Raw genomic sequence first — 127,318 nt, forward strand, 5'->3', positions numbered from 1 at the left:
CAAGATCACCCCCAGTGTCAGGCCGCGACCAGCGGAGCCTGGGACCCCTTCCAATATGGCGAACTTGACCTGACCTGCGCCAAGCCCCGATAAATACGGCTCCCTGAAGGCACCGTCCACCTCCGTCCCTTCGCACCCCATCCATTTACAACCGAAGGACGGGATCTGGGGAAGAACGGCCAAGTGGGCGACGTGGGAACAGGTGGCGCTGGCTGAGCCTGTGCCCGCCGTCCACAGACCATTCCCCTAGTACATACCACCGCATCCCGCTGCCACCGCCCCGCCTCACCCACTAAGCAGCCCCGGGCGGAGGCACCCGGCCCCGCGCAACCTGCCCTCCACGGCGCGGCCAATGGGACACGAAGAGGGCGGGGAGGAGCGACAGGAGCTGCCTTCGCCGCCTCCGCCTTCCGCGGCGAAACTCGGCGGGAGCGCAGCGGAAAGTTAGACGACACCCGCGCCCCGGCACGAACCGCACCGGCGCGAGGGGATGAGCGGCAGCCACCACCGCGCTCCACACTTGCCCGTGCCATCCCTGGGGGCATTTGAAGCTGCCGTCCGCCTGCCCAGAGCCCCCCCAGAGCAGCGCTGATCTTTCCCCGACGTCGGCGCGAGTGGCGGTGAGGAGGTTCTGCTCCCCTCGGCCCCGCGCTCGCGCCGCCCCGATCCCCCTCCGGGCTGGGCGTCGGAGCGCTGCGGTCTGCGCGGGGAAGTCGGCGGCAGGAAGAGGTAGCCTTAGCTCCCCGTTTGCAATCCGTCGCTGCCGGACGGCACCTTCGGCTCCTTTTTAGGACTTTCGGTTTGGGGTTTTGTTGCCTTTTTTTTTTTAACTAAACCACATCATCTTTTTCTCTCTCTTTTTTTTTTATTTTTATTTTTAAAAACTCCTTCATTATTTGAATTTTTATTTTCTCACTAGATTACCCTCTCCCCTCCTTTACTCTGCCGGTCTGCCTTGCCTTTTTGGACTCGCCTTCGCACAACTGCCCAGCGGCAGCGTGGCCATCATGTCCTTCAACCCCACCATCATGCCACCTGCGAACGGCTCTGCCAACGGGACTGCCAGTGGGGCCGAGGGCGGGAAGCCCCCCACTATCCCCACAGTCATGTTCATCTTCGGTGTGGTGGGCAACCTCATAGCCATTGTGGTGCTCTGCAAGTCTAGGAAGGAGCAGAAGGAGACCACTTTCTATACGCTGGTCTGCGGGCTGGCGGTCACCGATCTGTTGGGGACCTGCCTGGTGAGTCCAGTCACTATTGCCACTTACCTGCAGAACCGCTGGCCAGGAGGACCAGCGCTGTGTGAGTACAGCTCCTTCATCCTCCTCTTCTTTGGACTTTCTGGCCTCAGCATTATCTGTGCTATGTCTATAGAGAGGTACCTGGCCATCAATCATGCCTATTTCTACAACCATTATGTAGACAAGAAGCTGGCAGGGCTCACGCTCTTTGCCGTCTATGCTTCCAATGTGCTGTTCTGCGCCCTCCCCAGTATGGGGCTTGGCAAATCTACCTTGCAGTACCCTTACACTTGGTGTTTCATAGACTGGCGAGCAAAGGAGGCCACCCATGCAGCATATTCCTACATGTATGCCGGCTTCAGCTCCTTCCTGATCATGGTCACCGTGATCTGCAATATCCTGGTGTGTGTGGCCCTCATTCGCATGCACCGCCAGTTCATGCGACGCACGTCCTTGGGGACAGACACTACCTCCAGCCGCTTATCTGACTTTCGCAGACGCCGGAGCTTCCGTCGGATGGCTGGAGCAGAAATTCAGATGGTTATTCTGCTCATTGCCACTTCCCTGGTGGTGGTCATCTGCTCCATTCCTCTGGTGGTGAGTAACATTGTGCAACCCTTCTTTTCCATCACCCCCACCACTGGGTCTTTTCTCCTCCTACTCTACTTGTAGGACAGACTCCTGTGTAGCTGGTGCTGCAAGCTGTTAGAACAACTTAGAGGCTGTTAGCATGCATACATGGTGAAAGTTGCACTGATTTATACTTGCAAGAAAAGAAACGTGTTTATCCCAAGTCTGGGCTCCTTTTTGGTTAAAATACAAGCACAAAAAACCTCTCAATATTTTTTCCTGCAGTTCAGCTGGAATCCACACAGCAAAAATAGTACCCAGAGCTAAAGGCATATTACAAAGTTCACTTCCAAAAATCAGTTTGTGATGAGTGAGGTTTTGTCTGTTCTGCATTTCTGGATGTTTATTGTGTTTTAAAACTGCACATGCTGTTGCTGAAAGATACAGCAGTCATTTTTGTTAGGACAGAGCTCTATTTACCTGGCCTCAGCAGCATGCAGAGTGCTCCACACTCAAAACCTGAGCCAAGCTTTCCCTCCTGTGGTAGATTTGCATGCTATCTCTGGGCTACATCCCATACCGATATCCCTCCAGCAGCTCTTTGCTGTGGGAGGAGTAAATTTGGTAGAACCACCTGTCACTGTAACAGTTAAATTAGAGTTGGAGGAATCTAGCCCACATAAACCTAGAGATCATGCTGAAATGCTAAACAACATTACCACTAACCATTTGCTAATTTTCTGAAATGGCTGATACAATTATTGTCATTAAATTGAATATGCAGGCTCCACTTAATTCTATTCTTCCACCTTATCTCCAAGGAAGGAGGAAAAAAAAAAAAGAAAAAAAGATAAAAACCCTACCAAAATCCACCAGCTGGAGGCTTAGCTCTTGTTTGCCACCCACCAAAACAGAGCTTGGCAAACTTCTCTCCTCTGGCTCAGAGACATTAAACAAATACCTGGTTTGCCTTACTCGCCATCTTCTAAGACACAGCCAAGCAGTGGTTATCAGAAAGTGTTTGGGGAAGGATTGGTTTAAGGGAGTTTACTGTCACTAAGGTGGTCCCTCTGTCAAGTGTGAAATACAGGGGGCCAGCTAGGATGCAAAACATGGACAGGGAGTTTAAAGAAGTACATGTGAACAGGGCTCCAGAGATCAGCAGATCCATCACCCTGCTTCAGAGGAGCTATAATCCTAAGGTCTGGCCAGTTTTGCCACATTACTGACATAAACAGGAACTGATGAAGTGTAGCTGTGCTGGAGCACCAGCGTCCTAGCTGTTGTTGAAGCCCGTCTCCTGTCCTTTGGTGTTACACTTTGTTCTATTGTGGCATGATCAAGCACAGTGTTGTGCATTTATTGCATGACATCTGAAGAAAGTTGAGAGGTGCTGAGCTGTATGCAGGGTGTCTCTGGGAGGTGCACATGCATTAGATGTGGGACCGCTGCACAATCTGCTTTGCAGTCCAGCTCCAGAAACTGCAGTGGTAAGATGACTTGCTGCACTGGGAGGCATCAGGTGATGGAGTGGGCAAAACCTTGACAGTTTTGTGGGTTGACAGTACTTCAGCTGATTAATCTAATATTAAAACAGCTACTTCACAAAAGAACAATACTGTGTTTTCAAAAGAGATGCTGGTAAATGAAGAGGATATGTTCTGGGAATTAAATACAGGGCTGTAATGTGATACAGCATATCAGCTGATGGACTTGAGCAGTTTCATAAAAAATCCAAACCGTGTCCTGTGGTGGTACAGTTAGGGGATAGCTGAGAAGTATGAATATGACATTAAATTTTTGATAGCCATTTGGACCTACAGAATATTAAAAATCAAGAGAGAAGGGTTAGCAGAAAGGATTGTTGAAAGTTAAAGGTTAATGAAGCGGGGTGAAGCAAAGGGTTTATTATTTAAACAGTAGCTAGTGAAAAACTTGTGCATGGCAGAAGGTATGTGAAGGTGATGAAGTTGTGTAGCTTTCTCAGACCTTTATTTCACTGCTTATAAAGGGACAGTATAGCCTTGGCATTGTTCACATAAGTTAGTGTTCCCCTTTTAAAGCAATATATTTGGGGTAAAAGAAATGTCATTTCATTTAGGTGGATGACTAAGGGAAAAAAGCTTTCTTTAAAAAAAAAAAAAACAGCAACCACATGTCTGTGCATCATTAAACTCTCCACTTCTTCATTGTAAAGCAGCTTTTATAACTCATTTGCCTTCTCCTGTGGGAAAAAGCTATATCCGTACGTGCTTTTTTTGTGCCATGGTGTACTGTATATGTATGCCACTGTATTAATCCTTCCGGATGCACATAGAATGAGGTTAAGAATTGAGAGACACACTCAGAGCAGTGATGCCCTTGTGCTGTAAATCCCTAGAAAGAGCCACTAGCAGAGATAGTCTACTAATATAGATGTACATTTTCATGACTAAGGAGTTTTAGGAAGACCTCATTGAGGTAGAGGCTCATCTATAACAGGACAGCCCGGCAGTCATCAAGAACATGCAAGTGGTAAGGTAGTGCTAGCAGCATGATTCAGATACACAAAGAAAGCTTAGCTTTCTGATGAACTGACTTCCTACTGATTATTTCAACTGAATAAACCATTACTTAAAGTAAAGCAACTTCTGAAAGAGAGACATAAAGCATTTTAGAGCAAACACTTTCACAACATAATAAAATAGCAGGCAGAGGCACTCCTGCAGGCTACATTTATTAGGGTTTGACAAAAAAATTGTTGTCTTAAAATAATAAATATCCCTGAAGTAATAAGAAAAGGCTTGCCTTGATTTAACAAGTGGTTAAAGAACAGCAAGCTGAGTCACAAAGAACAGCAGTTTTTAATAATGGGATGTTCCAGCACTCAGTTTACAAATAAGGTTGTTTAGTGTCTTAATGATTCATTAATAAGATTGGCAAAATTTTACAGTGACAACAAGTGCTGTAGCAAAATTGTGGGTTATTGTGTAAGACACTGAATGCACTTGACAGAAGAGAAAGCTGATCAAATTTATCAAGGAAAGAAAAGTTGAAGGAAAAACACATTGGAATGGGCTGCCCGGGGAGGTGGTGGAGTCATTGTCATTGGAGGTGTTTAGGAGGAGACTTGATAGGGTGCTTGGTTGCATGGATTAGTTGATTAGGCGGTGTTGGATGATGGGTTGGACATGATGATCTTGAAGGTCTCTGCCAACCTGCTTTATTCTATTCTATTCTAAAGTAAACTTCTGATGTAACCTGATGTGTTCTCAATGTGCAAAAAGTGATGTGAAAGACATGAAGAAGAATCTGACAATAGCTTAAAAATTAAATAAGGAAAATACATGATTTGTGTGCTGACTCTTGGCTGCACTCCACACTAGTTGTCTCATCTTTTAAAATACTGCATGTGTTTAGAAAATAGAATTGAATAGAGATACAATTAGGGAATAAGTTATGCTAGGAGGAATTTATCAATAACAGAGTATAAATTATTATCTGGTCTGTAAAAAAACTCAACAAACTCAAGAGTAAATAGGCATCCACTACTCAAAGTCTGTAATTCGCTCCCGCAGTCTGTGCGATACCCAGGAGTTTTAACTGCATAATTTTTCTCTGATCCTGACCACTGAGCATAAATTACAGTGGAGTGGGAAAAAAAATGTGTTTCAGAGTGTCCATCTGGTTGATCACATGAAAAAATCAGGTGTTTGTAACTTTGTTTAATTGATTTTAAAGTCTGGATTTTCTTTCGGCTTGGTTGGTTTTGACTTTTTAAGTATCAGCAGCTGTCTGCAGCCAACAGCAAGGTGGTAGACATGATTTCTGAATAATGGAGTAGACACCGAGCAGATACCAAGCCCTTGAAAGGCAAAGGTTATTGGCTTGTAGAGCTGAAAAACTTGTTCCTGCTTGCTAATACACATTTTTTAAGTTTACCCTAGTATGTGGGGAGATTTTGAGGGCAGGTGGAAGCTAAGACAATTACCAGTGTGACTGTAATTACACAAGTCATTTTATAGTACTGCATAGGATTAGCAATCATGATTTGCCTCTGTAGTTAGTAAAAAGGAAAAGCAGCAAACAGCACAATGACTCTGATCCGACAAGTACCTATCATGAGCATAAGTTCAACATACCTTGGAGCTATGTGCTTCTTAACACAATTGCAAACAAACTGCTAGTGCTTTAAAGAGAATTTGCCTGAATTTACAGCTACAAAGGTAAAATACAAAATTCCTTCTTCTAAATTTTGACTTGTTCTGGTTTGCTGCTTTCTTTATTTGGGATTTCAAGATGCACTAAATCAAGCATCTGGTTAATTTAGTAGTGGATTCCACTTGGCACTTACTTAGAAGATGTGAGGCAGTATCCTTCACCAGGCTACCTCCTCCAGCAGAAGACCTGTAGCCCAAAACAGGGTACCTCTCTTGCTGTTCTTATAGAGGATAGATTGGTAAATGCTGTCTCAGCAGAATGAAAATAAATGATAAAACTGGCATTCCAACACTGGCATTCAACTTTAACCTGATTGTAATTCAGATGTAATCCCAGCAATAGGATTGAATCGATAAATGTGTTTGATATTCTGGAAGGCTTCTAATAAAATACCTTTCTGGGAAGTAAAAACAGTTTTGTACAGTGCAAAGGTTTCATTAGATAGGTATATGGTACGAATTTTATGTGCCACACATCTGCCAAAAGAAAATAAAGCATACAGAAACAGCATAAAGCAAACTGCACTGTGCCATTAGTGGCTGTCCTTTGCAACCATGGAGTCAGATTTAAAGGCCTTTTTTTCTTTATATGAAGTCTGCCAGTTAGAGAAAGGTGAAACTTCACCTGCTGCTTATCAGAAGAACAATCCCACTATTAAATCACTGGTGTGTAACTATATAGCTCCAAGTTGGGGGGAAAAAAAAAAGTAAAAGTCAGGTCTTCCAAGGTGGACTGTGTACTTCTTCAGCTCTCTTCAATGTGTGCCTTCTGGTTCTGTAATCTGGGTGAATTTATCAGCAAATACACCTGTCACACCTCTAATCTTCACAGTAATGACATTTGGGTGTATGAGCTGGTGCACGGCCTCCACTCCCTCAACACCATCCTTTGAACTCTTGGCTCTCAGGGCTGGTACCTGTCCAATGATCAACTTGTCAAACACAACGACCAGCACTTGCAGTCCTTCCCCCTGCGTGAAGAAATCTCGGTGCAGAAAAAGAAAAGGGGCACTCGGAAAGAAACGTTATGGCACAAGTTAAATGCCCTGCTGAATTTTGACCTCTGTGTATTTATACTTTTGACCCCGTATAATTTTGGAGGGGAAAAAAAGTCTCAAGTGGTCAAGAGGGTTTAGCCAACGCAAGATAACTTCGCGTCAGTTCATTATTCAGCCTGCCAGGTTCCTGAATCCCAACTGCCGCGCTCCGGGTTCAGCGCCGGTGTCGCTGCTAGCGGCTTTACTAGCATGGGGGCAATCATTTGAGCCACAGAAGTCCTCTTCGCCTGCGAATCCCCCCAGTACTTACCGAGATCCCCAGCCGGCCCTCGCCGGCAGCCCATGGGCTTCCCCCGAGTTTGCGGAGCGGCCGGCTGATAATCCCGTCCCCGCCGGCAGCTAGGGCGGGACGCCCGCGCCTCCTAGCGGCGTGCTCGGGGCAGGTGTCCCCGAGCCAGCGTTGCGGCCAAGAAGCGGCGGGAGGTTTTAATTGAAGTCTTCCTAAGGGCTCGTCAGTGACTATCAGCCAAGATGCAGGAGTTCACAAATTCTGGCCACTGGGATCACTGGTCTTCTCCCAGGCAGTGATACATGAGGACATCATACAGAAGACAAATACAAAGTAACAGTGGAAAAGCTTAAGAAAAGAAAACTGCATAAAAATAAGTGCAGTATGCATAGGAACACTCTTAGTGGTACTTTAGTTGTATATTTGGGTTAACGGAAAAATAAAGTCAATAAATTAGTTTCCAAAACCACATCTGCAGTGTTAGAAATCATTAGGAAAGTAACTGAGAATAGAACTTGGCTCATTACATTGCTGTTGAAATGCAAGATTTGAATTCTGTGGGCAAGTTTGGTTACTCATAAACCTGGAGAAAAGTACTAACAAAAATACAGGAAATCATCGATTTGACAGTCAATTTGAGAGAGACAAATGCAAAGGATTTAGGAAGAGGACTGCGTTAGTTCAAACATACATCACTGACAGCTTTGGAGCACATTCAGACTCTGAATGCTGACAAGCCAAATGCCACCACACTGCCCTACTGCAGGAAAATTTCTCCAAATATAATTGTGAAATTTTTTCACCAGACCTTGATGGCTTTGCATGCAGAACTTCTAATAAAAGGGCTGCTCTAGTCTGGCTCATTTAGTTTAATGCTTGTCTGCAACCTCCTAGCTAGGCCAGAACTTAGGTATTTCAAGAAGTTAAGAACATGGTTTTATAAAACTCATAATTTTGCTAGATTCTTCTCTCTCAGATGAGAAGATAATGAAGATTTATGTTGACTTACTTCAAGGAATCCAAAGAAAACACCATGTTCCATTATCAGTTCCCTTCAGTGGCTTTCATAGGCCTTCCTATAACTGGACACTGCATGGGTCATCCTAAAATGGAGAGTAGCCATTTGAGACCGATCAACATAACTCCTGCAATGCCATCCTCCTTAGTGACACTGGCAAGATCACACAATCACAGAATGTCAGTGGGTGGAAGGGACCTCCAGAGATCATGGACTCCAACCCCCCTGCCAAAAGCAAGATCACCTAGGGTAGTCTGCACAGGATTATATCCAGGTGGGTTTTTAAAGTCTTCTGAGGAGACAACAACTTACTAACAGAGAAGAAGATAACAACGTACTAGCATTTACAAAAGTAGCTTCTAAACCAGAGAGGGAAGGGACTAGGTTACTAGTTTTTTTCACTTAGATTCAAAAGCAGATGACATTTCCATGTAGATCCTTTAGGCTTAAATTTTGTGCATGATAAACTTGAGATTTCCAATTAAAGTCATCTCATGCAGCACCTTCAACATCTTAAATTCTTGGCCACTTTTATATTTTTATGCTTTTTTTTAAGTAGAACCACAATGCTTTCTCATGTAGGAGGAGAACACTCTAGTCCAGTGCTGAAATCATTATCTCATTATCTAGACCTTTCTTTTTTTGCTGTTGTTGTTGTTTTTAATTCATTGCTTTTTTTGCAAATCATGCTGCAGCAAGAAAGCAGTTGAGGGTATACAAACAGTTTCAGAAAGGATATGTGCCAACAAAATGCATTTCTAAATATGGGAATCAACATCTTTGGACTTTTTTATAGAGTCTACTGTACTAGGATTATAATCTGATTTACAGTTTGTTTCCAAACAAACAACTGACCTTTGCTAGAGGAACTGATTGTCCAATTTTCTCAGTCAAGTATCTCTTTGCAGGCAGCATAAGGCTTAAGGTATACCAAGGATCCTTGCTGCTGAGTTCTACCAGGGAAATGGGATTTTTAAACATATCAGCCAAAAATGGGATGTTCAAGGATTAGTTAAGAGGGGAATGAGGAAAGAAAAAACCAAACTTTCCTACCTCTAACAGGGCAAGTTTACAGTAGATGAGTTTATCTGATTTTTTTTGTCTGTTTCCACAAATAGACTCACAGCTGCCAATTCGAGATGCCTGGTTTTGCCAGCCTCTTCTCTTGTAGCTTGCAGCAGCAAACCTAGATCTCTGCTATGAAATGTGAGCTTTGATTTCATGATGTAATTGTATACTTGTGTCTTTTTCTTCCCTTATCTCCTTGGGTAGGTCCGTGTCTTCGTGAACCAGCTGTACCAGCCAGAATCAGTGAAGGATGTGAAGCAAAACCCTGATCTGCAAGCCATCCGCATTGCCTCGGTAAACCCTATTTTAGACCCCTGGGTCTACATCCTCCTCCGCAAGACTGTACTCAGCAAAGCCATTGAGAAGATCAAATGCCTCTTCTGCCGCATTGGAGGGGCTCGGAGGCAGCACTCAGGGGGCAATTTCAACTGTGTGGATGGTCGTAGGACCTCCTCCGGCATGTCAAGTCAGTCACCCTCCTTCATCTCCCGTGAGCTAAGGGAGATCAGCAGCACCTCACAAACGCTGCTCTATCCTCCAGAGTTAAGTGAAAGCAGTGTTGGGGGTCGTGTACTGCTTCCAGGCCCCAGTGCCAGCGTGGTTCAGTCTGACACCACATCAGTAAGGACACTGCGTAGCTCAGAGACCTCAGACTCTTCACAGGGACAGGACTCGGAGAGTGTTTTCCTGGTGAATGAAATCAGGTCTGGTGATGGGGCCAGCTCCACATCCAAGGGCAGCCCCCTCCAGGTCACCTTTCCCACAGAGACACTGAATTTATCTGAAAAGTGTATATAGATAGCCGTGAAAGGCATCGACCCTGGGGATACTTCCTGACACATTGGAAAAACTGGTGCAATAGATAGGTGTACTGCCTATTGGAGAGGTGAGGGGTTCAGCTGTGCTCCAAAGGGCTACTTTTCTCTTGCCATGTGATGGGTCCATTTCTTTTAGACTACTGAGGACTGTGTGGAACCAATACTGCACTTGGGCCCTGTCATCAGAAGTGCTAGAAGGCAGGTCTAATGGGACTGGAAACATGAACTGCCTTGTCTTGTTTAGGGACACAGGAGAGGTACTAGGCCTTTGGGAGTAGAAAGACCCATCACTTTATTTGTTCATGCTTTCTTTCCCTTTCCAAATCTGGTAGAACTGTGTTTTCTCTCCCCATGGTTGCTCAACTATCTTAAGTTTAAGCTTCTAGTACTAGAGCTGAATGTGAGGCAGCTGCTAGGAACTGGATACAGCTATTCTGAGAGCTGCCTGGGGTAGGATTTTAAAGTGTCTCACTAAAGCATGAAAATGTGAATTTTTACCATTGTATATATATATATATATATGTCAGAATGGAAAATATTTAAAAGTGTATTCTTCTCTGTGAGAAGGTTTTTTATTAATACAAGGTATATAGAAATGATTGCCAACCTCCTCTTCTCCCAGTATTTCCTGCTGATAAGACATTCTTGGTTTAGATTTATTGTACATGCTAGAATCACAGCTGGTAAGGTAATTCTCTAGCTGAGAATACATAAGCACTTTCTGAGTGAAATGGGAATATGTGCGCTATTAAGAGAGAAAAACACATCCTTTCAGTTAGTAATATTCCTTTTCATTATATGTACATACTAAAAAGCCAGATTCTGTTTTTTATGTGCTGGGAATGTTTCTCTGTATAGCACATCTGTGCCTCTCTGAATACTTTGGCCCACAGTCTGCACACTTAAGCACACAATTAACATCGCCCATCAGAGCTGTCCCTCTGCTGCAAGGGAGACTCCATGCATGTAAAGTCAAGGATGTATAGAAGTGCTTTCAAGTATCCGGGCCTAAACCTGTCAACCCCTGGTTAATAGTCTTAATATTCACTTTAGTTAAAGCATCACTGATGTAATAAAGGTATTTTTTTCCTAACATTTATCATTTTACTTTAAATAGTAAATAGAACTTTATGGCTGTGTAATCTGATACTCCATCAAATAAATGTACAAAACCATGGGAGCAGAATCTTCCTTGAAAAGTATACGTTATATAAAACCATATCCTGGTCTTGAAGCCACTGAGAATCGTTTGTTCCTAGAGTTTTAATGGCAAATACATCACACAAAAAAAGCTGTTAACCACTGACAAAAAGGAATTTTGTGTTTTATGGTGTAAGGGTTAGATCTTGTTCCAGAAACACTGTTTGTCAAAATAATTATGTACAGATATTCAGAGAACGTTTTGTCAAATACTAAGCATGTTATGCTACCTAAAGTGTTTTCATGTGAATGCTTTATTGTAATGAAAATCTTGAGCCTTATGTTGATATGTTTAAGCAGTTGTACTGACCAAAGTAATTTTGGGGATCACAATTAAATGGAAATGTTCTGCTTGATCTCAGATGTTTATATGAGTCTGCCATTCAGTGCCAACTCCTCACCTTAAGAAGCCTAATATCCTGGAACACTCTGCACTTAGCTACTGTCAAAACATACTTTGTCCAGTAAGTTTCCAAAACACCACAGCACAGTCACCATCAGCAAGAGGCAGCCATCTTCAAAGTTTTCCCCAAGAGCACTGACACAGAGCTATGAAAGTTCTTCATGCAAATAAACAAAAATCAAAGACATTTTTCTTTAACATGGGAGCAGTTGAACTTACTTGCTTTGACACATGTAGAAAGAAAAGTTAGTCTCTACACAAGCCAATTTTCCACCACTTAAGCTCGAGAATAGTATTACTCAAGTTCCCACTTTAGCTACAGATGATCTGCCCAAGTTCTTTGCAATTAAACCACTTAGCTATAATCTGTTGCTTACTAGTGACCAACAAATAGAATACACTCATCATACTTCCCAAGACAGGAAATAGTACCTCACAGAGCGGGAAGGTGGAACCTGCGGATACACTATCTGTTGCAATACTGGACCACACGTTCCCAGCTGGCCCAAAGCAGCACACCAATGTTGTTCATCTTATATGCAATGACAGTGACAGTATCAACAATGTGTAATAAGTATTGAAATAAGGGCTTAAGATTTTAATTGTATGTGTTATTTTATTAATACTATGTTATCATTACTTCTTATCATTACTGATGAGAAATACATGTAGCCTGGTAAAGCATTAAGCAAGAATAGACCATCTTAAGTGGATGACCACCTAGCTTTCCTTAGCAAACATACCGTAAGCCTGAGGTGGTCCTCCTGCCCACAGCATTACTGGTGTTTCTGTAGTGGACAGGACTCGTGGCACACACCACTGACAGAAGTCCCTATGTAGTGAACTCAAAGATTCCCAACCAGTCCACAGATTACAAAATCTCCTGAGTAGTACTGGATTTGCCTACCACAAACAATGGCAGTATACAAAGATAAAAAGGGAGCCCCTTTCCTGCATTGTAACACAGACCAGCGTTCAGTAGCCTGGCTGAAAGGACTGGGCAGGTGTGCCTTGCTTGAGGGTGACAGACTATCACACTCTCTCACCTGCCTGACAGTCTCATTCAGCTTTGGTGCCCTTCTTCATGCTGCCCACAAATGTTACTGAATTAACTTCCTCAGCCACCCTGAGAATAACAAGTCACAAGTCTTGCAAAACTACAAATTTGCAAAGATTATTATGCCACATGGAAGTTAAAATATTATTTTCCAGTTGGGCATTATGAGTAGGTTCCATACACATGATAGGGCTCCCCTTCCTGGAGAAAAGGATGTGAGGGTGCTGATGGATGAGAAGCTGGGCATAAGCAGACAGTGTGTTTGCAGCCCAGAAGGCAAATTGCATGCTGGGCTGCAGCAAAAGAAGCGTGACCAGCAGATCCAGAGAGGAGATTCTGCCACTTTGCTCTGGTAAGACCTCACCTGGAGTACTCTGTCCACGTCTGCAGCCCTCAATACAGGAAAGACACAGAGCTGATGGAGCAGGTGCAAAGGAGGGCCACAAAGATGACTGGGGAGCTGGAATGCCTCTGCTATGAAGACAGGCTAAGGGAGCAGGGGTTGCTCATCCTGGAGAAGAGAAGGCTCCAGGAAGACCAAATCGTGACCCTCCAGTATCTGAAGGGAGCCTACAAGAAATATGGAGAGAGACTATTTACAAAGGCCTGTGGTGATAGGATGAGGGACAATGGTTTCAAACTAGAGAAGAGTAGACAGATTCGACAAGTTCTTTACCATAAAGGTGGTTGCCCAGGGCGGTGGTTGAGACCCCATTCCTGGAGATATTCAAGGTGAGGCTCGATAGGACTGTGGGCAACCTGATCTACTTACTGCAGAGGGGTTTGGACTAGATGACCATCAGAAGTCCCTTCAAACCCAAACCATTCTACGACTCTGTGATTCTATATAATAGCTCCCTTACAGTCCTGGTCCCCAGAAATGTGTATGGAAAGTGTTTTCTGCATCCACCTTACCCAGTCCTCTTGTGTCCACAGAAACTGCACTAATTTGCCATACCAAAATTCTATCTTCCTGACTTCATCCCACTAGTCCTGTGGCTGGCAGACCCACTTCCTCACTTCCAGCAGCATGTCCTGCCCACATGTCCCATACCACTGCCTGAAAGGGGCCCTTTCCATCCAGAAGTACTCCTAAGACCTCCCACCTCTGTATCAAATTCTAAATCCAAGCCCTAACTCAGTTTAAGCCTGTGGCACACCTTGAAGGATATGCACAGGCAGGATGACAGTATCTATAAGGCACTGGGGGGTTTTTTGAGCATTTGTAAATTTATTATTTATCAGAGATTCAAATTAAAGTTATCATTGCAATCAAGCCCAGGTTTTACAGGATATACTGACAGAGGGCTCAGACCACACTGGTGGGCGGGATCCTGTTTTAAATCAAACTCATACATCTCTGCTGTCTGTAATGCTTAATGCTGCCTAACCCAAACTTGTGCTACAGGTGCAATGCCAAAGCACTAACAAAATCAGTGTTAATCCACTATCTTCAAATGACACCATCCTAACCAAGAAACTTTTCTAGAAAGTTTGTAGTTCTTGCTCCTAGATACTGCTACACATCTTTTCTACTTCGAGCACATCTACTCTGAGGGCTACTGTATAACTCTCCTGCTAGGCCTCGACTTGCCAAGTTTATGCACCAACTGAGGTCTAAATCATCTGCCTTCGGAACCCAAATAGTAAAGTCATTCCACACCTTTAATCTTTCCCCTTCACAATTTATCCTCAGATCTCTTAGAGTTGTACCTCTTAGAAAATCAACCCTCAATACCAGCCTAGCACATCTGTCAAGATCCAGCAATTATCCATGCTTATAAGCTGCTCCTGCTTCTAAACTAGCCCTCTCTCTGGAAATACAGGGCAAGGACTCAAATCTTTTCATGAACATAACATTAACATGATGCTGACCTGCAATAAATACACATTGACTGTAACGTGCCAATAAACCAAGCCCACAGGCTTCTGTTTTCATGTGTCCCAGTCCCAACTATGCTTATAGATATATTCATAGCTATTGTATAGTTTTATAGACATTGTATGGCCTCAAAATAAATGCAGAGAGCATTTGCCCTCTATACTAGTTCTTAACTCCTTCTTGGTTTTTAGGTTTGGGGGCACTTACTTTGTATGGCTAAGTAACTTTCCAATGATACCTCTCTAATTTTGGTCCTCAACACCAACAGATATTCTGACAACTTTCAGAAACTAGAAAATTAGAGGAAACTGATACATTTGCTTTTTTCCCTTCCACAACTACTTTCAAAATGCAATCTAAATCAAAGCATAAGGACATAGAACTGTTGCAGCAAAGTCCAGAGGAGGGAGGGTCACAAGAATGACTGAAGAGCACCTCTGCTATGAGGACATGCTGAGGCAGCTGGGGTTGTTCAGAGAAGACTCCAGGGGGACCTTATATCTGCCTACCAGTACTTGAAGGGAATCTACAGGGGACCCTGACAGAAATCTAGAGAGGGACTTTCTCAAAGCATGACTAGTGACAGGACATGGGCTGTGGTGGGTTGAAGTTTCCCCCCCCCCAGCATTAACTTTTAGCCAGACCAACTCAGAAGCAAATGAATAAAATCATGTTTTAAGCTGAGGGTGAGGAGGTTTAGACTGGATCTTAGTGTTTCAGAACAAGGGTGGGTGAGACTCTGGAATAGGTTGCCCAGAGTGGTTGTGGATGCCCCCTCCCTGGAGGTGTTTAAGAGCAGACTGGATGGGGCCTTGAACAACCAAGTCTAGTTGAGAGGTGTCCCTGCCCATGGCAGGGAGTTGGTGTACACGATCTCTGAGCTCCCTCCAACCTAAGCCATTCTGTGATTTTATGATCAATTAGGGTATCAAATTAGAGCCATTGTTATCTGAGCCATACTTTTTTTACCCTCTAGTACTGTTAGAAAAATCTCAGGTATCTCTAAAAACTTATCTCCGTCTGTGGAATTCATCTGCCATGTATCAGTATTTGATGCTAACTGTCAGTCAGTTCTTTTGCTTCACTTGCAGTCAATGGAAGTAATCAGGCATCCCGGGAGGCTAATTCAACTCTCTTAAGATACTATCTAACACAAAGAATATGAATGGTACTCTGAGGCTGTGTATTTCTTTCCAGTGGATATAAAGAGATTCAAAGGGGAAAAAATATTTAAATGTTTAATTGCAAACTTAATGAAAATTATTCCACCTAATCTACTGTTGAGGTTTCCCCTTTAATGACATTGAAACACTTCAGTGTTCTACTATATGCCTCATGGAAAGCAAACACAAAGAAGCTACTGCAGCCACTGCCACTAGTGACAATAAAAACAAATTCCTGATGACAAAGTGGGACTGTGCTTCACAGATACCCTATTTTTCATACGAAAAGCCTCCTCCTTTGAGCTACTCTCATTGGGATACCCCTGAGAAATTTAAAAGCACTGAGCACACTTTTTGCCAAGATGTCTTTTTTCTTCATACTGTAATTCAGCAACATATTCACTAGAGACAGAAGTCAACTGATTAGATGAGTAACATTTTTAAAAGGTCAGTGGTAACCCTTATTCTTATTATGACCAAAAGAACAAACAAGCATCATTAAGCAGCAGTATTTTATTTGAAAAGATAAAAAAAATTCCATTTCCATACATGCAGAACACGGCATGCTCTATAAAAAGCAATGTTTAAATTCTCAGGGTTTAAATTTTTTTCCAGTTTGAGAAGAACAAGGTTATGAGAACTCACCAGCTCTACAGTGCTTTACAAAACACTACCGTCCAGACAAGACCTAGAATTCATAACCTGATCTAATTGGAACACATCTAGTACAAGGGATGGAAACAACCAACCCCTAGACTCTGAATGGCCATTCTGCCTGATGGTGTAGATGCGCACCTCTCCACAGGTCTGACCCAGCAGCGCTGAAGACAGCAAGAATTTTGTGAATCATTTCAGTGGGAACAGATTCTGTGATAATATCTACCTCTGAAAGGAGGGAGGCAGTGCCTCCTGTATCACTAAATACAGAACAGTGGTGTAAGTATGAAATGCAAAGAAAGAAATGATGTTGGATTATAGCAAAGCTCCTCCAAAATGAAAATATACCTTACAGTTTTTCACACAGTCCCTTCCTAGCCAAAGAATGTCTTGTCTTGAGTAAGTCTGTCCAAACCCTTCCCATGCTGACTCTTCCTTATGGCTGAATAAACTGTATTATTCAAGTTGTCAGGAAAAACAAGAGTAAGAAATTATTCAGCTGAAACATGCCAAATGGCCTATCAAACCAATTCTTAATGAAATGCCTATTCAGTAAGCATTTTAGATCTATTTCTGAACTGAATGAGTAAATAAGCATGTGGCATGGTGATGTTTTATGTTTCTTAATATTTTTTTAGTCACTGTAATCAATAATTATTTTGAATACTTGAGAGACATCAAAAAATGTAAATTTTGTGTGTGTGTGCTCCTGCACAGATCTCAAAATTTGCATATATACAAAAATATATTCAGGAAGAATCTTTCAGAAATTAATTAAAACTCAGTAAACCACAACAGGACAATCAAGCTTTTGAAAGGGATAATTAATTTTTTTTACAAAGACTGTAAGTGTTCTCTTAAATAAAGTTGCTCAGATGAGAGAATGATCTGAGAAATAATTTTTCTGTGATACAACTTCTCTTGCAAAAAAAATCAATATGCTTCTTCAGCAACATGATTTCCTTTTGAAGTAACTTCATTTGACTACCAAGCAGATGCTAGCTCAATCACATACAGAATACATAGAATACATAGAATAAACCAGTTTGGAAGAGACCTTCAAGATCACCGCGTCCAACCCATCAACCAATCCAACACCACCCAAACAACTAACCCACGGCACCAAGCACCCCATCAAGTCTCCTCCTGAAAACCTCCAGTGATGGCGACTCCACCACCTCCCCAGGCAGCCCATTCCAATGTGCAATCACTCTCTCTGTATAGAACTTCTTCCTAACATCCAGCCTAAACCTCCCCTGGTGCAGCCTGAGACTGTGTCCTCTTGTTCTGGTACTGGCCACCTGGGAGAAGAGACCAACATCCGTCTGTCTACAACCTCCCTTCAGGTAGTTGTAGAGAGTAATAAGGTCACCCCTGAGTCTCCTCTTCTCCAGGGTTCACGCACACATGAGTGTGTGTGTCACGCACACATCTCTGCTTCATAGGAAACTTACCATTAGAAAAAGTAATCAATGAAAATAAATACTTCTGATGACTGAGAGGAGTTCACATTAGAATATACAAGAAATTTAATGCTAATGAAGAGACACTGAAATAGATTTATTTTTTTTAATCCCCTTTTTTAACAGTTTACATAAAAGCTTATTAATTACTGGGAAAATGTAGACATCAACTTGTAAAATTATGAAATACATGAAGATGAAAGCTGCTGTTAAGACTGCAGTAAAGCATTTTAACATTACTTTTGTTTGTAAGATTTTTAGAAGCAACTCTTGGCTTTCTTCTCCAGAACTATGGATGGAACAACTCGGGTCACTGCTTTTTCAATTCACAAAGGAAAAATAACTTCAATTCTTTAACTTCTGAAGGCTCTCCCACTGCTTTAAAGAAAAGCCCCAAACCAAAGCAAGCCCCATAGAATAAATAACACTATTTCTTAAAACACCGTAACAGCCTAAAAACAGCTGCCCTATCGAGCTCTGATGAAAAGGGTTTCATCAGGAGCTGCAGGACAATTCTCCTTCTCAGTAACAGTCTGTACTGTGCCTGAAGCAGACACGATTACTGCCGTTTTAGCTGCTGACAGAGCTTTCTCCTTCTCTGCGATGGCAGCACAGACTGCCACAATTTCGTCGCTTTCAAAATCATATTCTGGGATTGAATCTTCTGCAAGTTCTTTTTCTTTTGCCAGTGGCTGCACTGCCTCAGCCTTTGTTGCCTTCTGCTGTTCATGTAGTTTTCTTGCCCATGAAAGGTCTTCTTTCCATACTTCAGGGTTCATTGGAAAGATGTGTAAGGAAACCTGGAAACTTCTAATCGCCTATAAACAGAACAGGGGAAAAAACAAGGATTGGACACTTTAAAGCCTAAATCTTTCATTACAGAAATTAAAACCAGTAACAAAAAAATTTTGTTCAACATTCAAACAAAGACACAAGCAATTCTACTCCAGTCTGTCTTCAATGGAACAACCCTCCCTCAGCTAGCGGTTCTGTAGCAGTGATACCTACAAACACCTGTGGTAGTTTTAGGCTGTACCTTTAAAATTTTCCACAGATCCAGAACAGAAAGTAGTAAAATGTAAATAAATCACCACTGGATGCAAAAAGGAAAATTATGATAGTTCTAAACAATCCCATTAGAGAGATTATCTACTGTAAGAATTAGTTTGGTTAACAATCTCTCACTCCTTTGGCTTCTTTGCTCTAGGAGAAAGGATAGAATAGAATAGAATAGAATAGAATAGAATAGAATAGAATAGAATAGAATAGAATAGAATAGAATAGAATAGAATAGAATAGAATAGAATAGAATAGAATAGAATAGAATAGAATAGAATAGAATAGCTTTCTGCTTGCATATGCAGCCAGCCAATGAATCTGCTCAAGTGCCAGTGAAACAGTGCTATAGAATAGAATAGAATAGACCAGACCAGGTTGGAAGAGACCTTCAAGATCATCGCATCCAACCCATCATCCAACACCACCTAATCAACTAATCCATGCAACCAAGCACCCTATCAAGTCTCCTCCTAAACACCTCCAATGATGGTGACTCCCACCACCTCCCTGGGCAGCCCATTCCAATGGGCAATCACTCTCTCTGTGTAGAATTTCTTCCTAATAGCCAGTCTGAACCTCCCCTGGTGCAGCTTGAGACTGTGTCCTCTTGTTCTGGTACTGGCTGCCTGGGAGAAGAGACCAACATCCATCTGTCTACAACCTCCCTTCAGGTAGCTGTGGAGAGCAATAACATCTCCCCTGAGCCTCCTCTTCTCCAGGCTAATCAACCCCAGCTCCCTCAGCCTCTCTTCCTAGGGCTTGTGTTCCAAACCCCTCACCAACTTTGTTGCCCTTCTCTGGACACATTCCAGCAAGTCAGCATCCTTCCTAAACTGAGGGGCCCGGAACTGGACACAGGACTCAAGGTGTGGCCTAATCAGTGCAGTGTACAGGGGCAGAATGACCTCCCTGCTCCTGCTGGCCACACTGTTCCTGATACAGGCCAGGTGGCTTCTGCTTGACCTTGGCTGCATTGTTTTGGCTAAGTTCTAACAGCTCTCTGCTCTTTCACTTGTGCCTTTGTGTCCAGGGAAGTAAGGAGGGGGGCAGGGAGCAGCTGCCCTGGTTTTTGGCCAGGGGGGTTCTTGTGCTGTTTATTAGATTGCAAATACCTGTAAATATCATAAATACTGTGTATTTTGTACATATTCATTGCATTCCATTGTAGACTGTAGTTTTACTTGTAAATACAGCTTCATTTGCTTCCAACTGGGCCTGCCTGGCAATTCTAATGTTGGGGGGAATCTTCAACCTACCACAACAGCTGTGTATACAAGTGTCTGAAAGTACCAAGAATTCATGAGTAAATCAGCTACCTGGAAACAAGGGCACTGTGGTGGGTTGAGAGTTTGAATATCAAAAGTAATACCATTATTAAAAAGGTAAAAGCAAAAATTACTTTTCATTTTTATGTTTTTATATTTCATTTTTCTTCTGTCATCAGATGTGCAGGAAGATAAAAGCAGACAGGTATGGTTTAAAGAAACAGAGAAAAATGATAACTTGGATTTAAAGTATCACTAATATTGGTGCTTTAGTCACTTCACATACACACCAAATCCTATAATAATCCTACCCCCATGATAAGCAGCTTCTGTATGAAGTTTGAGATTGCAAACACACTTACCTGAATGGGCAAAAGTATACAAATAAATTCTTGACTTTGAGAGTTTCTCTAAGAAATAACTCCTATAGTCTTATAAACCATGTATTATTAATACAGTTAAGCATAGTTGATACTGTTTATTCTGTCTTTCAGCTCAATTGGGAAAGTCTCACAACTACAAACATTCAACACAGAAGCTGTTATATATAAATCCCAGGACTATCTAATCCACTGGATATGGTGTTTGGCAGTTAGAAGAGATATATTAGACCAAAACTACAACTTCACTCTGTATTTATAGTTATATTAAGAGTGAAAAGGTCAAAACTGACCTAACTTACTAAGACTTATGTGCATGTACACACAAGCATGTGTGTATTTCACATGTATAATCACTTGGCCAGATAAGGAAATGTCTACCTGAGTGAACAAACTCTTGTGTGACAATGAGCAGAAGCCTTCCTGTGAGGTGGGAAAAGACTGATAAGGATCTGGATTGCATTTGGAAGGAGTTTTAGCAACACATACATAAAGACTTTAAAGACATATGAATGACCATCAAATTCTATATTCTGTTATAATTTATAACCATGTAAAGCACACAAATTAATCTGAAAAATCACAACTTTTCATCTTCACTGAACTGCTAATTCATCTTTCTGCTGGCACAGAATAATACACAAACTCCATACAATGTGAACTCAGCAGAGAAAAGAGACACATCAGATTTAAGAAATGCTGATTACACTAGCAGTATTAATGCTGTTGCAAAAGGCAGCCTTTCAGTTCCAGGGAAAAAATAAAAACAAAATACTTTACTATTGGTCTGCAGCCAGCTCTGAAGTGTAGGAGCATGCTGAACTCTAAACAGTAGGCAGAGTGAAGTCTAAATTCTTGCAGAACAGTGCACTTTTAGTCAACTTCGTGAGTTTTTAATTTCCAGGGATATATGAGCTAAAAGGAAACAATAAATGCTCCTCTTTTGTGTATCTGTTAACTACTAGATATAAACAAGGGTCACCTGATTTTAAACTTTCCACAAAATTAAAGCCTGTCTCCATAGTTATGTTTTGCACAATAAGCAACATTCAACATGATAATGAAACATGATGATGAAATACAAAGTAATGTTTGATAAGCTTAGAAGCTGCCCTGATGATTCATACAACATAAAATGAGCATCTTTTTATGTGTGGTAGTTTTATAAATAAATGTAAGAGCAACAAAAATAACAACTATTACGTTGTTGTTACCATCATCATCATCATCATTATAATAATTAGCGTTATTTATTATCATCATTGTTATCATTATGATCACAAGATCACAGGATGTTAGAGGACCTCTGGTGATCTCTGAGTCCAACCCTCCTGCCAAAGCAGGACCATAGAATCTAGCACAGGCTGCACAGGAACACATCCAGAAGGGTCTTGAAAGTGTCCAGAGAAGAAGACTCCACAACCTCTGAGCAGCCTGTTGCAGTGCTTATAGAGTTCCCCCTCATGTTGAGGTGGAACCTCCTGTGCTGTAGTTTATATCCATTACCCCTAGTCCTATCATAGGCTGCAACTGAGAAGAGCCTGTCCCCTCCCTCTTGACACCCAGCCCTCAGATATTTATAGACATTTATTAAATCCCCTCTCAGTGTTCTCTTCTCCAGACTGAATAGCCCCAAGTCTCTCACTCTCATCATAGGGCACATGCTCCAGTCCCTTAATCATCCAGGCAGCTCTCCATTAGACTCTCTCCAGCCGATCCCTGTCCCTCCTGAAGTGGGGAGGTCTCACAAGGGCAGAGTAGAGGGCAAGAAGAACCTCCCTCGATCTGCTGAACACACTTTTCTTAATGCACCCCAGGATAGAATAGAATACATAGAATACATACATACATACATACATAGAATAAACCAGGTTGGAAGAGACCTTCAAGATCATTGTGTCCAACCAATCCAAGCCACCCAAACAACTAACCCATAGCACCAAGCACCCCATCAAGTCTCCTCCTGAACACCTCCAGTGATGGCGACTCCACTACCTCCCCAGGCAGCCCATTCCAATGTGCAATCACTCTCTCTGTATAGAACTTTTTCCTAACATCCAGCCTGAACCTCCCCTGGCGCAGCCTGAGACTGTGTCCTCTTGTTCTGGTACTGCTTGCCTGGGAGAAGAGACCAACATCCGTCTGTCTACAACCTCCCTTCAGGTAGTTGTAGAGAGCAAGAAGGTCACCCCTGAGTCTCCTCTTCTCCAGGCTAAGCAACCCCAGCTCCCTCAGCCTCTCCTCGTAGGGCTTATGTTCCAAACCCCTCACCAACTTTGCTGCTCTTCTCTGGACTCGTTCCAGCAAGTCAACATCCTTCCTAAACTGAGGGGCCCAGAACTGGACACAGTACTCGAGGTGCGGCCTAACCAGTGCAGGAGGGTGGAAAACATTTACTTATTACCAAATCATACTGCTAACATTATTATGAAGAATTTTAAAAATAATGGTAACACAACTTCTTCCCAGTTCATCATATGGCCTGCATCTGCTTTAGCTAATACTAAATTACAAGGTCTAAATGTTAAGAAGATGGACTTCATCATGGTTAAAGCCTTAAAAGTTCTGAGCATCTGGCAAGAGTAGCTAACAGGGGATGCCAGCTCTCTCTCTCTCTCAGGAAATGCTTGCAAGAGATGAGTACACTTGGCAGAAATTAAGTAGAAAGAGCAATTAAAGTGTTGGAGACTTGCCTGCCCTTCTGTTTTCTTGGCTGAAAATAAAAATCACCTCGAGCAGAAGATGTTTTCATGCATTAAAAAAACACCATTAGGTGGGTTATCAGAATATGAATTCTAACAGTGGTCAAACACATAAAATAAAATTACACTGTCATGAAATGGAAACTGCAGAAGCAAGAGACTTAACTGCTTTTCAATGAAAAGCCAACCAACAGTTTCCTTTTGATTATCAAAATATTTACATGTCTACACATTAACATTTTGAAAAATCCTCTCAGAATAAGTTATGCTAATTAGCTGAATTCCTGTACAATGCAGTAATTCCTCTCTTTGCTCGTACATAACTACCATCATTATGTAAGAGACCTAAAAGAGTTTATTTCAAGAGGAACCAAAGGGCTGATCTGATGATCGTCTTGTCAAGACCTCATTCCTTCTACAAAACGTACTGCCACAGTTGGAGACTGCTAAACCACTAACTACTTGCTAACAATAATGTGAACTACATCTTCAAGGCATTAAACAAAAAGCATGCACGATCCATTCATATTTACACAACTGCCCAGTTAACTTTAAAATCCCCAATACTCACACAGAGGTCCCAGCCCACAATGAGGGAAGTCACAGAATAGTTAAGGTTTATTGGGACCTTTCGAGTGTATCTGAGCCTATGCCTTGCTCAAACAGGGCCATCTGGAGCTGGCTCCATGAGCATGTCTCCATGTCTTAGGAATTTCCCCAAGGTGGGAGACTCAGTCACTTTCAGTTGGTTTGTTAGGGATTTTAAATGCTGTTTTTCAAACTGATGAAACTGTCACTGCTTGTCATCGCCAACACAGTAAGTATCATTAGTAAATACAAACATTTACAATTAAATGAGAGAAACTGTGCCAACCCCAACTACATTTCTACAGTTCCTGCATTCACATTGCAAGGTTTACTCCAGTGTGCTTTTCCAAACTGGTTTGTAAAATTTAAACATTACTGTAGAATTACCCTATGTAGTAAAAAGAACAAAAAGAACAAAGGGCTTTTATAAAAGAACAAAAAGAACAAAGGGCTTTTATAAAAGCTAAATAAACAGGGACCGATTTATCTCACTCTGTCTCAAGTCTGACAAAACCAAAATGAAACTTTTATTTTGTTTTTTAAAATAAGAAATTCATATATTCTGCAGCTCATAATATAAATTAGATTTGTTTGGAAGCTGTATTTTAGAGAAACTTGGAATTAAGATACAGTAAATTGTTTTTTCCTAGGAAGGAGTGCATAATTCATTGCAAAGTAATAAAAATATTTTGAACAGACCATTTGACAGGATGTGGGTAGTGAAGACAGATGTCAGTGAGGGAGAAATGAAACAAAGAAACTGAAACTACTCTTGAGGAGGGCCGTAGTTCCTAAATCTTAAAGAAAAAGCCCTGACATTTATGTCTTATTAACTTTTGTTTTTAACAAATATAATGCAGTGAAAAATCAGAAAATCAAGGTAATGGAAGGTCCTGAGTTCCACTAGCATGAAGTAAATTTTCTGCACAAGAATTTGGGAGGGTACACACCCAGGATAGCTATCTGAGCCAGCCAGTGGGGTATTTGATATCACACTATACCAGGGGAAGGCTTTTGGGACACAGCAAGGGTCACGTGTTGGCAGTGTCTGGTGAACCATTTGTGTCTTGTGTCACTTCCATTATATTTTACTTGATTAGAATTATTATTATTCCTGCTCATGGAGCACCTTGATGAACCCTACTGGATCTGTTGGTCACCAGTGCAGGCAAGTTCATCAGGAATGTCAAGACTGGAGGCAGCGATCATTTACTGGTGGAATTCACCATACTAAGGGAACACAAATCAGTCAAGGAGCATAGACAGGACCCTGAATTTCAGAAAAGCAAATTTTCAGGGAGTTAGTCAATAGGACACCCTGGGAAATGGTTCTCAAGGGCAAGGGAGAAGAACAGAGCTGGCAGATCTTTAAGAACATGTTCCACAGAACACAAGAGCTCTTGATTCCTATGTGTAAGAAATCTAGCAAGGAAGGGAAGAGACCTGCTGGTCAAACTAAAAGGCAAGAAGGAACTGCACAGGCAGTGGAAGCACAGACAGGTATCCTGGGAAAAGTAGAGAGATGCTGCCCAACTGTGTAGGGATGAGGCCAGGAAGGGCAGGGCATGGCTGGAGCTGAACTTGGCAAGCAATGCAAAGAATAACAAAGGCTTCTACAGGTACATCAACAGAAAAAGGAATGTGAAAGAAAACTTGCCTCTGAAGACTGGAAGAAAGGAAATGTTGTGCCCATTTTTACAAAGGGTAGAAAGAAGGACCTTGGGAATTACTGAGCTTTCAGCCTCACCTCTGTGCCTGGGAATATTGTGGAGTGAATTCTCCTAGGAGCTCTGAAAAGGCACACAGAGGCCAGGGAGGTGATCAAAGGCAATCAGTGTGGCCTCAGTAAGGGCAAATTCTGCCTGATGAACCTAGCAGCCTTCCAATGCAGAGTGACTACATCAGTGGACAAGGGATGACCTTTGGGTGTCATCTATCCGGACTTCTGCAAGGCCTTTGTTGTGGTCCTCCATAACATCCTACTTGCCAAGTTGGAGAGATGAGGGCTTGATGGGTGGATTGTTTAGTGAATAAGGAATTGGCTGGATCACATCCAGAGAGTACTGGTCAATGGCTTGAAGTTCAGATGGACACTGGTGAAAAGTGGTGTCCCTCAGGGTCCATACCGGGACCTATGCTGTTTAATACTTTTATCAATGATATGGAGTGAGATTGAGTACGCCATCAGCAAGTTTGCAGATGACACCAAGGTAGCTGGTGCTGTTGATATGCTAGAGAGACAGGATATCATCCAGAGGGACCTAGACAAGCTGGAGAGGTGGGCCCTCATGAACTTCCACAAGACCAAGTAGAGGGTCCTGCACCTAGGCCAAAACAATCCTCATTATCAATACAGGATGAGGGATGAGGTGATAGAAAGCAGCTCCTCAGAAAAGGGCTTGGGAGTTCTGGTGGATGAGAAGCTGGACATGAGCCTACAATGTGCACTTGTAGCCCAGAAGGCAAATCACATCCTGGGCTGCATGAAAAGATGTGTGGCCAGCAGATCCAGAGAAGTGATTCTGCTACTTTACTCTTCTCTGGTAAGACCTCACCTGAAGTACTCCATCCAACTCTAGAGCCCTCAATACAGGAAGGACATGGACCTGATGAAGTGGGTCTAGAGGAAGGCCACAAAAATGATTTGGGTCTAGAACGCCAGCCCTGTGAGGACATGCTGAGGCTTGTCCAGCCTGGAGAAGAGAAGGCTCTGAGGAGGCCTAATAGCAACCTTACAGTACCGAAAGGGGGCCCACAAGAAGGATGAAGAGAGACTGTTTACAAAGTTCTGTAGTGATAGGACAAGGGGCAAGGTTTGAAATTAGAGAAAAGCAGACTTAGATTGGATGTTAGGAACAAGTTCTTTACTATGAGGGTAGTGGAACAGTGGAACAGATTGCCCAGGGAGGTAGTTGAGGCCCCATCCCAGAAGATATTCAAGCTCATGCTTGATAAGGCTCCGGGAAACCTGATATGGTGGCAAATGTCCCTGCTCAGTGCAGAGAGGTTGGACTAGATTACCTCTGAAGGTCCCTTCCAACCCAAACCATTCTATGATTCTATGACTTAGATCACCTCATCAGTAAGCCTTTTGAGTTCAATAGTTATTAAATAATTTGAGCTTTTAAGACTCCTCCAGTCTTGACTTTTAAAGATCCCTTAAAAATTGCTTGGTTCAAAAATAAATTATGCATATTATCTGCATTTCAGAATAAATCATCAAGTTCTTCTCTGTACCTAAGAACATATTCATCAGAAGACAGGTCAATATGCCTTAAAGTCAGAAAAGCAAAACTCCAATATGATCTTACCTGGCCCTGGTAATAACTCCTCCACCCATTCTCTTCACAGACAGAAAGGTCAATGTAACAATTACAGGAGCACCTACTGCAGTGTTTTGTTTCAGATGAATAACATGCTTTGATGTAAATCTCTGATTGCTTCCACTTAACATGCTTTGGTTTGCATGATGGAATAGTCCCAGACTACATAAATTAGATTCCTTTCTGATTAAGCTTGACAATGCACTCCAAGAAAGCACCCAAATTGCTACTCTGAAGTACAACAACATGAAAACAATGTGAACACCAGGTCTCCAGCACTAATAAGATATACACTCCTACTGGTGTGATGTGACTTGCTAATACAGACAAAGCTTATAGGATGTGGTGAGCAGACCTGGTGGTCTAACGAGTTTTTGTATACCAATACCTATAATTCACATTACAGCAACTAGCACTTTTTACAGAATAAGCAGTGTCTGTTACCTTGGATCCTTGAGAGAAATAAAAATTGGAATTCTCTAAGACTAATGAGTTTTAAAAACTCAGACATAATTTACAATGACAATTTCAGATACTTAGAAGTGAAAAAAGCATTGTAGATTGTAGACCAAGCAAGACAGACCATCTGTTCTTACCTTCTCATCACGAAAGCCATGTAACATCACTAGTTCTGTGATGCAGAGATGCATGGTTTTGTTTTTCAAATTATGATACTGCACAGCCTGTAATAGCACACTACACATCTGTAACACACAGCTTTTATCTTATGTTATTCCTATTGTTTTGTTGGTTTTGTTTTTTAATACTGCTCCTCACTATCAACTGGCACTCCACAGTACTCTCATCTTTCAACTAGGGTGAACTGTGCTGTAGCAGTACAGTACCCAGAATGTAGTACATGCAGTTATGTCAACATAATTATTCTATTGCTACCACATAGATAAAGTATATAACACAAATGGCTTTGAGCCAGACAGGTCTTCCACAAGCCCAGCAACAAAAAACACACAGAAGCATTTGTGAAAAACAACAAAGCAGAAGGAATACTGCAGACAAATAACAATCTTTTTCCTCGCCTACTTTCAGGTTGCATAAGGATATTCACTACCTTAATATTTCTGTACTTTCATTCTCTTACACACAATTCAGAGGATGTGGTTTACAAGCCTAGCATATTAATGTTGTTCATTTTCCTACCAGCGCTATCTCTCCTAATCCAAGCTGGGCACGTCCCAAAGTCTGCCAAGCATCCCAGGAACGTGGGTTTCTCTGGACAGCCATTTCTGCTGCATGCACTGCTGGGAACATTTCATGCAAAGACATCAGGACCTACGACAGGAAAACAAAAATAAGAGGGATATGAATAAGCAAAACTCAAAACAGCTTTATGTTTTCTGTGATTACCCAGACAATCACCATTGTTTCAATAACCAAGGGCAGGTTCCTCTTATGTAGCTTTCTCTAGTTTAAAAGTTAGTTGTCTAATACCAGATAGTCACCCAGTCTCATTCCATAGCCCACAGAGAGAAACAAGCATGCTAGAGAATGACTCATCTGAACTATTTAAGCAACCCTATTACAAGCACATTAATTGCTCCCAAAGGTGTCCCTCCTTCTCCCTTCCTCCCCACAAACCCCACACCCTGTAAAGGCAGAGCAGAATACAGTGAAGCACAAGCACACTGAGAATTAACCGCAGTACACAAGCAAGTATTGTTGAAAAACTCCTGGGTTGTATTTGTTCTTTTTAATAGAAGACTGGGATCTATCAATACAGTTGCAGTACACAGGATAAATAGAAACAATCCATGAAATTCTGTGTGGAAACTGCCCTTACCAATGACTGTTGTATTTGGAGAGCAAGCATTCTGCAATAGCAAAGCCTAACTTCGACGTCATTTACACTTAAAAACAAACCAAAAAAAAATCAAACACCAAAACCAAACCAAGAAACAAACAAACAAAACCACCACCACCACAAACTCACATAAACAAACAAAAAGCGGTTTCTGCATATGGAGATCTCTTTTACTCAGTAGCACAGGTTAGTATCAGACTGTTATCATAGCATTTTACTCCTTGAATTGAATCTTCATAACTAAGCCTACAAATCACAGTTAATGATACATAATGTGGCTCAAAGCTTGCCTTATTTTTCCAAGACCACCATGAAATTGGCAAATTACCTGAAGATCTGCATCACTCTGAGATCATGACTTCAAACACCCACATACTATGGTGACAGATACCAGTACAAGAAACAAATGACAACTACATTCCTATAGTCTGATGAGAATGTCAACCACAAGAGTAAGACTCATGTGTGGGCAACCACTTTCATCCCAACTTACCCACAAGCATGATGAATAATATTAGAACATATTAGGACTGTTGCTGAAGTGCAAAAAAGCACTTATTTAACCTTCCTGTGCTATGATATATTAAATAAATGTGAGTGTGGAGTAGAGGAAGATTCAAATGCAATAATGTTCAGTATTTAATTAACAAAGTATTTGCCTTACTACAGAAAGTCATCTTACCCTCAAGAAATACAGGAAGCACAGCTTCAAAAAAACACAAAACAAGCAAACAAAAAATCACCATTAAAAAACCACCATCCTTTGGATCTATGCTCCTAAACTTTTCTAAAGACTACCTTTATGGTTTCTCTTTAATTCCATTCAGTAGGCTGTACACTGGAATTTAGAAGTACTAAAAATCTCTTTAAAATAACCCACAGCTACTGTGTCATGTGATTTTCACTTTTCCCAACCATTCTCAATGACTGTGCTTTCTAAGCAAAGTTTGTAATGAACACTATTGTAGATTTGCAGAGATCTACAAGCATAGTGGCAAAGAATACCAAAGCGCACAGAGTCCCTTACAGCACACCCAAAGGCCCCCCAACGCTTCCCTTCTCCCCTCCCAAGGGTCGACCCAAAACCTCCCAGGGCACTTTATTTCCTGCCCTGTCCCCTCCCCCCCCCCACTAATGCTAGGCTACTCTCAGGCTGGCCAGGTGGTCTGAGACCTACCCTCCACTTCTCCTCCTGGCGTTAGGCCTAGACAGGCCTAACAGACCTTCAGATACTTCCCCACCATTAGCTGATAGAGAGCATCTCCCATGGGAACAGAGAAGGAAGAAAGAGGAAGAGAATGACTTTGCAGGAGAATTTATAGGGTACAGGATTTATGGGTAGAAATATGTTGTTTCCTGTGTTTTCCTTACTCAGTTGGACACTTGGGACTGGAGTAACTTATGTGGCAGTAACAGGAGGCACCTAGCCTAAATTGCCACAATAGTTGGCCATCCTACCATGATGAAGTCATTCTGCATCTAACATCTGTCTTTTACATTAATCTCATAATGTGTTTATTCTTATAAGAGAAAACAACTCCAAGTACAGTCACCTGAACATTTTTCTGCATCCTGAGTATTCAGTCCTTCCTACTAGTACTTTCTACTGCAATAAAATTCAAAAACAATTCAAACAAACACGACCAGCACAGTTTTCTGTAGGTATATATTTAACAAGAGGTGCTCAGCCCTTCACTTGTACAGGCCACATGGCCATGACAAAGCCAGAGAGGAACCACATGTGTTGTAATCCCCTTTGTCATAAAATGTGTATGTCTCATGCCCAATATATGGCCAGATGAAGCACCAAATTCATGTGCAAATTCATCATCCCCTGGTAACACAGAGTCCAGTGTGGTCTCCATTTCACTAATATGCTAAATACCTAAAAGATTATTATCACCTGGGTAGTATATTACACAAATTACACTGGTAGACTTCACTGCAACATAAACTTCTCATCCTGAGCATATAACTCTGTGTTTATTACATAACTGAAAAATATAATAAAAATAGTGTATTATAACATAATAATTTTGAGTTCTGCATGGCAAGATGTAAGGTGTATTTTCAAGGATGCAGCTACCCTGAAACACTGCTATCACTGCATTTCAGATCGCGAATAACTTACTGCTAGTCTAAACATACCCAGAATTGAACTCTTTGCCTTCTTCCCAAATCATCTGTAGTATTGTCCTTACCATCACAGTACCATTTTTAATATTCTCTTCCTTCACATGAATTTAGTCTGCATTCATGCCTCCTCTGAGAGCAAACTTACTTTGCTATCTGAACAATTGTTTTCATTCTCTCATTTTTGTCCAACCAAGAAGAAATCATACAGGTGGGCTGTTTCATTCAAAATAGTTACATCTTTAAAATATAGTAAGAAAACCCAACACATATATACAGGGGTGTGTGTGTATATATATATATGGTAGGTGCCATTTTCACATCTTGACAGAATTTCTTTACCAGTGGAGTTAAAATTTACATGTACAAATTAACAACTATAAAACTTAATCTTTGAAGCAATCTGGAAAGCTGTAAATAAAGCAGAATTACAGTATTTTGTCTCTTCCAATAGTGCATAATTAAGAATTGGAACTCCTTGGCACATAGTTCTGTAGATGCTAAAATTTTGCAGGAGAGCAGAATGAAATGAGGCAAATTTGTTGAAGCAAAACCTTCTCAGAACTTTTAGACACAGAAGTTCCAGGGCCAAAACTTGCTGGAGGCTGGGAAAAATATCCCAGGGGAAGTATTACTACGTGCTTGTATGATTTTTCCTAGCCATCCACTGTTGGAAGTTGTCAGGACACTAGGCTAGACAGATCTTTCATTTAAGTTAGCACTGATGCAAAGACACCCTAATACAAGTAAATATTCAATGAAGGTTTACATGTTTAAGATGTTTTTTTACCACAGAACCCTAAGTATGCAGGAGTCAAGGCACCTAAACCATACAGGAGATCCATAAAAACATCAATCTGCTATTGAAGTAACAGAGATCTGATTCTGCATGCACTCAAGTTAAGAGAAAGTACCACTGCAGAATTTCCAGAAAGTTTGAGCAACAAACATGAAGAGATTTTTAAATTGTTGGTTTTTTGGTTTTTTTTTCCAAAAAGATAGTATGTCTCCTGCTTTAGAAGTTAGGAGGAAACAACAGACTACAAATTTAGGTGAGTGAGAAAATGGAGAGGAAATATGCCCACCTTCCAGCCTCATGTAGGACACAGAATGAGAGAACTGCATTGGAAAAATGCAGTGATTTAAAGTAAAACAATTACTGCATGTTACTATGAGCACCATGTAAATCAGCCGACCGGTACTTCATACAAATCCTTAACAGGTAAGGGAAAGGAAGGATCCTGTCTGGATCGCTTGTATACATATGGTAAAATGACAAAGCAATCCAACACTACACCTCTCCCCAAACAGATCAGGAATAAAAACCTTTACAGTCAAAAAAATGTTTTTTCAAACAAAATACAAAGCCAACGAAAATCTGAATCTTCTTCTCTATGAAAAGACAGCCTGCTTTGGCATTACTGGATTGAAATGAGCTTAGATTATTCAATTAAATTCTTCTGCAAAATCTTCACAGACATGACTGAGAGAAGGAGATGTGATAGCACCCAGGAAAAAAAGTCAACAAACTTTGGAAAATAGCCAGCTTTGCTTCCTGTTCTTCTGGGGGCAGGTGGGACTGGTTTTTTATACAAGAATAGAATTACAGCAAAAAGAAAGATTTTTAAAATCTAAACAATATAGCAAGCTTCTTAAAAAAATTGTGTAAGACTTCCACTGAAGTATCATGTGGGCTCTCTTCATTTTTTTCTCCTAACTTTAAACAAAATATTTTTCAGACATATTTTAAGTAGCTGTCATTCTAGAAATATTTTTCCCATTCTTATTTGTCCAGATGGTTGAAAGAAGCCACATATTCATTGTTCTCACCCTCAATTCAAAAGAAAATAGTTTTTGAAGAAAGGCATGTTTTGCACCTTTGCATACAAAAGCTTCCCAATACAAACAAGAAAATGTAGCCTGGCACTGTTGCCATTTAAGCCACACAAAGACATGCTGAAATGACACGCTGATCTCACAGCTTTACAGAGGTGTTCATGGCTACAAGCATTTTCCTCACAAAACAGCTTTAAAATAAAGGCTCCAATGAACTGGTACCGGAAGAATACTCTGTTTAATGGTGTTTTCCAAGACTGACCTATGTAACACTTAATGTGAAAACAGACTGCAGCACATCCTTTGCATACAGCATCTCTGTCTAAGGTTGACAGTATTAAGGCAACAGTTTAGAAAGAACAAGGAGATTTTGAATGGTCATATTTGACAGATTATGTAGGAAAAAAATTAGAGAGGCAAAGGCCCAGTTGGAACTGAAGCTGGCCAGCTCTGTGCAAGAAAATAAAAAGCATTTTTACAAATATATTAACACTAAAAAGAGGGGCAAGAAGAACCTCCACTCCTTACTGGACCTGGAGGGTAACACTGTGAATGAAGATGAGGAAAAGACTGAGGTCCTGAACACCTACTTTGCCTCAATTTTTAACAGCAAGGCGGGAAGAGTTCAGGACAAGTGGCCTTCTGAGCTGGGTGATGGGGTCAGGGAGCAGTGTAATGCCCTGGTAATCCATGAGGAATTAGTTCGGGGCCTGCTGAGCCACTTCGACACTCACAAGTCCATGGGACCGGATGGGATCCATCCTAGGGTGCTGAGAGAGCTGGCAGATGAGCTGGCCAAGCTGCTCTCCATCATTTTCCTCCAGTCCTGGCTCACTGGAGAGGTCCCAGATGACTGGAAACTGGCCAATGTGGTCCCCATCCACAAGAAGGGACGGATGGAGGAACCCGGAAACTCCAGGCCGGTCAGCCTGACCTCAGTGCCAGGGAAAGTGATGGAGCAGATTATCCTGGCGGCAATAACTGCGCACCTGAAGGATGGCCAAGGGCTCAGGTCCAGCCAACATGGATTTAGGAAGGGCAGGTCCTGCCTCTCCAACCTGATCTCCTTCTATGATCAAGTGACCCGTCTGGTGGATGTGGGGAGGCCTGTGGATGTGGTCTACCTGGACTTCAGCAAGGCCTTTGACACCGTCCCCCACAGTAAACTGCTGGCTAAGCTGTCAGCTCGTGGTTTGGACCGCAACACTCTGTGCTGGGTTAGGAACTGGCTGGAGGGCCGAGCCCAGAGATTGGTGGTGAATGGTGCCACATCCACCTGGAGGCCAGTCACCAGTGGCGTCCCCCAGGGATCAGTGCTGGGCCCCATCCTCTTTAATATCTTCATTGATGATCTGGATGAGGGGATTGAGTCAGTCATCAGCAAATTTGCAGATGACACCAAGTTGGGAGCAGATGTTGGTCAGTTAGAGGGTGAAAGGGCTCTGCAGAGGGACCTCGACTGACTGGACAAATGGGCAGAGTCCAATCGCATGGCATTCAACAAGTCCAAGTGCCAGGTGCTGCACTTTGGCCACAGCAACCCCATGCAGAGCTACAGGCTGGGGTCAGAGTGGCTGGAGAGCTCCCAAACAGAGAGGGACCTGAGGGTGCTGATTGACAGCTGCCTAAACATGAGCCAGCAGTGTGCCCAGGTGGCCAAGAAGGCCAATGGCATCCTGGCCTGCATTAAGAATAGTGTAGCCAGCAGGAGCAGGGAGGTCATTGTGCCCCTGGACTCTGCATTGGTTAGGCCACACCTTGAGTACTGTGTCCAGTTCTGGGCCCCTCAGTTTAGGAAGGACATTGAGACACTTGAACGTGTCCAGAGAAGGGTAACAAGGCTGGGGAGAGGCCTTGAGCACAAGCCCTATGAGGAGAGGCTGAGGGAGCTGGGATTGTTTAGCCTGGAGAAGAGGAGGCTCAGGGGAGACCTCACTGCTCTCTACAACTACCTGAAAGGTGGTTGTAGCCAGGAAGGGGTTGGTCTCTTCTCTCTAGCAACCAGCACCAGAACAAGAGGACAAAGTCTCAAGCTGCGCCAGGGGAAGTTTAGCCTTGAGGTAAGGAGAAAGTTCTTCACTGAGCGAGTCATTCATCATTGGAATGGGCTGCCCAGGGAGGTGATGGAGTCACTGTCCCTGGAGGTGTTCGAGAGGGGATTAGGCATGGCAGTTGGTGCCATGGTCTAGTCATGAGGTCTGTGGTGACAGGTTGGACTTGATGATCTTCGAGGTCTCTTCCAACCTTGGTGATACTGTGATACTGTGACAAATCATCACAGTAAGACTCTCCTTGCCCCTCCCCATACAACTTCTAAATACTTCAGTTGCTTTTTCCACATCGTAACATCCTAGTTCATCTCCTAACAAAGATGTTCATTATGACTGACTGGAATAACAGCCCTATTTTAATTCCTGTTAAAAGACACCCTGTTGTGTTAGGAAAACTGAAAAACCTACATTGCGCTGAAGTTCATGTGCACAACAACTACACTACACTGCTCAGGATCAATTTACAGGCATAATGTTTCCTTTAATTTCTAAACTGATAAAGAATTGTCATGCTTTACCTGTGATTTCATCTCATAAAGTGTAGCATCCTCTGGAGTTAACTGAAGTGCTTCATCCCACTTGTGAATAGCCTCTCGGTACCTGCAGTTAAAACAGTATTACAGTCTCACTAGATTTAAAGATATTAGAAATTTCTAGTTATATCCTGACATCCTAAATAAAGAGCCATGGCATCTCATTAGCATTAATAATTTTTTCTAAGCTTGTAAGACCTGCTCAACTCTTTTCAGGTACTATTTGTTCTCCTGACCAAATGGATTGCCCAGTGCAACTGTTCAACATGCCTCAAGAGAATTTACAAGTCAGTACCGGAAATGGGTGACAAAATGACAACTTTAGACTAGGAATCTTGAACTGAGTTAAATTCTCATTCTTGTAAAAATCATCTTTAAGCATAAAGAAATATAACTTGAACCAAACAGGCTTTGCCACAGCCATACTTTGGTATTTCTTTTCAGTATAAAAAAGGTTGAAACATAGCAGCTGCCCTCCTGCATTTCTGTACTATAAACAACTATAGTGAAATCACTCAACTCTGGGAAGGTATACAGTAGTTTCATAATATGTTATCCTTCCCTAGAAAGTAGGACAAAACAGAAGAGTTGACCAAAACAAATAAAAATTTGGGTTTTGTCTTGAACAGAGAGGTAAAACCTGGACAAATGCACAGACATGTTTTCAACCATACTGAAAAACTGCAACAGCATAGTAAAATGCAGTTAAGGGATTGAAGTCTTTCAGCTCTATAGGAGACCTCAGATTAACATTAATGAGTCTGTGAGGTGTCACATGTTCACAGATTGCACTGGCTTGGAAGGTCATCCTGTCCTGCAGTGGGGACAGGGATACCTCCAACTAGGTCAGCAAAAGCAGCTGAAGTCAAACTCCCATTATGATCCAATTTTATTATTCAATATATTATGATTTCCCACAGCATCCTCCTAAAGAAACTGTATGCTTGCAGTTTGGATGGGTGAACAATTCATTGGGTTCAGAACTGTCTGGATGACTGAGCCCAAAGACTGGTGGTGAATGGAGTTAAATTCAGTTGGCGACCAGACAACAGTGGTGTTCCCCAGGGCTTAGTACTGAAGCCAGTTGTCTTTAGTACCTTTATCAGTGATCTAGTTGAGGGAATATTGAGTGTATTCTCAGTTTGTATGTGACACTAAACTGGATGAGAACATTGATCTGCTTGAGGGTAGAAAGGCTCTGCAAAGGGTCTGGATGAGCTGAGTTGATGGGCTAAGGTCAATTGCACAAGGTTTAACAATGCCTCAGAACTCATGTTGTGGCACAGCTGACACACAATAGCATGGCTTTCAATCTTATGTCCCTTCAGAAAAAGGAACATGAAACTCATGACTTAAAAAATAGCATCTCAGAAACAAGAATGAGACAAAAATCACACATTAGTCCAATGATGATGCTGTAAACCTTCAGAAAGTTTTGATATTAGTCCAAATGAAGAATAATCCTAACTGGCTGGAGGCCTACTGATTGGATATTAGCTTTGCACCTGGGAGTCCCATGGGATAAGAAATTGAGCATGGCCAGCAACATGCCTTTGTGGCATAGAAGCCCAACAAGCAGGCGGAGCTGCCTTAGTGTCACCAGCAGACAGGGAGATGATCTACCTCAGTTCTGGTGTGCTGGGTCAAGTACTGGGCTGCCCAGTTAAGACAGAGCCGTGGGCATATTGGAATGATCATCAACAGGCCATAATGATAATTAAGGGCTTGGAGCATCTGTCACATAAAGAGAGGCTGAGACAGTGAAGACCACATAGCCTAGAGAAAGGAAGTATTAAGAGGATCTTATAAAAGTGTAAAAACACCCAATTTGGAGGAGGGGCAAGAAGTAAAGGAAGATGGAACCAGACTCTTCTCGCTTGTGCTCAAGTGACAGGACAAGAAGCAACAGGCACAAACTGAAGGACATGAAATTGTTTAAATATATCTCCATTGTTGGAGATTTCCAAAACTTGACTTGACAACATCCAGAGCAACTTGACTAAGCAGGAATTGGAGTAGAAAATCCACTAGGGTTCCATAGGGTTATATTATTATAGATACATAATATATATATTATATATATAAAAAATATATGTATTATTATATATTATATATTCCATAGGGTTATATAATATATATAACACTATACTATATATAGGGTTATACATCAGCAACCTCAGTGATAAATGGTTCAAGATTAAATATGACCATCTTTTGTCTGACTTAAATTTTAAGTAAAATACAATCTTGCAAATAGACTCATTAATTTTTTAGCTATTTTAAAAAAACTTCTCTAATGTACCAGTAAAGAAATCACAGAATATTAATAAGTTTGCACATTCTGATTTTACAGACTATCAAATTAATATTTCCAGCAAAAGCCAAACCCTCATCTTTATATAATGTAACTGAGCATCTAAACCCCAGTAAAACAAAGCATTTTTAATAAAATACTATCATGACTTGAAATTTTGAATTAATATCTATGTGAGCATAAGGACATACTAAATTTTATCCACTTACACTGATTTCAGCAACATAGTACATCTACAAAAAAATTATGCAGCTATAACCAGAACTTAATTATACTTGTTAATTATCTTTGTTGAGAACTAGATACATCTGGGATGGCTTCATTGTATAGGATTTGATGAATATTGCCCATTTTTATTTAACAACATATCCCATAGCTCCTCTAAAGTACTAAAACTGCACTCTTCAGACATTGCTGACCATCTGGGAGATATACAGACTTGGCATGTGTTATTACAGCTTGATAAACTTTTTAGAGAAATATTTCATGCTTATACTTCACTTTTTCACCACTTCTGGGCAAACAGGATCTCTGGAACTACTAAAATCATTAAAATAAATTTGTATTTCCATCCCAGAATCCTCCAACCAAAAGAACAAACCCTGTTCAAGTTAACACAGAGATCAGGTTTCAAATCATACATGTGTATGTATATAAAATGCTAAAAAGCATCATTGTACGTCACACAGGAATGCATTCCTGTATCTTTACTCCAACAAGTTGGCCACAATCGATGCTTCAGAACAAACTGAGACAGGGCATGCTCAGAGTGACACTGGAAATATCTCAAGATACACTGAAGAGATGAGATGGTGTCAAGTTAAGACAAAATGAGATAAGCCTGCAGGAGAGAGGCAGAACACAGCAGTACTGTGACAGGAGACACCAGGAGGAAGCTTAGCTCCTGGAAATTCTTCAAGACATAGAGGGATACTGATACTATCAGATGTTACAGGAGGATGAGGGAAAACATGGTTACATGGAGCCCAGGAAAGGATGAGGAAAACAACATTTTTAGAGTAATATGAGTAATTGTCAAATACTCACATCACAGAAAATGAGTATCAATGGTCACTGGCCACCAGAAGCAGCAACTAGAACAATTTTAATCTAGGGTAGGGTCAAATTCAGACTTTTATGGAAACTAGAGAAAAAGAACCCTAGTCAGTAATTATACAGAATACATAAAAAGGAAACAGAATTTAAAAACAAAGTAGATGCTAATTACAGGAATAGACTTCCCTTTTTTAAGCTGGGAGATGATGCAGGGCCAGACTGGGGGGAACAAAAAGATTCAAAGAATAGATTAAGGAAAATGTGAAGTGTATTTTTTAAGTAAAAATGGTTAATAGCACAATATCTCTCTGCAACTTAGATACCAGGATATTATTCAGAGTGGAAGAGCCAAACTGAAAGAATGTATTATGCTTCCTTCAATTAAGTGGGGGTTTTGGTGATTTAATTTTGTCATGAAAACCACAAGACTCTATAATCTCTGACTACATACTTGGTTAACTCTTAGAAACATTAATAGATAGACTGCATTGAAAAATACTTAGATTTTTACCACATAAACATTTAAAACTATTGTATGGACAAATGTCCGATTTTAAGGAGTCAAAAGAAATAACCTATTTCCAACTGTATGCTATTAACATCAAACTGTCAATTAATTGCAGTACAGAATGTAAGTGGTGTGTGAAAATACAGTTAAAGATCTTAATTCACCAAAGAGTGTGTGGCATCTGGGAACTTACTGAGGCCAGAAAATCTTTTACCTGTATTTCTCTGGTATCTATAGCTGTAAATCTATTCTATTCTAAATCATGTAACATACCTGTTTGTCTGAAACACACAGCAGAAATGTAATTTTTCTGTTGGAAACAGCAGCGCTAGCAGCAGAGTTATTGACACAGAGGAAATAATAACTAAATTCATATATAGCGAAAGCCATATTTGAGTGCATACTTGAGGATGAAAATGGTCAAAACCTTCCACACCACTGAGAAACAGCGTCACACAAGAGACTATTTAGTGTCATACAAACTACTGTGTTCATGTGGAAATACTAAAAAGAAGAAATATGACTTCTGTATGTGTAACTACAAAAATTTCAATCTTTTAATGTTTTCATATTCAGCATTAGTGCCAGATGAAGTGACAATTGGTTGGGAATGAAAACACCTAAGGAACCCACTACAGGGTCTAGAAGATGCTGTGCAACCATCTATAAGCACATTAAGTACTTAGTTAAGTCTTAGTCCTGTAATCTAACATAACAGTATTGAGTGTCATTTTATGGGCAAGAGCTCTGTAGGGTGCCAAAACAAACAGTGACAAATAGGAACACAACTGAGATTTAGACATCAAAATTCAAATCAACAAAAAGAATGTAAGTTCTATTACACCTGTCATTTCATTATTAAAGTGCACACACACATACAAAAAATCATAACCTTATGTTTCAAGAGAAGTAATCGTACAGTTTAAGTAAAATCAATTCATTATTTTATTATCCTACACAAACCCTTAAAATCAATATAAATCACGTAGAAGATATTTCAGTAGTTAGAATATTTGAAGTATTCACAGAGAAGTAAAGTGGTTGGGTTTTTTCCCTGAAATGGAATTTTAAATACAAAGCATCAGTTCCTCACAATAGTTTCAAGTGTAGTTCCTCTCGACACATCAAGAAGAAAAACATACAAGAAAATCTGTTATGTGACAACCGAAGCAATTTTGAGGTTGTATTCTGATCCTGAGAATTATTTGTTCTGATAGCTTTTAGAAACATATTATTAAAACTAGAATTATGGACACCATCTGTTTTCTTCTTAATTGAGTAGGCATTTAATCCCTTTAACCTTTTAATTATTTGTTCACAGATGGCTGACAACTCATCTCACTTACATCCTACTATGATTCTACCGGTTCTCAGAAATCAGTCACAGAAACTAAGGCAAGAAATGAAAATCTGCATACAGCAGAAAAAAAAAAAAAAAATCAAACAAAACCACACTAAAAATATGTTCTGGTATTTAGATATCAGTATTTCTCTATCTTTCTCAAAAAGACTTATTGCCAAAATACGATGCTCAAAGTAGGGTGTTAACAGGCAAAACATTTTGGGAGAGATGATACCCAAGAACCAACAGTCTGCTCACATTCCATTCTGAGCAGTTCCACTTCATCTAGTTGACATGCTCATGTTATCTGCACTAAATAATGTAATTCCCTTTCATTTTCTTTCCCTCTATTACTTCTGGCGTCTTTAAAATATTTGCTGATGTTAACATCACAGAGCAGTAACAGAAATTATATACAAAAAGACAAAGCAATAAAAACAGAGGAAATATATTTCATTGTAAGATATAAAGGGCATTTTAAATTTGTTTTTCATGAAAGTACCAATATGTTAAATAGGGAGGTACCCTACAAATTTCCTTACATAGCAGAAATGATTACTAAGTATTGATGTAAAGTTACTATGTAGTACCAAAACACATCCTATTCAGCAAAAGCCATCAAGTCTCCTGAAGTAAGTGAAACACAGAGGTGTAACAGACCATAGCATCTACCTGCACAGAATGTCATATACACACTGTACATGTATCACAATCCAGAACTAAAGGAATCTATCAGACACTTCTGAAGCCCAGGATGACATAACATCCAAGTCAGACACATAAAACTGTGAAGGAGAGTGGGAACTCCTACTACCAGCACTATGGAGACAAGTGGTAAATCTCACTGTCACTAGGCAAAAATGCTCTGTAAATGGACACAAGGCAAGTTTGTGCTCCAGTTTCCATGACAGAGCCAGTTACTTAAAATCGTTCTTGTAAAGTTGTTTTTCAGTAGAAATGTAACATTTTATTTAGACTGCATTTTGTTGGCACTGTGATTTTGCATGTATGCAATAGCAGCACCTATTGGAAGAAAGTAACTTCAAGAACTGGTTTTGAACTATTTCCTTTTCTCCCATAGCACAGAATGAGATGCAAAATAAAACATTAAAGTTTCGACAGAAGATTCGTATTTCAGATGTCTTTATCTGTATTAACTACTACATAGGAATACTGAAGTCACAGAATACTTATGCTTCTGAATCCTAATCTATAGAACTAATTCTTCCTTGGCTGACTTAAATCCTATGCTCTTACCTAGCAGGGAAGACCTACAAAGTTCTGGAACTACTCCCTTTCCATTAAACTGCCCATAGATTTACAACACACTTCCAGAAAAGTAAACAGGATGGCAGACAAGAGTTCGTTGTAATAACGCACACAGCTGTGGTGCATCTGTGAACTGGAATATTCCTTCTTCTGAAGAAACTTAAGGAAAAAAAAAAAACAAAAAGTATTCAAAGATTCATACCTTCAGTGTTGTATCTGGACATACATGCCCTCTAACATCTCTTCCTTACTACCTCCTCTCTTTAAACATTTAGTTAAGCCCACTGATTAGATACATATACCTGATTTGCAAAAGCCACCTTCTGGATTTCATGAAAGGGCACCATCCACAAATTCTAAGAGTCTGAATGAATTTTATTTAGACTTCAGTGGATTTCTTCCCAGTTCTACTCAGTATCCATAATTTTGCTCTCTCTGTCTCAATTTATTATCAGAAAACAATGACCAGAACTAAGTAAGTTAGCTACTCTCATAATCAGTTAAAACATATTCAAAACCTGTAAATTATTTCCCCAGAAAAGAGCAAGATTAAATATTTCTCTCATACATAATGCTCCACGTAACAGGTGTTTATACTAGTAATTTACATCAAAATTCCTAAGGTTTTATGACAGTAATTTATCCTATAAATTAGTTAGGGCATTTTAATATCGAGGATTCTCATTTTAGTATTCACTTCTTTCATTCTGTATGTCAACAACACTTCCAAAACTTTTTACAGTGTTGGTTGGAATTCCTTTATCACTGTGAATGCGACTAAAAACATCACCTACTAAAATAAATATTTTCTGAAAACTTGTTGATTCAGTTCCACCCATAATACAGAAGTACTGGAATTCTGCCACATTTTTGAAAGGCAAATACAAATGCCTTAATATAAATTTGTAGTCATTTTAAGCAACTCCTCTGTTGCAGTTTGAGCTGGGTGCCCCCCTGGGGTGTTCACTTCCTGTGTCCAGAAGTCCAGCCCAGAGGGATGGACACAGGAAATTGTGTATTTCCTACCATAATTCTTTGCACCACTATAAGATCCAGTGCGGAGTCTAGCACTGTCTCTTTTCTTCCTCCTCCGCCAGCCGGTAACTGGGGGAGATGTCTCCTGGCTTTGGGCCTGGCTAGGCCCAAGGCCACGGGGGGATGGGCAGTCTCAGGCCTGGCCAGCTGAGACTAGCCCAGCAGAGGGAGGGGGAAGAAGGAGCCCTGAGGGTCTCGGGTGTACCCTCAGGTGGGGATGGGATGCCTCTGGGTTTGCTTTGGGATCTTTCTTTGTCACTGTGCTTTGGGTTCTCTGTGGCATTCACTGCTTTCCATTTAAACTTTCATCACTTTTGCAATCCGTTTGTCTGAGTGTTTTATTCCTGCCCGTGGTGGGGAGAGAGGGGGCTGCCTCAACCCAGCACATCCTCAAAAGTCATTCTGCATCCTCACCTCAATCTACACTCTTGACCGTGGCTTTGTACCAGTATAAAAACTACTGCTTTTTAAACCAAGTGAACAGTCTAATCCAGGTTATGACATTACTCTGCTTTCAATGTCAAGCAGCTCCCCAGTGTAATTCTCCTTTTGGCTACACAAACACAATGAACAGAGCTTTATTTAGGCAGCAATGACACTGCCATAGTGCAATGGTTTCCACACGATAGCTAAACTTTATCATCTCAAGTACATGTTTGGATGTTGGAGGAGTTCACAGTCCTTTGCTAAAAAAGACAAATGTTGTGCTAGTCATGAAACTGAGCACATTATTAAAAAGTGGCATCTTTAGCAAATCTTTTTACCACCTTCATACCAAGACATCTACAAACAGATTTTTTCAATTTGGCAGTGAGAAAAAGATGGTCTAGCAAGGGCTGACTAAAACAAAATCTGAAATAATATTTTTCCAACATAGAAAACAATCTCAGCATGTGATCTTGCCTCCCAGAAACCTTTACACAAACTGTTTATTAAGCCCCTATGTAAGTAATTTTTGAAGTCTCAATAAATATTAATTTAATTCGAATAAGAAATGCTCTTTCAAGACTGAAAGTTGAAACATTACAATGAACTAAATTCTATTTTACAACATGAAATGCCTCAAACAATACGTCAAGGGAAATTATGTATGAGCAATACCAGGGAGAGTTAACCTTCTGACAAACAGAAGAGTTTCACTGACAGACTGAAGTAAAGAAAATTAAAAACATCTTCCTCGACATCCAAATTCATTTCCTGGCAATTCATCAACTGCCAGAAAAAGGAAAGCTTGCATTAAGGTTTCCAGATAAATACAAATGTATGTTGAAGTCTTGGCTGAATAAGTCTTTCAGTAAGTTTATACTACTTAACATATTTAACAGATGTCTTCCATTTTTAACACTAAAATAGGATTGTGGAGCCAACTGAACACAACCCATTACTCTTCAGCAACATCTCTTATCAAAGAACTTAGCTGGAAAAAAAAAATCTGTAACTACAAACTACATTTTGTTTTAACTGTCCTTTCTTAATTTCTGCAGACATCTTAAGCCACGGTCTACCACATTCCATGTTCTGACAGGTCAAAGACAAAACAACAAATGTTTTAAAGATTTGCTATTTAGTTGCTAGATAGAATACATAGAATAAACCAGTTTGGAAGAGACCTTCAAGATCATCGCGTCCAATCCATCAAGCAATCCAACACCACCTAAACAACTAACCCACGGCACCAAGCACCCCATCAAGTCTCCTCCTGAAAACCTCCAATGATGGCGACTCCCAGGCAGCCCATTCCAATGAGCAATCACTCTCTCTGTATAGAACTTTTTCCTAACTTCCAACCCAAACCTCCCCTGGCACAGCCTGAGACTGTGTCGTCTTGTTCTGGTACTGGCCGCCTGGGAGAAGAGACCAACATCCATCTGTCTACAACCTCCCTTCAGGTAGTTGTAGAGAGTAATAAAGTCACCCCTGAGTCTCCTCTTCTCCAGGCTAAGCAACCCCAGCTCCCTCAGCCTCTCCTCGTAGGGCTTGTGTTCCAAACCCCTCACCAACTTTGTTGCCCTTTTCTGGACTCGTTCCAGCAAGTCAACATCCTTCCTAAACTGAGGGGCCCAGAACTGGACACAGTACTCAAGGTGTGGCCTAACCAGTGCAGTGTACAGGGGCAGAATGACCTCCCTGCTCCTGCTGGCCACACTGTTCCTGATGCAGGCCAGGATGCCATTGGCCCTCTTGGCTGCCTGGGCACACTGCAGGCTCATGTTCAGTCTACCGTCGACCAGCACCCCCAGGTCCCTCTCTGCCTGGCTGCTCTCCAGCCACTCTGACCCCAGCCTGTAGCTCTGCATGGGGTTGCTGTGGCCAATGTGCAGAACCCGGCACTTGGATGTGTTAAATCTCATGCCGTTGGACTCTGCCCATCTGCCCAGCCTGTCGAGGTCCCTCTGCAGAGCCTCTCTACCCTCCAGCAGATCAACTCCTGCCCCCAGCTTGGTGTCATCAGCAAATTTACTGATGATGGACTCAATGCCCTCGTCCAGATCATCGATAAAGATGTTAAAGAGCATGGGGCCCAGTACTGATCCCTGGGGCACACCACTAGTGACTGGCTGCCAGCTGGATGTGGCACCATTCACCACCACTCTCTGGGCTCGGCCCTACAGCCAGTTCCTAACCGAATGCAGTGTCCTCCCATCCAAGCCATGGGCTGACAGCTTGGCCAGGAGTTTGCTATGGGGAATGGTGTCAAAGGCCTTGCTGAGGTCCAGGTAGACTACATCCACAGCCTGCCCCACATCCACCAGGCGGGTCACCTGATCATAGAAGGAGACCAGGTTGGTCAGACAGGACCTGCCCTTCCTAAACCCCTGTTGGCTGGGTCTGATCCCTTGGCCATCCTGCAAGTGCTGTGTGATTGCACTCAAGATGACCTGTTCCATAATCTTGCCTGGCACTGAGGTCAGGCTGACAGGCCTGTAATTCCCTGGCTCATCCAACCGGCCCTTCTTGTGGATGGGTACCACGCTGGCCAGCTTCCAGTCATCTGGGACCTCTCTAGTGAGCCAGGACTGATGAAAAATGATGGATAGATCCATCAAAACTCCATAGACTGGCATTAAAGTAAAGTACTAAGGATGGCATCTCACAAAAATGGTTAGTTTGAAGTAGGAAACTTAGGTTCTTTATGAAAAATTTCTGTGATTGCCATAGCCTACCTGTTCAGAAAACTCCTGAAACAAAATGCTGATGGGTAATATCAATCCTTTAAATCCAGTACCTTTTAAATTTTAGAAGGTACACATAATGTTCAATGAGGATCACCCAAGGGATATTGAATTGTTTCAAAACTAGACTCCATGAACTTAAACAGGTAAAGTCAAGGGTGTGGAGGGGAATATTATCTTTGTCACCAACAACAGGTAGGCTTTGTTTAAAAGCAACTGGTAAAAGGTGTTAAATTAGGAAATCGCTTTTTTTCCCTGCAGTTTCCACTATTAAGCAAAATAGTATTACAAGAAGATAGTTTCTAAATACAAGGCTTTCATTATTCAAGTGAAAGCAAGCAGGCCATAAACAACACCATAAGATTGTAACCTTAAAAAAATTAGGTATGATATTTTACAGCATCCATATCACAATACCTAATGTCACTAGTACAGGGAATCCTTGAGACTGACAGCCATACTCCAGCAGAGCAACATTTGCCATTGCCTATCAGTCAAGGGATGCAGAAAAGGCCTCAGGCTGTTATTGCTCTGTTAAAACTTGCTTAAATTATTAATGCAAATTACTAGATTTTGCTTCTTTATATACTAGGTATATAAATTACAAAAATAATACAATTCTCTGCATTTAAGGACTGCATTATTGCAATGTCTAACTGAAGTTACAGGTAAAATCTCTCAGCTTAAGTCAGAAACACATTCTTTAACTTGCTAGATAAGACTTCTGTATTATTTACACAAATCTCTAGCCACCATTTACCCACACAGACTTGCTGGGAGGAACTAGTTTGTGCAGGGTGGTGGCAGGTAGCACTGGTTTTGCTGCCACTTCGTCTACTATTTTTAAGAGACAGTGCCTGTCCCAGACAGTTTATAATATTATACAGCAAGATAAAGGGAATTAAGACCGTTTCAAAGATCAGCTCTGAAAACAAACAAGCCAACTGTGAGAAACTCATAATGGAACACTTCATCTCAAGACTTAAAAGGAAATGGAAATGCACCAGGTGCACTCTGCTATATTCACTTATTATCCCCCATATGCAGCAAAAGATTCTAAGTGCTGCTGAGGAAAAAGATCAGATTAAAAGAAAATCACAGACTGTCAAAAAAATAAATAACCAAGAGGTAAAAAGAATAAATAATTCCACTTATGTACAATTCATAAGGCTAAAAATATGCCAGTACATGCGCTTTCATATGTTTTCATTAATTTTTCAAGCACATCTGTGATGACTGATAAAAATTAAATGTAGCATATAACAACAATGACAACAAAACCACCAAAAATTTGTATTATTTATTTACAGACCATTATGTTATGTAGTTCCTCATAGGTCCTAAGCAGTACTGCAGAGTTAGTCTGGGATGAGATGAAAACATTCTACTTGGTTATAAACAAAAGCTGTTGGGGAAAATTGCTAGGAATTAAACAGAAGCAATGGAAGCAGATAGCAATGTAAAAAAATCAGAAACTATCAATTCCTGCCCTATTGATTAAGGAAAAAACCCTTTTCTAAAAAATGAAATTTAAAAGTAAGAGTCAAGTGTTTATTGTTTCATAGTAATTTTATATGCATTAGAATCATAGAAGAGACCTTTGAGATCACCAAGTCCAACTGCTTGGCTAGAGCTCACAGTTCCACCACTACTGCTAAGCCTATGATAGAATAAAGTCAAGCATGACTCCTCTATATAGAGATACTAATATATACATAAAAGTTAAAATATGCTGATAAAATTTTACTTAGCAAAAAAATATAATCTTCCTTCTTCTTCAATTCCAGTAACATACTCTACATACTTAAATATAAGGGGGTTAAATATACAGCCACATTTTTTAAGCGCTCAATTAAAAAACCACTGCATAGCATATGTGCAGTGAATACAACAGATTTTCCCTTACAAAGTTCTATCAAGTGTATTTCAGGCACAAAAAGGAACAAATCCCAAAACAGATTAACACAAAATTATCATTTGTCTCAAAACAGGTATTTAGGAGTTAGACTCAATTCATCCCACATAAATTTAGGTACCCAACCTCAGGCATTTACAGAATAGAATAGAATAGAATAGAATAGAATAGAATAGAATAGAATAGAATAGAATAGAATAGAATAGAATAGAATAGAATAGAATAGAATAGACCAAACCAGGTTGGAAGGTCATCGTGTCCAACCTATCATCCAACACCACCTAATCAACTAAACCATGCAACCAAGCACCCTACCAAGTCTCCACCTGAACACCTCCAATGATGGTGACTCCACCACCTCCCTGGGCAGTACATTCCAATGGGCAATCACTCTCTTTGTGTAGAGCTTCCTCCTAACATCCAGCCTAAACCTCCCCTGGCGCAGCTTGAGACTGTGTCCTCTTGTTCTGGTGCTGGTTGCCTGGGAGAAGAGACCAACCTCCACCTGTCTACAGCCTCCCTTCAGGCAGTTGTAGAGAGCAATAAGGTCTCCCCTGAGCCCTTACAGGAGGACTTCAGCCAACCTGTAGCTGCATCTGTACCAGCATACTCCGTGTCAGGGAATGTCCCAAACAGTGCTACTCACAGGCTTACAGAGTGGTCCTTGGCGTGGCTACGGCCTGCAAGCACTCTGCCAGTTAGTCCACAGCCATCCTGCTGAAGAAGATAAAAGGACCACAAAATCGTCCTGGTACACATTATCTACAGGATTAACAGCGAGCAACAGGAACCTCCAAATTTCTTTTAACTCTTAAATTAATTATGTTGATTCCCCTTTCTCCTTACATTTTGAAGAAACCTTGAAGATATTCAGACTCACATCTTGGCTGATTCTACTAAGTGCCTAAAGTTCTATAAGATGATATAAAGGCATCAATTAAATTATGTTATATGCTTAAGGAAAGTATAAATATATGTACATATATAAACACTTCCAGTTGTTCCACGAATATTCCTCCTATTTCTATTTACAAATGCACACATACTCAAATACAGACAGATACTACAATGTCATAATTCCTCCTCATCAGGACAAGCCATTCTTGTGCTCAAATGAGGTAATTTGAAAGATAAATTTAACCAGCTCTCTTGGACCCTCCTCTCTAACATACACCACTTCTCCTAAGATACTCCATAATGCTACTCATTGTATTAAACTGCTGAAATGTTCCTGCCAAAGATAGCTCGAATCTTCTGAAAATTATCTTCTCCTTATTAACGCTGTATTATGTAAGTAGCATCTGCTTTGTTGACTCGAAACTGAAAAGCATTTACAAGACAATGATCTTTACTGTGTTAGTTGCATCAAAATATATTATCAAGATAATCTAAAATCACTGTCATCGTTAACTCATAGCACAACATTTTTACTTCTTAGTAAGCAAGTGCTTATCATAACCTAAGCCTGAGAGACGTGGGTAATATGAACAAATATTGTAAGAATACGACAGAAAGGCTTTTCAGCTTAATTTAAATGGGTGTTAGTCTTCTGCTGTACCTGCTAAAATTCTTTTATCACAGACTCACAGAATGTTAGGGCTTGGAAAGGACCTTCAGAGATCACAGGATATGATCCACCCTGCCAAAACAGGATCGCCTAGGACAAGCCACATAGAAATGCATCCAGGTGGGTTTTGAAAGTCTCCAGAGAAGACTCCACAACCTCTGTGGACAACCTGTTCCAGTGCTCTGTCACTCACCATAAAGAAGTGTCTCCCTCTATTGACGTGGAACCTCCCGTGTTCTAGCTTGTAGTCACTGCTCCTTGTCCTGTCACTGGGCATCACCAAAAAGAGACTGGCACTCTCATCTTGATACTGATTAACTTACAACTACACTAACCACTTTTCAACAGAGTGTGCCTCATCATCTCACACTGACACTTTAAAATGTTTAATGAGAAAAACAAACTCAATTACAGTTGATATAGCTAAGGAATAACAAAACTACACACACTGAAATGATACTGCATATTAGCATCAGATATTAAGTAGCACTTCACAAGAATTCATATATATATATATACACACATATATATAACAGAATAGAACATGAAATTAAGTAGTTCTCAAAGATTAATTCCTCCAGAAAAGTAAACTGTTCCATGAAAATTACATACTATCTGGCCGGAGAATAGCACTTTCACATGTCCTTACTTAATCTGCTCTTGCAAAAGCTAAAGGAAAGAACAAAACCTTATTAACCAGTCTAATTTACACATCAAGGGACAAAGTAACACAATTATTTATTTTAACATAGGACAATCTCTATAAAGCCAGCCAAAACATAGGTGTTCCAGTTAAAAGCATGAAAGACTATCTTCCCAAATCAGTACCAACTTTTGAGATGGAGATCTTTTAGTGCCGTATGGAATCATAAATATAAGCAGAAGCTAAGGCAGTACTAACTTTCATTTAGCAAAAATTAAAAATAAAATGCAGATCACTAAGAATTTAAAGCCAACAGTGTTTATTTGCAGAAGAAAAAGTACTTCGATGAGGGGGGCGTTGCAGATCTTCCGGGTACACTGAGAAGAACTCTATCTCCACCTACTGGACCACCTACAAACACGTTCATAGTTTCGAAACAGCAGAGAAAAATTGCAAAGCCATCTATCCATAGTAATATGCAACTCAACTACACCAAGGGCACTAATCTAACAATAGGTTTTTCTTCTCCTTTGTGTCAGCATGCCATATGTTTACATTACCCAATTCACTGTTTAATATCACCTAAACCCTTAAAGCTTGCATCCACATCCAAAGACCATCAAGCTACCATTCAAAATACACTAATTTTGCAAACTGCTGTGTTCAAAATAAGGAGTCTGAGCACATGAACTTCTGTCATTTTGAATTATGATGGATTTAAAACAGCATAGGACTGTCAACACACACAAAAACAAACAAACAAAAACCCCACAACAAAAAACAAACCACAAGCCCCTAACCTAGACTATGGGTTTTGATTTCTGTGGGTATTTTTTCATTCCAGTGTATGCAAACACATCCAAACTGATGCTGAACCTGAATAATCTACCAGCATTGTAAACTTCATATAAGCAAAACCAATTTCTCCTCTGAAATATTCTCCATTTCTTCACCAACAGACGATACTGTTTAATGAAGGCCTACTTAGGGATGGACACGATGATCTCTTGAGGTCCCTTCCAACCTCTGTAATAGCTGTAATACTTGTATGCTTGCAAACATTTAATTGCTTCCCCCTCACCTCAAAAGAGTACACAAACACAACACTTCTTCCACATATTTGCCCTTTCTGTACTGAAAGCAACATTGCTTATTCACAAGTGATCTATGAGGAGAGACTGAGGGAGCTGGGGTTGCTTAGCCTGGAAAAGAGGAGGCTCAAGGGTGACCTTATTGCTCTCGACAGCTAGCTTAAGGGAGGTTGTAGACAGGTGGAGGTTGGTCTCTTCTCCCAGGCAACCAGCACCAGAACAAGAGGACACAGTCTCAAGCTGCACCAGGGGAGGTTTAGGCTGGATGTTAGGAAGTTCTACACAGAGCAAGTGATTGCTCGTCAGAATGGGCTTCCCAGGGAGGTGGTGGAGTCACCATCATTGGAGGTGTTCAGAAGGAGACTTGATAGGATGCTTGGTTGCATGGTTTAGTTTATTAGGTGGGGTTGGATGATAGGTTGGACATGATGATCTTCAAGGTCTCTTCCAACCTGGTTTATTCTATCTTCAGAACTGTCTACTGGTCAGATTGCTAGGTCAGAACCATGTCTTCCACAATAAGAGACCCACTGGGATAATCAACCTCGTCCAACACCTTTTTCTGGTAGTCTCCCCATCTTTCTGATCTAGACTTTAATCTTCTTGTGGGATGGAAAGAAACTGTTCAGTGCCATTTTTCTTCTCCGTGTGTCTCAGCCTCAGCTTGTTCTCTGAGACTTACTTTACAAGCACAAGTCAACAAGATCTCACTTCCACTTATCCACAGAAACATTGCATACAGAAACTTGTAAAGCCTTGCTGGGGGTGTAACATCATCATTGCCTTCCTTTCCCAGAAAAGCTAATAGACTAATCACAGAATCACCAAGGTTGTAAGAGACCTCAAAAGGTAGCAATCACTACTCTAGCTAAGTAACAGTAGATCGGCTTATGAAATTCACCGTTATATTGACTTTGCCATGCACATTAACTCAGAATCTCTTTTCCACAAGAAGTGACTTTCCATTCTTTACTTAGTCCCTTGCTTCTTCCCAAGTCTGCTCCCTTTCAGGATCCCCTTTCTCTCTACTCCACAAGTAACACCACCTGAGGTACCACCTTAGTAACTCTCCAGTGCTGTCTTTGCTTTTCTTCTGAGTTTCTTCAATGAGAGGGATACCATCCTTTTACCTAATCCAAATCAAACCTTTTTTTACTGTTATTATTCTTTGCTGTTTTAGGACACAATCTATACTCAGCATTTGATTATTTACCTGAGTCTGTGTACGTTGTACAAATGTGTATTTAAGAAATAGGCCATGTAACTTTGAAACATTTACAGTTACAACATTTTCCACTGCAGAGAATCAATATTCCTTTCAGCCTACTTCCTGAAATTCCCTGTAATGGAATGTCAACTATTCCTCCTGTGTAATAAAAACTCCCACTGTGAATTTCTGTGAATGTCTCCCTCTCCAGAGATACTCAAAACTTCTCTTAATCCTAAGAGTGTTAACATGGAAAAGATTCATAGAATGGTAAGGGTTGGAAAGGACTTCCAGACGTCATGGAGTCCAACCCCCCTGCAAAGCAGGATCACTTAGGGCAGGTCACAGAGGAATGCATCCAGTTGGGTTTTGAAGATCTCTAGAGGAGACTCCACAACCTCTCTGGGCAGCCTGCTCCTGTGTTCTGTCACCCTCACAGCAAAAGAAGTTTTTTCTCATGTTTAGATGGAATTTTCTGTGATTGAGTTTATTTCCATTGCCCCTCACCCTGTCACTGGATACTGAAGAGACTGTCTCCATCCCCCTGACAGCCACCCTTCATTGATATGGTCTCTTCTCAGCTTTCTCTTCTCCAGACTAAACAGCCCCATGTCTCTCATTCTTTCCTCTTAAGAGAGATGCACCCATCCCATAATAATCTTCATAGTGGTCTGCTGAACCCTCTCCAGTAGTTCCCCATCCCTCTTGATCTGAAGAACCCAGAACTACACACAGCATTCCAGGTGTGGTCTAACTGGGGCTGAGTAGAGGGGGAGGAGAACCTCCCCCAACCTGCTGGCTACACTCTTCTTAATATACCCAAGATTAGCTTCCCAAAAGCCACTCAGTTTTTCTCAGTAACTCTTATAAAGCACCTCTGATTAGTAACAGTTCTCATTAAACTCATTAAAAACTCTTATGCTGCCACTTAGGGATGGGTTAAAGTTTTGCACTGCTCTCTGACAGAAAAATGAAAGATCAATCTCTAAGACCAACTCCAGATATTAAGAGCATAAAAAACTACCTGCTGCTCAGAAAAATAAAAAGCAGCAGCCTGTCTCTCCCTGCCCTAAATCACATATACAACAGAGTTATTTGCTGCTGCTTAAGTTTTATTGCACTTTGCATAATACAATCAAAAGAGAACACTAAAATCACAGAAAAGATAAACAACATCCAAAGTAATATACCAGGAAAGCAAAGGTAGAACAGAGAATAAGACAACAATAAAAATCTTTTTAATATATGCAAGTACAGTAAATATTAATGATTTTTAGATGTAGAATGAAAACATTTTGTTTTCTCAAGGTTATAAGCACAATCTTTATATCCTGAAAGGGACATAACAGACCTACCTTTTTCCAGAACACTGTATGAGATATTTCCAGTGTAAAACCAAAGATGTTAATATTAACAGCCTTACTTTGTGTATTCAGTGTTTTCAGCTATTAGTATTAAGGTAACTGAATTATACAGCCACTCCATTAAAAGGTTTGATTAATACAATGTCAGAATGCTTAAAATTTATTGAGTTTACTTTGGTTTAAAGACAATTTCAAAAGGCTTCAAAATTTTATTCAGGAGTGAAAATACCCAAGAACACAAAAGGGTATACAGAAGTGAATCACTGCCCTCCCTGAACAGTGTCAGTATTCAAGTGAATAGTCAAAAGAGGAAAATGCATCTAAGTATTTGAAAATAAGCCTTTTCTCAAAGACATTTTATATTTACTATTTTTTCAAACAGATCAAACCACATACAGATTGTGTTTATTATGATATGTAAACTTGTATGCTTTAAACTTCCAAGTTGTTCTCTCCTCCATATTGCCCAAGGAACTCTTTTTTAGGGTGAAATTCCTTAGCATTAAGTTTAACAGCTCAGGAGTGCATACAGACTTCTTACATAATTGTTGCTACCAGGAAAATAATGTTATCTCTGATCTGGGACAATGAATAAAGCAGAGATTCTCATGCAAATAAAGATACAGATTCAGGTATCAATTATTCTGAAAATTTTAAGGAGATTGTTCTAGGAACTGTTTCCCTCCCTCCTCCCCATCCCCAAGAAAGTCTGTTGAAATTATACAGTTAATTTGTTACTTACAGTCTCCATTTCCATATTCCAAGCCTACGCTACTCTACCTTCTGCTCAGAGCATAATAGGCCAATGCAACCACCTTTGCAATATCCTTCCGAACTTGCCAAAGTCTCAAGACTCACTACTATCAGAGGATCTTCAGAGCAGCCCCCTGAAACTGACTTTCCAGAAGCATTAGAGGGATCAATATTCTATTAGCTGCCTTGCAGTATATGCATAGACACTGTACACATGCAAATAAACTTATTCTAAATAAAAGATACATTTACAAGAAAGAAAGCTACCACAGTAGGATAATCATTATGTACAGTGTGGATTATCTCTCTGTATGTTTCAAACTTTCAGATCCAGTAAGTTTCTCATCTCCCTCCTTCTACCATTTTTATATTATATGAACATGCAAAAGTGAGCTGGAATACAGACTTCATTTCACGGCTGCCAGCATCACCAAAGGAAATAACTTATTTAGTACCACTAATTAAGGAATCATATTTTTTCAAGAGCAGAAAATGTAAATGCAACTGCTGGTAAATTATCTAGCTTTTGGAGAAAGGATTAAAATATCATTCAGCAGTTATTCAGACAATGGAAAAAAAAAAAAAAAAGAGTAAGATAGCATCAGTACCTCCTATTTTCAGCCAAATTTGCACCTTCATCCTTCAGCTCCTTACTTTTCTTTACACAGTCTTCTAAGAGAATTTCCTTTCTTCTCTTAGATGCATGCACCCAGTTAGTATCATCATCATCAGCCAGATCCTTGTCATCTGCAGCTTCTGCCTCAAATTGCTGAGAAGTAGCTTTTGACACTTTCTCACCAATCTTTCTCTTCCACCCGAAAGAAGCCATTTGGAGAACAAGATGTATTCTCAGTAGTCAGGTAATTTAGCTACGAAGTAAGCAAAAGAAAAAAGGCGATTCATTCATTTCAATTCAAAAGCAGTAACACGGAGCAGACTGCCTCTCCCCCACACAAATTCCGTCCATCAGCCTCCCCAGGATGTTTGTGGGACAACTACTATTCTGAGCCCAGCTTGAAGATGTTCTCGAACACGAAGGCGGAAAATAAATAAATAAATAAATAAAAGGGAGGAAAGTCAGAATTCTGACGCACCATAAAGCTTTCAAACGTCTGAAGACACCACACCAGAAACAAAACAAAAGCACAAAGGGAACGAGTCGGTACGGGGTGCGCGGTGCGTCTCCAGGAACGGAGACCACCCGAGACGGCGGCGGGCTGCGCGGGGCACGCACAGCTCCCGCTACACAACCCCAGATGCCCGCGGCCTGGCCGCCCGCCGGCAAGCTCCATGGGACGGCCGCTTCTCAGCTGGCGACCCACTCCCGGGCCGGGCGTCTCCGGCGGGGCATGGCCCACCGCTCAGCCCGTCCGGGAGTGAGGCCTAGCACCACCAGGGAGGTGGCAGGAGCGGAGCAATGCTAAGGCACGCCATGTCCTCAGTCGGCTGCGCCCCCGTCCTCCTCCTGCCTCCCCGCGGAGGAGACCCCGGCGCCGCCCCGCATTCCCCCGCGGTCCCCCATCCAGGCAAGAAGCCGCTACCTGTCACTCTCCTCCGGGAACTTCTCCTCAAGCTGGAAGGACCATGCGACCCCTGACCCCAAGCCGACAGGAAGCGGAAGGACGTGCGGCAGCCGCGGAACGGACATGGGAAGGCATGAAGGAGGGGAAAGGAGTAGAGGGAAGGGGCAGGAGGCGGGAGGAGAAAGGAAAGGGGACAAGCAGCAACCACTGCCTCTCGCGGCCCCTGAGACAACCGTGCGACCGGTCCCACGGGACAGACCGGGAGCTGTAGTTCTGCCGGGAATGGCCCCTGCCCCGCAAGCCCCGGCCTGGGGAGGGACGGGAGGGCGCCAGGGTGTGCGTAAGCGCTGATGAAATTCCGCTTTCACAAACCGACCGGGAGGCACGCCGCCACGGCTGGAAGCGCCAGCCCAGTGAAGGAGCGCGCCGTGGGGAGCCCCCGGCTGCCCTGTTCCCAGCGGCACGGCGGGAGATGCAGCTGCGAGGATTTTAACTGCATCAGCTCAGCGCATCCCGTAGTTCCGCATAGAGGTACTGCATATGGGAGTACGGAAGGGGCCCTTCCTAAATCCATGTTGGCTGGGCCTGATCCCTTGGCCGTCCTGCAGGTGCGCTGTGATTGCCCCCAGGATGATCTGCATAATCTTGCCTGGCGCTGAGGTCAGGCTCACAGCCCTGTAGTTTGCAGGTTCCTCCGTCCGACCCTTCTTGTGGATGGGCATCACATTGGCCAGCTTCCAATCATCTAGGACCTCTCTGGTGAGCCAGGACTGGTGAAAAATGATGGAGAGCGGCTTGGCCAGCTCATCTGCCAGCTCTCTCAGCACCCTAGGATGGATCCCAGCTGGTCCCAGGCACTTGAGAGTATCCAAGTGGCTCAGCAAGTCCCAATACTTCCTCATGGATTTCAGGGGGATTGTACTGCTCCCTGACCCCATCTAACAGTTCAGGGGGCAAGTTATCATGAAGTCCTCCTGCCTTACTGTTGAAAATACTACAAGGAAAAATGACCATAGCTTTAAAAGAGGGTATTTTTCCCCCAAAAGGACAAAAATATGATAGGCTACAGCTTGAAATCACTCCCTAGTTACAGGGGTAAATGAACCTTCCACAGTGAAGAACAAAGTGGAAGATGTAAAATAAGGCAAGTGACTGCAGAGCAGAGTAAAAGGGAACAGTCACCACTATCGCTACACACTACTGTATAAGGTGACAGAAAACAGCCCTGAGGAAAAGGACTTGAATGTGGTGATGGAATGAGAAGCTGGGGATGAGCAGGCTGTGGGAGCTTGCAGCCCAGAACGCCAATTGCATCCTAGGCTGCATTAGAAGTGGTGTGACTGGCAGATTGAGTGAGGTGATTCTGGCACTCTTTGCTCTGCTTAAGACCTCACTCGGAGTACTGCATCCAGGTCTGGAGCCCTCAGTATAGGAAGGATTTGGAGCTGATGGAGCTGGTCCAGCAGAGGGCCATGAAAATGATCAGGGGGCTGGAAAACCTCTGCTACAATGACAGCCTGAGGGAGGTGGGGCTATTCAGCCTGGAGAAGGTTCCAGGGAGACCGAATTACAACCTTCCAGTACCTGAAAGAGGGCCTACAAGAAGGATGGAGAGACTGTTTACAAAGGCCTGCAGTGATAGGATAAAGGGCAATGGTTCGAACTAGAGATTGGTTGTTAGGAACGAGTTCTTTACCATACTGGAACAGGTTGCCTGGGGAGGTGGTTGGGACCCCATCCCTGGAGATACTCAAGGTGAGACTTGACAGGACTCTGGGCACACTGACCTCGTGGAGGATGCTCCTGCTTACACTGCAGAGGGGATTGGACTAAATGGCCTTTGGAGGTGCCTTCCAACCCAGACCATTCTGTGATTTTACAGTGAATATAGTGTTCCTTCCACCTCAACTTCCTTTCTTGTAAGAGGGGTTACAGGATCCAAGGGAAAACAGTGAGCCAGGTTCACAGAGTTCATGGCCCAGCTTGCCAAGTTGGGAAGTCTGCAGTACACTCTCATAGTGCTGCTTACTCTAAAATCCTAGCTGCTGTTGCTTTTAGACAAGGACTGTTAAAAGGTATTTTGTTAATTTGTAACATGCTTAATGCTAGAAGATAGCACGCACACAGCTTCACAAACTTTGGTTCAGTATTTCATGTTTATTTAGTTCTGAAAGTTTAAAAAGTTATACAGTTATAAACAAGCATTTTTGCCATTCAGCTTTGTCAAAAGAAATTAACATTGGAAGTAGGCACATATTTGTTAAAAGAACAGGACTTCATATCTTACAACAGTAATCAACTGGTAAAATAAACTTTATTTCCAAGTCTGTATTAAACACTCGTATCAAGACAAGCATGAAAGGGTTTTTTAATATTGCACCACCAAGATGAATTTTACCCATTACCAGGTGAGTTATATTGCATATGGACAATTCAGGTTCATCCATGGTTTTGAAAAAGTATACTACAAAGGCAAGATAATTCAATATACTCCAACAGGAGTAAGCAAGAGAACAGAGAGTAACATTCTTGACCAATCTATATTTGCATAAGCTGCCTGCCTCCTTGCAACCCTGGCAGCTTGCTTTGTGAAGTTTGGTTTCACATGCTATTGGCAGATATTAGTGTGATGCTTAAACGGTGGTCTGCAAGATCAGCAGGAACATGAAGAAAGCCGTTTCAACAGCAATATCTACAAAGCACAGGAAAGTCACACAACAGACAACTGTTCTGGGTGCAACAAGGTTGTCAGTCCCCGTTTTTCCTCCCATATCCCCTATAAAAAAAATAATCTCACTTCAATGAGAGAACTTTTGGCCACCAAAAGTGATTCTGTTATCATACTAATAAAATTTACTTCATTTAAAACTACACATGGTATGCTTGTGCCAGAAATTTACTCTAACCTCCAGATAACAAGACAAGGAAAGACCATAGTTCTCTTAATGCACAAGAGGGCCAAAAAAATGACAGAAAAATTAAATGCATGACATCCTGCATGTGTGGTCATCATACACATACCATGTACAAGTATTAAAACATGCAAGAGTGATCCCAAACCAATTCCAGATGAGTTAAACAAAACTGCATTTACTGTATTTGTACCAAGTGCAATGTTTAACAACTTTAAACTTTAAAAGGGTAACAAAAATTAACATGCTGATTGACTCTGTACCTCAAAACCAATTTGTACAAGATTAAAAAGGCTTCAAAAGTACAATTTTCAGCTGGTCCCTCCTGTTGACATCTCAATCTCAGGAGTTTAAACCCAAAACTTTACCTAAGGAAAGCCTTCCAGTTTGAGATACAGTAATACAACCTTGCATTACATGACCACGTGTGACACTTGAGGATAAAGAAATGAAGTTGTAACTTTTACTAACATACCAGACAGAACACACAATTGCCCAGCTCAGAATGAAGTTTACAGCAGTTCGAGGGCTTGAAGCAGCTTTGTTTCTTCAGATTGTGAATGTTCGTAACAGATGAATTTCTGGGCTGGAGCCTGTTGGACTGGATTAAACTGTTCTTGTATCTGCTCAGTCAACGGCAAGAATCCCCATTCACTTTTAACAGTACAGGTCTCATTGTTCACAGTAATGCCCTGATTTTCAATCTCTCCTTGGGAGAGCAACCTTTGAAACTGAGTAAGTCATGAAGTTGAGAGAAAATTCTTGAATGCAAAACTAAACATGTTATGACATATTTCACTATTTATTAGTGATAGATGAAAAATGGAAGTTAGCTAATTCAATTTACAAGAGAGTAAATGTTATACTGAAAGTACTAGCTGTGATTTTTAACATATGGTTCAATTTTCTTCCTGAAATGTTGCAAAAATCATAAATGCAGAAGGCTGTGTGGTCTGGCAATTGCAATCTACTGTTGAAAACATTTTGAATGCTAGAGCTGAAGTTCTTAAGATCAGTTTTCAGCGTTCAGCTGAAAAGTTGGACTACTTAATTTTGGAATTAATTTAAATAGCAAAGTTCCTATAAAGGTGACCTAATAAAACCTAAACTATATATGTAGTTTCAACTGCAAAGTGAATTCTATAGTGCATGCTAAATTAATGTGATAAATAGCGGTATCAAAGTACTAACATACTATAAAATGTCTGTTTCAGATCCTGGAATAGCATGCACCACCCCTTAACTACATGCACATTTCTGAGGCAAAGGATTCTCAGCCTGCAGTAGCAGTGGGGAGCTGCTGTGCTGCCACAACACCATAAAGTGTATGTGCACCGATCAGGAGCTTGCCCACAGTTCCATTTCACAGAACAACACTGTGCTTTTGCTGACAGGGCACCAAGTCTTCTCAGCATTAAGTCTCTCACCATTGTTGTGGACACAAATTGGTCTACTCACAGGCAACCAAATTTCACCTTTAGTGCACTACAGAGCACCTACATGCATTTCCATCTGGTTGGACTTGCATGCATTTAATCAGATTTAGCAGTTGTTAGAAGTAGTACATTGCAACACACTAAAATATTTATCATTTACTGCCAAATCGGGGGCAAGAAATACAGCAGTTTTAACACATTATGATAAGATGATAGTTCTCATCAACCGAGGCACAACTGTAGAAAGTGACCAACTGGTTATACTTAGGTCACTGAACTAGTGGGTGTATACTTACTTAGTGCATCAGATGTATGTATTACTAGTGAAAAAAGCAAGAAGATCCATCTAACTTAAACATTATATTCAGCCTAATGTGCACTCCATGTGAAATATAATGAACACTGCCCCAAGGGCAGGATTTTTCCTGTACCACGCTATTGAACAGCAGACAATCAGAATTCACTCCAGCTTCAAAATAGTATGCGTTAATTGCCAGTAATAATTTCAATCCCTGTGCAAATTGCTTTCTTGTGGCTAGCTTTTTCAGCGCCTTAATTTACCTTGATTATAACTGGAAGCATCTGACTACAATTTAAGCAAGCTTATTGCTATGAAAGAAATAAGCCCATCTTCAAAATTACTGTGCAAGTATTTTAATAAGATTTGCACACATCTCAAAGAATTCTATTGTATGACTCCCTGGCCTTGGAGTTAAGTCGGCTGTAGAAGAGTCAAGAGAAGAACTCACTGATGAGGTAAGGGATGTATCTGCAGATTTTCCTTGCCCATCAGCATCTGCATCTTTTTGACAGGATCTGTAGTTGCTCACAGAACCTGATCTCTGTGGTGTTGCAGTCCCAGACTTTGCTTCAGTAATTTCCTCTGTGCAGAAAAAGGAGAGAAGGACAGTTAGCCATCACTATCAAATCAGCTATAGGAACAGGAGCCATCTTCCCATTCTCACACTTCTAAATCTTGGGTTTTTAAAAAATCTTGATTAATACTTCATCAGCTTTTCTGAACTGTACACATCTGATACACAGTAAAAACCTATCCATACAGTAACACAGAAGTGTTCTTATGTGAACTGTCTCGACACCCATTTACATCTAGTTTAGACCAGAACTTGACAATATTTTTAGTTAACAAAACTCAGTGGGTTAATGGTTCAATTTAGGTTAGTTAAAACCAGAATAAGCATCATGTGGTTAATTCCAGTAACAATCCAAACATTTTGCAGATTGTTATACTAGCACCTACTTCTACTCTATTTTTGCTTTTTTAAATATTTGGTTAATTGCACCTTGTTACTGTTCAAATTTTAATTGCAATTCAGCAGTACATCAATTTTTAACATCTATATTAATTTATCCTTTTAACTACTGGAAATTTCCTCCATAGCGTGTTGTGGATTTGGGCAACAGCAGTGTAACTTTACCTCCAGTATGAGGAAGAAATATTTTCATCTCAGAAGTACTTTACTTTAAATACCTAATATTAGTTTGTCTCTCACCTGCCACCATTAAAGTTATTTCCAGGAGAAATTAGCAAACAAGAGAGACTGCCTTCTCACATCAAAGCTACTTTTAAACTACAGTTTGGTACCACTAGGTCTAAGAAAGCACCGGTATCGTCAGGAGTGAGGCATGAACTGCATTGCCAAGTCAGATCAGATTAAACTATCATGAAATGTGGCCTCAACCTATACTGTAGGCCTGTCACACTCCAGTAAATCCTTTTCTCCATACCACATTTTCCTAGACATGTCATCTACAGCATTGACTGTAGGTAACTCTGCTTTAGTCTACTATGCCCATTAAAAAAACAGGCAGTGAGGCCAGTCTTTATTAGCTCCTCCATTTGCTTTCAGCAAGGCATCCCACCAGGATTTGTATGCTGTGTTACTGTCACTATACTAAAAATATGTCTTTTTGCAGGTTAGACCAACTGCTTGCAAGACTTCAGTTACTGCAAACTTACCACTCATCTCATTTTGTTGTCTACTAGCATTAAGGTAGACTCTGACAGCTAATAATTGAACACAATGGGAAAGAAAATTGGAAGGTCTGAAATTGAGAAAACTCATGGGTAGAAACAGTTTAGGAAAAGGAAGGAAGAAAGAAGGAAAAACAAATTGATGCAAAGGTAACCACCCACATTTCTCAAAAGTAGAATGGTGGCCAGCCAGTCTCAAGACTACCTTCCTTAACCTCCATCCCCTCAGATTCTTTGTTAAAGGTATTATTTATATGGCGTAGAATATCCCTTTGGTCGATCTGGTTCAGCTCCCCAGGTTGCAGACCTTCTTACCTTCTTGGTTATTCCTGGGCCTACTCGTTGGGCATGACAGAGTAGGGAAAAAGAAAGGCTAGATTCTATGCAAGTATGGATCAGCAATAGTTGTAACACTGGTGTGTTATCAATGCTGTTTTAGTTGTAGATCCAAAACACAGCACTATATAGGCTGCTATGGAGAAAATTAGCTCTCAGACCTAGTAGAGCAATATATAACCCAAATCAAATTAAATGCATAGACACCAAGCTTTATCTTCACTAGGAAATGTTATTCACATGTTTATCTCAGAGCTAAATTAGTGTTTAAATTTGGGAGCAAGGCTCTAAAGGCAGCCCTGTTCCCTTCTGCACTAGTGGTATTAGTGCTGGCGCAGACAAAACAGAGCAGTCTGGGAGTTGATATAGCTAAAACACTATTCTTTAAGGGATGAAGCAGCTAACCATTTGATTACTAGAACAGCAGACATGGAAGGAATAAAGAAACACCAATACAGATCTACACTGGCTTCAACTAATAAAGGTCAACATAATTCATGTCTAAACAAGCAAATTAAAACATAGCATTTAGAACTATTTCCTGTACCAATTCATGTAAGTGTTCACGTACCATCAATGCTACGGAAGTCCAACAAATAGGTTCTGCTGTCCACTTGATACAACTGCAGACTCATTTTGGAATATGCACTTGTCACTGGATTCTTCCTTCGAACACGGAGATAGTACGGATTTACAACCTAGCACAAGAGATTGGCCTTGTTACAAGAACTGCTCAAAAAGCATTGCATATTGTTTTTGTAATTTCAACTCACTCGCGCTATCAAGTGATTTCAGGCTTACCTGTTGAAGTTGTGGGATGGTTTTTAAGGAGGGGAGCAGCTTTTGGATTTTTTACCATTTGCAGGGGGTGTTGGTTGGTTGGGTTTGTTTGTGGTTTTTTTTTTTACCTAACAGAAACACATTACTACAGCCCCAACAGAAAAGCTAAACATGTTAGCAAGACTTTTTTCCCCACTCAGCATAAACAGCCTCCCCAAAACCCTTCCTGCGCAGCAAGCACAAGCAATCAGCACATGCACGTGAAATTATTTCTCACCAGGGGAAAAGTTTAATGCTTCTAGGTTAGTAACCAAACTGAAACAAAAATATATTGTAGAGAGCTTTTATTCTTTTACCTTCCATTCATAATCCAGTTGTTTGATTGCTCGACACACTTCAGCCATGATATCATTTGGTCGACTCTGACTCCGTATGCCCAAATGCCACTTAGCTCTTCTTACACCTGGGTGTTTTGACTTCTGTGGATTCAGCTCATCAAGAGTGTGACGAGGACGTGGCGCTTCTGCTACTAAAAATGGCACTCTTTCAGGATGAGGACGAGAAAGATGGTGGTCATCAAGAAAAGAATCCGGTGGGCTTGTAGCCAAGTAGAAGTCTTTGGCCTCATTCATTATTCTTCTGTTATCTATAATGAGGTGATACGCAACCGCTAAAGGGTCCTGGTGATTTCGACTATATAGACAGCTTAGCACTTCCTCTTCAGTGCATTCAAACTTCTCACATACTTCTTTTAAGGCTTCATCATCAATCATGGTGGAGCTATATGATGGATCTTCAGGAAACAAGTATTTTGGAAGGTCCTGCTTAAACCATTCATGTTCCCTAGATTTTAAGAATTAAAAAAAGGTCTATGTATATAAAACAAAACTTTTTAATACTGAATTAATTTTTTTAAAAAGTAATCTTTATCCTGTACAAAAAGAATTCATCATCAGTTCAAGTACCCTTCTGTGCAGTCGAGACAATAAGCAGTACATGAAGAAGAGTAATTCTCACCTTCTAAAGAGTTAGCTACACATTATGCAGGAGACTGAAAAACAAAATCCTCACTCCTCTAAGTTTTCCAGCTACCCAATTTCCAAAAATAGCCTTATACAACTCCCTCACCAGCTTTTTATACAAATAGTGTATTTTTAGTACCACCATGTCAGTTTTGAGATATTTTCAACTGAAATTATTGCATAACATACTTGAGTTGTCCCTCCCCCAAAAGACACATAACAATACATAAGAAGATGAAATGTCAGTGGTGGATAATTTTTTGGTGGAAGTTCAGACAGATTTCTGAACATTCAATTCACATGCTTCCCACCTCAAAGCTGCCTAGGATTTATTTCATTCAGAACACCTGCAGCTGTCTCTTAAAAGGGTTGAGGAAAGCCACAGAAGGGTCAGTCTGTATCTCTTTACTACTGTACTCACAAGCTGGCTTCCATAAAAGGTATAAAAGGAACCGCATAAATCAGATTGGTTAGTGTGCTTAGAGTAAACTGCTTACCCAGCCAGAGGATGTGGCATGACACAGAGTCACCAAGTTTGGAAGAGACCTCCAAGATCATCAAGTCCAACCTGTCACCACAGACCTCATGACTAAACACCAAGTGCCACATCCAATCCCCTCTGTCACAGCTTGACAACATTTCTGCTAGTCCTGTCCCTTGCCACAAAGGAGAAGAGGCAGGCCCAATCCTTGCTCCAACCTCCCTTCAGGTAGTTATAGAGAGTAATGAAGCCTCCCCTCAGACTAAACAACCCCAGCTTCATCAGACACTCCTCACAAGCCATGTGCTCCAGGCCCTTCATGAGCCTTGTTGCCCAGAACATGCTTCAGAACCTCAATGTCCCTCTTGTAGTAAGGGCCCAGAACTTGAGGTGTGGCCTCACCAGTGCTGAGTACAGGGGGACGATCACTTTGCTGCTCCTGCTGCCCACAGTGTATACATGTGTAATACACTTGTAAGTTGTGGTGGTTTAGGCTGGGTGCTGGCCCAGATGCTGCTGCACAGGCCACACCTGGGAGGTCCCAAGAGGTGGGCCCAGTCCAGGGGGTGGTCACAGGGACCAGGTATTCCATTCCTATAATGCCCTGCTCCCCTATAAATTGTCCATGCGGGTCTTCACTTCCTCTTTCATCCCCTGCTGCTGCCTAGGTAACATGGCGTGAGCTGCCTCCCTTGGGCCTGACCAGGCCCAAGGCTGGGTTGGGGGGGGAGGAAAGAGCCCTGGAGGGTTTGGGTGTACCCCCAGGTGGGGATGGGACGTTCTTGGGTATGTTCTGGGATCTCTCCCTTTTGTCATGGTGCTTGTGGGTCTCTGTAAAACTTTCATTGTTGTTTTTTATTGTTTTCCTATTTAAACTTTCCATCACTTTTGCAATCCGTTTGTCTGAGTCGTTATTTCTGCCTGTGGTGGGGAGGGGATCTGCCCCAACCCATTACTTAAGTGTAAGCCAGGATGCCATTGGATTTCTTGGCCACCTGGGCACACTGCAGACTCGTATTTAATTGGCTGCCAACTAGTATGTCCAGATCCCTCTTGCTCAGAAAGCTTCTCTACTGTCTAGCAGATTTAAAGACACCCAGCTTGGTGTCACCTGCAAGTTTACTGAGGGTGCACTCCATCACCTCATCTAGATCATTAATAAAGGTATTAAAGAGGACAGGCCCCAGTACTGAATCCTGGGGAGACACCACTATTGACTGGGTGCCAGCCACACTACATTCATCATCACTCTTTGGGCCCTGCCATCCAGGCAGATTTTTTTAATCCAGCGCAGGGTGCACTTATTCAAGCCTTGTGCCATGAGTTTTTGAAGGACAATGCTACGGGAGATACTCTAGATGGTCTGCTCCATGATTTTCCCTGGCACTGAGGTCAGGCTGACAGGCCAATAGTTTCCTTGATTCTCCTTCTGGCCCTTCTTGTAGATGGGCATCACATTCACCAACCCTCAGTCCATCAGGATGTCACTAGTTAGCCACAAATGCTGAAAAATGGAGAGTGGTTTGGTGAGCACTTCCACCAGCTCCTTCAGCACTTGGTCACTCCTTGCCAATGGGATGAGGAGCAGAACCAAGAGAGTAGAAATGAGAAATACATTTGTGGCTTGTGATAAGGATACATATTATTAGTATTAAAATTGTTTAAACATTTTAAGAAAAAGGACAAACTTAAAAAACAGCACAAAGGAAAGTAAGCCTCAGGAAAGACAAGTGATGCAAACAAAAGCAATTGCTCACCACCAACTCATCAATGCCCAACCAGCCTCAGAGCAGCAGCTCCCCTGCCAGAGCAGAAAGGCTGTTTTAGTTACTATGGAGCAGTTACACAACAAAGTTGTCGTCAGTGCTGTTTCCAGTACAAACCCAAAACACAGCCCCATACAAGGCACTGTGAAGAAGTTATACTCCTATCCCAGCCAAAGCCTGTACAGCAGACCAAGTTCTAGCCAGTGTAATCCTGAGACCATGCCTCAGTACAAACATGTTGAGCAAAATACATTTTCATCAGAAGCAGAAAAAGCATTTCCTATACTACTAAAAAGCACAGCCCTAGCTGCATGGCTGAACGCAGGGGAGCAGGAGAGCTGGGACTACTTCAAGGAGGAACTCTTGAAGGCACAGGATCAGGCTGTGCCAATGCACCGGAAGAGGAGCCGCCGGGGCAGACAGCCAGCCTGGATGGGTGATGAGCTTCTAAAAGAACTAAGGGAAAAAAAGAGGGTGTATCATCTTTGGAAGAAAGGGGAGGCAACCCATGAAAAGTTTAAGGATGTTGCTAGGTCTTGTAGGAAGAAAATTAGGGAGGCAAAAGCACATTTGGAGCTTAGACTGGCCTCTGCTGTGAAGGACAACAAAAAGTCCTTCTATAAATACATTAATAGCAAGAAGAAGGGCAGGGACAACCTCCACTCCTTGGTGGACACGGAGGGGAATGTTGTAACAAAGGATGAGGAGAAGGCAGAGTTACTTAATAACTTCTTTGCCTCAATTTTTTCTAGCAGGACAGAATGTCTTCCAGACAGCTTGCCTGCAGAGCTGGCAGAAGGAGTTAGGGAGCAGCACGGTCTTCCTCTGTTCCAGAATGGGGTAGTTGGTGATCTGCTTAGCCATTTGGATCCCCACAAGTCCATGGGACCAGATGGGATCCATCCCAGGGTGCTGAGAGAGCTGGCAGATGAGCTGGCCAAGCCGCTCTCCATCATTTTTCATCAGTCCTGGCTCACTGGAGACATCCCAGACGACTGGAAGCTGGCCAACGTGGTGCCCATCCACAAGAAGGGCCGGTTGGATGAGCCAGGGAATTATAGACCTGTCAGCCTGACCTCAGTGCCGGGCAAGATTAGGGAACAGGTCATCCTGAGTGCAGTCGCACAGAACTTGGAGGATGGCCAAGGGATCAGGCCCAGCCAGCATGGGTTTAGGAAGGGCAGGTCCTGCCTGACCAACCTGATCTCCTTCTATGATCAGGTGACCCGCCTGGTGGATGCAGGGCAGGCTGTGGATGTAGTCTACCTGGACCTCAGCAAGGCCTTTGACACCGTTCCCCCACAGAAAACTCCTGGCCAAGCTGTCAGCCCATGGCTTGGATGGGAGCACACAGCAATGGGTTAGGAACTGGCTGGAGGGCCGAGCCCAGAGAGTGGTGGTGAATGGTGCCACATCCAGCTGGCAGCCAGTCACCAGTGGTGTGCCCCAGGGATCAGTGCTGGGCCCCATGCTCTTTAACATCTTTATTGATGATCTGGATGAGGGCATCGAGTCCATCATCAGTAAATTTGCTGATGACACCAAGCTGGGGGCAGGAGTTGATCTGCTGGAGGGTAGAGAGGCTCTGCAGAGGGACCTCGACAGGCTGGGCAGATGGGCAGAGTCCAACGGCATGAGATTGAACACATCCAAGTGCCGGGTTCTGCACATTGGCCGCAGCAACCCCATGCAAAGCTACAAGCTGGGGTCAGAGTGGCTGGAGAGCAGTCAGGCTGAGAGAGACCTGGGGGTGCTGGTTGATGGTAGACTGAACATGAGCCTGCAGTGTGCCCAGGCAGCCAGGAGGGCCAGTGGCATCCTGGCCTGCATCAGGAACAGTGTGGCCAGCAGGAGCAGGGAGGTCATTCTGCCCCTGTACACTGCACTGGTTAGGCCGCACCTCGAGTACTGTGTCCAGTTCTGGGCCCCTCAGTTTAGGAAGGAGGTTGACTTGCTGGAGCGTGTCCAGAAAAGGGCAACAAGGTTGGTGAGGGGCTTGGAGCACAAGCCCTATGAGGAGAGATTGAGGGAGCTGGGGTTGCTTAGTCTGGAGAAGAGGAGACTCAGGGGTGACCTTATTGCTCTCTACAACTACCTGAAGGGGGGTTGTAGACAGGCAGAGGTTGGTCTCTTCTCCCAGGCAACCAGTACCAGAACAAGAGGACACAGTCTCAGGCTGCGTCAGGGGAGGTTTAGGCTGGAGGTTAGGAGGAAGTTTTACACAGAGAGAGTGATTGCCCACTGGAATGGGCTGCCTGAGGAGGTGGTGGGGTCGCCGACGCTGGGGGTGTTCAGGGTGAGGCTTGACAGGATGCTTGGTTGTATGGTTTAGTTGATTGGGTGGTGTCGGATGATAGGTTGGACACAATGATCTCGAAGGTCTCTTCCAACCTGGTTAATTCTATTCTATTCATTTTATTACTACAAGCCTCCCCTTTGCACGTACACCCCATCTCACCAGCAGATTTACAGTATCCAGGTTAAATTCAGTTTGTCCTTTAAACTGTAAAGGGATGTGTCTCATGGCTAATAGGACAGAAGTGTTTTAAGGTTCAAAATCCACACATGCTCTGTAACCAACATTTTTCAACATCTCTTTCACACCATTTCTCTTCTAGAGTTACTTAATATGACATCCACTCAAGTTTTACAATAATTACTGCTTCTCACAGTGCTTTGATTTCTCAAAGAAAGTACTTCATGTTGTAATAAAGCAGGAAGGGAAAAGTGCTCATTTTTTTTTCTCCTCTGAAAGAACATTAACATTGTTAAGTTCCTAACTTTTAAACCCAAAAGCAGCAGCATTTTCACCAAGGTAGTATATTAGAGTTCTCCCTTTAGAGTTTCTTAGAAAGGAAATGGGAAAATTTAACTAATCTGCTCCATATATTACAGCTCCATCAGCTACCAATTATTTTTCGTTTGATCCACTGCACACTTGTCAAACAAGTCACCTTCCCCAGAATGTCCTCGTGGAACCTGGAGTCCATGATGGCTATCTGTACTTACAAGCTGTAATTTACCAGTATTTTGATCAAGCAGTTATCACTCTTACATTAATTCATGCCAAAGTTATGAAGCTAGAAAGTGCTATCCTGTATGCAGAATGTCTTAACAGATGATTTTTCAGTCTGGAAAATATGATTAGAAGTAGTAGTTATCAGATGAAAGAATCTGAGGAACTGATGACATTCATAGTACAGAGGCTCTTAACAGCGAAGAATTTTTTCTAATGAAGTCAAGACAATGCAGCTTTCACAAACCATACTGCAGGTAAACAGCTTAGCTATAGCAATTTTAAACCTGGAGTTACTCTGAATTTCTGTATGCAATGCATATAATACATATATGTAATGTATACAATTCCATTTACTATGACCTCTAATGGATACCTCGCTGGAGATCAAAACTATCAGACCTACACCACCAGAAATTGAATTTCTCACCTTAGACCATAACACACAGACAAGTTGTATTATTTCTGTTCTGTGTACATGCACTGAGATTATTGCTCCAGCATCCTTGATCAGGCAACAATTACTGTTTTACCTAATATCTCTGATTGTTGCTCTCTTCATTGGATCCACTTGCAGCATGTGCTTCAAAAGACTAATTACAGATGGATTCAGGTACTGAGGGGTATAAAAGATACCATCACATATCTTCTTAAAAAGGGTTGGCACGTGATCATCATCAAATGGAAGTGTTCCACATAACAAAGCATAGAGAATAACTCCACTGCTCCAAATATCTACTTCTGGACCTGCATACAATCTGGGGAAAAAAGTTAACTATTAGTGAGCAATTTTTTTTTCTATACTATGTTACATTGTACCACAATATTGTTTTCCCTCTACTTTCTTATATTGTATGTCAGTAATTAAAAGTGCATCAACCTGGGACAACTAATCTACAGGTACTACTATACCCTTTCTGTGTCATGCCTGCCTTGAACTTTAGTGTCCTTTCTTTTAAAATACGTAACAGCGTGTAAGTACGTAGTTTTCTTCTCTAGTGTAATAACCCACAAATGCAATTTAAGACAAAGGCAAACTTAAACTTGCATCTACTACTAGGAAACAACATGTTATATATATACTTTTGCCATTTTTCAGGGGAATCTGTGCAGTCATTCATCAAATCTGAAAGGCTGAAAAGTTTTAAGACGAGTCCATGCAGCAAAACTTGTCACATATTCTGTGCTACTGTCTACATAAATAGACATCTGGCCTCTAATCAGCAAGAGGCAGTATTATGATGAGTAGCTTGAAGCAGCAGATTCAACTATTATCTAGCACAAAACCCAAAAAAAGATACCCCCAAAATGAACATCTATTCTGCAGCAAATATTTCACTGCTACACAACCTCACAGTACACTTTGCCTGTATTTCTACCTGTACCTCCAATTCCAAAGTCTGAGCTATGAGCATTTTTCAACCCATTAAGGCACACCAGATATGGAGCATTAGATGAGGAACTACTTAAAGTTGGTTCACAGAAGCCTTAAATACTCATGAAAAAATAACAATTAAAAGTTCCATCCATAGTTTTAATTGACTTAGTTTTGTAGCATTTAGAATCAAGCAGCAAAATGGCTGAAGTACATGCACACATGTATCCAATATAAAAGAAACTACCTTCCTGAAATTACTTCTGGTGCAGCATAGTTAGGGGAACCACAGCTTGTTCTTAAAAATTCTCCATCTGACATCATATTTGATAGACCTGAAAGTGTATAAGAGCAACTACTAAAAATTCAGAGAGCAAAGTGATTTCATAGTGCATATACCATCTAGAAAAAAAATCACTAGTAATTCATATCAGAAAAAGAACAAAACTTATCTCAGTAAATAAGTCACATTCTTTGGAATTACTAATATTTGCATATGAGCATGCCCTGTAATCCCCCATTTAGTTTTACCAGGAACTTCAGTAATATCTGCTCATTATTGCACACAACCTGGAAATATTTGAGAACATATTCATTACAAGAGAAAAAACATAGCCCATTTAGATGACAAGCATGATAGAGAATAATGGAGGTGCAAGGCAGAAGGAGTGGCATAGCAAGATAGGATTTTGGTCATTTCCAAGAAAGTCTTAAAAACCACATCTGCTTCTATATGTCAAAGAAGTGGAAGATTTTATCATAGAATTACCTAGAATTCTGTAAGAGTTATATATACAACTCTAAGTTACATAGAGTAAGGCAGCTGAATGCATGACTTCACCACAATTTAGACACCTACACAGCTCAGCTGGTTCCTGAACTACTGCAGTAGTTTGATCTTAGATAGTCTGCTAGTAATTAAAGTGTACCTCAGAACTAAGCCATTTTCATTCAGGAGCCCTCAGTAAAGTCTAACATGAGTAAAAGAACTATCATTCCAGAATAGCTGTATAAAAACACCGTTTAGTTTCATCAGCAGAAGCTGCATGATCAAGACTGACATAAGTCAGAGAAAGTCTTCAAGAAGTAATTAGGCCCTCTTACAAAAGGACAATGAAAGAATATGATAGGCTAATTTCCACTTTCTAATAGACAAAAGCTTTTATTAAAGCATTGTTTAATACACTAGTCTCAATTAATAGAATGCTACAACTTTGCCTTGTTCAGGTTACAGGAAGATTTTTTTTTACAAGCTTTTGTACTTAATTTGTTCACCATGTAAGCCACCTCACTCAATGCAATTTCTATATGCAATACATCAGTAGGAATCACACTGCCCACATACTTGAATATCATACTTTAAAATATGTTTTGAATACTCTGGATTATCTAGCACCTTTCAAAGTGCTTTATATGGATGAGTGTTACCCACTTTATCTACAAGAGAAAAATCATGATACGGAAGAATGCCTTCCTTATTACACTTATATGGCAAGGTTTCCTGATTCAGATAAGTTTCCAAATCTAGCTGCCAGTCTTCCCAGCAGCTGTGCTGAAATAAAGATAGTACAAGCAATTAAGCTTTCTGATTAGCTAGGCAAATATATGGCAAAAACACAGGCGAGTTTGCATGATCAGCTGTTTCATTACTTTTACATTTTATGCTTTAATTACACTGTTTGAACCACATCTTTATATTTTTCAAAGTGAATACAGAAGGACTAGTACACTTCAGTGTAGCAATGTGGTCCTTAAACATGATTTAACTGTCTTTGCACTGTACTTCAAGACAGCTAAGTATTTACATTTTAAACACAGTGAAAGAGACAATAAGAGCATAGTTTAAAAGTGGGAAGGTCAGAAACTATGTCTATTTAGCATCTAACAGAAAAATATTGTTAAGCAAAACCAAACAACTCAGATCACAATTTCACCCAGTCACAAAAAAAAAAAAATCTGAAGAGAAACCTTCAGATGAAAACAAGGTCTACACAGGGGTATGAATGTAAAGCAGAATTACATCCTTGCACTTCAGATTCTTACATTGTTTCTGACCACCCAGATACTGAAGTATACACATTTCAAGAAATAATTCCTACAGCAATTGTGAGGATCTAAACACCAGAAACATAACCAGATATAGAAAAGTAATGCTTACCAAAGTCAGCTATCTTGGCATTCATGTGTGCATCAAGTAATACATTTTCAGGCTTCAGATCTCTATGTACTACCATATGCCTGTGACAGTAATCCACACCAGAAAGGATTTGCTGGAACAGACGTCTACTTTCCTTCTCATCAAGCTAAGACAGACACAGGTTTAAAAAAAAATTATAATACAGTGAAAAATGACCTGGTTTTCATATATCAGAGTTAAAGGAAATTTTCCAATGACTTAAAATTAACATCTTAGTTTTATACATCAGGTTATTAGAACCTGTAGCAGCTGACTTTACCATAGCTCTAAAATGACTAAAGTATCTAAATGACAAAAAAAAAAAGCCAACCTACAAGATGATGTACCCAGTGACTCACAAAGTCAGTGAAAATTTATCAGTCACACTTTTGAAATTGGTTAGATGGATGTTTCATACTCAGCACCTAGAAATGCTAGCACCTCAACATTAACTAACTGAAATACCAATGAACTTGAACATTTAAGCACACCTGTCACCAGGCCAGTCACTCCCTTCCTCACAAGCCATGGAAGTCCCAGATACCTGGCTAACCAAGTGGTGGTGATGACCCCCTCATAGAACAGGGAAGTGTAACAGCAATTTGAGCACTGCCAGCAAAATCAAACAGTTACAAGTCACAAGCAAGAAACCTGGACCAAAACCTCTGCTAGACAGCAAGACCTCTTAAGAAAAAGCTTTCATTATATCCTTCTGCCAAAGATTCTCAAAAAGAACTTGTCAGTCCCCTCAGTTTGGGGTAATACAGGAAAATAGTCACAGAATGCAAGTTATTGATTTGTAGAGCTGAACTACTTACCCTTCCATTTTTACAAATATAATCAAACAGTTCTCCTCCTGAAACATACTCCATCACCATGAAAATGTCAGTTGGTGTACTGATGACCTGGTACCTGATAAGAGAAGGTATCGGTTAGTCTACACACTCAGTAAAAGATGCTGTTTAAATTTAATTAAAAGTAAAGCTGGGCAAAGGGTCAGATAAAAAAACACTTCAAAATATTTATCAGCCAATCTAGAGCTATCAGAATAACAATACGTTTCAGAAGCTATTTCCTCTACTTTCATCATGTGACGTCATCACATCTAAGACTAGTAGGAAATTTTTATTTCCCACCAGGAATATTGTATTTATACTTTCAGAGGGTAAGTCTAGTCCAAATTATTTCTTCCAAATTATTAATAGTGCTGCCTCAGACAGCTTGTTGCAGTGAGCAAGGAATTCAGAAGGACGATGCTAATGTCTCAAGAATTACACTTTTCAACCTTAACATGCAAAAAAACTGGCTTGCCATTAATAAAAGGTGTACTACAAGACTAGGAAAAAAATGCTCCTAATAATCATTAATATATATTGTTTTTTACAAAGACACCTAAATCTGTCAGAAGTATTTAAGAGTATCAACACTGGTTATTATATTTTCATCATTCTGCTTCAATTTTGAAGTTTTGGAATAAATGGGGAGACTGATCACAAACTAGTTAAGATACTGATTTTGTTCTACATATCCTTACCTGAAAATTGTGTAATTTTTTTTTCATTAGAGCAGACAGAAGTGATCAATTTTAATGGAACAAGAAAATGAACACTGACAACACTTTAGCCAAAATTCAGCTATCAAACTGAGAAAACAGGAGATAGCAAATCAGGTCAAAATGAATTTTTCAAGGTATGACACTAAAGCATGCAAAATCTGAACTGTAATAAATAATCTAATTCACACACCTTGCAGAATGCCAACATTCTTCAAAATGGTTTCAGGAAAAAGGGGGAAACCAAATGTGCCTCTGCTTAGTCAGAGAAGTTATTCTTGAACTTCAGACTATACGAGTTCAGACTATACAGGTGAATCTGTGCACCTGTATGTGTGTGCACCTTTAACAGCTTAGTGTTACAATGAACATTGCAAACCCTTTTGAGGCAGTTACCAACACGGAGGTCTTCAAGTTAGTTTTACCTAAAAGATGCTTTGCCTTTACCTCAGTTGAAGGCACCGTGACTAAGACACTACTATAGAAACAGTATTTCAATCTTTTCAACCCAAAAGTTACAGCCATGCGTCTCTATGTCAGCTCATTTTTCTGGTTATGGAAAAGGAGGTTGTGAAATAGTTACACACATACAGTACGAATAAAGTTATCAAACCACATAGCATAGAAGACCAAAATGCAAAAAGAAGAAATTTTATGTAGGAAAAAAGATGTGTTCTATTGCTAGAGGTTTAAAAAGCTCCAAAGACTTTTTTGTTTAAGCACAGTATGTAAAGAAAACCTTATTGCAACAGGCTTGCAATTGTATATCCTGCTAAAGCCACGTATGAAACTTTTCATAAAGCACATATGTTTTGCTGAAAAAAAAAAATTATCTTCCCCCCAAATATCATAAGCTGCTCTTTAGCAGTTCCCCAGTCCAGTTCCTAACAGCACAATCCTAAATTACCAGCAAGTCCATCTGCACAACAGTATCAGCTGATCAACTGCAAAGTTGTGGATCCATCATTTTTCCTTTATGTCCTATAGCTTGTCCCTTTTTTCCTACATGCAGGAGAAAAACTTCTGCTCATGAGCCCCAAGAAAGAAACTGTAATCTAAAACTTGCTAGGATGAGTACAAATTTAGTGACACCAGGACTACATGTTCCTGTATCTCAGTTGGTACAATGAGTCTTTCTATTTTGTTTCGGCCACAGGTAAATCCTTTTGATTACTTGACGAACTCTGACTGGCAGCACTGGTAATTTTGCAGCTGAATTAGTTCAACAGCCTTATGAACTGAAGAAGTTAAGTCTTTTGGTTATACACAATTCAATTTAGCTGTTGCCAAATTAAGGGGGGGGCCTATAGGGATGGCATTTGTCAGTGGCAATAGGGTCTTAAGACATAACTCTGCCAACAGGGAAAAAAAATTAAAATATGGCACAAGTAAAACTGACACCACTATTAAAACAGTGAAGGACAATGAAAGTCACTCACACACTGGAGGTGCAGGTTAACCTCACAGGAAATGAAAGTGGGGGGAAAAAAAGCATTTATAATTCATTCCCTTAGACCAGACTTGAAGGATCCACTCTGTACATATTGTATTCTGAACTCCACTAATAAACTCTGATCAAATAACAGCTCTAAACAGACAATTTATAAATACCACATTTAGCCAAGTGATAGCAGCTGTATTAAGAATTCTAAAATACTGCATTTAAAATGCATATCCTTAACAAAGGAGAATCTCAGAGTGCCATCTATATTGAAAAACTATACATTACCAACCAGCACATCACTAAAAATATTTCAAGTAAGAAAATACAATAAACTGGCTATAGAAATGTCCTTTACAAGCTTGTACCTAACTCATTTTCTGTTGCGGAATGGCTTGCAAAGACATGGTTCTATGGAACAATGGTTTGAACAGCGTATGTAGGCCGGACTCCATCTTGTTATTTGCTGCTCACAGTAAGCTAGTGTGTTGATGCAGCTAGGCCACCATGGCCTTGTAGCTGTACTTGCAGCTGCCTGCAAAGGATAACAAGATACCAAAGCAAGGTCACTATGCCCTTACAGGCGATAACAAGTAAAGAAGAATGTAAAACAGAATTCTTGTGATTATCTCGTCAGGATGGGAAAGCAGGATGTTTAACCGCAGAAGGTGGGGCTGGCAGCTAGGCTACTGTATATAAGAAGTGTCTGATGCTCAATAAAGTTGGATTTCGTTGATCATATTGATTGTTGGCGACCCCTTCTTGCGACAATTTTCTAAGCAGAAAAAAATGATCAAATATAACCAGAAAAAGAAAACTGAATTAGCATCTAGGAACAGAGATGGATGCTACAAGTATCTATCATGCCACTACCTTTTATACATCTGTCAAAAAAAAAAATCTGTAAAATCCATAAGCAGAGATCTAATGGAAGCTCTCCAGCAAGCAGAGATGATCCATTTTGTGAAAATGCATTACAAAGGATACTGGAAATGGTTGCATACTTGGAAGCTGTTACTTTCCTTGTAAGATATTACCTTTCAAGTGTTCCACACTAGTGAGAGCAAAAAGAGATTACTGTTTAAACATATTTGATTATAGCAGGAAAAACTTACAGCTTAATTATGTGAGGATGCCTGAAGAGTTTGAGGTTCTGGATCTCCCTGCGGATTTTTCCTACAACATCAAGGCTGCGGATCTTTTGTCGATTCAGGATCTTCACTGCAACTTTATGGCCAGTCAACTCATGTTTGCCAACTGCAAGGAACAAGGAAGTATTTAGTCCAGATTTTCAGTTGCTCTGTAAAGACATCAGTTTGCCCATTCCAACTGTAGCCAAGAAGCACAAGATGTTAGAATTCCACACATCTCCATTATCTTTGGTGAGGTTGAAAATCAGACAGTATGCCATTTCTTTGGTCCTACTCCAATTTCTCTCACAATTCTCCCATTAGTTTAATGGAATATGCAAGAAAAATCTTAAACCTAACCCTCAAGAGTCTTGCAGTTTGCAGTACTGCAAAGCATATCCCCACGGATTGCCATACTTCCTAATTAGGGAGACCATTTTCTCTCTCTGCCTAAGTCACTCTAAACTTTTGGCTCACTTGCTAACTCACTCAGGCATGTTCTCCTCCAGCTCTTCAACTGCAAGGATTACTCTTACTAAAGAAATAGCCACTATTTTTCCCTCAAGCAGCTCCTTTCAGCAACTACTCTGAATTATCACTGAGTTTCTGAGCAGTTCACTTGAAATTATTTGTCCTTGGAGCCATCTCACCTCATATATATACTCCAAGGCCTATGCAGCAAACACCAGAGTACTGTTATAAAAAGTAAATGGCATGTTACAGAAAGCGCACAAAAAAATCCAGCAGTAACTATAAGATGTAATGCAAATATGCAACCTCACACATCGCTTAGTTTCAATCCTAATTCCAGGAGAGTTTCATTTTTCTCCCAACAGCAAAACTCAAAAGCGTAATGTATTTCCTACATAGCTACCTCTCCAAGTCTTTAATTTTGCAGGTGATACTGGAAGTATCTACAAAGGTGCAAAGATTATTTTTCTTAAAGGAAACATCACTTCACAGGTTAACCACAGAAGGTGAGTACCTCTTCCCTAGAAGGCTCTACCACCTGCATCAGTTTCTACATGCAGTGTTTATAGCTACACCACTTAAATTCACCACTCTGATTCCAACCTTATGAAGATAAACCAGATTCCAGGGATACCTACATGGTTCATCCTTGTCTACTTGAATGAACATTGGTAACAGACCTGTGCTGAACACATTCACTCATCTGAGTGCCTCTCCTCACTTCAGTTTAGCCAGGCTCCAGGTTTCAAGCCTGGGAAGATCTGGTAACAGCAGTGATCCACAAAAGTCTTTCTGTATTCAACCAAAATTTGCAAACATCGATTTGTAAATCTCATTACCAGTACAAGACATTCTTGATGCCTTTTGACTCTGTATCAAGCTAAAAACCAATGCAAGTGAGCGGAAGTTCTTAGCAGCGAAAAATGATATGCATAGTAATTATTTTTACAATAAAAAGATAGCCATGTACAATTTGTCTTAATGCTTGTAAGAAAGCTGTTGTGGAATGGTTTGAATTGCAGGGACATGGTTCTATGGAACAGCTGCTTGAACAAAGTGTGTAGGCCAGACTCCATCTTGTTGTTTACTGCTCACAGTAAGCTAGTGTGCTGATGCAGCAAGGCCATCATAGCCTTGTGGCTGTGCTTGCAGTTGCTTATAAGATAGCAGCATATGAAATAAAGTATATGTGAAACAAAGAACTACTGAGAAAGGAGCTTGTGAAGTTGCACGTAGACCTAACCGCAAGGAGGCTGGATATTATAATGTAACCCTGGACTAATAACCAATAGAATAATGACATTTGTGCATATTTAGCTGAGATGCTTTATAAGCTGTGCTTTTGAACAGTAAAGTTGAAGCTTGCTTATCAATCATATTGATTGCTGAGAGTCTTTCCCTCACCCATCTCGCCGTTGGGTATTTCTTCACAACAGAAAGCAACTAAGCAGTGAGTTACCCAAGCCCTTGAACCATCACAGTATCGTGGTGAGATACGTTTTGCACCTGAGAATACAGAAGGGCTCTGACTGCAAGGTGGAAATCCACAACCCTCATTCAAAATTTATTACCTAAATATGTTCACAATGACCAAAACACCATGCAGGCGCATTTGTACTGCTGTGGAATACAAAGCCCACATGCATCATAAGCTCCAAACAGAACATAAAGCATTGACAGACAAGTGCCTAAAACTGTGAAATCATGTCACCCATGACAATTATTTGCTTTCAAAGAGATCTAGAATTAAAGTAATCACACATCCTTTATTTACTTCAGTTCAAATGTAATTTAAGTTTTAAAGGAATCCTAATTAATCACCTATGCTCAAATGCTAAAGATTAATGAATCATTAAAACATTAGAAATGCAAATATCCCAAGAGAATAAGAATCTATAGCAATAAGACAAGGGGTAATAGTTTTATGTTGAGGGAGAGTAAGCTTACACTGGACCTTAGGAGGAAGTTCTTCACTACAAGAGTGGTGGGACTCAAGAACAGGTTGCTCAAGGAAGACTGTGGATTCCTCCTCCCTTGAGGGTATTCAAGGCCAGGTTAGATGAGACCTTGTGCTGCCCAATATAGTTGAGGCGTCCCTGATCATGAAAGGGAGGTTTGAGGAGGTGATCTCTAAGGTCCCTTCCAACCTAAGCCATTCTATGATATGATTCTATGAATTACAAAGTGTTTGCCTGTCAATAATGTGAACTGAAGAAAACCACAAGTTTTTTAAAAAACAAAACCAAACACCAAACCCACCCACACCTTTAATCAGTTATTTCAACAATGTTTTTGGTTAGTAAGAAACAGAAACTAACCAAAAATCTGCTAAGAAATACAAATTTGTATCTTCCTTTGCTTTAAACACCTTTTTAAATGCACTTCATAATTTAGTAAACAGCATACTTGGTTTGAGAAATTCTACAGCTGCCCTCTAAATACTGGGTTCTGATATGTGCTGTGTTTTAAAGTCTCATCAGCTAATCTGTTACATTTATGAATGTTAAGTCTTGGAAGAATGTCAAAATTTCATTAGAACTCAAAAGGAATTTTAGAAAGTAATTAGATAAAATATACATTCTATATGCAAGCCACACAAGTTTTTCAAAATGCATGATCCAGGGAATTCCAGACCTATCAGCCTGACCTCAGTGCCAGGCAAGATTATGGAACAGGTCATCTTGCCCCTGTACACTGCACTGGTTAGGCCGCACCTCGAGTACTGTGTCCAGTTCTGGGCCCCTCAGTTTAGGAAAGAGGTTGACTTGCTGGAATGTGTCCAGAGAAGGGCAACAAAGCTGGTGAGGGGTTTGGAGCACAAGCCCTGTGAGGAGAGGCTGAGGGAGCTGGGGTTGCTTAGCCTGGAGAACAGGAGATTCAGGGGTGACCTTCTTGCTCTCTACAACTACCTGAAAGGAGGTTGTAGTCAGGTGGGGGTCGGTCTCTTCTCTCAGGCAACCAGAACAAGAGGACACAGTCTCAAGCTGCACCAGGGAGGTTTAGGCTGAATGTTATGAAGAAGTTCTTCATAGGAAGAGGGATTTGCCATTGGAATGGGCTGCCCGAGGAGGTGGTGGAGTCACCATCACTGGAGGTGTTCAGGAAGAGACAGGGTGGGGTGCTTGGTGCCATGGTTTAGTTGATTGGATAGTGTTGGATGACAGGTTGGACTCGATCTCAAAGGTCTTTTCCAGCCTGGTTAATTCTATTCTGTTTTCATTCAAAGAAATTCATCCATAACATTTTCAGTTCACTGAAACTGACTCTAGCTGTTAGAGCCTTCAAGACTGCATGCCTAAAGCCTCAGTTTTATTCATTAACTGAAAGAAAACAATGTTTTCTACTTGTTAACTCTGTTCCCCAACTTTGAGTAATTACTATAATGAAAACCTATTATGGTTTTGTGCAGGTGCAAATTAAAGATTATAATAAAGCTAGCTTTTTAAGACATGCGTTTCCAATAACCATACACTTCACAAAACTAAACTGCTTGGATATGGTTCAAGGTATTTGTTATCAATAATACAGCAGACATGGTAATAGACTGCTGACTACTTCTGAATTTGGCATAAGGACAGAACTCAAAGCAAGATCTCAGATAACACCACTTAGAAAAGCAGCAGCCAGCATTATCTTTCCAAAAACTACATTGCATTAACTCTTGACAGGATTTTTAGCTAGAAAAGGGAAGGCTCACAAATTTGGAGTGATCAAAACAGGTTAGTCACCTTAATCCTCAACCACCTATCAGTCCTTCAAAAGAATCATTGCAAAAAAAGTAACTTAACAGACCGAGTATTTGCCTATAATTTCGCTTATCAAAGAAAAATCTTCACTATGGCGATGCATAGCACCAAGATTTCCATGACACTGAGAATCTCAAAGCAGCAGCAACTTGTTTTATCTATTGAGTCCAGAAGCAAGAGTCTTTAAACTTTGTTCAGCAGCTCTTCCATTGGAAGACTGATTACGAGCCCATCCAAAGTAAATAACACACTTATGAAGTGCAGACACCAGTCATGAAGTCGGTAGAAAAATAAGCTGAACATGCATCTGTTGTACTCAATGAAATATTTCTGCAATAGGCCAAAACCCCAATCTGAGGCTCAAAGGAAATTAGTGTTTTAAAATATGAGCTAAACAACTATTGTTTTAATGTTAGTGAAAACAAGTCAATACTGTGCAAAGACATATTGCTGCACAACACACATAGCAAACTGCCCTTCACCATCCAGTTTCTTTAAATCACATTGAAGATAAAGACCTATTCACATCTACTTTACAGTCTGTACAGACAAGGGAATTTAACCTATTTTTATAGTTTCTATGACTGTCCACCTGAGGTAAGCTGTGTCAGTCATGTTATTAGCTCAGGCTAGTAGTGCCAGGTGAACAGTTAAACTGGAAATCCATCACTTAAGTAACAGCTATCTGTGAGGGCAAAAGCCTAAGTAGCAGGGTGAATTAATGTTACAGCTATCTTGGCAACAGGAGAACTCTAAAAACGATGCTTAACTTTATGTTCAATCATATAAGGCTGCTGCCACTGTTGCAATTAGAGATCACTTTGAAGAAGCCATACACCTGACCTGATACATGACACGAGCTCAAAACAAACTCTACCTGAATAAAAAAAAAGGAACAAAATTTGTTAGTTTTTCACTTCACTAATGAACCCATATCAGAGTGACTAGAGAAGAAAAACTTACGATTACAGGAAAACAACCACACATCTGTTATTAGATGAAAAAACTGAGTCCTCAGGAGGAAAACCAGTGCCACATAGAGGAGACGTTCTTTAAGTACAGACAAAACACAGCACATAATCCAAGGCCAAGAACACACACAAAAAGGCTTAAAACAGTCTAGATATGGGAAGAGAGCACAGGTCCATGAACACTTACACTCTTTCTAAATTCCCAAGCCACTTACAGAAGGTATTCAGTACACAGGATGCAGTATGCTGCATTTCATATCCTTAAGAAAAAATCGTTATATATGCATTTATGTACTTTTCCCATAAGCAATAGTTTCAAAGCAACGTGAACACCTAATGCCAATCAAGGCAGATGGTATTATGGAAATAGTACAACTATAAAACTAGCAATTCCTTTTTTTTCCCCCCACTAAGTGTTTCAAGCTAACTGTATTTCATTAAATATTAACACAAGAGATGTTCAATAACATTAAAATTGTAATAGCAGCTCCACTAATTGACCATCTTTCAAGGTTTCAACTTGGGACAAGTTTTTTGCCAATACAGATTAAGAACAGCAGTGGTAGTGCAACAGCGCACTCTGAAATCTAAGAGCGCACTAATACATTTATGGGTATGCTAACCTTAGTTTTGTGCCATGCACTGGAGGGTAAAACACACACACATACACACAATAAACATCCAAAACAAAAAGTAACTATCTTTGACTCCTCTTCTCCCCTCACGCTCATAGTTCCTGAGGTAAGCGAATCTGATGCCCGTCTGTCTTATCTCATTTCTTCTCCATTTAAGGAGGTGCTAAGTTCCAAATGAAAGGAATGGTACTCCAGCTGCCAGTTAGGGGTCACTGCTCTCAAGTAGCTGGAGATAAGTGGAGAAGTGCCACTTTATAAGCTTGCTTTGAAAACAGGAGACTCAAAGGGTTATACTAAAAATATTCTAAGAGACAAAGATGCTTACATTTTCTCTATATCAGTATTTTATTCAGAATATGCCAATAGTTGAACGAGCTTGTGCAGAGAACATGCTACACTGAAAGAAGGTATCATGCTAGAAGTCAGCTACCACTGCAGACACAAAAGGATAAAGTGTGTTTTTTACTTGTTATAAATCACAAGCAATCCATAGGTTAACCACAAGAAACCTCAACTAAACTTTAAAAAAAACCCCACCCCACACCACCAATAACAACAAAAAACCCACAACACACAAAATCTGGATCTAATCAAGAACTCATTTGTGAAAGGATGTTTTCACATTACTTATGCCAATATTTGAACAGTATATAGGATAACTATAGGAACAGTATAAAGCACAAGTCTTTCCACTTGTGGTGGACAGCATCAAGAGACAGTTTAATTTCCATTTTAATTCTACTAGGTTTTAAATTTCCAGCATGGCATCCTGCACCACTACTGGGACAAGTTTTTAAAGTCTGAGCCGAAAAAAAATCCCAAACAAACACGCAACTTTGATAACCACTGGTCAACTAGATTTAGCATAAAGTCTTTCTATATTGGTGTGTCAAATGCATTACCAGTTAATTCCAAACTGCGCTTTTTATTCTTCTCTCACTGTAGAGGGAAAAATCCTGCTTTCCTTAAAATGTCATCAAGCGTTAGTACTTGTGCAGCAAAATACAACGTAGTAAAGTAGTAACACCTCAAGAACTAAGGCTCATTACATACCTAGTGGCATTTTAAATGCAGTGATATTACCTTCCAGTAATTACTTCCGTAAATACCGATGAGAAAGTCATTTCTACCCCAGCCATTGTTTCCCGCTATGGGTCTTCAAGTCCCGTCCCCAGCAAAGTCAGTGACCTCTTTCCGAAAGCCGTTCCCTTCCCACTAGGCGCTGTTTCCACAACATCGCGGTCGATCAAGATCCCCGGCCGCAGCCACGACCTTCTGCCCGCTGCCCCAACCGGGCTGCAGTCGCACCTCTCATCCTCCGTCCTTCCGCCCCCGCCGGACCGCGCTACCCAGTACCGCGGGAACTCAGGGAACTCACCCGGGCACTGGGAACGGCGGGGTAGCGCCCAACAGCTCAGGTTTCCCAGCGTTGCCCCCGCCCCCCGTGAATTTCGTCCCGGAGCGGCACTATGGCCCGCAGGCAGAACGGAGACCAGCCCGGACTACAGAGCGGCGGCGGCCACGGGCCCCACAAGCCTCCGCCCTCCCTGCTCCTCAGCTAGGCTTCGGCGGCCGCCCAACCCTAGTGGACCGGACGCCATGAGATGACCACTGGAGAGGAGAGACCCTTGCTCAACCCGACACACCTGCCCGGTGCGCTGCGCCCTCCTCCCCGCGAAGCCAGATGAGCTATGCCGCTCCACGGGCAGCGGCAGTCCCTCCCCACCACTCACCCTTGACTTTGCCGAAGGTGCCGACGCCGAGCGTGTCGCCCAGGATATAGTGCCCGATCTTTACTCGCCCATGCTCGTGCTTCTGTTTATCCGCCGCCGCCATCTTAAGCCAAGGCCCGCGTCTGCGCATAGTGCCCCCCGCACTACAGCGCCGGCCAAAGAGGAGCAACCACACAGCGCCTGCCCCGAAACCCGGAAGCGAACGCCGCTCTTCCCTCCCGTTCTTCTCCAGGATAAAGGCTGTGGGGGCGGGGCTGGAGGCGGGGCTGGAGGCGGGGCGGGGGCGGGGCTGGGTGGCGCCCTAGGGAGTCTGGTTGCTCGTGGTGGGGCGAGGTGGCTGGACTGCGGAATCGGCCACTAAAGGCTGTGTAGCAGAGTGAGGGGCTGGGAGAGTGCCCCATTTTTACCCCCGCCTATCTGGCATTTACCCGGGTTTTGGGGGCCGAGCCTGAAAAAGGGCGCCGGGCTGGCGTCTGAGCGGCGGTGGCGGCTCCTCTTAGCGCCGGCGCTGTGCAAGGGGCTGGCCCGGGCCGCCGGTGTCGGAGGCGGCGCGACCGGTGCGTCTGGAGCGACACTGCTTGGAAGCTAAAGCATCCCGGTGTTGCCAGCAGGCACCACCGTCGCCGCGGGGCCAGTATCCTTCCTTCCATTCACGCATTGAGTGTTTTCTGTTTAACAACCATCATATTCTTACGTTATTGGTTAATTTTTATTTTTTTAATCTCTTTCCAATTCTGCCTTCAAAGAAACATGAACCTGGAGGAAGAGTGACAATTGGATGAGTATTTTTACACGGAGAGATCATCAACTAAAGAGGAATATTACGAGCAACTCCCATCCTTTCATCTCCTTTCCCTAGTTCTCCAGGCTAAGTGAATGATACCAACTAAAGTGGTTTCTCTTGTCTACCCTAAGAACAGCTTATGAATGTGTTTCCAAGTAGATAAAGATTTTTTACTGTACAGACATCAGGAAGTTAATTATTTTAATTTTTTTTCAGTAACAGTCCTAAATCTGATTCAGAGACCATTCTGTTTTAGACAGGTCACAGATATTTAACAGGAAGTTGGAAAATAGGAAAATATATTTTAAAGCATCCCTCTATCCTAGTAGGGTGAAAAATTAAAATCCATGTGTTCATTACTATGTGTTATAGATTAGGACTGGGCCAAATGCATAACAGAGGCTCTTTATTAACCCCTCTCCCCTCCAAAAGGGCAAGAAAAAGAGAATAACAGGGACTTAAGGACTGGAAAAGAAAATTAAAACTAAAATAATAAGATGCATACAGATGTATACAAAACAAATATCCAACCCAACCCTCTTGATGACAGTTAGTCACCCTTACCATTGATGCTGTGGCAGAAGTCCCAGGCTGGATGCAGTGGCAGACAGGAACCAGATTCAGGAGCTGGATTCTGGAATTGACTGAGCTGGATGCAAAAGCAGAACTGACAAGAGTCCTTCTTAGACACTAGGCATTGAAGAAGAGAGCTTTACCCTCATGATTCCTCAGCTTTATACCAAATATGACATACACTTTGGAAGATCATGGAGAACAGGGTAGGTGCCTAAGGACTGGAAGAGGGCAAATATCACTCCAGTCTTCAGAAAAGGCAAAAAGGAAGACCCAGGCAACTACAGACCAGCCAGCTTCACCTTCATCCCTGGAAAGATGATGGAGCACCTTGACCTGCAGGCCGTCTTTAACCACATGAAAGGTTACAAGAGTAGCCAGCATGGATTCACTAAGGTGAAATCTTGCTTCACTAAGCTGATAGCCTTCTATGAAGACATGACCAAATGGATAGATGAAGTGAGAGCAGTGGAAATTGGACTTCAGCAAGGCTTTTGATACCATCTTCCGTAATGTTCTCATAGGTAAACTCAAGAAAAGTGAATGAGATGGTTGGACCATGAGGTAGACTGGCTCAGCACCTCAGCAAGTCCACTGATGATATGAAACTGAAGGGGGGGGAAGCGGCGGGAGGTGTGCGTGGCAGAGGAAGAAAACAGCTGACTGCCACAGTCTCAGTGAAGAACCTTTTCTTAATGTGCAGCCCAAAATTGCCCGGATGCCATTTAATTCCATTTCCTTGTACCCTACTGCTGGTCAACAGCAGTGAAGATCAGCACCTTCCCCTGCCTCTTATGAGGAATGTGTACACTGCCATGAAGGCACCCCTCAGCCTTCTCTTCTCCAAGCTGAACATGCCAACTTGGCCACTCCTCCTAAGTTTTGCCCTTGAGACCTTTTGCTGTCTTGGTCACTCCTCTGGACCCATTCCAATAGTTTGATGTCGCTCTTACACAAAAAGCACTCAAATCTTAAAATCGTCAGATCCAATGGCAAACGCCGCCAAGTCCAGCACTAGACAATGTCCCTAAGCATCACAGATACACATCTTTTAAATACATCCAGGGATGGTAACTCAACCACTTCCCTGGTCCAGAGATTTCCCTAACTTCTCCTGATCATATATTGACAGAGTCCTTTGGGAGGCAGCACTGAAGGGAGTCCAGGAAGGCTAGTCCACAGTGGCTGTGTAGCTGTGGTGCTTGTTGTGGGAGTTGGAGTACCTGCAGTAGCCTTTTTAGGAATTGAGATCATTGCACTGCTCTTTGGAGTAGCCATAGTGGCTGTTGGGATATCACAGAATCACAGAGTGTTAGGGGCTGAAAGGGACTTTGAAAGATCATCTAGTCCAACCCCCCTGCCAGAGCAGATCACACAGGAACACATCCAGGTGGGTTTTGAGTATCTCCAGAAAGGGAGACTCCACACCCCCCCGAGCACCCTGTTCCAGTGATCCATCACCCATGTATCTGCAGTGCTCTGGAGCAGTGACACTGCTTGTTGAAGGTGCCCATGGGGTGTGAATAGTTGTGGCGCATGACGTAAAACCTTGTAGAGTCTGAGTAACTGCCGTGCCTTCAGCTGGGGCAGCACACGCTCTACAAGCTGGGGGGCTGCCAGGCATGTACACCTGCACTGATGTTTAATCTGACACCACACAAATAAATTCAATTATAATTATAGAAATGACATAAAATTTTGATTGTAATAACTGTACACACAAGCCTCACAATGGAATCCCAGAATCTTGTGCAATCAGACTAGCATAATGAGGAGGCATATAGCTTCCCAAGGTAAAACAAAGTGTAACTAAATCCACGCCTGTAATGCACAGATGTATTTACTGCCCAATTTATCTCAGCACAGACCAGTGATAAACACCACAGCTGGCTTGTGCCCAGCACCCAGTACAGATGGCTTTCAGATGAACAGTAAGAACAAGTAAACAATGACACAACACACATGGCAGATAAGAGAATGTGTCAGCATGTAACGCTGAAACCAACTCTAAAAAGACATGGTATAACACTACTGTCAGCAATAACGTGATTTAAACACTACATTTTCATCTCCAGTCATTAAAGGCTCTCAAAAGAAACAAGTTTGGTACTCTCTCAACCAGCAAGCTGGAATTCAAAGTATTTGACAATCTGTCAGAGCTCTGATTGAGTCCTGCAATTTAGTGGGTGCCAATAAACCTGTCATGTGTTAGGCCTTGGCCAGCCAGTAAATGAGGCTATTAATCCCTCTCTCCTCCCAAAGGTGAAGAGAAAGGGAATAAGGGAGAGGGGTATGGACTGGAGAATTAAAACTGCTTTGATGAAAACAAAATAAAATACATATAAATATATACAAAAGTATTAGCAAACCTAACCACCTCAACAGCAGTTATGTCACCCTCACCACTCATGCTGTTGGCAGGCACTGGGGAAGGCCCAGACTGGACTCAGCAGCAGGCAGGAACCAGACTCAGGAGCTGGATTCTGGAACTGGATTTAGGGACACACAGGCCGAGATTGAAGGCAGAATGGACAGAGTCCTCCTTGGACACCAGCCATTGAAGAAGAGAGCCTGACCCTCGTGACCCCTCAGCTTTATACTGAATATGACATGTATGGAATAGAGCATCTTGTTGGTCAGTTCTGGGTCACTTGTCCTACTTACTCCTCCCTGCAGGTGCAGATTTACTTTCTGCACTGCACCCCCAGCATGGTATACAAAGTTTAGCAGTGACCTGTGACCATTTGAGGCTGTGCCTTTAAGAAAGGGACAGTGCTGGAACACTCTGGCTGAATAGATCCATAGACATTTCCATGGATGCTATCACAGACCTTGGTCTTTGCAGGAGAAATTATAAACAAGAGCCTTTCTGCATACTAGTCCTTGGTACTAACTACAAACATTGAGTGTTACTAGAAGCAAACAGTGCTTGAGAAAATACACTGAGAACGTCAGAAAATGTTATTATTTAGAAGAGATTGAGATAAAAAGCAAAATTGTTCTAGCTCAAACCAGGATGCTGCAATGTGCTGCAATGGGCTATGGTGGGAGCTGAGGGTGTTGGGCTGCTCCCTCTTTAACTGGTGCTATAGCACCATCACACTAGAAAGGGAAGAAAGGCCACCATCCTTTGTTGATCCAAGGAGGGGTGTAAGAAATGTCCAGGCCTCTTAAGAAGGAAATCTTTCCAGTGTCCCACAGTGAGGTTTACCCATCCAGCTCATTTTTGCTGCTGTGAGCGCTCCTCCTGGGTGCCCCAGATGCCACAATCAGGAAGAGCTGGGGAAGACCTCTGATGACTCTTGGGTCAGGCACTGAGAGCTGCAGTGAACAACTCCTTGAGCATGACACTAGCACCAAATGTTCAGCTGAGAAGAACTTGCACACACAGAAGGAAAAACTAGCAATGGTACTAATAAGACCAAAGCTCCATGTAAGCTCATCTCATTTTCTGGGCAGATCACAGTAATGAGTAGTCATAAGACAAAAAGTACTATCAGGTCTACTTCTCACGTAATACTGAAACCAAACAGGAAAAGCAATTTTGTGTATTTGGCTGTCTGATAGGGAGATACCACTAACTTGGCAACATCAAGTCCCAAGTGTTGCACAGAAAACAAGTGAGTTGAACATAAGGCAGAGCTGGCTTAGAAAGTTTGCCATTTACATAGAATACATAGAATACATAGAATAAACCAGGTTGGAAGAGACCTTCAAGATCATCGCGTCCAACCCATCAACCAATCCAACTCCGCCCAAGCAACTAACCCACAGCACCAAGTACCCCGTCAAGACTTCTCCTAAAAACCTCCAGTGATGGTGACTCCACCACCTCCCCAGGCAGCCCATTCCAATGTGCAATCACTCTTTCTGTATAGAACTTTTTTCTAACATCCAGCCTGTATCTCCCCTGGCGCAGCCTGAGACTGTGTCCTCTTGTTCTGGTACTGCTTGCCTGGGAGAAGAGACCAACATCCGTCTGTCTACAACCTCCCTTCAGGTAGTTGTAGAGAGTAATAAGGTCACCCCTGAGTCTCCTCTTCTCCAGGCTAAGCAACCCCAGCTCCCTCAGCCTCTCCTCGTAGGGCTTGTGTTCCAAACCCCTCACCAACTTTGTTGCTCTTCTCTGGACTCGTTCCAGCAAGTCAACCTCCTTCCTAAACTGAGGGGCCCAGAACTGGACACAGTACTCGAGGTGCGGCCTAACCAGGGCAGTGTACAGGGGCAGAATGACCTCCCTGCTCCTGCTGGCCACTGTTCCTGATGCAGGCCAGGATGCCATTGGCCCTCTTAGCTGCCTGGGCACACTGCAGGCTCATGTTCAGTCTACCATCAACCAGCACCCCCAGGTCCCTCTCAGCCTGACTGCTCTCCAGCCACTCTGACCCCAGCCTGTAGCTCTGCATGGGGTTGCTGTGGCCAATGTGCAGAACCCGGCACTTGGATGTGTTAAATCTCATGCCGTTGGACTCTGCCCATCTGCCCAGCCTGTCGAGGTCCCTCTGCAGAGCCTCTCTACCCTCCAGCAGATCAACTCCTGCGCCCAGCTTGGTGTCGTCAGCAAATTTACTGATGATGGACTCGATGCCCTCGTCCAGATCATCAATAAAGATGTTAAAGAGCAAGGGGCCCAGTACTGATCCCTGGGGCACACCACTGGTGACTGGCTGCCAGCTGGATGTGGCACCATTCACTACCACTCTCTGGGCTCGGCCCTCCAGCCAGTTCCTAACCCATCTCAGTGTGCTCCCATCCAAGCCATGGGCTGACAGCTTGGCCAGGAGTTTGCTATGGGGAACGGTGTCAAAGGCCTTGCTGAGGTCCAGGTAGACTACATCCACAGGCCTCCCCACATCCACCAGGCGGGTCACCTGATCATAGAAGGAGATCAGGTTGGTCAGGCAGGACCTGCCCTTCCTAAACCCATGCTGGCTGGGCCTGATCCCTTGGCCATCCTCTAAGTGTTGCGTGATTGCACTCAGGATGACCTGCTCCATAATCTTTCCTGGCACTGAGGTCAGGCTGACAGGCCTGTAATTCCCTGGCTCATCCAACCGGCCCTTCTTGTGGATGGGTACCACGTTGGCCAGCTTCCAGTCAGCTGGGATCTCTCCAGTGAGCCAGGACTGATGAAAAATCATGGAGAGTGGCTTGGCCAGCTCATCTGCCAGCTCTCTCAGCACCTTAGGATGGATCCCATCTGGTCCCATGGACTTGTGGGGGTCCAAGCTGCTGAGGAGAGCTCCTATCACTTGCTCATGGAACACAGGGAAACCATGCAGCTCCCTGGCTCCCTCTGCCAGTTCTGCAGGCCAGCTGTCTGGTAGACGTTCTTTCCAGCTAGTAAAAACTGAGGTAAAGAAGGTGTTAAGTACCTCTGCCTTTTCCTCATCCTGTGTTACAACATTTCCTTCCATGTCAACCAAGGAGTGGAGGTTGTCCCTGCCCTTCCTCTTGCTATTAATATATTTATAGAAGGACTTTTTGTTGTCCTTCACATCAGAGGCCAGCTTAAGTTCCAAATATGCTTTTGCCTCCCTAATTTTCCTCCTACATGCCCTAGCAACCTCTTTAAACATCCCATGGGTTGCCTCACCTTTCTTCCAAAGATTATACACCCTCTTTTTTTCCCTTAGTTCAATTAAAAGTTCATTACACAGCCAGGCTGGCCGTCTGCCCCGGCGGCTCCTCTTCCGGCACATTGGCACAGCCTGCTCCTGAGCCTTCATCAGCTCTTTCTTGAAGCAGGTCCAGCCCTCCTGGACCCCTTTATTTTTAAGGGCTTTCTCCCAAGGAACCCTCTGAATTGTTTCCTTGAGCAACCTGAAGTCCGCCCTCTGGAAGTCCAGAGTGGAGGTCTTCTTGCTGGCCCTCTTAGCTTGACTGAATACTGAAAATTCTATTATTTCATGGTCACTGGCCCCTAAACAGCCTCCGACCACCACATCACCCACCAGCCCTTCCCTGTTGGTGAAGAGGAGGTCAAGCATAGCCTTGCCCCTGGTAGGCTCACGCAGCACCTGGGATAAGAAGCTGTCCTCTATGCAGTCTAAGAACCTCCTAGACTGCCTCCTCTCTGCTGTGTTGAGATCCCAGCAGATGTCAGGCAGGTTGAAGTCGCCCATAAGGACAAGGTCAGGAGATCTTGAGACAGCCTTAAGCTGTCTATAGAATGCTTCGTCGACATCATCCTCCTGGTTGGGTAGTCTATAACAGACTCCAACCAGGATGTCTGCCCTACCGGCACTGGAACTCATAGTGCTATGCATGTCTCACCAGTGACAGCTCCTGTACTGTAGGCATATCACAAGGTGAAAAGCACTAATCACAGTCTCCATTTTGTTGGAAGGATACTCTTCCTGCTAGACAGAGGCTTGTCCGTGGCATGCTTTCTCCTCACACTGTTCTGCCACACATGAGACAAGCTTGATATTCATGATAATAAATTCAAATACTTATCCTCTGATGTGTTCTTAATAGTGTTTTGGAAACCAATCAAGTTTTTAATTGGAGTCTCAGGATTTTGAAATTGCAGTCAGTGGAGCCAAGCAGCTGTCTTTCAAGAAAGAAAGAGAATCAAAGAAAATGGTCCTAGCATTGTCACAGAAATAACAAGTATCCATAGTTCTGCAGATTCCTTCTCTGAGAAGCAGCGATATGAAGTGAGATGATGTTGCTGTACTTACCTTGAGTAGTTCTCAAATAGTTGAGGCCTTTGAAGTAAGATGAGATGTCTTCTTGTCATGGTAGGGCCAAACGGTCCCAGCACAAACCCAGACAGACACTAAAGTGTCTAGACATGGTCCCCCTCTCCCTCCTCCTTCCTGCAGAAAGCCAGGGTAATGCAGGAAGATGAACAAAGGGGACAGGACCATGCGTGTCTGGTAAACAACCCTGTATTTATGGCAAGGGCATGTGTTCTGGCCAGAGCCTGGCAAAACCCCTTCCCATTGGGTAACCATGTGCTGGTTTTAAAGCCCCTATTGGTCCAATCAGTCTCAGGCAAGATTTATATACAGGCTGATTTCCTTGTGCCTTGCTTTCCTTGTGCCTGTGCCTTGCTTTTGCCTTGCTTAGCCTTGCCTTTGCCTTGTGCAGCCTTGCCTTTTCCATACTCAAGCCTTGCATGCTTGACCCTGCTTGGACCTTGTGTGGCTTAAAACTGCCTCAAGTTGCATAGCCTCAAGTTGCCTGGTCCAGCACCTGGGATAAAGCCACGAGCATATACACCACAATCTATGAGAGGAGCCAAGCCTGCTTCCCCTTGTGACCAGGAGTTTGCCGTGCCTCAGTTCACCCAGGACAAAGCAAGCGCCCGTTGTGATAGCGTTGTTAACAGCCTGCTGTCTGCCGAAGCCAGACCAGCCATCGATGACCGTGTGGCATTCCTGCTGGCAACCTGCCATGCCTGGTGCATGAGAGCACCCCAAAGCCTCTAATACACAGCAGCAGCACTCCTTACTTGGGTACAACCAGCTATAATTAACTATCTGCCTCTTTGGCATAACTATTCTTGTTGAGTCTCCCCCCACTGTGGTCAAGCGCCATTTTGCTCCTGGGGTATTCTCTTTCTGTTAATTCCTCCTGGTTTACATAAAATTGTTTAAATTGTTGCAGTTGCTCAAATACTGCACGTTCCCATTGTAAATATATTCTAACCATACATCCAACTTTTTTACATGTTTGGCAATTTTCATATTAATAAAGGTTATTAATATTTTGATTAATATTACTGTGTCATTTATAATAAAGGAAATAAATATCCCTTTCATAACACTTGTGAGAGAGACATCAACAGAATAACATTTGACATTACTTTAAACAATGTGACTTAGATTCAACCAGCTTGCTTAAGCTAAGAAAAATTAGGTCCTGGTTGTTCCTCTACGGTTGCCACATAACCAAAAAAAGTTGCTTTCCTTGGGTTCCTCATCTGTTGATATCGGCTCTAACAAGTCACCTTTATTGGCTCTTTCAGATCAAGAGTCATGGTATTTTCCAACAATAATCCCTTCAATTCTGCTTCTGCTGCAATCAGTCTCCATTTCACTAATAGAAGTTTTATCAGTTAGAAAAATAGGAATTTGATTGCAGCTGTTGGTTACAGTGGTGCTGGGAAGGTTTGGAAATCCAACCCATGCTATCATTAAGGAAAGACAATAAAAGAAATAAAAGTAATAAAGCAAACAAGGTACCTAGCAGCATGTCTGTTTGGCTACATGGAGTTCTTAACATTGGTGGCAGCCAAACAATTAATTCATTTCACCAACAGGAATAGGATTAATATGGTAAATTTAATAATGGGCCTTTGCCACTTCCTGTCTTTCCTGTTCTCAGTTCCTGCCATATACAAGCACTCCAGTCAGAAGAGCTATTTTCAAGCTATGTTCTCTAGAAGACAGTGGGAAAAACCATTGCCAAAGGTGTCTTTGCCACTCCTTGCTATTTTGTTAGCTAAACCAAATCTCCTTCAGCCTTGTTCAGCATCTTCATCTATGACCTGGATGAAGGGACAGAGTGTACTCTCAGTGGGTTTTCTGATGATACAAAACTAGGAGGAGTGGTTAACACACCAGAAGGCTGGAGAGTTGAGCAGAGAGAAATCTAATGAATTTCAACAAAGGCAAGGAATAATACCCTGCATCAGGGTAGGAATAACCCCATGCACTGCTACAGGTTAGAGGCTCACCTGCTGCAAAGCAGCTCTGCAGAGAAGGACCTGGGAGGCCTGGTGGGACAATTAAACATAAGATAGCAATGTGCCTGTGTGGCCAAGAAGAAAGTGCATTCGGAATAGTGCAGCCAGCAGGTTGGGAGACATTCTTCTTCCCCTCTACTGTGCCTTAGTGAAGTCATGCCTGGAGTATTATGCCAGTTCTGGGCTCCTCAGTTCAAGAAAGATAGGCGAAAGTCCAACAGTGAGCTACAAAGATGATGAGGGTACTGGAGCATCTCTCTTAAGAAGAAAGGCTGAGACACCTGGGCCTCTTTAGACTGGAGACAGCACAGTCAGAAGGGATCTTACCAGTGCTTATCAATATCTAAAGAGTGAGACTCAAGAGGATGGAGCTGGACTCCATAGTAGTGCCAAGCGATAGAACAAGGGGCAATGTGATAGATTAGGAACTGGTTGCAAAATAGAGTGCAAAGAGTGGTGGTCAATGGTGCCAAGTCCAGATGGAGAGCTGCAATTAGTGGAGTCACCCAGGGATTAGTGTTGGGCCCAGACGTGTTCAACATCTTTATCAATTACGTTGATGAGGGGACAGGGTATTTGATGATGATACCAAACTGGGAGGCTTGGCTGATACACCTGAAGGTAGCCACTGTGGCTACTCCCACTCAATCTGTACCAGTATACATAGAATACATAGAATATAGAATACATAGAATACATAGAATAAACCAGCTTGGAAGAGACCTTCAAGATCATCGCATCCAACCCATCAACCAATCCAACACCATCTAAACAACCCATGGCACCAAGCACCCCATCAAGTCTTCAGAAAACCTCCAATGATGACAACTCCACCACCTCCCCAGGCAGCCCATTCCAATGGGCAATCACTCTCTCTGTATAGAACTTTTTCCTAACATCCAACCTGAACCTCTCCTGGTGCAGCCTGAGACTGTGTCCTCTTGTTCTGGTACTGGCTGCCTGGGAGAAGAGACCAACCTCTGCCTGTCTACAACCTCCTTTCAGGTAGTTGTAGAGAGTAATAAGGTCACCCCTGAGTCTCCTCCAGGCTAAGCAACCCCAGCTCCCTCAGTCTCTCCTCGTAGGGCCTGTGTTCCAAACCCCTCACCAACTTTGTTGCCCTTCTCTGGACACATTCCAGCAAGTCAACATCCTTCCTAAACTGAGGGGCCCAGAACTGGACATGGTACTCAAGGTGTGGCCTAACCAGTGCAGTGTATGAGTTGTCCATGTAAGGAGGGCCCTTGTCAGGCATAACCATCAGAAAAGGAGCTGGGATCAGGTGTAAAGGCTGATGCCTCTGTGGCTGGGAAAAACAAAGTCAGATTGCCCAGTGTCAGATGATGAAGAAGCAGATCCCATCAGACAAGAAGTCAGATGCAGAGGTTGTCACAAAGCTTTATCTATGAAGGACTTCTGAAAGGTGGGAAAGAACTTCAGTGATCATGAATGTGAGTCACCACCTGGCTGCTCCTATGCTGGGAAAACAGGCCAAATTCCATTTACCTGGATGGTAGAGAAGCCAGGCAGCTGGGAACCCTGTCCAGAAATGGAAACTTTGACAAGGTAATCAGTATCAGTATCACTAAGGTTGGAAGAGACCTCAAAGATCATCGAGTCCAACCTGTCACCACAGACCTCATGACTAGAGTAGGGAGGACACTAGTGCCCACTGCAGGCTTGAACTCACGACCTTCCCCATTAAAGGTCTTATGTGCTACCAACTGAGCCACACCACTCCCCGTGTTTAGGAAGAGACTGGATGGGGTGCTTGCTGCCATGGTTTAGTTGATTAGATAGTGTTGGATGATAGGTTGGACTCGATGATCTTAAAGGTCTTTTCCAACCTGGTTAATTCTATTCTATTCTTAAGGCATTTATGAGAAAGAGCAACACTTTCAACCACTAGAGGTGACTGTTATTTGTGCAAAACAGGTATCTCTTCAAGGACACTGAATGCTACCCAAGCAAATGGACCATCATGAAAAAAGGCATTAAGTACTTGAATTAATTGTGACAGGTGGATGATCAGAGAGGGATCTGAGGCTTCTAGTTTACAGTCAAATACGAGTCAGCAGTGTGTCCAGGTGGCCAAGAAAGCCAGCGGCATCCTTACTTGTATTAGAAACACTGTGGCCAGCAGGAACAAGGAAGTGATCATCCATCCCTGTATTCAGCACTGGTGAGGCCACACCTCAAGTATTGCGTTCAGTTCTGGGCCCTCACTGCAAAAGGGACACTGAGGTTCTGGTACATGTTCAGGGAGGGGCAACAAGGCTCATGAAGGGCCTGGAGCACATGACATATGAGGCACATCAAAGGGAGCTGGGGTTGTTTAGTCTAGAGAAGAGGAGGCTGAGGGGAGACCTCATGATGCTACAACTACCTGAAGGGAGGTTGCCTCTTCTCCTTGCTGGCAAGTGACAGGACTGTAGGAAACATTTTCAAGCTGCATCAGGGGAGGTCCAGGTTGGATGCTAGGAAATACTTCTCCACGGAGAGGTTTATCAAACATTGGCATGGTCTGCCCAGGGCAGTGGTGGAGTCACCATCCCTGGAGGTGTTTAAGCAGCATGTGGACCTGGCACTTAGGCAAATGTTTTAGTGTTGATCCTTCAATGCTGGGTTGAAGGTTGGACTGGATGGTCTTGGATGTTTTCTGTGATTCTGTGATCCTGTGATTGTAGACTCCGATGTAATGCCATGCCAGCAACCCATGTTGTGGAAGTTTATGCAAAGTCCTATATAATCAGTGTGAAAACATAACGGGAAACAGAGAGTGACAGTAAATAAGTGTGGCCTGAATGAAGTTATGCCAGTGGTAAGTGCTGCCATGCTGGTCATACTAGAACTCAAGCAAAAACTGGAGTCAAAGGCATCTGAGTGATATGCCATAACTGATATTGCTAATGCATTTTTCTCTATCAGAGTGCAGGCTGCAATTTGCTTTCACCTGGAGAGGCATTCAGGACACCTTGAAATTGACTTCCCCAGAGGTGGAAAGACAACCCCACCACTTGATGTGGACTGATCCAGACTGCCCTGCAGAGAGGTGGAGCTCTGGAATACTTGCTGATGTCATTGTATTGAGTGGCATGGATGACATCATTGAATTGAGTAATGCAGCAGAAGTTTCTGAGAAAGTGCAATGGGTTGGGGCAGACCCCCTCCCCACCACGCGCAGAAATAACGACTCAGGCAAACGGATTGCAAAAGTAGCGGAGAGTTTAAATAGAGAACAGTGAGTGTGCACAAAAGGAAACATGGTGACAAGAAAGAAACCAAAGTAAACCCAGAAAGATCCCAAACCCCACCTGAGGGTGCATCCAAAACCCCCAGGGCTCCTTCCTCCCCCTCCCTCTGCTGGGCTAGTCTCAGCTGGCCAGGCCTGAGACTGCCCATCCCCCAGTGGCCTTGGGCCCAATCAGGCCCATGGCCGGGAGATCTCTCCCCCAGTTACCAAGTCTCGGAGAGGGAAGGAAAGAGGAAGTGCCAGACCCCACCGCAAAATTTATAGTGGTGCAAGGGATTATGGTAGAAATACCTAATTTCCTGAGTCCACCCACTGGGATGGACTTCTGGACACAGGAAACACCCCTGTAGCAGAGGGCACCCAGCCCAAACTACGACAGAAAGGTAAGAAAACCATCAAAATTCTTTTAGACGTTGGGTTTGTCATAAAAAAGAAGCAAGATCAAGGGACCTACCTGCACAAAAGGTCTAGTTTTTGTGAGTGAAGTGGCAAGATGGATGTTGCCAGATCCCAATGGCATGGTTAACAAAATAACAGCCGTGTCTCCACAACTAACAAAAATTAAATACAACCCTTCTTAGGTGTTACAGGTTTCTGGAGAATGCATATCCTTGGATACAATCAGATTGTAAAACCTCTTTTTAACTGGGGCCCTGAAAAACAACAGGCTTTTGAACAGATCAGACCAGAGGTTGTTCATGCAGTAGCCCTTAAGCCAGTACAAACAGGATAGGACATTAAAAATCTGCTCTACACTGCAGTCAGGGATAATGTTCCTAACTGAAGCCTCTGTCAGAAAGCACCACAGGCAAGTCGAGGTTGAGCTGTGGGATTCTGGAGTCCAGGATAGCTCCAAGGCCAGCTATACTTGAGTTGAAAAAGAAATATTGGCCGCATATGAAAGAGAGCTGCTCTGGAAGTGATTGGTACTGAAGCACAGCTCCTTTTGGCACCAAATTTACCAGTACTAGGCTGGATGTTTAAGGGTAAGTTTCCTTTCACTCACCACACCACTGATCCTAAACAGAGTAAATGAGTTCCATTAATCACACAGAGAGCTTGAGCAGGCAATTCAGATTGTCCAGGAATCTTAGAAGTGATCATGGATTGGCCAGAACATAAAGACTTTGCAATGCCACCAGGAGATGTAGTGACACATACAGTTCTTCACCATGAGGGTGGTGAAGCCCTGGAATGGGTTGTCCAAAGAGGTAGTTGAGGCCCTGTCCCTGGAGGTGTTTAAGACCAGGCTGGATGAGGCTCTGGCCAGCCTGATCTAGTGTGAGGTGTCCCTGCCCATGGCAGAGGGGTTGGAACTAGATGATCTGACTGATACTATGATACTATGATCTGAAGAAGCCCCACCATATAATCAATGACTGGATAACGGAAAGTAATATGCTCAGTTTACTGATGAATTTCTATTTTGCATGAAATCCTCAGGAGTGGAAAGCTGCTGTGTGAAGTCCCACCCAGAGAGTGGTGGTGAATGGTGCCACATGCAGCTGTCAGCCAGTCACTAGTGGTGTCCCCCAGGGATCAATGCTGGGCCCCATCCTGTTCAATATCTTTATTGATGATCTGGATGAGGGGATTGAGTCCATCATCAGTAAATTTGCAGATGACACCAAGTTGGGAGAAGGTGTTGATCTGTTAGAGGGTAGAAGGGCTCTGCAGAGGGACCTTGACAGGCTGGACAGATGGGCAGAGTCCATCATGATGGCATTCAACAAGTCCAAGTGCCAGGTGCTGCACTTTGGCCACGGCAACCCCATGCAGAGCTACAGGCTGGGGTCGGAGTGGCTGGAGAGTGGCCAGGCAGAAAGGGACCTGGGGGTACTGGTTGACAGCCAGCTGAACATAAGCCAGCAGTGTGCCCAGCTGGCCAAGAAGGCCAATGGCATCCTGGCCTGCATCAGAAATAGTGTAGCTAGCAGGAGCAGGGAAGTCATTTTGCCCCTATACTCAGCACTGGTTTGGCCACACCTTGAGTACTGTGTCCAGTTCTGGGCCCCTCAGTTTAAGAGGGACATTGAGACTCTTGAACATGTCCAGAGAAGGGCAATGAGGCTGGTGAGAGGCCTCGAGCACAAGCCCTGCAAGAAGAGGCTGAAAGAGCTGAGATTATTTAGCCTGGAGAAGAGGAGGCTCAGGGGAGACCTTATTGCTGTATACCACTACCTGAAGGGAGGTTGTAGCCAGGAGGGGGTTGGGCTCTTCTCCCAGGCAACCAGCACCAGAACAAGAGGACACAGTCTCAAACTGTGCTAAGGGAGTTTTAGGCTCAAGGTGAGGAGGAGGTTCTTCACAGAGAGAGTTATTAGGCATTGGAATATGCTGCCCAGGGAGGTGGTTGAGTCACCATCCCTGGAGGTGTTGAAGAGGGGACTGGACATGGCACTTGGTGCCATGGTTTAGTGGTAATGTTGTCTTGGGTGATAGGTTGGACATGATGATCTTTGAGGTCTTTTCCATGATTCTATGATTTCATGAACTTTTCACTCTCTATAACTACCTAAGAGGAAGTTGTAGTGAGGTTGGCTTGGGCTCTTCTTCCAGGCAACTTGTGACAGGACAAGAGGGCATGGTATGAAGCTGCACCAGGGCAGGTTTAGGTTAGATATTAGGAAGCACTTCCTCATGGAAAGGCTGATTAGGCACTGGTTCTGACACAAGCAGGCATTGGGATCTCACCCACAACATGACAAGCATTCCAATTGTCTCTGAATGCAAAGAACAAATCCACATATGGAATCTCATCCCATTTCTCATTTCCCTAGCAAAACAACATTAATTGCTATATAATGTTACATTTCAAAGGTACATTTTCAGGCTATTTTTCACCATCTTCCAATTGGTATTGTGGCCATTACTGATTACAAATACTGTTTTAATACATCTTTAGTCAACTTATTCCAGTTGTTTGGATTTTTTTTTTTTTAATACAACCAGAAGGAAATAGGCAGGCTAGCCTCCATTTTCAGATTTCCACAGACCCACACACTCAGGCCATCATTATTTAGGTATGGTTTATAACCACAGATCTTATGCTGGCACCCCATTTTCTTCTTAAGGATTACCTGCTCAGTATCTCCATAAAGAGTGTTGCACCTCTGTGTTGGTTACCACCTCCAGACTGGGGAGGAGTCCTTGATCAATTCATCAGTATGAACCGCAGACAAAGCAGACTGCTTCCCCTGAGTGCAGCAAGATGATCTGGGCAAGGCCTTATGGCTGTCCTACACCTGAGTCTCCAGAAAACTATTGTCTGAAAAAAAGGCATTTTTTCACCTGGTGTGCAAAAACCAATATACACACAGAGACCAGATACTGATTTATTAATATAAACTATGTTTATCCTGTTTTTGCTCAGGGTACAGTAAGCATTATTTACTGGCTTGGAAAGTATAAAGATGTCCCCAGAGTACCCAGTGGCTCAGCCTCAGAAGTTTACTGTTATGCTCTGTTACTTCAAAAATCTAGGTGAATAAGTCATTTAGTAACAATTTTTGTTCCTGCAAGTCTGTTGATATCAGTAGAAAAATCAGTAAATCTTTATTTGCATCCACTTCCTGTACTTTATTAGGAACAAAAGAGACCAAAGATTTGGGGGTTCTTTCGTATCTAAAAAGAAACTTCTTGAAAAATTAAGGAAAATTCTGTCAGCGTTTTACCAGCCAAATCAGGAGACAAACAAAGATAACAAAAATAAGGCTTCTGAATAAACCTCACAACATGTTCCACTCCCTCCTTTTCCCCATGGTGTTTGCAGAACTGGAATTAATGAAGAGCCACCTGATCTGTCCTAGAGCATCCCTGGAGTGTGTCCTCATCTTTTCACTGCCATCTGCTGTGTTAAATAGATCATGTTAAAGCTTGTGATAGACACCATCAAACACTTTTGAACTGCCATCAATAACCAACCCAGAGCAGTTTTCATCTCCTTCTTTATATTGGGTTAGAACTAGGTGATCTTTAAGATTCTTTCCAGCCTAAACCATTCTATGATGCTATGATTATTTCCTAGTTAATTGTAGAACAGCTCAACATTTTTAGCCTTGGATTATTGCTTTTTGTAACTCTTCCTTCAGCACGTCCTTGAAGGCTTTAGGCAAGGTCTGATGAAACAGCCTGGAAAATTTGCAAGTCATTTTAAGTTGAGACATACCCTTAGGAACGGGACTTGAAAAGTTGTTGCACACATATTTGTCAATGGATTATGGAGAAACTTTGGCTGCTAGTTTTCTTTAATAATGAAGTTGAATATCTGGAGAAATACAGCTCTGTAAAACTAATCAGCCCAGGAAAATCCTTGAGGAGCTTTCATCAAATGCACTGGCAAGGACAGCTCTTCTAACACCCAAGGCTGAGGTAATATGGAAGTTTAATATTGACCTATTACAGGGGCTTAAGTTGTGCCAGGGGAGGTTTGGATTGGATATTAGGCACAATTTATTTCCTGAAACAGGGGTCTCCCCTCAGCCTCCTCTTCTTCAGACTGAATAATCCCATTTCACTGAGTTTTTCTTTGTAAGATTTGTTCTCCAGACCTTTTACCAGCTTTGTTGCCCTGCAACATAACAGAAATTGTTATGTCACTGAGTATCTGCAGATGAAAGGCCACTCAGTCTGATGAGACATCTCCAAAAACAATCCCCAAAACCACATCCTGAAAGGAGGCTGGAGCCTGGTGCAGTGGTCTCTTCCCACTAGAATTGGATAATAGGATGAGAGGAAACAGCCTCAAAATCTGCCAGGGCAGCTTTAGGTTGGCTATTAGGAGCAACTTCTTTCCTGAAAGAGTGGTCAAGCATTGGAACAGGCTGTCCAGGGAGGTGGTGAAGTCACAGTCCCTGGAGGTGTGCAAGAAATGTGTGGTGCTCTGGGATATGGTTTACTGGCCATAGTGGTATTAGGCTACAGAATCACAGAACTGTCAGGGTTGGAAGGGACCTCAAGTTCCAACCCCACTGCCATGGGCACGGACACTCTCCATTACATCAGGTTGCCCAGAGCCACATCCAGCCTGGCCTTAAAATCTTCCAAGGATGGAGCTTCCAGCACCTCCATAAGCAACCTGTTACAGGGTCTCATCACTTTCATGGTGAAGAACTGCTTCCTGACATCCAGTCTGAATCTCCCCTCTTCTAGCTTGAATTCATTCCCCTTAGTCCTATCACTACCCAACATCCTAAAAAGTCCCTCATCAGCTTTCTTCTAGGCCCCCTACAGATACTGGAATGCTGAAGGTCTCCTCAGAGACTTTTCTCCAAACTGAACAATCCCAACTCTCTCAGTCTGTCTCCATAGGAGAGGTGCTCCAGCTATCTAATCATCCTCATGGCCCTTCTCTGGACACGCTCCAACATGTCCAGATCCTTTCTGTAATAGGGGCTCCTGAAATGGATGCAGTACTCCAGGTGGCATCTCACCAGAGTGGAGGGGGAGAACCACCTCCCTCACCCTGATGGCCATTCACTTGATGCGGCCTAGGGTATGATTTGCTTTCTGGACTGCAAGTGCACACTGGTGACTCATGCTTCTCATGCACCAGCACCCCCAAGGCATTTTCTTTAGGGCTGCTTTGAAGCCAGTCACTGCCCAGCCTATATTGGTGCTTGGGACTGCCCCAACCCAAGATGCAGGACCTTGCACTTGGTCTTGTTGAAACTCATGAGGTTGTCATGGGCCCACCTGTCCAGCCTGTCAAGGTCCCTCTAAAGTTGGGAGAAGGTATTGATCTGTTAGAGGGTAGAAGGGCTCTGCAGAGGGACCTTGACAGGCTGGACAGATGGGCAGAATCCATCATGATGGCATTCAACAAGTCCAAGTGCCAGGTGCTGCACTTTGGCAGGGAGGTTTTAGGCTCAAGGTGAGGAGGAAGTTCCTCATAGAGTCTGCTGCTAGCCATTGGAATGTGCTGCCTAGGGAGGTGGTTGAGTCACCATCCCTGGAGGCGTTCAAGAGGGGACTGGATGTGGCACTTAGTGCCATGGTTTAGTGGTCATGAAGTCTTGGGTAACAGGTTGGACTTGAGGTCTTTTCCAACCTTATTGATTCTATGATTCTACGATTCAAGCGCAGGACCCAGCACTTGGCCTTGCTGAATTTCAAACAATTGACCTTGGCCCACTGATCCAGCCCATCCAGATCTCTCTGTAGAGCCTTCCCACCCAACTTTGTGTTGTGTGCAGAGTTACTGACGGTGACTTCAATTCCCTCATCCAGATCATCAATGAAGACATTATCCCCAGTACTGAGCCCTGAGGAACAACATTTGTGATCAATCACCAGCTGGGTTAACCTCCATTCACCACCACTCTTTGGACCTGATTATGTAGTTTTTAACCCAGTGAAGCATATGCCTATCCAACACACAAGCAGCCAGTTTCTCCAGGAGGATGCTGTGGTACAGAGAGTCAGAGACTTCATCAACATCAATTCAAGGACAAGGAGCTGCTTGGAAGAGTCAAGCACAGAGCCACAAAAATAATTAAGGGAGTGGAACATTTTCCTTATGAGGAGAAACTGAGGGAGCTAGGGCTTTTGAGCCTGGAAAAGAGACTAAAGGGTGACCTTATCAATGTTTATAAATATGTAAAGGAGGAGTGCCAAGAGGATGGAGTCAGGCTCTTGGAGATGCCCAATGACAGGACAAGGGGCAGTGGGTGGAAGTTGAGGCATACAAAGTTTCATGGAAACAAAGAAAAATTATTTCACTGTGCGGGTGATGGAACACTGGAACAGGCTGCTCAGGGTGGGTTGTGGAGTCTCCCTCTCTGGAGATACTCAAAACCTGTCTGGATGTGTTCCTGTGTGATCTGATAAAGGTGATCCTGCTCTGGCAGGGGAGTTGGACTAGATGATCTCTCAAGGTCCCTTCCAACCCCCAAACATACTGCCCTTCTGTGCCATCGTGTCTATTTTGCAAGGGTGCCTGCGATAGTGGGGTAGCTCCCAACACGACATGCCTGCTGTGCCAGTCAGGAACTTGATGCCATGAACCCCTATCCTCTTAACTGACCACGTTTGGTGAGGGAGAAGACAGGGCACGCTCTCCATCATGTGCCCTGCGGTCCTGTTGAGCCTATACCAGGAAGCATAGGGTGCGACTCCAGACGTTGGTTGCTTTATCGCTGTTCCCGATGTTTCTCCGCCTACTAGCCTCCTTCTGGCTCTCCATCCTTCACCTGGGCACACCTCTCGCAGTGTTCACTGCTGCCATCGGACACTGGCATAAGAGCAGTGCACGCCCTGCAGCACCACACCAGAGTTGTTCAGGAAGTTGCATCGGCCCTGATGGGTGGAAAGTTTAGGAAGGCCACAGCTCCCTGCCGGGCAAGCACCATCGATTCCGGCGGGGCTGCCACGGCTTCAGCGACTGACCCCAATCCAAGCCGCGTCGCAGCCGTGACCTGGCAGACATCCCCCGCCCATTTGCCCGCCCTGGCCGCGGTGCTCGCCGGGGCTGTCTCTCGGAAGTACGGGCTGGGCACCGGTACGGCTGCGCACTTCTGCGCGCTGCCGCTGGGTTCCTTCGTTGCGAGATTTCCCTCTCCGCCGCCATACCCCTTTCCGCTCCGGGTGTGCCCGCTCTGCAGAGCTCTTCCCCTCGACGAGCAACGTGTGCTGCATGTTTTACAAATTCTGTGCCTCAGAAGCTTCCTGCTGAGAAGCTAACAGGCAGCTGCAGCACCCAACAGTTACGGACTTCCCCCTGCAGCATTGTACCATGCAAGTCAGCACTGCACACCGCAGAGCACCCAAACCCCACACCACGCTACTATCACGTCAGACTTTGCAGAGGTTTTCATTCCAACCCATAAAGTAACTGCTGTAACTACTGTCCAGCTGCATCACTGCTCAGCAAGTCCTCAGAACACTGCTGACCTATTTTGACACACATCTAGGGGCTATTTTGAGTAACACCACAATCACAGGAATTACTTCCTCCAACATTTCAGTCTTTTCCCCTGGATCATGAAAAAAACCCCACATTTCAGATGCAGTTCGAGTCCTGAGAATACATGCAGCACAAGCAAGAGGTATTTTTAACAGCTTCACCACCATTTTCAGCTCCCAGGATGAGTTGAAAGCAGAGCAAGTACAAACTATTTGTTACATGTCAAGAGCAAGGAAACTTTTTCTTGAGTAACAGCCCAAGCAGATTCACTCAATTATCCAAGAGGCATAAACTGTAATTAATTTAAAAATGGAAGACAGCACCATCAGGTGCACTGCCACTTTCATGCCTGGCTGAAAGTTCTCCAGTGATTTACAGAAGTTGATCCATTAACTGCTGACTGCTCAATACCAAGAAACCAGTGAGCTGCTTCTCAATCTCCATGATAAAACCCAAGCAGTGAAGAATGAATCAATAAGCAGCACTTGTGCAGGCCTTTCAGTGCCACAGAACAGTGAAGGATGCCTAAATCTGGAAATCACTAAAACTACTTCCTCCCAGACCAGCAGGTAAAGCCATATTCAAGTTACTATCTTAAAGATAAAATTCTCTCAGTGCTAGGGCACAATGAAACTCAAGGAGCAAGGAGGGCAAGTCCATACTACCAATATAGAATACATAGAATAAACCAGGTTGGAAGAGACCTTCAGGATCATCGCATCCAACCCATCAACCAATCCAACACCACCTAAACAACTAACCCACGGCACCAAGCACCCCATCAAGTCTCCTCCTGAAAACCTCCAATGATGGTGACTCCACCACCTCCTCAGGCAGCCCATTCCAATGGGCAATCACTCTTTCTGTATAGAACTTTTTCCTAACATCTAGCCTGAACCTCCCCTGGTGCAGCCTGAGACTGTGTCCTCTTGTTCTGGTACTGGCTGCCTGGGAGAAGAGACCAACATCCGTCTGTCTACAACCTCCCTTCAGGTAGTTGTAGAGAGCAAGAAGGTCACCCGAGTCTCCTCCAGGCTAAGCAACCCCAGCTCCCTCAGCCTCTCCTCGCAGGGGTTATGTTCCAAACCCCTCACCAACTTTGTTGCTCTTCTCTGGACTCGTTCCAGCAAGTCAACCTCCTTCCTAAACTGAGGGGCCCAGAACTGGACACAGTACTTGAGGTGCGGCCTAACCAGTGCAGTGTACAGGGGCAGAATGACCTCCCTGCTCCTGCTGGCCACACTGTTCCTGATGCAGGCCAGGATGCCATTGGCCCTCTTAGCTGCCTGGGCACACTTCTCCTGCAAGTCAGTTCTTTTGAGAAACACATACAAGTCAATTAAAGGATTATTTTTAATCAATCGCTTCAATGCATACCATCAGATTGTGTGGATACATGTATTTTCAGCAATCCTGCATTTCACTGAAATAAAACATGTATAAAAACTATTTTCTGGGTAAGACCATTTATTTTAACAAACAAACAAGTCTTTACGATGAACTGGAGGCTGCAACAGCTGCTCTCTTGGGCTTCGGTGTGGTTCCCTCACGGAATCCATTCCTGCAAGTAGAAATACGGCTGTAAATTTTTGAAAGGATGACTCCCACTCCACACCATTTTCCAACATGTTATAGACCACCAGCTGTTTTTTCAGCTTACCTTTGTAACACACTGAAATCACTACAGAGTTCCTAAGTTAAGACATTTTTATTAAGAAACTTCTTAATGGGTGTTTTGAGTAAGCACTGTGGTTTTTACTCTCTTCTGCTGAAGTGAATTTCAGATCTTCCAACATAAAATCTCAGTATATGAGTGAACACTGCAGGACTGCACCAATTACAGGCACCTTGCTGAAAGTATGCCTTCCTCTATGTTTCTACTGTGCACCTCTGGAAAAGATTTTGTTTTTCTGAAGCACAAGGCAACTTCTTACAGAAGTCCTCCATGCCTCCAATCAGAGATTAAAACAGGCATGGCAAAAGAGTCAGCACAAAGCTTGCTTCTGCAGCGTTCCCACTTCAGCAACACCAAGTGGAAAGCAAGGTAAGAGCTGCACGCTGTAAGGATTTTTCTGGCAAGTGCTGGGGAATGTTGTGTCCACCAAAACAGATGAAAAGACTCCTCAACTACACCAAAGTTTTGGACTTGTCAAGACTCCTACTTTCAAGTATTAAATCCAGTCTGTACTTTTGTAACAAGAGTTGTAAAGTTACTTGGCATTTTAAATCCAGCTTCTTTGTGCATTAATACCAGGAGCTACATGAACTCAGTTTTAGCACATGGAGATCACACAAAATAAATTCTTGATGAGTTTAAAAGTACACACCCTATTAAGACCCCCTCTGCATTCTCCCTCACAACTCAAAGCTTTGTAACAAGTTCTAGAAACTTGAAACTCTGCAGCAGAAGTTACTGCTCGTTACCTCTATCAAAACTCCAAGACTGACTATTGAAGTTACTCCAGCCATTTAACTTTTTCTAGACAAAAGGGGATTTGAATGCCTTTCAAGACTTGTCTCACACTACAATGTCAGTTTGGGTAAAACTGGCAATTTAACTGAATCACAAATAGAGACGATACTATGCAAAGCAGATCTTTTGAAACACTGACATTTTACTGCAATAACCTATACATGCTGCACTACCTAGACTTAACAGATACTACAGCCTGTTGTACGCCCTATGCATTAACGTGCTTTTTATCCTCAAAGAAATACACAGGCAACTATAAAAGACACCATTTGTGTCAGAGGAAAGACCATATGCACTGCATTCAGCATACTGAACAAACCCACGAACTCTGAATGGTACGGTTTTAATTAAAAGGTATTTTAGCAGGATTTCACACAACACTAGCTTGCAATAAAATGTTATACCTGAATCGACGGTAGACCTTTTTCAGGTGCCTCATGCGACCAGTGCCAGTGGTGTTGCGTCTTTTAGCCTTTGCACTCCAGTTGTCTAAAACATACAACTCACTGTTATTCATCTGCACCAAATAACTTAAGTTGCACACTACAGTTGTATTTATTCCATGTACCAGAAAGAAATTATAATATCAGTAAATTTTTATGTAGTGATACTGTACATTAGCTAAACTATAGCTAATTTGTAAAAAAGCTAATAGCTAATTTGTAAAAAAATTTGTAAAAAAGCATTAATTTGTAAAGACGCTCTAAACCCTGCAAGGTGGTACAGCATTCCTCCATGGATGGAAAAAAAACCGAACTATGACTACTGAAAAAAAGTCGAAGGAAAACACGTTTTTAAACTTAAATCAGTTAAAAATGTGTTACTTACACTTTCTCTTACGCTTAGCAGGATAACCACATTTCCCACAGGTAGACTTCTGCAGATGGTAGGCCTTGGACCCACATCGACGGCACAAGGTGTGCGTCTTATTTCGTCGCTTACCAAATGACGATGTACCCTTCGTCTGAAAAGCATTTCAAGACATGGTATGTTTCGATCATCACTAGCACTTTCAATTCACTTGACTAAAAGAGTAAACTCTTCTGAACAAATTAATCCACAAAGTTCAACAAACACCTCGAAGCACACAGAACTCGGAAGCAACAACTGTTTCGCCTAGAAGTAGCCTCCATTTTAAAAAATCATTCGCCATTTCATACCCGCCCTTCTGCGCTAAGAGTCACCGCGCGGTTATTTCCAGTTCCCTTCTCATCTCCCGCAAACTCACCACCGACAAACAGCACAGCGCTTTGCTGCACACCAGGTGCACATGCACCAGCAGCTTTGTGGATCAAGCTCCCTCTTGCTACACTATCCCCACGGCTGTCGCGACCACCGAGTGCGCGGAGGCCGGCCCGCCCAGGCCCGCGGCGCGCAGAAGAAACGCCGACGGAAGACCACCGCGGCGGCCGGGCGGTAGCAAGGCCCCGCTCTCCACCGTGGCTTCCTCGCTCAGCACGCCCCGCGCCCCGACTCGGGCCAGCAACGGCCGCAGACCGCAGAGCAGAACCACCCCGCGTCCCAAGCAAGGTCCATAGCCCCGCTGACCCCCACGCAACGGCGGATGCCGGCGGATACCCCACGCCCATGGCCCAGAACCCACCATCTTCCCCGGCCGCCAGCACCAAAGAGACCAAGCTCCGCCCTGCTTCCGCTAAGGCCCGAAAGCTGTTTCCGGGGTGTGGCGGTGGCGGCAGGACGCGCGGGCGCAGCTGCAGGATTGGCTGTGCGTAGTTGCGAGTTACGCCGTGTGCGGGTCGCTTACGTCATCTCCGGCTGGCTGGGATGGTTTGGCCTGCTGGAGGCCCCAGCGTCCGTCAGCCAGCGCCTTGGCGACCCGGGCTGTGAAAGCTGGGTTTTCCCTGGTGATGCCTCCCAAACCTGGTAACTGATCTGCCACAGGCCTAGGTTGCTCCTGGGAAGAACTGCTGAGAGGTGTGCAAATACGGCTCTGCCTGATAATGTTTAACGCACGTAAGGTGGCATAGGGGCACATCGTTTTTAACTCTACTGCTGCTTTTCTGCCGAGTGCTGGCGCTGCTGTTCAGAGGAGTCTCCAGATCCGCTTCAGGCTGCAGAGTAAAGTCCTCGTCCTACCCATGCGTTCAGTGAAAATGGTTTTCATGAGTGTTTTGGGACAGCGTATCCTTGGATGTGAAAACCATCCCTTCAAAGTGTCTGCCTTTAAAAAACGGCATCCCCCTGCTGCACGCTCTGCAGTTGCCTGTGTCCTGGCTTGCCCTCCCTTCCCCTGCTCCAGCCTGCCGGACACCATGTGCCTGCAGTCCAGGGCATTGCAGTGGCATCATTAATACAAATTCAGTTTTTATTCAGGTGCACTCTTTAAAAATTCTCACATGTCTGCCTACCACATGTTTTCATTAGACCCAAAATCTAAAGCAATTTTGTCTTAGAAGAGTTGGGGAGGGGGAGGGCGGGAGGAGGGGGAATAACATGTACAGACAGAAACTGGAGAAATTTGTGTTTATCTTATCACCAGTTCAACACCTTGTCCTCTGAGCCAAAGTCAGAAGTGAATGATAGACCCAGTTTATGCATCCTTAATTGCAGAGCTATGTAACTTTGTCTAACAGCTGTTGATAAAAGTGTGCATTTATCTGGCAGGCTAGGTCTCACTCTTGTGCTTCTGGTTTGCTGACTAAAACCACAGTTGTTAAAAAATATGTAATATAAAGATTGCAGTCTAGAAAAAAATGTCATCCTGTGGCAGAGTCCCCAGAGCAGTGAAGCTGTGTCTGCTGCATTTTCACTCATGAACAAACCAGTAGTGTATGATTGTCTCAGTATTAATTTATTCTCACTTGTTTCCTGAGTGTGGCCTCTTGCTCAAGTCCTTTGACGCTAATTTATGTGCTGGAAGGCTTTTGATGTCTGCTGAAGTTGCAGGGAGGGGCAAAATAAGCCATTTTGATTTTGGCTGCATTGTTTCCAGACACACAAAGGTGTGTCCTAGGCTGTTCACGCAGCTCATTCATTTTCATTGGCCATTTCTGTCACCAAAGTAACATCTGAGACAGAGGTCTTTACTCAGATTCATTTTACCTCACCCGAAATTCCAGACGTTAAGTCTGTCGGTGGCCCCACTGTGGTTAAATGAAAAAGATAAATGGTTCCAAAGGGCAAATCATCCCTTCTTAAAATGTCTAAAGTAGGCTGTAAAAGTCATCCTTAGATGGAACCCTTCTTCCATTCATTCTATCAGGAGCTTAGACAGCCCCCTTAGGCTAGGTACTTAGATGGCTGAAGTTAGGTAAAACTAATTTTGCCCTGACTTAATAAAAATATTTTTGTAATAATTCTGTCTTCCTTTCCAAAAATTAAATGACAAAACTCAGTACCCTGTGGATGAAATGTCATCCAGACAAAAAAAACCCACCACAATCCAATTGACTCAAACACTATGAATACATCCTACAAGCTGTGCTGGAGTCATATTTCTCCCAGCAGCCTATGTCTTTTAAGTAGTGCCTCCTTTTTCTTTTTTGTTAGATCTCAGCAATCTGGAAGATGCTGTGAAGACATTGGACAGATGCCATGGCAACAGCCTCCAAAGGAAGTATGTTGGTTTGACTACCTGCAAGAATATGCATCTATAAGAATTATTCTTGTACTTTGTGAGACAAAAATAATCTTGCTCATGTACATGTCTTCAGACCTGTTAGGAAAGAAAGACTTTTGGTATCATCATGCAGTTGTCTTTAGTATTCAGGAACACTGGATACTTCTAGGGTAGGGAATGGTCAGAGTTGTGGCTGATCCAGCACAATCCCAGAGGCTCTTAGGCCCTGTGCAAGTCATGGGTGAGGATCAAATTCACCCGTAGTGAACTCTGGCCTGTTCAAAACCCACAGGCTTATGTGATGGCAGCTGCTGAATACACCAGCCTAAACTCAGCACTGGCTAATTCACCCTACTTCTTTGATCCATAGGAAGCAGTCCACAGTTTAGAAGGCTACACATATGGGTTTCAGCAGTCTTTTCTGCTGCAGGGAACATCTGCCTCTGCAGCCAGTGTTCCATCAGTTTCTGAACAGCACTTCAGGCCCATTTAGTTCCAGTGGTGGGAGAAACCTCTTACTGTGTGAGCAAACATTCATCTGAATAAGCATCTAGGTCAGGGTTTTCTGAATGCTGTGGAGATGAGTGCCTTTCTCTATTTGTAGCACCATGTTATCAGCCTGTCTGACCTGTCTGTGGTTGAAAAACTGAGGAAAGTGCAGTACTAGATATGCTCATCCATTTTTAATTTCATCTCTCTGGGTTACAAGCCTCTCTACCTCAAACTGATCCCACCTAAAGACCTTCTAATTTTCTTGCTTTGCCCTAGCACTTTGTGTGGAAAAGAAGAGTCATCCAGTCCTTCCCACAACTAAAGTAGAAACAGCCTTGCAGAGATGTCAAGCTCAGTGATAAGAAGACCAAAACCAGGTCTGGCTAGACAGTAGAGAGGAAATTCAGTACCAACACCAAACAGCCTTGGTGGCATTTCTTTATTATACTACAGGTTTGGTGTAATGCCGCTGCATCACACGATCACCAGGATGCAGTACAGCTGTACAATCTCTGATGTGATGATGGTGGGATTTGCTCCAAAAACATGGTAGTGGAACTGGTTATATGAAAGTTGTAGACTGCTTGCACATGACAAATGCAAGACTGATAATCCAAGCTATTTCTGTCTCATGTCCCCATCTAACGGCATTGTTTATGAACATGTATAACAGGTGAGGATGAATTCAAGGGGTAGGAACAGTGAAGATCTGAGCTTCACATATACTGGAGGCTGTCATGGTAGGGCCAAATGGCTCCAGCACAAGTGCAGACTAAGGTGTCTAGACATGGTCCTCCTCTCCCTTGCCTTCCTTCAGAATGCCAGGATAATGTGGGAAAAGGAACTAAGGGGACAGGACCATGCGTGTCTGGTAAACAACCCTCTGTCCATGGTGAGGGCATGTATTCTGGCCACTGCTTGGCAGAACCCCTTCCCATTGGCTAGCTGTGCTGGTTTCAGTGCCCTTGGTCCAGTCGATCTCGGGCAAGATTTATATACAGGCTGATTTCTAGTTGTCTGTGCCTTGCTCAGCCTTGCTGAAGCCTTGCATGCTTGAACCTGCTTGGACTTTGTCTGGCTTGAAACTGCCTCGAGTTGCATAGCCTCGAGTTGCCTGGTCCAGTGCCTGGGATAAAGCCATGAATGTACACACCACAATCTATGAGAGGAGCCAAGCCTGCTTCCCCTTGTGACCAGGAGTTTGCCGTGCCTCAATTCACCCAGGACAAAGCAAGCGCCTGTCACAATAGTGTCGTTAACAGCCTGCTGTCTGCTGAAGCCGGACCAGCCATTGATGACCGTGTGGCATTCCTGGCAGCAACCTACCATGCTTGGTGCATGAGAGCGCCCCAAAGCCTCTAATGCACAGCAGCAGCACTCCCTACCTGGGTACAACCAGCTGTGAGTAATTAATTCATTGCCTCTTTGGCGTAAGTGTTCTTGTTGGGTCTCCCCCCACTGTGGTCGAGTGCCATTTAGTTCCCAGGGTATTCTCTTTCTGTTATATTCCTCCCGGTTTGCATAAAATTGTTAAATTGTTATAGTTGCCCAAATACTGCACATTGCCATTGCAAATATATTCTAACCATACCTCCAACCTTTTGATACATTTTGGCAATTTTCATATTAATAAAGGTTATTAATATTTTGATTAACATTGACATATCATTTATAATTACAGGAAATATATCCTTTTGACAGAAGCTTAATACCAGTTATCTTCAGAGGTATAGACAAGCTGAAGCCTTAATATCTAAATGTGATGTTTAGTTCAAAGGAACACTTTTCAGTACTGTCTTGTATATTGATCACTGTGACTTAGGTAACGATGCCTCAGGGAAGTTATAGGAGAACTGAGGGGTTGAAGGGCAACATTTTCATGAGGGTCAGTTTAAATGCTTTTGTTTCTGGATATCACGAATTGCAGAAGCAGACACTTCAGTGGGGCTTAGTGAGGAAGAAGCTACAGTGAATACCAGTTACCAAGCAGTCACAAGAAATGTAACTTTATTTGTATAGCATTCAGATTCTTCTGTTTGAAAGCTTTAATGTGTGAATTTCTGCCAGAAACACTGATCACCACAAGATGGCAGTATAGTTCAACTAAAGCGCAATACATAGAATAGAATACATAGAATAAACCAGGTTGGAAGAGACCTTCAAGATCAGCGCGTCCAACCCATCAACCAATCCAACACCACCCAAACAACTAACCCATGGCACCAAGCACCCCATCAAGTCTCCTCCTGAAAACCTCCAATGATGGCGACTCCACCACCTCCCCAGGCAGCCCATTCCAATGTGCAATCCCTCTCTCTGTATAAAACTTTTTCCTAACATCCAGCCTGAACCTCCCCTGGCGCAGCCTGAGACTGTGTCCTCTTGTTCTGGTACTGGCCGCCTGGGAGAAGAGACCAACATCCGTCTGTCTACAACCTCCCTTCAGGTAGTTGTAGAGAGTAATAAGGTCACCCCTGAGTCTCCTCTTCTCCAGGCTAAGCAACCCCAGCTCCCTCAGCCTCTCCTCGTAGGGCTTGTGTTCCAACCCCCTCACCAACTTTGTTGCTCTTCTCTGGACTCGTTCCAGCAAGTCAACCTCCTTCCTAAACTGAGGGGCCCAGAACTGGACACAGTACTCGAGGTGCGGCCTAACCAGTGCAGTGTACAGGGGCAGAATGACCTCCCTGCTCCTGCTGGCCACACTGTTCCTGATGCAGGCCAGGATGCCATTGGCCCTCTTGGCTGCCTGGGCACACTGCAGGCTCATGTTCAGTCTACCATCAACCAGCACCCCCAGGTCCCTCTCAGCCTGACTGCTCTCCAGCCACTCTGACCCCAGCTTGTAACTCTGCATGGGGTTGCTGTGGCCAATGTGCAGAACCCGGCACTTGGATGTGTTAAATCTCATGCCGTTGGACTCTGCCCATCTGCCCAGCCTGTCGAGGTCCCTCTGCAGAGCCTCTCTACCCTCCAGCAGATCAACTCCTGCCCCCAGCTTGGTGTCGTCAGCAAATTTACTGATGATGGACTCAATGTCCTCGTCCAGATCATCAATAAAGATGTTAAAGAGCATGGGGCCCAGCACTGATCCCTGGGGCACACCACTAGTGACTGGCTGCCAGCTGGATGTGGCACCATTCACCACCACTCTCTGGGCTCGGCCCTCCAGACAGTTCCTAACCCATCGCAGTGTGCTCCCATCCAAGCCATGGGCTGACAGCTTGGCCAGGAGTTTGCTATGGGGAACGGTGTCAAAGGCCTTGCTGAGGTCCAGGTAGACTACATCCACAGCCTTCCCCACATCCACCAGGTGGGTTACCTGATCATAGAAGGAGATCAGGTTGGTCAGGCAGGACCTGCCCTTCCTAAACCCATGCTGGCTGGGCCTGATCCCTTGGCCATCCTCTAAGTGTTGTGTGATTGCACTCACTCTACAAACAGTAACACTTAAATGAATTTAATAAATTGAAAATAGTGTTATCTGTACAGTTATTACCTCTATGAGAATAGCAGAAAATACACTGTTGCATACTGGTAAGAGACTAAAGAGTACAATACAAAAGGCTTTCTACGTGTTTAAGATGAAAATGGATAGAAGAAAGTTAAGCAGCTGTTACTAACTTAGGAAAGTGATTGTTAAAATATAGCAGAAATTATACACACAAACTCTGAGAACTCTTAAGTTTGTGTAACAGAGCTTATACAATGCGTATAAAATATATTTGACGCTTTTACTTCCTCTAGCCAGTCCTGAAAGGAAAGGGAACAGCCCCTTTATCACAACTCTTCCATAAAACCCATCACAAAATATGCCCTTACTTGTAACACATAGAAATCAATACCAGAGTTTAAGAGAAACCCCACTCTAGAAGAACAGGGACAGCACACCTTCTGGGATGTGCCACACAGTGTCACAGGATAAGAATACATAGAATAAACCAGGTTGGAAGAGACCTTCAAGATCATCGCGTCCAACCCATCAACCAATCCAACACCACCCAAACAACTAACCCATGGCACCAAGCACCCCATCAAGTCTATAAGGCACAATTTTAAATTTCCTGTTTTCCCCCCTTTTAAAAAAATGCTTATACTTAGGTGATTACAGTTTTGTAATGCATTGTGACACTAGAACAATCAATCTCAGAGGAGATTTTATTTGCTACCCTCAGGTTTGCAGAGATGATTGTGTTACAGTTTGGGCTGAGCACCAGGAAGGGTGCATAGGAGAAAGCCACAGAGTCCTTTACAAGATGACAGCCATTTTCTTCTCTTGACAGTTATATAACAACTAAATATTCTTGTTAATATTATTTTGATTATTTTGATATCAATCTTACTTTACTTGATACTGTTGTCTTAAACCTTTGTTGCATTATTCATGTACAGGCGTATGTACACACAGAGGTATGCACATACAAAACTTTCACTGGAGATGCACTTTGAACTACCACAGTCTGGAACTGTAGTCTGCATCTCATTCTGAGTGAAAAGGCCCAGCTCCTAAACATGTTTCCCTTACATTGTAGCATAAAATGTTTCAGTCAGTAATTAGGAAAATTTTTGCCCTGGTACAAGACTACAAAGCACTGAATTTTACTTTAGGTGATTCTGGAGGTTTTGAGAAAAGATAGGACAAATGTTTATCTGAAATGGCTTAGGTATAGTAGATCTTGTCAAGGGAAGACAAATTCACTGGATGGTCTTTTGAGGTTTCTCCCAGACATGCTTCTGTGATGCTGTGATTTTATAGAGGCCTCTAACTATAAATCTAATCTCCTTGGTTGTCATGTTCTCAGACAAACTCCTTGGACCAACTTGTGAAAAAAAGGTCAGATTCTCACAAATTCTGCTTTCAGGTTTTGACTGCTATTCCCATTATGGTTGGCTAAGTAAATGCTATGGCCTCTGCCTTACAAGCTTGCCTTGCAAGCTGACTGGCCTGAATTTTAAGCACCCATCCTTCCCCAGAGTGATGTAGGTCTATGATCTGCATTTTCAGAGTTATTCTAAAACACATTAAATCCAAAAGATTTATTAATGAACAAAACAAAAGAAAATGTTGCCCAGTCATAGGTGCATATAATGACACAATCACAGCATCACTGTTTGGAAAAGACCTTTAAGAGCATCAGGTGCAACTATTATTTAACTCTATCAGGACCGCTACTGCATCATATCCTTGAGCATCATACCTAAATGGCTTTTCAATACATTCAGGAATGATGATTCAACGACTCCCCTGGGGAGCCTGTTACAGGGTATAGAATTTTTAACTCATCAGTATAGACATTTTTCCTAATATCTAACCTAAACCTCCCCTAGTGTAACTTGATGCCATTTCCTGTTGTACCATCAGTTGTGACTTGTGAGAAGAGACCAATACCCACCTAGCTACAAACTCCTTTCAGGTAGTTGCAGAGACCAAGAAGGTCTCACTTCAGCCTCTTTTTCATCAAACTAAATAACCCCATCTCTTTGTGCTGTTGCTCATAAAGCTTATTCCTAAGACACTTCACCAGCTTCATTGCCCTTCTCTGCTCCCTCTCCAGTACTTTGATGCCTCTGTGCCCAAAGCTGAACACAGTACTTAAGGTGAGGCCTCACCAGTGCTGAATACAGTGGAACAATCACCTTTCTACTCCTGCTGGCCACACTGTTCCTGATATAGACCAGGATGCTGTTTGCCACCTTGGCCATCTGAGCACACTGCTGGCTCATGTTCAGCCATCAATCAAGAGCCCCAAGTCCCTTTCTGCCAAGTAGCTTTCCAGCTACCCACTTGGAAATACTAGCAATGTTTTTGCAGTATTTTATTTCCTTTTTTTTTTCTGTCTTCTTTTTAACTAAGAAAAGTATCCAAAATTTCACAGCAGCTGGATCTACTGTGAGGTGTCCCTGCCCATGGCAGGGGGGTTGGAACTAGGTGATCCTTGAGGTCCCTCCAACTCTAACAATTCTATGATTCTATATCCAAGCCCAGACATTATAGCTGAAATTTGCTTACTTGGAAGCAAATTATTTAAACATAAATTACTTGGTCAATTCTTTTATACTTCCAAATGTTCTATTACACTCTTTGGAAAGGAAAAGTAATTTCAACTGGTTGAAAAGAAACCCTCTCCAGTAGAGATCTTGAAGTAGAAGTCTTTTCCAGAAGGTCAGGAAAGGAAACATCTTAAATTTCAAGTTAGATTCAAACAGTTGTCCCTCTTACTCCCTCAGTTTTCTCACTTTTTCTGTGTAATTACATGCTTGCCTAGGTATGTCTCTGCCATCACATTCCCTTGACGTGCACTCAGCTATGATTCAAGCGCATATGTGAACGATTTTATCTTTAGTAAAAGTAGGTGCATGATTTTACTTCTCACCAGCTATTTCTTAGAACTTGACTCAGAGTTGTTTTCTTCCCGGAATAATTTTGGGTAGCTGGAGAAATGCATATGCATACTTTATTGTACCTTCTGTCTTCAAAGGTAACTAGGTAATTCAGCCTTGCCAAACCCATTGGAATGGGCTGCCTGGGGAGGTGGTGGAGGCGCCTTCATTGGAGGTTTTCAGGAGAAGGCTTGATGGGGTGCTTGGTGCCATGGGTTAGTTGTTTAGGTGGTGTTGGATTGGTTGATGGGTTGGACACGATGATCTTGAAGGTCTCTTCCAACCTGGCTTATTCTATGTATATTCTATGTATTCATCCTGGGTTCGCACCTGTTAGCAATAAAAGCTCTGGTCCATCATGCACATTTGTCATGTATGTTGCGGTTAGAAGCATCCAGGTGTGTGAATAAATACAAAAGCTTGCACAGATGTGCATTAGGTGAATATAAGTTACCTGATTTTTTTTTTTTTTGGTATTTAATGCCTCACAAATTTTTACTTTTCATACATCTCAGATTTAACTTTAGATCTAACATCCAGGAAAAAAAATAGGTATGTTTACAGTGAAGCAGGAGGTCAGAGAGGAAAATATTGAAGAAAACTGGAGCTCTCACATGTAATCTGAAAACCAGTACAATAAGCCTGATAATTTTTATTTATTTACTTTCTCTTATCTCTGACTTCAAACATCCTAAGGATTTTATTTTGCTCTGGGAATACCGAAATGACTAATTTCCCTAGTCATTCTCTCCCTTCTCTAGAAAATAAAACTATGTGCTCATTTTAAAGTAGAAAAACCTGTCTCTTTACTCTGTATAGGATTCTGGAGTACGCCTTTAATATTCAGATGTGAGACACAAGCATCTGGGACCTCTCCAGTGAGCCAGGGCTGGTGGTAAATGATGGAGAGCAGCTTGGCCAGCTCATCTGCCAGCTCTCTCAGCATCCTAGGATGGATCCCATCTGGTCCCATGGACTCCTGGGGATCCGAGCAGCTAAGGAGATCTCTAACTACTTCCTCCTGGATCACAGGGGAACTATACTGCTCCCTGCCTCCATCTGCCAGCTCAGGAGGTCAGTTGTCTGGAAGACAACCTATCTTGCTGTTAAAAATTGAGGCAAAGAAGGTGTTAAGTATCTCTGCACCTTTTCCTCATCTTTTGCTACAATATTCCCCTCCATGTCCACCAAGGAGTGGAGGTTGTCCTTGCACCTCCTCTTGCTATTAATGTATTTGTAAAAGCATTTTTTGTTGTCCTTCACAGCAGTGGCCAGTCTAAGCTCTAAATGGGCTTTTGCCTCTCATTTTTTTCCTACATGACCTAGCAACAGCCTTAAACATTTAATGGGTTACCTCCCCTTTCTTCCAAAGATGATACACCCTTTTTTATCCTTAGTTCCTTTAGAAGTTCATTGCCCTTCCAGGCTGGCCGTCTGCTGCAGCGGCTCATCTTCTGGCACATTGGCACAGCCTCTTCCTGCCCCTTCAAGATTTCTTTCTTGAAGTAGGTCCAGCCCTCCTGGACCCCTTTGTTTTTAAGGGCTATTTCCCAAGGTACCTTCTGAATTAGTTCCTTGAGTAACCTGAAGTCCACCCTCTGGAAGTCCAGAGTGGAGGTTTTGTTGCTGCCCCTCATAGCTTAACTGCATGTGTGAATTAAGTGAATAAGTGAATTAAGTGAATAAGTGAATTAGGTGTATCTTCCTTCATCAAAATCATGTTGTATTTTATTGTTTTTGACAGCCAAGAACCTTCCTTAAGTACAAATGCTTTGCTGAGAAGGGTCAGGTCAACTCTGCAGTTACAAATGTTCTGTTTATTTTGGAATATGTTTTCCCTGTATCAGGCCTTTTCAGATTTGCATTTACTGGAACTGAGGCATACTGACTCCATCAGGGAATACCCCTAATATCCATGCACAATTTCTCTTGTACACCATTTCACTTAAAAACAGAGGATAAAACATTGCCTGGGTTCTTTACGGTTCACAAACAGAAAAAAAAAATAAAAAGGAGAGTTTTTTTGAAAGTCACTATCCTCTGGCCAGAAGACTTCCTTCAGGCTAGCATATCCAGCAGAGCCAGTCTTCTGAGGGGGAAGGCTGTGCAGCACCCATCAGGGCACAGGGAGATGCTGTTACTAGTCTGCTTGCCGTGGCAGCAGCTACGCAGAGAATATTCAGTTAATTATCTCCCGTTATTATGACTGGAGCTGTATCTTACACCTTTCTGTCTCTGAAAGGCTGCCTCTGGATGAAGCAGCACAAGCTCAGGTTCAGTGGCGCTTAGACAGGTGGTGGGGAACATGACAAAACAGTTTAGATTTGGTTTATCATGTCAGTTAGTACTTGTTAACTAATTTGCTGTAAATCAGAAATGTTTTTTTCAGTTGTGATTGTACATGTTTTAGGGAGATATGTAGCCTAAAAAGTTGCTGGTTGAGAAGTGAAAAATGCCTGAAGAAATGTTGCACTGCAAAAAGTTCACAAACCTGTGAAGAGTCCGAGCCTGCTTATTCTGTCTTACTGTATTTTAACAGCAGAATAACATTTGGTAACTCTTAAAGCAACAACTTTGATAATTAATGTTTTCTGCTCAACCATTTAACAGGTTGTCGTTGACCCCAGTCAACACCATTTAACTCACTTTTCTCAAGGTACATGGCAGTATTTCCCTGGCCTTGCTTCATTACTGCCTCAGAAGACACAGTAATATCGTTGTCATGGGTTCAGTTGAATCTAATGATGATATTCAATACCATGTTGCCATCATGCCAAATTCAAAATGAAAGTGCAGAGCAAAGTGTCATGGGGCTTGAAGCTCAGCTTGTAACATGAGAGGCTTCCCGTTCCAGCTGCTGCTTCCTGTTTCCAGGTTTGGGATGTTGGTGTTTTCTGCTGGGCTGTGCGCTGTGTGTTTGGATGGGGTGAACTGTTTTATCACTGGCTTCTGCTGCTGCTTCTACTTTTTGCTGTGTTGTTCTGTGAAATAGGCTAAGGTAATTATACATCTTATTAAACTCCTTATCTGAACCCAGAATCTTTTTGTGTTACTTTCCCTGCTGTCTTGTGTGTTGGGGGATGGCTACACTTGGAGGACAGACTGTGAAACCAGGACACTTCCCCTCCTGATGTGTGTGTGTGGTCATGCTTTTAAAAGCAAGTTATGTTAACCCAGGACAATAGAGAATAAATGGGCAGAAATGTGCACATCTCTTGCTGTGAAATCACAGAAAGAAGGAAATGGGAGTCTTCCTTGTCTGTTGCTATCACAAGCATTTTACACCTTTTTGGAATGATCTCTTTTTATGAAAACATCAGAGCCATTTACTAGTTCTAAAAAGTCTGGACATTGCTGTTTGCTGAATACCTAGTTCTTAAGTGTTCGACAGAACCTCCACCAGTACTAGAAACACCATACTTTTATTCACTCTCCTGATGGACTTTCCATGAGATGACCTCAGAATAGGATATGTTTACAGGCTAATTAAGAACAATTGCCATCTCCAGAGATGCAGATTTTTTTCAAAGATGTGTGGTGATACGGTCTCCACTTTCAGATATAGACATTTCCTATTCAGACAACTCCAAATCAACCTTGTCCATAATAATTGAAACTGCTACATACCAGTAAGTAATTGCATGTTTTGATTGCAGAAGTTGTCTGAGAGTTTGATCTTGGGACATTACAAAGCCTATCATTAATATGGACCCATTAATGGGGGCACCTGCCAAAAAACCCAACCAAAAAAACCCCAAAAACCCCCAACCCCAAAAGAGCCCCCACCAAACAAAAAAACCCCACCACACAAAAACATATCTATCCACCCATATATACACACACATGTATTTTTAAGGGAGTGCTTTCACCCTGTACTTCAGTACTGCTTCATAATAACTCGCAGGAGGATATTATTCCAATTTTAGAGGCTTATAAGCTTGTTGCAGAAGAAGTGACAAATGATCTCACCTAAATTCCTCAAGGTCAAGTGATTTCTGCAACTAAGTCAACACTTTCTTATTACTGGAATATGTTTTCATTCGTTGCAGTCTGATGGTTGTTGTGTGTGTAGCCTGCCCATAATCAGGGAGGGCAAAGGTCGACAGTGTCATTTGTGTATGTACACACAGTGTTTAGCATTTCCCTTGTCTTTATGAAATTTTGTAAAATCTTACATTACTTGTTGAACTTTGGTTCCAGCTAGAAGGTATTTACAACAGCTAGTTTCAGAAGATTTCACAGTAGCAGTTCAGGTTAATTAGTGACTTTGTAAGCTGACAAAATTTTAATGAATTTCAGGTGATTCTAAAAATGTTGTAGTTCAAAAAGACCTCCTAATAAATCCAGTCCTTTGAAGTCTTGCCTTCATTGTCTTCCCTAACTCTTCTTTATAGCAGAAGAATCTGTTCTCCTTATTGAAAAACATTTTTTAAGACACCTGAAGATTTTCAGAGGGAGACTGATGGACTTTAATGAAAGACTTTTGTTCAAAGTTTGCTTCTTCAGGCATTTTAGCTTTCCAACTAGTTGCAATAACAATTCTAAAATCTGTGATTTGCATGCTCCACTGATTCAGAAGGAACCAAAAATGTGGAAGTAAGGGCAAGGTTACTAATGGCTGACGTTTGACATTCTATTCACTCTACAAAGAACAGTGAGAAAGAGATGATATTTTGCAAAGCACTGAAGCATCAGGTTACAGGAGACCTTCTCAACTGGCAGCTGAAGGCACTGCTGTCTCAGGCAGTCATAGAAAGCTACTTATTAATTTATTAAAATACATTAATTAAATTCCTAGTTACACAATGTAGAAGAATACAAGAAAAAAAAAAAAAAGAACACTTAAATCATTGTATACTTCTGAAAAACTGACCTTGTCTGGGTCTGAGTATCAATAGCTTGGAATGGGTTCTGCAATCCTCCATGTGATTTAACCTCTGATACCCCTTTATGCAATGTGCGTGGGTTTGTGTAATTGTTAACACAAGTGCAGTAACACTTCCACTTTAACCTGTTTCATGTGACTCTTTCTGTGTTAGCTTGTTTAAATTGCTCAATTCATGAGACAAGACCTCTGGTTCCAGAAATTATTTTTTTGTGTGTGTGAGCCTCTCTGTTGCTGGGCATGAATGTGAGAGTTTATAGAACTGTTGTGGACACTACTTCTGCTTCTGCCCACATCTGGCAGAAGCCCTGACCCCTCTGAACTCTGTAGGGATGGATTTTCAGGTTGAGAAGGACTCAGTGGACCTAAGCCTGCTCCCAACACTCTGTGAACCCACTGAAAATGTTTGATTGCAGTCATCTCCAAAGAAAAATGGTCTGAGCCTTAGTAAATGAATTTCAATGTTTGGGCAGCTGATCACTAGATAGGTTGTTCAGGAGAGTTCTGTGTAACAGGCTAAACACTAAGATTGGGTTAATCTGTCTGTTTCTCCCAACACAGAACTGAGGGAAAGGTAACACACAAAAAGACTCCAGGTTGAGACAGAGAGAGTGAGGTAAGGTAAGAGTTTAGTATAAATGAGATAATATAAATCCACAATTACCTTAGCTAATAATACAATGCCTGATTATCTTAGTTTAGCCTAGTTGTAGAAAAAAGCACATCAAAATACAGAAAAAACCAAAACCATCATAAACCCATCATGCTTCCCACCTCCCACCCGTATCACCACCATCCCTGCGGAAGAGAGTCAACACCCAAAACCTGGAACCCAAAAGCAGCAACAAGAAGAACCTGAAGGCTCTCATGTGGCAATCTGGACTTCAAGCCCCATAATACTTTGCTCCTGCCAGCACTTTAATTTTGAAACTGGCATGAATAACACCATCAAATATTCAGCTTAACCCGTGTCAAGTAGTAAACAGTGGGGCAGTGTGCATTTGCTAGTATAGAATGAGCAGCAACCAGGAGAGTTGGTACAAAGCACTGGTTAGGCCACACCTTGAGTACTGTGTCCAGTTCTGGGCCCCTCAGTTTAGGAAAGATGTTGACTTGCTGGAATGTGTCCAGAGAAGGGCAACAAAGTTGGTGAGGGGTTTGGAACACAAGCCCTATGTAGAGAGGCTGAGGGAGCTGAGGTTGCTTAGCCTGGAGAAGAGGAGGCACAGGGGAGACCTTATTGCTCTCTACAACTACCTTAAGGGAGGTTGTAGACAGGCGGAGGTTGGTCTCTTCTCCCAGGCAGCCAGCACCAGAACAAGAGGACACAGTCTCAAGCTGTGCCAGGGGAGGTTCAGGCTGGAGGTTAGGAAGAAATTCTACACAGGGAGAGTGATTGCACATTGGAATGGGCTGCCTGGGGAGGTGGTGGAGTGACCATCATTGGAGGTGTTTAGGAAGAGACTTGATAGGGTGCTTGGTGCCATGGTTTAGTTGATTAGGTGGTGTTGGATAATGGGTTGGACGCAATGATCTTGAAGGTCTCTTCCAACCTGGTCTATTCTATTCTATTCTATTCTATTCTATTCTATTCTATTCTATAGCACTGTTTCACTGGCACTTGAGCAGATTCATTGGCTGGCTACATATGCAAGCAGAAAGCTTTCCTGCTTCTTTCACACTTCCCACCTCTTTCTTTCTCCTCCAAGGCTGTAAATTTTTTACTCTCTCCCTGAGGCTGTTGCCCACGAGACCTTTCTGGGAGACTAATTAATCCAGCACAAAACAACCTAGATTTAAAAAAAAAAAATTATTTTCTGTGAGTGTGATAAAAATCAAACTGGCTTACAGAGAGGACCAAAGTGTGCAAAAGTCAGCACTATGTGCGTAGAAGGCACACGTGGTGGGGACTGGAAGTGAAAGCAGGGAAAGATGTGGAAAAACCCAGAATAGTAACTTGCTATTTTGGTCAGTTTCAAGCTGCTAAATTTGTTCATCATGCCTTCAGTCCTAAGATTAGAACCTAACTTTAAAGAACAGCAATTATCATTTATCCAGTGATGACCTTTGTGTCAGCACACAGGCTGAATGTCTGTGGTCTCGGCCAGTCTGATTTATTACCTATATACTAGTAAATCTCTCTCACTTTTGAATTATAGTAACATGGCCTTGTCTCTTTGAACCCAGTTCATTCAAACTTGAACTCTCACAGCCCTTGTTTGTTTGGTGTAGTTTCTGCAGCATATTGATTCCAGGCAATATCTTTCTCCAAGACACCCCAAGAGAGAATCATTTGCATTACAGTTAGCACAGTGTTAATGCTATTTGACATATTTCATAGAGACACATCCCAAGGCATTATCATTAATTCTTGAAACATGACAAAGACATTAAAAGCAGAACAGGCAATTAAAATGCCTTTTTCTTTTTCTTTTTTTTTTTTTTTATTATAAAAAAGTGAGATGGCATTAGCAAACAGAAATAAATCCAAAAACTCTTCAAGTCAGTTTCACAATTTAAAACCATAATGACAAGGTATTCTTTTTCCACTCAGTTGTCACTGGATCCTTGACATTTACAGCAGTCACAGAGCACAGACTGTCTTTAGGGCTGTAACACATAATGAACTTGGGCAATGAAGACACAAGAGTATTTAAAGCCTGGTAAGCTATTGAATAACCTTAGCATCAATCCTATAAAAGACTGGAAGTCTACAGGGAAATATTGCTGATATAATTATGTGCTGTCTGACCTTAGTCTGAAGTGGAATACAGACAATACCATTTCATGCTGTTCCCAGATCAGGGAGGATATTATTAGCCCAGCAAGTGAAGCATTGCATTAATCAT

The 127,318-nt window shown here is 42.5% G+C and overlaps 4 protein-coding genes across 4 annotated transcripts; 1 reads left to right on the forward strand and 3 right to left on the reverse strand.

The window, feature by feature from the left end:
* The first annotated feature begins 925 nt into the window (after positions 1–925).
* PTGER4 (prostaglandin E receptor 4) lies at positions 926–11,772 on the forward strand. Its single transcript, XM_009899862.2, has 2 exons — positions 926–1,838; positions 9,588–11,772. Exons 1-2 carry the CDS (start codon positions 1,008–1,010, stop codon positions 10,179–10,181), a joined length of 1,425 nt encoding a protein of 474 aa, XP_009898164.1. The 5' UTR covers positions 926–1,007; the 3' UTR covers positions 10,182–11,772.
* Positions 11,773–18,143: 6,371 nt separating this feature from the next.
* Positions 18,144–56,553, reverse strand: TTC33 (tetratricopeptide repeat domain 33). Its single transcript, XM_054178481.1, has 5 exons — positions 56,494–56,553; positions 55,561–55,821; positions 35,701–35,782; positions 28,502–28,633; positions 18,144–18,844 (listed from the first exon to the last, which is right to left on the reverse strand). Exons 2-5 carry the CDS (start codon positions 55,779–55,781, stop codon positions 18,494–18,496), a joined length of 786 nt encoding a protein of 261 aa, XP_054034456.1. The 5' UTR covers positions 55,782–55,821; positions 56,494–56,553; the 3' UTR covers positions 18,144–18,493.
* Positions 56,554–59,610: 3,057 nt separating this feature from the next.
* On the reverse strand, positions 59,611–85,607 carry PRKAA1 (protein kinase AMP-activated catalytic subunit alpha 1). The gene is made up of 9 exons (XM_054178480.1): positions 85,451–85,607; positions 77,880–78,021; positions 74,590–74,683; positions 73,754–73,898; positions 71,843–71,930; positions 70,754–70,978; positions 64,292–64,778; positions 63,727–63,853; positions 59,611–61,706 (listed from the first exon to the last, which is right to left on the reverse strand). The coding sequence occupies exons 1-9, from the start codon at positions 85,578–85,580 to the stop codon at positions 61,462–61,464; spliced, it is 1,683 nt and encodes a 560-aa protein (XP_054034455.1). The 5' UTR covers positions 85,581–85,607; the 3' UTR covers positions 59,611–61,461.
* A 22,503-nt stretch (positions 85,608–108,110) lies between these two features.
* Positions 108,111–110,838, reverse strand: RPL37 (ribosomal protein L37). The gene is made up of 4 exons (XM_054178482.1): positions 110,738–110,838; positions 109,963–110,098; positions 109,539–109,623; positions 108,111–108,222 (listed from the first exon to the last, which is right to left on the reverse strand). Exons 1-4 carry the CDS (start codon positions 110,738–110,740, stop codon positions 108,153–108,155), a joined length of 294 nt encoding a protein of 97 aa, XP_054034457.1. The 5' UTR covers positions 110,741–110,838; the 3' UTR covers positions 108,111–108,152.
* Positions 110,839–127,318: the final 16,480 nt, after the last annotated feature.

The sequence above is a fragment of the Dryobates pubescens genome, chromosome Z (assembly GCF_014839835.1).
Source record: "Dryobates pubescens isolate bDryPub1 chromosome Z, bDryPub1.pri, whole genome shotgun sequence".
Classification (NCBI taxonomy): Eukaryota; Metazoa; Chordata; class Aves; order Piciformes; family Picidae; genus Dryobates; species Dryobates pubescens.

Excerpts from the sequence above, each read along its gene's own strand:
- PRKAA1 (XM_054178480.1), bottom strand. The coding sequence starts at position 85,580 with ATGCGCAGACGCGGGCCTTGGCTTAAGATGGCGGCGGCGGATAAACAG. Across the intron at positions 70,979-71,842 it reads CCAGAAGTAATTTCAGGAAG|ATTGTATGCAGGTCCAGAAG; the intron begins GTAGTTTCTTTT and ends TTTTTTCCCCAG. Across the intron at positions 63,854-64,291 it reads AACTGGATTATGAATGGAAG|GTTGTAAATCCGTACTATCT; the intron begins GTAAAAGAATAA and ends CTCTTGTGCTAG.
- PTGER4 (XM_009899862.2), top strand. The coding sequence starts at position 1,008 with ATGTCCTTCAACCCCACCATCATGCCACCTGCGAACGGCTCTGCCAAC. Across the intron at positions 1,839-9,587 it reads TCTGCTCCATTCCTCTGGTG|GTCCGTGTCTTCGTGAACCA; the intron begins GTGAGTAACATT and ends CTCCTTGGGTAG.
- TTC33 (XM_054178481.1), bottom strand. The coding sequence starts at position 55,781 with ATGGCTTCTTTCGGGTGGAAGAGAAAGATTGGTGAGAAAGTGTCAAAA. Across the intron at positions 28,634-35,700 it reads TTTATGAGATGAAATCACAG|GTCCTGATGTCTTTGCATGA; the intron begins GTAAAGCATGAC and ends TTCCTGTCGTAG. Across the intron at positions 18,845-28,501 it reads GATTAGGAGAGATAGCGCTG|GCGATTAGAAGTTTCCAGGT; the intron begins GTAGGAAAATGA and ends TTCTGTTTATAG.
- RPL37 (XM_054178482.1), bottom strand. Across the intron at positions 109,624-109,962 it reads TGCTAAGCGTAAGAGAAAGT|ACAACTGGAGTGCAAAGGCT; the intron begins GTAAGTAACACA and ends TGTATGTTTTAG. Across the intron at positions 108,223-109,538 it reads AAGGTCTACCGTCGATTCAG|GAATGGATTCCGTGAGGGAA; the intron begins GTATAACATTTT and ends TTCTACTTGCAG.